The 116,597-nt window shown below is 44.1% G+C and overlaps 2 protein-coding genes, 1 non-coding gene and 1 pseudogene across 3 annotated transcripts; 3 read left to right on the forward strand and 1 right to left on the reverse strand.

The window, feature by feature from the left end:
- Nucleotides 1-16,101: 16,101 nt before the first annotated feature.
- Nucleotides 16,102-16,220, reverse strand: LOC127214975 (U5 spliceosomal RNA). The gene has a single exon (XR_007833910.1). It is a non-coding gene; the product is annotated as a U5 spliceosomal RNA (small nuclear RNA).
- Nucleotides 16,221-21,487: 5,267 nt separating this feature from the next.
- Nucleotides 21,488-37,615, forward strand: Epcam (epithelial cell adhesion molecule). The gene is made up of 9 exons (XM_051175228.1): nucleotides 21,488-21,595; nucleotides 25,325-25,432; nucleotides 25,699-25,942; nucleotides 27,531-27,596; nucleotides 28,189-28,252; nucleotides 29,967-30,068; nucleotides 32,061-32,264; nucleotides 34,627-34,671; nucleotides 37,170-37,615. The coding sequence occupies exons 1-9, from the start codon at nucleotides 21,514-21,516 to the stop codon at nucleotides 37,209-37,211; spliced, it is 957 nt and encodes a 318-aa protein (XP_051031185.1). The 5' UTR covers nucleotides 21,488-21,513; the 3' UTR covers nucleotides 37,212-37,615.
- A 3,647-nt stretch (nucleotides 37,616-41,262) lies between these two features.
- Nucleotides 41,263-89,212, forward strand: Msh2 (mutS homolog 2). The gene is made up of 16 exons (XM_051175229.1): nucleotides 41,263-41,561; nucleotides 43,293-43,447; nucleotides 44,974-45,252; nucleotides 47,418-47,564; nucleotides 51,030-51,179; nucleotides 51,736-51,869; nucleotides 54,469-54,668; nucleotides 64,646-64,755; nucleotides 75,617-75,740; nucleotides 76,689-76,839; nucleotides 78,645-78,742; nucleotides 81,725-81,970; nucleotides 83,167-83,371; nucleotides 84,860-85,107; nucleotides 86,784-86,962; nucleotides 88,832-89,212. The coding sequence occupies exons 1-16, from the start codon at nucleotides 41,351-41,353 to the stop codon at nucleotides 88,997-88,999; spliced, it is 2,805 nt and encodes a 934-aa protein (XP_051031186.1). The 5' UTR covers nucleotides 41,263-41,350; the 3' UTR covers nucleotides 89,000-89,212.
- A 14,207-nt stretch (nucleotides 89,213-103,419) lies between these two features.
- LOC127214972 (transcription initiation factor TFIID subunit 12-like) lies at nucleotides 103,420-103,982 on the forward strand (annotated as a pseudogene).
- Nucleotides 103,983-116,597: the final 12,615 nt, after the last annotated feature.

The raw sequence follows: 116,597 nt of genomic DNA on the forward strand, positions 1-116,597 counted from the left end.
ACTGTACAGCCCTGGCTGTCCTAGAACCCACTTTGTAAACAGGCTGGCTTTGGACTCAGAAATCCTCCAGCCTCTGCCTCTCTGGTTTGAATTAAAAGCCTGCACCACCACACCTAGCCTTGACTTTTCATTTTATTTTTTAAAAGGTTTATTTACTCTATGTATATGGGTGTTCTATCTGTATGTATACCTTTATGCAGTAGGAGAGCATCAGATCCCACTATAGATGGTTGTGAGCCACTATGTATTTGCTGGGAATTGAACTCAGAACCTCTAGAATAGCAGACAGTGTTCTTAACCACTGGGCTATCTCGCTAGCCAATTTTTTTTTTTAGTTTTTTAAAATGAATTTGTTTGTTTTGTTGAGATAGAATCTAGTTTTTGTAGCTCAGACTGGCTTTAAATGTTTCATTCTCTTGCTTTAGTTTCCCAAAGGCTGGAAACACAGAGGTGTACCATCAAGCCCAACTTGAAGGTACTTTTCTTTTTGGTTTTTCCACACAGGGTTTCTCTGTGTAGCTTTAGCTGTTCTTCGTTGTAACTGCTTGGTAGACCTGGCTGGGCTTGAATTCACAGAGATCTTCCTGCCTCTGTCTCCTGAGTGCTGGAATCAAAGGCATGAACCATCACGTTTGGGCCTTGAAGGAACTTAAAAAAAAACTTTTTGTTAAGATTTATTTTGCCAGGCAGTGATGGGGCACGTCTTTAATCCCAGCACTTAAGAGGTTAGGAGGCAGAGGCAAGTGGATATCTGTGAGTTCGAGCCCAGCCTGGTCTACAGAGTGAGTTCAAGGACAGCCAGGGCTCCACAGAGAAACCATATCTTGAAAAACAAAAGCAAAACAAGGAATAGAAAGAGAGAAAACCAAAAAAATAAATTATTTATTTTATTTTTAATTGTGTGTGAGGCAGCAATAGGCCCACAGCTCCTCTACCTCCTAACAGAATTCCTTAGTTTCCAAGGTCTGGGCCATTCTGTAATAGTTCAGCATCTACTGCAAGGCATGAGTGGCATCAGGCTCCGAGGGAACCACAGTCAGACCCAGCCTTGAAGCAGTCCTCATGATGCCATGTGTCCTTGCTCCCGTCCCAGTCTGACTGTCTTCCCAGGCTGCCGGTGTGATGACCTACATTCACCACATTCACAAGGCTAAGCAGAAGCAACACCTGTTACTTTCCTCGAGTTCCCCCGGTGTCACGATTCCACACAATCCCGACAAGGCTGTTTGGTCTCTGCTCACCATGACCCTGCTTTTCCAATCACACTGCAATGATTCAAGAAGCAGAAGCCAACAACGGTGTGGACAGTGCCTAGCTCCTTAAATGGAAACCGCAGCAGGCCTTAGCTTAACCACACCCCACATGCTGGACCACTCGGGACTTCGACACCTCAGCTTCTCCCACACACAGTCCTGTTCCTCCGGCTCCCTTCCTCCCAGGACCACATCTGGCCTAGCTGCCATCTGCTTCTCCTTTCTACCTCATTTCATGAACCTCCTCTGGCTTCCCCCCTCCTCTCTGGCTTACACCTGTAGAACATTACCTTGCCCATCTGCTTCCTTGCAGACAGCCTCATTGCTGGAAAGAAAACTCACCCTGAACCTGAAAACAAAACAAAATGACTGCTTGCCTCCTCAGTGTTGGCTGGCCTGGTTGAACAGGATCACCGAGGGTTATTTGGTATCTAGAACAAAGAACGCAGTGTGACTTTGCTATTTCCTGTGATTATAGCCCAGATACCTGAAGTTACATGTTAATTTGCAGGTTGCTGTCCAATAGAAAAACATTTTTTTTTTTTAAAGCTAGCCTCCAATTCCCGATCCTGCTTCAGCCAGAACTATACAAAGAAACTCTGTCTTGAAAAAACAAACAAACAAACAAACAAAAGATTTCTAGGAAAATAGTATTTTGTATATTTATGGTTTTCTAGAAAAATGGTTTCAGTTTTATTTTCTTTATGTGTATGAATGTTTTGTCTGCACAAATATATGTGTACCATGTGCATGCCTGGTGCCTAAGGGGGTCCAAAGAGGGCGTCAGATGCCTTGGAGATGGAGTTCAGTTTGACTGTGAGCCACTGTGCAGGTGCTGGGACCCTGGGCACAGGGACCCTGGGCAAGAGCAGCCAGTGCCCTAAAGTGCCAAGCAATCTCTCCAACCCTGCGATTCCATTTTCAGCAGACAGAGGTCTATACCCCTTTTCGATGCACACAGTCGAATGTCGGTCACTTTCATAGGTCCTGTCCTTCAAGGAAAGTTACCTCCTCCTCCTCACAGTCACACCTTATTCCTGTCATCGCTTTGTGGCAGCACCAAATCACAGGACCGATCAATTAGAACTGAAATGTGTGAAGAGGGCTTAGGGACTCCCCGAGAGTGACTTGCACATGCTGTACCTAACAGACACCTCAGTGTTCCAAAAGCAATGTCAAATGCCTCCCTAGTTTTATGCTGGCTTCATTTACTTTTTTAATAAAAAGTATCCAAAAACCAAAGAACAGGTAGGTGCTGGTGAGATGTCTCATTACACATGCTGGTTAGTTTTTTGTCAACTTGACACAAATTAGATCACCTGGGAAGAGGGATTACTCAGAGTGGTCTACAGGTGGGTCTGTGGGGTGTTTTCTTGATTACGATTAACGGGAGAGGGTCCAGCACACTGTGGGTGGTGCCACCCCTGGACAGGCGGTCCTAAGAGGTATAAGATTTATCTATTTTATGTGCATTGCTGTTTTCCTTGCATGTATGACTGTATGAGGGTGCCATATTCTCTGGAACTGGAGTTACAGACAGTTGTGAGCTGCCATGTGGGTCCTGGGAATCGAACTCAGGTCCTCTGGAAGAGCAGCCAGTGCTCTTAACTGCTGAGCTGTCTCGCCAGCCCTGTAAGGGGTATAAGAAAGGAGCCTGAGAAGCAATCTAGTAAGCAGTGTTTTTCCATGGGTCCTGCCTCCAAGGCCTTGCCTTGAGTTCCTGACTTGGCTTCCTTCCATGATGGGCCCCCCAAGTTGCTTTCCATCATGATTTATCTCAGCAATAGAAAGCAAACTAACATGGCAGTTAAAACTGCCATCCCCAGAGGAGCTCACAGAGCAGAACGAGAGAGCAAATTTCTTCAAGTTGTCCTCTGACCTCCACATTGGAACCATGGCCTATGTGTGGACACAGACACAATAAATAAATGTCATTTTTTTTAAAACAATGAGCTTTTATTACTCAGGTGTATTCGTTTTCTTTGTTAGTGAGTACACGCTTGAGGATCCACTCAAAGATTTTAGAAGACTATTATTGAATAGGGGGCTGCATAATTAGAATTCTTTTGGATTTATTTAATGTGTGCATGGGATGTCAGAGGACGTCCTGTGCAAGGACATTTTGTCATCTCACCATGTGGGTTTCAGGGATCAGACTCAGGAGGGCTGCATTGACAGTAAGCGCCTATGCCCTCCGAGCCATCTCACCAGACCTGTAATTATGATTATTAGGTGAGGACATTTTGCTTACTTGTAGTAGCAGATAGCATACAAATTATATACCAACACCACCCTCACCTCCAGTCAGCTTTCTTTAGTGCTTGTGTATTTAATGTGGTCCAGGACAACCCTGCTTTGTCCATTGTGGCCAGAGAAGCTAAAGCCCTGGGTGTTGAGAATTAAGCCTTTCTTTCTAAGAGCTGTGGGAAGCCACCGCTGTGGGAATGGCGTCATCACATTTCCCTCTGGCCCCTGTGCCAAGCATGAGGTGGTAGGCGGGTGAACAGAGGAGGAAGAGGTGGGTGTCAGAGCCCAACGGGGTGTCACAGATACCTGACCAAGTATGACTTCATCTCACACCCTTCACTCCCCCTCCGTTATCACCTCATGCTCCACCTTCTCCGTGTCAAAACTCCCGTTTCTGCCTCTCCCACAGCGTTCACCTTTTAGTGTGTCACGGTTCCTCTCATTTGCTGAGCTGGCGGTTCCACCTGTGCGTTGTTTTGCTTTGTCTTTTGTTTCACTTTGTTTGTGGCTTTTGTGTGATTTTTCAATTTTATGTGTATGAGTGCTTTGCCTGTGAGTTCCAGGACAGCCAGGGTTACACAGAGAAACCCTGTCTCGAAAAACCACACACACAGGAAAACCCAAAACGACAACAAAAATCAAACAAACAATTCATTTGGAGTTTAAGAATATTCTTAGCTATAACTAAATAGCTAGATACATCAGAGTAGCGGTCGTTAGTATTAAGATTGTGGCTGACATTTCAAGTGTGCATGAATTAATTACCTAAAAAGAGAAGAGAAGAAAATTAAGACCTTGGCTATCCTGGAACAGACTCTGTAGACCAGGCTAGCCTGGGACTCACAGAGTTCCTCCTGCCTCTGCCTCCTGAGTACTGGGATTAAAGGTGTGCACCACCACGCCTAGCTCAGATAAAAATTTCTTTAGCAGTGCCAACATCTGTACCTCTGTGTAGCCCAAGTAACTCAGCTGTGAATTCACTCTTCTGTTCAAATCTGCTGCCAGGCTCCTCCCCAGTCCTCATTCCCCATCTTTGTGAATGGGACAATGTACAGTATCACCAGGTCTGAAAGGTTGGGATCATTCCCAATCTCTCTACGCTCCTACACTAGGCCAGCCATATTCAAAACCCCTCTGGAGCCTGTTCCCTGTCTCCATGACCATCTCCCCACCGTGTTTAGCTCGGGTCCAGTGTGCTTTCTCCTTTTTTCTGGGCCTCGTTCTCTCTGCCCCTTAGCCAGTCTTCCATGTTAATATAGAAGGAATTTCTCCTCACATATGACCAATCACTCATCACTCCCAGGTTAGTCATCAGTGAGATAACATCCAAACTGCCTATCATTTGCCCTTTGCTATCGGCCATATCGCCCATCCACCATACGCTATAATAATCCAGCCACATCTAGCTGTGCTCAGCTTCCCAAACTTGTCATAGTGTTTACCTTTTGTTTTTGTTTTTGCTTTTTTGAGACAGAATGTTGCTGTGTGGTGGAGTCTGGTGTCTAACTTGAGATCTGTGGTACACTGCTTGTGACTAGCACTTATCCTGGGAGTGATTGGGCCAAGGCTGGCTGATCACACCTGTAATTAACAGAGTGGATGCAGACGGAGGAAACAGGCCAACCTGGGTTACCTAGGAAGACTCTGCATAGAAAGCAAACAAACAACAAAGACAGAGGAGTTGGTTAAGTTAAAAAGCTTAATCAAGAAATGTAGGTTTTGTGTCTGACATGCCAGTGGTGCATTCCTTTAATCCCGGTACTCCGGGGACCGAGGCAGGAGGATCTCTGTGAGTTCTAGGCCAGTCTGGTCTGCATCATGTATTTCAGGACAACCAGAGATGTGTCCTGTCTCAACATCCCTACACATGCACACCCCAAAAAGTACGTTCTGTTTTGTTTGAGACAGGGTCCTATTCTGTAACCCAGGCTAACCTGGAACCCACTATGTAACCCAACTTGGCCTTGAATTTAAAACAACCCTGCCTCAGCTTCCAGAGTATTGAGATTATAGGCCACCAAGCCCAGTTTTAGAAACTTACTACAAAACAAAAATTAACCTGTAAATAAAAAAGAGAGATAGAGCTAAAATCTCAACAAATGCAATTTAATAAAATGTCATTATACTAAGGCCAGAGCTTATCATCTTGATAGGCTTCTGATCAAAATCACACTTATTTAATTGGCACACATAACAATATCGTATATTTCTCCTATCATTTTATTATGTTTAATTTGCTCAGTGTGTGTGTGCGAATCAGCATGTGGCAGGGTGAGCTGTGGAAGTCAGAGGAGTAGGTTCTCCCCTCCCACCTTGTGGGCCCAGGGATTTAAACTGGACACCTCTTGTGTGGTGCCTGCTGCGCCATCTCACTGGCCCTCATGTGACATTTTGATACATATGGACATTGTATAATGTTTCAATCAGGGCAAACATATGTATCTCCTCAAACATTTTCATTTCTTTGAGTCAAGAGAAAATCCACAAAAACAAAAACATTTAAAACCTTTTCTCCCATGGGCTGGAGAGATGGCTCAGTGGTTAAGAGCACTGGCTGTTCTCCCAGAGGACCCAGGTTCACTTCTCAGCACCCAGGTGGCAGCTCACAACTGTCTGTAACTCCAGTTCCAGGGCTCTGGCACCATCATCTGGCCTCTGTTGGTGGGTACACCCCCGAGTGGGGCACAGACGCACCCCAGGCAAAATACCCATATGCATAAAAATTCAAAAGTAATAGAATAAGGTGATCCTACATTCAAAACAGCTGGGCAAAACAGCCCTACAGACTACAGCCAGGATATCTGAATCTTCTTCGAATCCCCCATGACAGCGCCCCTTACCAGCAGGAAGTAGTTTGGAAAGAACGACGCCCAAATTCCCAAATACTGTGTATAAATGTTTGTTTTCATTTAATTGGACTTTGTTATATAAAGTAAAATAAAAAAAAAAAAAGAGTAGCAGAATCCTCTCAAGGTTATTTTATTGAATTTTTACCTCTTTATTGGCAAAGACTTAGATATAATAAATATATATCCACTACTCCTCCTATCTGTAAAACATCTTTGAACTTGAATTTACCCCTAGTTAAAAAAAAATAAAATAAAATATATAGAATAAATCTGTAAACCCATCACTCCACAGTTTAGAATCTAGAGGTGGGAAGACAAAAATTGAACGTCGGACCCAACTGCATATTAATTGTTCTTATTGTATATAGTTTTGCATTGTTAAAGTTAAAAACCTTTCCTTTTTATTTAGACAAAAAGGGGGAAATGCTGTGGTGTATTCCTTTAGACTGTGTGAGGATAAGTCACTGTGATTGCTTTAATAAAAAAGCTGAACAGCCAATAGCTAAGCAGGATTTCCAGGACAGAAGGAATGCAGGGAAGGAGAAGGCAGAGATGCCAGGAGATGCAGAGTGAGCAAAATGGGCACTACGGAGATGAGGTAATAAAGCCATGAGACACAGTAATGGGTTAGTTTACGTTCTAATATCTAGTTAGAAACAAGACTAAGCTATCAGCTGAGCTCTCATAATTAATAATAAGTCTCAGTGTCATTTTTTTGTGAGGTGGCAACCCAAAGATAAATCCATGTACATGCCAGTGTTTAGGAGATGGAAGCAGGAGGATCAGAAATTCAAGGTCAGCCCCCAACTCCATAGTAAATTTAGGGCCTGTCTGAAGGTATCAAGACCCTATCTTTAAAAAAAAAATTGGGGAGTGGGGGTTCTTGAGAGATAGACTCAATGGTTAAAAGTACATGTTGCTCTTGCAGAGGACCTGGGCTCAGTTCCCACATGGTGGATTACAACATCTGTAACTCCAATCCCAGGGGATTCAACCTGCTTTGTGACATGCATATATGAATGTAACAAAACACTTATTATGCAGAGAAAACAAAATAAATAAATAAATATAAAATGGCACATTATCATTATCTATAATCCCTCTGTTGCATAATAAAAATCAGAACTTGGGTTATTTTATTTTATTTCCATCCCTGTCTGGAAAAACCAAAAAAACAGGTGGGGGGTGAGAAGTGGGGAGGGGGAAGGGAGGGGACTGCCTCCAGAGACAGGAACAGCAGGAGAGAGGAAAGCGGAGGAGAGAGAGAGGGAGAGAAAGAGCAGAACAGAGAGAGGGAGAGAAAGAAAGAGAAAGAGAGGGATGGGAGGTGGGCAGGGCCCTTTTAAAAGGGAACACAGTGAATGTGCACAGGTGGTGATCTTAGTGGCTGCAGCTGAGGGTGTATCCTGTCGGAACCCCAAATGCAGGCCAGTACAGATGCCTGAATACTAACAGTATCAGAACATAACATGGAATTGGCACTTTAAATGAATGAGTTTGTAAAGTAACCCTGCTTTGTATGGTGGTGTATACCTGCAATTCCAACATTTGGGAGGCTGAGGCAGAACTGAGAATTTGAGACCCACCTGGACTACCTAGTGAGACCGTAGTGAAACTAAAATAAATAAAATAACCCCCCTGGGGGGATGTATGAGATGAGTACTCACCTAGCATGTGCAAGGGCCTGCATTCTATCTCCAACGCCACAAAATTAAAGAAACAAAACAGTAAATATATAGCCTATGTTTTCTTATATAATTGCATGAATTACCCCTCTCTTTCAGGCAGTGTGAAGGTCCCTTATAAGGACAAACACCCAGTAGCAAAGCCCTGTTGGAATCAATCAGAAGTACCTAATTTTATTTCATATACAAACATTTCCAAAGCCTTGACTACCGAGACATCAAGATGGGGCAGACCAGCTATGATTCCACAAACTACTGAAATGCCGAGGGCTTAGGCACAAATTACAGAAGTTGCTAAACAGATTTGAATAGAAGCTGAGAACAGTAAGGGCAATGCTTAATTATTAGCCAAAGTGCTTTTCCAGCTGAAACATTTGCTCATTGGCCCGGTGTGAACACTTTCAAATAACAATGATTCTCTTTGGGCTCAGATGTGCTCTGTAGCCAACCTGAACTTTGGAGCCCTGAAAGAATTGTTATTACTTTATCTGAACGCTGCCTCTGGGAATTAGTTTACCAACTGTACCAGCCCTAGACTTACAAGGGGCTTGGGTACCATGGTGTCTTCTTTTTCTGAAAGAACTCAGAGTTGTGCCCCAGTATTAATGCCCATAATAAATATATGGCTCTTTTCTTTCTGACATGGTCTCATGTATCCCAGGCTGGCCTTGAACTTCTCATCCTCCTGCTGTCAGGTCTTGAATGCTGGGATGACAAGCATGTACCACTGTGCAGCTTGTAGTCATTTATTTTTTTTTAAGCCCTCGTGAGGGAAGGCAGGAGGAGGGCTGGCTCAGTGGCTGAAGTGCTTACTGCCAAGTCTAATGGCCTGAGTTTGATCCTTGGAACTCGCATCACACAGTAGAGGGATAGAACTGACTCCCACAAGATGTCCCCTGTGCTGTGGCATGTATGCACACACACACACACACACACACACACACACACATCCACACATACACACGTACACACACAAAATAAGAAGTGTAAGCATTTGTGAAAGAAATAAAATAATTAGATTGTCATAGGAAGGAAAAAAAGAAAGGTTGATTGATCTGAAGGTAGGGGTGTGGGTCAGTGAAAGAGTGCTTGCCTACAGCCCAGGGTTCATTACCCAGAACTTAAAAAAAAAAAAAAAAAAAACTAAGCTGGAAGGCACAACTCCTTAACATGTTTTTTGGGCTTTTGTTGATGGTCTGTTTTTGAGACAGGATGTCACCATGTAGCCCTAACGGGTTTGTCCCTATGCGGAACAGGCTGGCCCTAAGCCTTGGTTTCGAGGGGTTTTCTTTGTTTGTTTTCATTTTTTTAAAACATTTTTCCATCAGGGACTTTAGGACAAGGATTGTGTCCAGGGAAAGAGCCAGAGAAAGTTGAGCCCCACTTTAGGGATGACAATTATGAAGGCTCCGAGTCCACTTCCTGCATCTGTCACTAACTGCCTATAACCATCCAACACCCTCCTCTGCACTTTTTGTTTGTCTGTTTGTTTGTTTGTTTGTTTGTTTGTTTGTTTTTTAAGCCAGGGTTTCTCTGTGTAACAGATCTGGCTGTCCTGGAACTCGCTCTGTAGACCAGGCTGGCCTCAAACTCACAGAGCTCCACCTGCCTCTGCCTCTTGAATGCATCACCACAGTCTGCCGGGCATGCCTTTTCAACCAGTTCCAATATGTTCCTTCTTTTTCTCTCTTGAGACAAGCTCTCTTTGAGTTGCCTAGGCTGACCTCAAACTCCTGGACTCAAGCAATCCTCCTACCTCAATCTCCCAAGTAGCTAGGATGATAGGTGGGCACCACTGCACCCAGACCATTTACGCAAGATTTTTTTTCAAAGATTAAAAAAATATATTTTTAATATATGCATCCACATGTGTGTGGACATGTGTGGACATGTGAGGACATGTTAGCGCAGGCGAGTGCAGATGCAGAGGCAGGTGGAACTCTGGCCAGCCTGGTCTACAGAGCCAGTTCCAGAACAGCCAGAGCTGTTACACAGAGAAACCCTGTCCCCAAACAAACTAAAAGCAAAAAAACTAAAGAAAACAAAAAACCCAAAGAGAGAGAGAGAAAAAAAAAAAAAAAAAAAAAAGGAAAGAAAAGGCATGTCCTTTGGCACAAACAGTGCTTCCGCCTGAATCCTGGGGATCTATACACAAACACACCCATGTCTGTCTGTTACACAGCAAGGGCCTCTATGTTAACAAGCCCTGTGTGTTTTCCTAAGAATTGCCTTCTGGGGTGATGAGAAGGTGGAAGTCAGCAGCCAACCAAAGGGAGTGGGTGGGTGGTAGCCACCAGGCAGGATCCTCTGTCTTCCCACAACCCTTAGCAGGAAGCAGACAGAGAAGGTTCCTATGGTGACAAGGCCTATTCTGCTTTATTGCTTTCATTCTGATGAGTGTTTTTACAAGATGTAAGCAAAGTACAACTGTTTTATAGCCAGGTGGTTAGAAAGACTGATACCCGTGGGTAAAGCTGGTGCACAAACTCCTGTGGGGAGCAGCACTGTGGCTTATCAGACCCACAAACTTCTCACACGGGCAGGTCTTATAGCCACCCGTGACCAAATGAGATAGCTTTGTACCCAGTTTTCCCATGTCATTGGGAATAAATGATAACTGTTCACTGTCCGAAGAGTGAAAGGGAGAAAGGGAAGGACGCGTGTTGTGTAAACATACCTAACATTTCCTTCTCCTTCTTCTGATTTATAAATGCCCCACTAAGTGAAACAGTTGCTAAGGAAGATTTCTAACCAGTAGCCATCTCTTGGGGCTGGAGAGATAGCTCAGCAGTTAAGAGCACTGGCTTCTCTTCCAAAGAACATGGGTTCAATTCCCAGTGCCCACGTGGTACCTTCCAACCATCTGTAACTCCAGTTCTAGGGGATCCAATATCCTCTTCTGCATATGTATACACGGCACACATATATACCTGCAAAACACCCATGCACATAACATAAAAATAAATCTTAATAAAAAAAGAACTATAATGACCTCGAACTAGACAGCAGCCTGACTGATACAATCCTGTCTGTTTTATGCATTTGGCTTATCAATCTGGCCACTGAAGCAACAGACTCCTTGAGAAAATATATAATATAGAGACGAGAATACCATCTTGTTGAACCCCAGTCTCCACAGCACTGTTTAATTGCTCATTAAAATGGAAGCACTTCGAGTAAAGGCACAGGCCTATCATCCCAGAACTGACAGAAGTAGGTGTAAGAAAGACAGGTCAGTGCTGCAGAAAAACAAAAACAAACAAACAAACAAAAAAAACAACAACAAAAACAAAAACACTGTGCAGAGCATGGTAATGAAAGCTTATAAGGCCAGTATGGGGAAGGAGAGCAGAGCCTGGGAGGGTCACTGCAAGGCTGAGGTCAGTCTGGCAGATATACTAGTTCCTGGCCAGTCTGCACTACAGGCTAAGACCCTCTCTGAAACCAACAAAACAAACAAGATTTCTCTCCAGACTCCGGGAAGTCCCTTTCTTTCTGAATAAATACATCCCCACCCTCGATTTTCTTCTTCCTCTTCTGTCTTTAATTCTCTCTATTCTTCCTTAGTCCTTTTTGTTGTTGTCTTTGTTTTGTTTTGTTTTCTGACACAGTGTTTCTCTGTGCAGCCCTGGCTGTCCTGTAACTCACTCTGTAGACCAGGCGAGCCTCTTCGAACTTACAGAGATCTGCCTGCCTCAGCCTCCTGAGTGCTGGGATTAAAGTGCTGGGCTCCTTCTTTAGTTTTAATGACTGCCCATCAGTGCTCCAGGACGGACAGGTAGACTCTCAGGAACTGTCAAGCTGCACACACTCTGAGTCAGTGATACTGTATTCTGTGTGTGGCTCATCTGGACTATGACATATAACTCAGGCATCCTGAGGAGCACTGCAAACTCTGTGATGTTTATTCTTATCACACATCTTGATCTATAGGGACAGCTCAAGAGTTGGGACCAATTATTGCAGGAAGGGCAGTCATCTAAGCACGTGTCTTATTTTTCTTGTCTCCTTATCGTGGCTTGCAAACAGCCAACGCATTAACTCTCAGCCAGCAACCATAGAGATAGAACCATTTGCTGCTCCGTGGCTCCAAGGTGGGTAACTTCCTTGTATGCCTCCCTAATGCATGTCATTAGACATGAAGGCTGCCATGTCTGAAGAGCTCCCGGGAACACACTGTAAATGACCCTTCATAAAGACCCACCCTCTCCGATCCTGATAAGACAAAGGTGAAGGTCCAATTCTGTTTGCTACACTCTTATTTCCTTCTATCTAAGTCAGAGCAGTTTCTGGAACCAGCTGTGTGTACTTGGTGGCCACAGAGGTTGGAGAAGGTAGTCAGGTCCTCCAGAACCAGATCTAACCGTGTTTGTGAACCACCTTGTGGGCCTTTGGGGCTTGGGTCTTCTGGTAGAGCAACAAGTGCTCCCCCATTTCCCCTTTTTTCCCTCTTCTTTTCTTTTTGTTTTTTTAGAGACATGGTTTCTCTGCTTTGTTTTGGAGCCTGTCCTGGAACTAGCTCTGTAGACCAGGCTGGCCTCGAACTCACAGGGAGGCAGAGGCCTGGCCCATTCCCCCTTTTCTTTTGACAATCTTTTACTGTGTAGCTCAAGAGGCCTCAAGCCCACAATCATCCAAACTCAGCCTCATTCCAGGCTGACAGTGAATCCTTTTAACAGTGTTGAAGAGTTAAATTATACATCAAGTGGGTAACTCTGTTTTGTTTTGCTGTTTTGAAACAGGATCTTACTATGTAGCCCTGGCTGGCCTGAAACTCACAGAGGTCCACCTGTCTCTGCCTCCTAAAGTGCAGGGAAGTTTAAAGGCTTGCTCTGCAACATCTGGCTTCAATAAATCATTCTCTTTTTGTGTGCTTCTTTGTTTGGTTTGGTTTTTTGAGGCAGGGTTTCTTCTGTATAGCTTTAGAGCCTTTTCCTGCAACTCACTCTAGACCAAGCTGGTCTTGAATTCACAGAGATCCTCCTGCCTCTGCCACCACTGCCCAGCTCTAATGAATCACTCTCAATGACGATGACATGACTCAACCATTCTAGTCCTCATTGAGGTGAAGCCATCACCAGCTGCTTCCACAGTACCACATGCCCTCCGCAAGCATGCCTGCCTCTCTGTATATAGATGCCACACCCCAGGACTCTGTGGCAGAGAACAGATTCCTGACTTTCAGACCAACTGGTGGCACACACCTTTAATCCCAGCAGAGGCAGGCAGATCTCTGTGAGTTTGAGGCCAGCCTGGTCTACAGAGCTAGTTCTAGGACAGCTAGATCTGTTACACAGAGAAACCCTGTCTTGAAACCCCCCCCCCCAAAAAAAAAACCAAATAAACAACAGCAAAAACAAAATTCCCCCAGTTGAAGCAGATTTCCTACTTCCCACCAGCAGCCCTTTACACTAAACCCATGGTGCCATATTCCCCCTTGCCTTAGCCACTCCTACAGGGTCTTCTAGGTATCCAATACGAGTCCTGCATATTTAACCTGGTTCTTCCTCTAAACCAATAAACATTCTTTCTGCTCCCCTCCCAAACTTCCTCTGAGTCCTTGGTGACTCCCACTCTGTCATCACCACCCTTGTCTAAGCTACTGAATGTTCCTCTGACACCAGGGGCACAGCAAGCCAGAGGCTATCCTTTTTCCTCCTCCTCCTGCCTCTTTTTGAGATCTGGCCATGTAGCCCAAGGTGGCTTTGAACTCACAATCCTCCTGCCTCAGCCTGCTAAATGTTGGGATTTTAGTTGTAGATTTAGCTGTACAAAAGTGCCTGCTACTCTCAGAATATTTCTTTACCTTCCCCATCAAACACCTAATTCCGTTGCAGCCCACTTTCTGTCTTCCTGGTTTCATTCTCCAAAGGACCCACTGACTACGGTATGGGGCCAATGCCTGTGATCCTAGCATTAAGAGGCAGAGGCAGGAGGGGTGATTCAAACTCCATCAGGGGCCTTAGTGAATTCCAGGCCAGTCTAGGCAACAGAGTGAAACCTTGACTCAGTGAAACAAAATAAACCAAAGAGCTCTGTCACCAACCTTGAACCTTTTCTCAGAACCGTTCTTGGCGCTCTTCACTCACAAACTGCCTATGCTCCAAGGCCCAACATTGCCTCCTGCTTTTTCTGAAACCTCCCTCGACTACCTTTTCCTTGCTCTCCTGTCATATTGATCCATTGACATGGATGATTCAACTTGAATCCAAGTACAGGCTGTTAGTATTCAAACATCTGTACTGGCCTGCCCTTGGGATTCTGACAAGATACGCCCTCAGCTTCAGCCACTAAGAGCACCACCTGTGCACATTAACTATGTTCCCTTTTAAAAGGGCCCTGCCCACCTCACATCTCACCTCTCTCTCTCTCTTCTCTTCTGCCACTCTTATCCCCAGAGACTTGTCTCCCCTCTCCCCTCCCACCATTTCTCATCCACTTTCTGCTAATTAAAAAACCCCTCCATCCAAGCTCTGTTGCATGGCATCTTTCTCTCTCCAGCCACTTTTAAAAATTACAACACAGGCCCCGTCACAGGCTGCACCTAAGCAGCTCTTAGAATCGCCCACACAGTGGAGATGACAGATTTACTTTGAAAGTGGGAACCCTCTACCTCAAGTGTACACTGTACACTGCCTGGCACGACTCCCACCTTTCTCCTGCTTACCTTCACACTCTAAAAATGAGTACTACACACACACACACACACCATGCCTTCCACACTACAATCTTTAAAAAAAAAAAAACAGGATATTACAAAAAAAAATCTCTATGGGTGGGGACTGGTGAGATAGTTTAGTGATTAAGAGCACAACCACCACTGAATAGCTAACAACGATCAATAACCCTAGCTCCTGAGAATCCACTACCTCTTCTGGCTTCTATGGGCACCACATTCATGAGGTACATTAACACATGTGCAGGCAAAACACTCACACACATAAAATAAAAATAAATATTAGAAAGAAAGATCTGCAGGGTATTTATAACTCTGATGCTTTTAACATACAATTCTTTGTGTGTGACATGGGTATACATGTATGTGGAGGTCTGAGGACAGTCTTGAGTATCCTTTCTCTTCAGGAACTGAAGATTTTTGTTGTTTTAATGCCCTTAATTCCCAGGCTCATCTGTCTGCCCATCTATCCATCTATAAATTTTTCTTTGAGACAGAGTCTCACTGTGTAGCCCAGGATGACCTCAAATTCACAGATTCTCCTGCCTCTACTTCCCAAGTGTTGGGATTAAAGGAATGTGACACCATAGCAGCTCATTTATTTATTTACTTATTTTAAAAATAATTTATTTACTTTTATTTCCTGCGCATTCATGTTTTGCCTGTATGTCTGTATGAAGGAGTTGGATGTCCTGGAACTGGAGCTACAGATGGGTGTGAGCTGCAATGTGGGTCCTGGGAATTGAACCTGGATTCTCTGGAAGAGCAGTCAGTGCTCTTATCTGCTGAGCCGCCCCCTTTTTTTAAGACAGGGTGTCTCACTAGGACCTGGGGCTCACCAAGTAGACTAGGTTGGCTGGCCAGAGTGTAGGGTCTCTGCTACTGCCCAGTGCTGGGATGACAAACATGAGCTTACACGTCTGACTCTTTACATTCATCCTGGTGATGGAACTAAAGTGTCCATGCTTGTAAGGCAAGCACTTTCCCAACTCTGTTATCTTCCCAGACTCCCTCACAGATTCTTTAATACTGGTTCCTTTAACACACAGTGTTTAATTTCCCTCCCCTCAGGATAGACTTGGTGACTCATTTCTTGGTGAGTAGAGTGTGTGTGTGTGTGTGTGTTGATGAGAAAAATCCTGGGCCTTGCACAGGTGCATTAGACCAGTGGGCTACACTCTTTTTTTTTTTTTTTTTTTTTTTTTTTTGGTTTTTTTGAGGCAGGGTTTCTGTGTAGCTTTGGAGCCTTTCCTGGAACTTGCTCTGTAGAGCTGGCCTCATACTCACAGAGATCTGCCTGCCTCTGCCTCCTGAGTGCTGGGATCAAAGGTGCGCACCACCACCACCACAAGTGGGCTACACTCTTAATCCATATTTCTTCTTCCTCTTCCTCCCTTTTTTCTATTTTGAGGTCTCAAAATATTGGGCTAAGATTCAGAGTTGGTCTTTTCTATGGAAATCTTTAGTAAAAGATGAAAGATTTTTGCATTCTGAAGAGAAACCAGAATATACAAAGGTCACTCACTTCTACTGAATAGTGTATGAAAAAAAACAAATAGGAACTTTTTTTTTTTTTTTTTTTTTTTTTTTAAGAGAGAAAATAAAATCAACACTGGGACAACCTGGGAGACTCCACTTTATCCACGTGATCAAGGCTGACACCAGTTATGTAATGATATCACATACCTGGTGATGTGGGCATTACACCTTTGAGACATCTCCCTCCCACCCCACACAACTCATTACATCAACCACTCACAAGAAACCTTGAGACAGATCCCAGTAGAGGAACACTGTATCAAACACCTGACCAGCACTGTTCATAGACATCAAGCTCAGGAACAGACAGAAAAAGACAGAACAAGACTTCTACAGATTGGAGGAATATCACTCTACAGTGATATGATAACTAATGTATGATGTATTTGCCTAGCCTTTGTAGATCTGTGGGTTCACAGTTCAGCAGTGTCCTGAGGCATAGACAGGGGCCATGATGGTTCATGCTTCTAATGACAACAATTAGGTGGCTGAGGTAGGAAGATTGCCAGGAGTTGAATCCAACCTGTTGCATTGAGACCCCCTCCTCAAAACAAAACAAACCAGATGCCTTTAATTCCAGAACTCCAGAAATAGAGGCAGGCATATCTCTGCAAGTTTAAGTCCAGCCTGATCTACAAATTGAGAGTTTCAGGACAGTCAGAGAAACCTTGTCTTGGGGGGGACCAACTCCAAACCAACCAACCAACCAACACCCTTCCTCCTCAAATTACCTTGGTCAGGCATGGCATGTTATTATGCTCATAGTCTCAGCACTTGCCAGCCAGAGGCAAGAGATTCAAGAGTTCAAGGTTATCCTTGGTTACATAATGATGTTATGGCCAGTTGTGCTATCTGAGACCTGTCTGAAAAAACAAGCAACAACAAAAGAAAACTCCATAAAGACAAATGGAAACGTTCAGTTGTGTTATTTGTATCTCTTCTGGTTACATAAAGAACTTCCACTCCTCCTCATCCCCACACTAGTTTCTCAGCTGTAAATACTTCAATATAACGGGAAACAAGCAAAACATTGTGGCACATGCCTGTATCCCAGGACATGCTGAGGAAGGGGAGGAGGGATACATAGTGAGTTTGTGTGCAGTCCCTGATCATAAGACACTGCCTCAGGGATGGAGAGATGGTTCAGCTGTTAAGAGCACAAGAAGACCCAGGTATTAAGGTGAAGCTTCACCCAGCCCCTGGCATCCATATGCCCACAGAGTCTGGGATGTTAGGGTGGAGGTTCCATCAAGCCCCTCCTCCATCTCCCTCCAGACCCTGCTGCATCTCAAAAAGTGGACAAATGATGTTCCCTCCCCAACAGATGCTCAAGACCACTCCCACAGGATATTTAAACTGTCCCCCCAGAGACACAGACTCCTGGTTTTTCCACTTTCCCTTTCCCTTCTCCTCTCTGGGTGGCTGGAAGGCCACCGGGGAGTGTTGTATCCATTAAATGTGGGCTTTTCTAATTCGTTTTGATTTGGTCTGATTTGGATTGCTGCATGGGTGGAGAGGCTTATCGGGGTGCAGAAACTTTTCACCAGGTTCTGTTGCTGGCTCCGACATGGTAGTTTACAGCTGTCTGTAACTTCAGTTCCAGGGGATGTGTTCCTGTCTTTTGGTCTTTGTGGAAACTGGATACTATGTGATACACAGACATGCCTGCAAACATACAGATAAAATAAAAAATAAAATATTTTTTTAAAAAAGACACTGTCTCAAAAAACAAACAACACAACAAAGCAAGTAATGTCACATTTGATCCTAAATGGATGACTCAGCACATAACCCTTCAAGGGAGGGCGACACCTATGCTGCCATTTGCTTTTCATGAGAGACTGCTCCTTGCTTATTTGTTTTTCCAGACAAGAACTCTCTATGTAGTCCAGGCTGTCCTAGAGCTTAATATGTAGACCACACTGGCCTCAAAATCAGAGACTCACCTCTCTCTGCCTCCTGTTGGCTGTGATTAAAGTTGTGTGCCATCATCCCCAGTTTTTTCCCCCAACATCCACTTTTTTTTTTTTTTTTTTTTTTTTTTTTTAATATTAGTAAGATTCAGGGTAGTTGCCGATGTGCCTCTGGCACATTTGAATTTCCAGCCCTTGAGGTGCACATGGGGTTTGGTATGGCTCGGTGGGGTTCCTGGGGCCTTGCCAAAATGCCAGGTCCTGAAAACTTGTTTTTTGAGACAGGGTCTCAGATAACCCAGGGTGCACTCCAACAGCATAACTACCTAGGATGACCTTGAACTTCTGATCCCTTCCAGTGCAGGGTCTGTAGGTCTGTGCCACCAAGCCTATTTTATGAATTGCTGGAGGCCAAACCTAGGTTTTCATGCATGCTGGACAGACAGCTTTCTAAGTGATCTACATGCCCTGAGGACTGGGAATGAGTGCAGTTCTGAGGCAAGGAGTTACAGGCTATTTTTAAAATGCTATAAAGAATATTGTATCCAAAATTCTAGCCATGCTCCATGCAGAGATATCTAACCTAACACTTTCTGTAAAAACTTTTTTTTTTTTCCATTTTAGTGGGGAGTGCCACGTCGGTCAAAGGATTAACTCGAGAGTGTTGGTTGGCTCTCTCCCTCCACCCGGTGGGTCCTAGTCAATGGATTTAGGCCATCGGGTTCTCAGTGAGGAACTACGAGTTAGAAGATCTCTGACCAGCAGGCTTGGGGGGGAGGGGCACAAATTGCTGATGAAGATGGCACACTTCCACTTCCGGCCTCTTCCTTACTTTCCCGACCTGAGACAAATGCCTGGCAACTTAAAGAGGCCTGGCCCGCTTCTCCTTCCGCCAGCAGGCCCCCCTGCTGGCGGACCGGTTTGACGAGTTCAAGACTGGATCTGGACAGCTTGCCCCAAAGTTGTGAACCTATCAGCCTCTCCGTCTTTATTCAAACTGACCAACCCCAAATTAGGGAATGAGGACCTTGGGCGCTGGAGTTTCCCCTTGGCTTTGAGGAAGCTCTTTTTCTGGTACTCGCTCTGTTTCCTCTCCCCTAATTAAAAAGCTTCTTCCCCTCTGGCTGATTCTGTCCGTGGTGTCTGAGGTCTTCCCCTGCTGCTTCCCGTTCATCTCGAGATTTTCCTTGCCTTTTACATCTTTAACTGGCAGAGAGAAAAGAAGCCGATCAAGACCCCCCCCCCCCCCCGACGATAATAGCAGCTGGAACCTTTATCCCTCACCCGAGCAGTACTGCGAGCCCCTAAGGCATTCTCATACTCGAAGAGTTAGGCAGGAATGCTCATAAGAGGCTAAGCATGGTGAACACCTGTACTCCCAAACACTTGGGAGATAGATGCAGGAGGATCAAAAGCTGAAGGTTATCCTTGGTCGCATAGTAAGCTGCCACGGGACTACCCCCCCCCAAAAAAAAAAAAAAAACAAAAAAAAAAAAAAAACCTGTCCAGAAAACTACAAACTGTACTCCTAGCAGAGGCTGGCGGTTTGCCAGCAGAGGCAGGCAAATAGCTGGGCGGGCCAGCCTGATCTACACAGTGAATCAAAGGACAGCCAGGGATGGCTACGTAGAAAATAAATAAATAAATGAATGAATGAATGAATAAATAAATAAATGAGGAGGGGCGGGGTTGAGATGGTTCAGCAGTTAAAAGAACTTGCTATTCGTACAAAGGACTGGTTTGCTTCCCAGCAACCATATGGTGGTTCATGTCCACCTGTAACTCTGTTCCAGGGCATCTCTGATATCTTCTTCTGACCTCTGTGGGCATCAGGCACACAGGTGTTGCACAGACATACCTGCAGGAAAAAACACTCATACACACAAAAATTAACAAACCTAAAAATATCCCACACATTTCCAACTATTTTATTAGAAAAGAAATTTGAATTTTGAGAATAATTTTAGAACTACATTTGGGTGGAATCTCACAAATATGTTATGTGTATTTTGGTGTGTGGACCTGTTTGGCATGCAGTAGAGGTTAGATGAGGGCAGCCACAGATGGTTGTTAGCCATCCTATAGGCGCTCAGTAGCAGATGCAGGTCTTGTGCAATATTCTAGGCATTCATCTTCCCAATTGAGACACATTTTCACATATTAACATTTTAATAGTAAAATCATCAAGTCGTTACAATTATTTATTTATTTTGGCTTCAATTATTTTAAGACTGTAGAAAGAGGCGGTGGCCCACACCTATAATCCCAGCACAGGAGAGATAGGTGGACATCTGTGAGTTCGAGGCCAGCCTGGCCTACAGAGTTTCGGGACAGGTTCCAAAACTGCAGAGAAACCCTGTCTCGAAAGACTAAAATAAATAAATAAAAAGCCTGTAGAAGGAGTAGGCTTTGGATTAATTTCCAACGAAATAAATTGTCCTTCGTTTCTAAGACTTTCCCTAAATTTTCGAAGAAATTGATTTTTATCAACACTGTTGTTTAATACACGAATGGAGGCCATGACGCTGGAAGAGCAGGAAGGGGTATATGGTAGGGTTTGAGGGATGGATGGGAAGGGGGAAATGATGTAATTTTATCATAATCTCAAATCATAAAAATGCAATTAAAAGTACATAATAATCAAGGCTGTAGCACTTTAGTTTAAAAAAAAAAAAAGTATCAGGTTGGAGAGACAGCCCAGCAGTTAACATTATTTCCTGCTCCAGCAGGTGATTCGGTTACATTCTAGTCACTCACATGGTGGCTCGCAGCCATCCATAACTCTAGTTCCTGGGGATCCGAAGCTCTTCGCAGGCACCAGGCATGCACGTGGCGCACACACAAAGCAGGCAAAATATCCTTACACATAACTCATACTTTTAAAGAGTTAGAAAAAGCCCTGGAAAGTAAGCTGCCCGGGGTAGTGCAGTGAGAGTGCTCATTATTATTGCCTTTTGCCCGGGAAGCTCTCGGTGTTAGTTACTTGGTATCTCTCCAGGCTTGCTTTCGTGTCCTCTCTCGTCATCCTGTCCGCGACATCCGGTCCTTCCCGGGTACCCCGCCTGACTTCAGTCCCCGCCTCGAGTCCCACGCTGGAGCACCGGGGCGGCTCACACCTGGACAGGGAGGCGGGGAGTGGGGCGGGTGACTCACCGCAGGGCAGGGCGGGTAGGCGGAGGGGAGGTGCGGGGAGGGCGCGGGGCGGGGCCCCAGGGCTGCAAGTCCGCAGGTGGGTCCCCGCCTCGCCGCGCGCCCAGAGCGCACAGTCCCTCGGCCACTGCGCAGCACTTCTGTCCCCGGGAGCCGTCCCGCGCCGCAGCCCCCGCGAGTCCCTGCCGCTCCGCGCGTACCATGGCGCGCCCCCAGGCTCTTGCCTTCTGGCTCTTGCTCACGGTGGCCACGGCTACGCTGGCCGCGGCTCAGGAAAGTGAAGGTGAGGCGTGGACCTGGAGCGGAGGTGTGGGGTCGCGTCCGGCCGGTGATGGGGAGAGGGACCGCGGCCTGGCTCCGAGACCCGAGGGCGCGGGCCGGACGAGCGCTTGGATGAGGCAGCGGTGTGGTGTGCCAGGAGGGGACCTGGGTCCAGGGTGACGGAGCGGTTCACCGCCCGGGATCTAGCGGCTCCAACTTGGGGTTGCAGGTCCCAAAGCGCGGGCCTTTGTTGTGGCGACCCTCCAGCCCTCCCTCCCCTCCCGTACCTGCGACGGTCCCCGGATGTGGGCTCCGGGTGGGGACAGGCAGCTCCCCGGAGGCCGCTATGCACCTGCGCGCCGGAGGCGGGCCTGCTGGAACTTACCTGCCGGAGGTGTTTTAGCTTTTCTAAGAATTATGACTAATGCCGTGTTTATTGTAGGGAGGTTAGATACAAAGATAAATTGTAAGGACCTTTTAAAAAAATCCCATAATCTTTCCACTCTTTAAGAATTCCCTAGTTAAAAGTTAGGTATATTTGTGGTTTCCGAGTACAAGATTTCTATTGTCATCCAGCGTTCATGATGAAGGAAGTTTTCCACATCCTTTAGGCTTTTATCTTTATGTTTATTTGTGGTGTGTGTATGTGTGTGTGTGTGTGTGTGTGTGTGTGTGTGTGTGTGGTCAGTCTACTTGTGGGAGTGAGTTCTCAGTGAATTCTCTTCCACGATGGTGCTGGGGCTCATACTCAGGTGGTCATGGGCCTTTATCTCCTGAGCCACCGCGTCGCCCTCGTTGTCTTTATCCTTTTAGAACTGTACTGAAACTGTGACCGAACGATCTGTTCTGTAGGGAGGACATGGAGTTTGATCCTAGTTGTTTTTACTATAGAGTTGGCCGTGACTCCTGACTTATTTTTAAAATGGTGTCTGCAAGTGGAGACAGTTGGACAAGGCAACTCTTCGAAGGTTTCTTCCTCAATTTTTAAGTTAACTATAGCTTAGTTTTGCTTCTGGAAAGAATTTCATTCTCTGTTAGCAGAGGTGGCCTGTATTTTTTAGTTACACTTTAAGTAATGCACTTTAATCAATTTATATTTTTCTGACTTCAGTAGACAGAAGGCTGTGGTGTAGAGTGCTTGCCTAGCAAACCCTGGGCTTCCCTAACACCCCATAAGCAGGTGTGTAACCTGTAACCCCCCAGCATTTAATAAAGGGGAAGCCAAGAGCATCAGCTGTTTAAGGCGATCTTCAGCCTGGTATGTTGTGGGGGGCCAGTCTGAGCTATAGGAGACCCTGTTTAATGAAGAAAAGATTAATTAGAAACCTACTGGACCCCTAGGCAGGCATTTTTTTTTTAAAACTGGGTAAGGGAGGGGTAAGGGGAAGGGTTCATAGACCTCAGAATTAGAATTGTTGACTCATTGGGGAAAAGAACTAGTAGACCAGGGTGTAATAGGAAAGGAGGAAGATGCTGGAACTTAAACTCCACTCATAAGCCCAGCAGGAGGCGGGAGGGCAGTAGTGAGCTTGGGCTGTAGAATTAGATTAGACTTTTCCAGAAAGGGGGGGGGAGGAGCTGGGAGAAGAAGGAAGGGAATTTTTTTTTTTTTTTTTTTTTTTTTTTAATGACAGAGTCATTAAAATGGCTCAGTGTGTAAAGTTACTCCCGAGTTAAAGTCCCAGGATCCACAGGTAGGAAGGAGAATGGGCTCCTCAAGTTGGTTTCTGACTTCCACATTTGAACTGTGGCATGTATACACAAAATATATAGATAAATGCACGAAGTAAATAGATAAATGCTAGCCTTAAAAAAGGAAGCCTTGTAGCACAAGAGGAGGCTGATAAGATCTTTAGAGGGCTGTATTTAAAGCCTTGTTTCTGGCTGGGCTGGTGGTACGAGGCTTTAGTCCTAGCACTTGGGTTGAAGATCTGGCAGGCAGATCTCTGGTTGAAGAAGGCCTGGTCTACATAGAGAGTTCCGGGCCATCCAGGGCTACATAGTTAGACCCTGTTTCAAAAACAGACTTAACCAGCTGTGGTGGTGCATGCCTGTCTGTGATCCTAGCCCTTAGGAGGCTGAAGCAAGAGGACTGTGAGCCTGAAGCTAACCTGGATTTTGTAGCAAGAGCCTTCAAAAAAAAAACCGAGATAATTGAAAATTAAACACGAATCCAGCAACAACAAAGTTGTCCATGGGTAGTAACTAACACTTCTCATCCTGGCACTCAGGAGGTCGAGGGTGAAGAATCTCTCGTATGGAGCCTATGAATGGCGGCTCAGTGAATAAAGGTGCTGTGAATCAGCCTACTAACCACTGATCCCTGAACCCACGGAGTGGATGGAGAGAAAGGACTCTATATACAGTTTATTCTCTGACCTCTGTACACATACCACAGGGTGTCCCTGCTCCCAATAAGTTAATAAATGTATACATTTAAAAAGAAAGAGAATCTTGGGTTTGACACCAATCCAGACTATCTCAACAACAATGAAATACAGGCCAAAGGTGTAGCTCATTGGGAGGGGCTAAGCTAGCATCAGTGGGGGCCCAGGCTCTATCCTCAGCATCACCCCAAAGTATTCTTCCCTTGGAACCCCTCCAAGTCTGGGGAGTTCTTGGCCACATTTTCCTTAATTAATCCTTTTGGTTTTTCAAAACAGGGTTTGTCTGTGTAACAGCCCTGACTGTCCTGAAACTCACTCTGTAGGCCAGACTGGCCTTGAACTCTGCCTCTGAGTGCTGGGAATAAAGGCATGCACCATCACCACTACCACCACCAGTTCCTTAATAAATTTTAATTCACTCTGCTTCCTCTCCCCAATTAACAACATACAGAATGTTAGAAGTGGGGACATTATAATGGCACAAACCGGCGAGACATTCACGCCCTTAAATTATAGCTGAAAAAGATTTGGGGTTACATGTTTCATTTTAGTTTGTTTGGTTGTTTTTTCCAGTTTTTACCCTTTTTCTTTTTATCTTTTTTTTTTTTTTTTTTTTTTTTTTCTGAGACAGGGTTTCTCTAGTTTTGGAACCTGTCCTGGCACTCTATAGACCAACCATGCTGGCCTCAAACTCACTGAGATCCTCTTGCCTCTGCCTCCCGAATGCTGGGATTAAAGGTGAGCACCACCATTGCCTGCCCCCCCTTTCCATTTATTTATTTATTTTGTTATTTTAGACACAGGGCCTCCCTCCATGGTTCTGGCTGTCCTGGAACTCGCTCTGTAGACTAGGCTGGCTTTGAATTCACAGATATCCACCTGCCTCTCCTTCCAGAGTGCTGGGATTCAAAGAGCTCACTGCCATGCCCTGGTACATTTATTTATTTCTTGAGGGGATGGTCATGCGTGTGGAGAGAGGTCAGAGGGCAATTTGAAGGAGCCTGTTCTCTGTGCCATGTAGGTCTAGAGGTTGATCTTGTGTCATCAGGCTTGACGGCAGACACCTTTAACAGGTGAGCCATTTCATCTCACCAACTCAGGCTTACCTCTTCCTCCTTCTCCTCCTCTTATTCATCTGTTTGTTTTGAGACAGGGTCTCTCTATTAGCTCTGGCTATCCTGCAGCTCTATTGTAGCCCAGGCTGGCCTCGAACTCAGAGATGCACCTGCCTCTGTCTCCTGAGTGCTGGGAATAAAGGTGTGTGCCACTATTCCTGGCCCAGGACCACATCTTAAAGGCATGGCTGGCTGGATGAGTTGACAGTTGTAGCTAACATTGTAAACTAAATTTTTACAATTTTCTAGCCTGTGTCTGTGAAAACTACAAGCTGGGGACAAGCTGCTCTCTGAATGAAAGAGGTGAATGCCAGTGTACTTCCCTTGGCACGTCGAATACTGTCGTGTGCTCCAAACGTGAGTAAAAAGATTCTTGATAATATAATGCTTTTTAAATCTAGACACCTTGAGTTGAGTTTCACTGGCTCTAATCCAACTGTTATTTTCTGGGAATGATCTGACTCAAGGTTCTTATCTCCACCAAGTAATTTGAGTGTGGGAAAATGGAAGGGATCGTGAAATAATCTTTGGCCTGGGATTATGATGTCGAATTTAAAAAGGTTTCCCCATGTGCATGTGAAACTGTGGTTGTTTTTCAGTTTGTCCTTATATTCTCTCTCCAGTGGCATCCAAATGTTTGGTGATGAAGGCGGAAGTGACTCACAACAACAGGTCTGGCAGGAGGCAGAAACCCGAAGGGGCGATCCAGAACAATGATGGCATGTACAACCCTGAGTGTGACCAGCAAGGGCTCTTCAAAGCCAAGCAGTGTAATGGCACCGCCACGTGCTGGTGCGTGAACACTGCCGGCGTCCGGAGAACCGACAAAGACACGGAAATAACCTGCTCCGAGCGAGTTAGGACCTAGTGAGTGCTGTGTCTTATTGCTGCTTTCATGCTGTTCCCGTTTGTTTAGTTAAATCCAGGTTTGAATACAAAATAAGATTTCGTGGTTTGGAGATCAAAAGCCAGGAAAAGCTGGGCACTGTCGCACATGCCTGTAAACCCTTTGCTCCGGAGGTGGGGGCAGGAGGATGAGGAAGCAGTTAGAGCTAGCCTTGTCTACATAGTGAGTTTGAGTCTAATCTGGGCTACTTGAGATCCTCGCTCAAACAAAACAAGAGAGAGATGGGGGGGGGAAGGAAGGAAAAGAGTAAGTAAGGAGTGATAAGTGTGTCCATCCTGTCCCGCTGCTCATAAAACTGGTGTCACCAGTTTTGAATTGAGTTTTATTGGCCCTACTCCAATTGTGTTAGTTTTATTGGCTCTAGTCCAACTGTGTTATTTTGTGGAAATTGCCTGACTGTAGAAGCTTATCTTTGGCAAATAATTGTGAGAAAATGGAAGGAAGCATGAAATAATCTTTGGCCTGGTTATGATTTTAATCACTTTTTCCCTTATGCACATGAAATGCTAGTTATTTTTCAGTTTGATGTTACCTTTCCAGAACTGGTTTATGACTTCCCTGTGAAGATAGGTGGCATCTTCCTTTTAACCTCTGTCCCAAATTTTGAAGTTGGATTAGTATTAAGTGACTTAAACTGCATTTGCTCATTTATTGTGTTTTAAAATTGAGCTATTTGGGCTGAAGTGGTAGAATAGCTGGGGGATGGGTTGCTAGCATGGTGGAGGGGATAGGAGAGAGATTAATGAAAACAAGCAGATACCTACTCAAGCTTTGCTTAAGCAAAGAAGACTATTGAAAGGGACGAGAAACTGGAAACCTGTCAGGCCCAAAGCCTGCAGTTGGTTACCTCTCCCGTTTAGAGCCTTGTGGTCAATTGTTTCTCTTCTGAGTTTCTGTGCTCTTTCTTTTTCTCCTCCACCTCCCCCCCCCCCCATCTCTTTCTGACATGGTTTCTTGTTAGAATCTTGGCTTGCCTCAAATCTGGGCCATCTCCTGCCTCTGCCTCCACAGTGCAGGCTCTCCCCGCCGTGCCTGTCCTCCATAGTTCCACAGTGCAGGCTCACCGCCGTGCCCGTCCTCCATAGTTCCACAGTGCAGGCTCCCCCGCCGTGCCCGTCCTCCATAGTTCCACGGTGCAGGCTCTCACTGCCGTGCCCGTCCTCCATAGTTCCACAGTGCAGGCTCTCCCCGCCATGCCCGTCCTCCATAGTTAAACAGTGCAGGCTCTCACCGCCATGCCCGTCCTCCATAGTTCCACAGTGCAGGCTCACCGCCGTGCCCGTCTGTTTTGTCTTTTTTCTAAAACACGGCCTAGCATGGCTAGCTCAGCTTTGACTTCAATTATCCTCACGTGTTGTAATTGTCACCATCAGGTCATTGTTAGGCAAGGTGTTACTTCTGCATGGGTTCTCTGTAAAGGACATGTGAAGCATATTTACCACAATACTTTATTTGTTCTGTTAGTGTTAATTCTGTTTCGGAACATGCCTCTTTGGAAAACAGCAAAAAAAGACTTAGTTATACACAGTCAACCATCTTGTCTTACAGCTGGATCATCATTGAATTAAAACACAAAGAAAGAGAAAACCCTTACAATCTTCAGAGTTTAAAGAGGTAGGTAATTACACATGTACTAGTGTATTTATGCACCTTGGCAGTAATTACACACATACTATTGTGTTTATGCACCTTGACAGTAATTACATACATATTATTATTATATTGTGCACCTCAACAAGAAAACTATGTAAGTGATCTTGTGTCTTTCTCAGTACTCATCAGGAAATCATGATGTCCTCTGTCCCTTTGTGGGCCATGTCTGCCCGGTTTCTCCATTCTCCTTTGGAATTTATGAGTAACCTATTGGCAGATTCATACGTGTAAATGTTCTGCTTCTAATTATACTGACCCTCAACAGCTCTAGGATCAGTGACTGATGCTGGCTTAAACCACTTACTGCTATGATAATTGCAAATGACAATCCCAGAGCACAGACAGTCAGTCAGATCTTTTAGTTTGAAGCCAGCCTGGTATATATAGAAAGTTCCAAGTCAGCTAGGGACACACAGTGAGACCCTCTTAAAAAAAAAAAAAAAAAGTAATACTAATAAGTAATACTAATACTGGTTCTTGAGATGCCTGCCTGAAATGTAGAGATTCTATTATTGTGTGTTACATACAAACAATACTTTTAAATTATTTGCAGTGCACTTGAGGAGGTGTTCATGTCTCGGTACAAACTGAATCAGAAATTTATCAAAAATATTCTGGTAAGTTTTTTTGTGTGTTTGTTTTTTGTTCTGTTTCTTGGTGAATGAGCTAGCTTTGGTAGCAAGTTGGTAGGGTGGTATGGTTCAGGTATAAATGACAAGAGCGAACCACCCTTCACTTCATCACACACACACACACACACACACACACACACACACACACACACACACACACACAGGGTCTCTGTGTAGTTCCAGGCTGTCCTGGAACTCAGAGAGATCTACCACCTGGCGGCAGCCAGTGAATGGTAACTAAATAAATTTTAGTTATAGTTTAAATCCTGGGCAATTAATATGGAACCCAAGTTGTTTTCCTTCCATAGACTTTGAAAGCCTCAACTGCCCTGGAGGACCTATACTGTCTCTTGCTATGCCTGAAGCGGGCTGCCCTTCTTACCCTGTAGGGCCTCTCTCTGATGGCCTTCAGCACATATTGCCATGGGCTGTCCTTACCCAGTGTCTTGCTTTCCTTAAATGTTGCTCTGTTAAAGCTCTGGAGAAAGCAAGTTAGGGGGGAAAGGGTTTACTTATTTTATTTTTAGTTTGTGTTATGTGGATGAGGGCCTTGCCTGCACGTGTACCATGTGTGCCGTGCGGCCTTTTCCTGGTGTCCCAGAAGTTCAGAAAGTTCATTGGCTCCCCTGGAGTTGGCGCTACAGATGGTTAGTAGCTAGGAATTGAACCCCTATCCTCTGCAAGACCAACAAGTACCATTAACTGCTGAGCAGGTCTTCAGTGCCCCCCCCCCCAAGGGTTTATTTCAGCTCACTGATTAGAGTATTACTGTGGGGAAGTCAATGCAGTAAGAACTGAAGTAGCTATTCCCGTCCGCAGTCAAGAGCAGAGAGATGTGGCAGCTTGCTCTCTTTCATTCAGTCCAAGTCCCACCCAGCCTGTGACATGATTCAGCCCAGTCTGTGGGTCTCACCACCTCAATTAACATAAAAAAGATAATCTCCACAGATTAGCCTGTAGATCAACCCAATCTAGACAGTTCCTCATTAAGAGTGCCTTCTTGGGCTGGAGAGATGGGTCAGCAGTTAAGAACACTGGCTGCTCTTCCAGAGGTCCTGAGTTCAATTCCCAGCAACTGCATGGCTCATAACTATCTGAAATGAGATCTGGCGCCCTCTTCTGCAGGCAGACATGAAGGCAGAACACTGTATACATAATAAATTAATAAATCTTAAAAAAAAAAAACCCAAAAATACCCTGTCTTCTCAAGTGACTAGATTGTTTATTCTAGTTGACATTGACAGCCAACCAGTTGGCCTTTTCCTTAACTCTTTTTAAAAAAGATTTACTTATTTATTTATTATGTATACAGTGTCTTGCCTGAATGTATGTGTGCACACCAGAAGAAGGCACCAGATCTCATTACAGATGGTTGTGAGTCACCATGTGATTGGTAGGAATTTAACCTGGGACCTCTGGTCAGTTCTCTTAACCTCTGAGCCATCTCTCCAGCACCCACCTTAACTATTTTAAGAAAAAGTGTTTGTATTGCTATTTTACTTTCTTACATAGATTGGAAAACCTCTCAAAGATTTTTTTTTTTTCAATTACAAATGACAAACTTAATTATTCATCAATGGAAAGAGCTCCTGGTGGATGTAGATTATGGGAGATCAAATTCTAAATATTCTGACTATTGACCAAAAATTTTGTCTATTTTAACTACAAATTTGTATTTTTCGATTTTTTTCCCCCCCAGTACGAGAATAATGTTATCACTATTGATTTGATGCAAAACTCTTCTCAGAAAACTCAAGATGATGTGGACATAGCTGACGTGGCTTACTATTTTGAAAAAGATGTAAGTATAAGCCCAATTTTTAAAGCTTAGTATCTTTTAAAGACAAGATCTTTCTATATAGCTCTGGCTGCCCTTGCAGTCACAGAGATCTGCTTGCCTCTGCCTCCAAATGCTGGGTGCCTTAAAGACATAAGCCACTGTGTTGGTGTTTGCTCCTTTTGGAGACAGGCCCTCATACAGTCCAGGCTGGTCTAGAGCTATCTGCATAGCTGACCTTGGACTCCTGATCCTCCAGCTTCCAGCTTGACTGGACTCTAGTCAAGAAAAAAAAGGAGGTGACATGATATTACCCTTCCAGAGATGAGCTGTACAGAGAGGGGCTGTGCAGTCATGGGGCTATGCTTGGGCTATGAGGTTGGACACTATTATGGAATTCATGGGGTGGGAAAGGATAATATATAGGCTTTGTAAAAACATTAGGTATAAAGTGGGACTGGAGAGATGGCTTAGCACTTAAATTAAGAGCATGTACTATTCTTCCAGAGGACCTGTGTTTGATCCCTAGCAAGAACATCAGGCAACTATCAACTGAAATTAAATTAAGAGTAATAGAAATAAATCTAAATCTAAAAATAAAAGAATAAAGATATCCATCATGGATGGCATGGCATGGGCAGCAGGCCAGCACAAGAGCTGGAGAGCCAGAGAGAACCCTTTTATAACTTTCCTAGGAAATGGGGAGCCTGGCCAGAGCTCAGAGCCAGTTTGGGAGGATGTCCAGGCATCGGGGTTGTGTTGTTAGGAGCAGCAGAGATAAAGAAGCACAGTGTCTGTTTGCAGGGCATGTAGAAACCAAAGGAGGTGGGAAATACATCTTAGGGGTCGGTGATAGTCTGTAATAGTCCCAAGTGCTAGACTACAAATGTATGTCACTATGACTAGTTTATATCATGCTGAGGACTGAACCCTGGACCCTGTGTGCTAGGTAAGCATTCTGCCAGTCTCTAGCCCCTCTGACTCTTCCGTTTTAATCTTTGCTGTGTTAGGAATAATCTAGTATGTACCCCAGTATGCTGGGAAAACAGTCTACTATGAAGATGTATATCTAGCCTTCTCTTACAATTCTTGTTTTCTTTTTGGTTAGTTACTATTTTGGTATATATAGTCTTTACCTATTATTCTAATAATTTCCAAGACTAATCTCCATTTTAAAGACCAACATTTAAATTCTGTGTGTTTGTGTGTATCTGTATGCACACTGGTGCAGGTGCTTTTGGAGACCAGAGGCCAGCTGGACCCAGGAAACTGGATTACAGTTGATTTCCAGCTGCCTGATACAGGTGCTGGGAACAGAACTCAGGTCCTCTTAAATGCTAAGATGTCAATCCAGTCTTTGATTTAAAAGCATTACTGTAAAAACCAGAGGTAACAGTGCACACTATATCCTGGCACCTGGAATCCTAGAATTCTGGGGGCTGAGGCAGGAGGACTAAGTTCAAGGCCAGCTTCTTGACATGTGTTTTTGCTCATTGTTGTTTCTTTCTTATTATTCCTTGCTTCTTTTTCCTTTTTTTGACAAAATCTTATAGTAGCACAGATTGACCTAGAGTTCATGATAGAGGTAGACATCCTGCTTCAGCCTTCTAATATTTACAAAACCACCATGTGGTTGCTGGGAATTGAACTCTGGACCTCTGGAAAAGCAGCCAGTGCTCTTAAGTGCTGAGCTGTCTCTATCCTCTAAACGTGTGTTTACTATATTGAGCTATTTCTTTGAGATTTACTTTAGAATCTTTTAGGCATGGGAGATGAAGGGATAGAAGAAAGAATTGTGGAACTAAATTGGCCATGTGTTGATATTTTCTAATCTGGAGGGTGTATGATATTTTTCTGTAAGAAACAGAGCTTTAAAGTTCCACTGGATCAGGTGGTTATCATTAAAATTGGTAAGATTCTTGGCAGGTTTTTTATCTGGTATATAGAATGGTATACAATTATTTGTGCCTATGGCTGATTCTCTTAAACAGTTTTCATTGTTCATCTGTATTGTAGGTAAAAGGGGAATCCTTGTTCCATCATTCTAAGAAAATGGACCTGAGAGTAAATGGAGAACAACTTGACCTGGACCCTGGCCAGACCATGATTTACTATGTTGATGAAAAAGCCCCCGAGTTCTCAATGCAGGGTCTCAAGGCCGGCGTCATTGCTGTTATTGTGGTGGTGTCGCTAGCAATCATCGCAGGGATAGTTGTGCTGGTAGGTACACAACGAGTCAGGGCTCTGAACGGTGTGATAGGTAAGAACTTTGTCTACTGTGGCTGGTCAGTGGTGGCAAACGCCTTTAATCCCAACACTCGGGAGGCAGAGGTAAGTGGATCTCTGCATTTGAAGCAGCCTGGTCTATAGAGGGAGTTCCAGGGCAGCTAGGGCTACACAGAGAACCCCCCTCCCCCAATCTCAGAAAAACAAAAGCAAACAGGACTATCCATGTTTGAAAACATTAGTGAAGGACTCTATTGCTTTCTAGCTTTTTTCAAAATAGTCACCTTCTAAAGCCAGAAAGGAATAGTTATGAGAAAACCTCTTGCAGGTGAACACCTCACAACCTGGTTCCATTGCCTTCGAGCAGTTAATAAATAGCCTTGGGTTTTCTGCAAGGAATTCATTGGTCCTGCCAGAGCCCATACAGCAGTTCTCCTATACAGTAGTACAGAGAACTCCCAAAATGTTCACTGAGCTGGGCAACCCATCACTTGTTTCTGTTTTTGGTGGGGCTGGAGAGCTGAGCTCGGGCTGCAAGGATTCCAGGCTATAACTACACTGAGCTATGCCTGACCCCAAAACAACACAAAGCTGAAGTTACCAAGAAAAGAATCAAAAGCAGTACATGTAGCCGTAATTCTACATACATAGCAAATTTGCACTGGGTTCATAATCCCCGCATTGGGAAGTTAAGACTGGAGTATTAGGGATCTAAAGAAGTTACCTTTATCCCAGGGCCTTAAGGGTGATTAGCATCGGGTGGTCTCTTCAATATATCAGAATTCAGAAATAGATTTGATCAGGGTAGGATAACATATTTCTGTATTCATGCCCTTGAGAAGATGAGGCAGGAGGATCAAGACTTAAAGGCCAGGGCCTGGAGAGATGGTCCAGTGGGTAAGAGCACTTGTTGCTCTAGGAGATGGCCTGGATTTGGTTCCCAGAGCCCTCATGGGAGTTCACAACCATTCTGACTGCTCCTGATGTGCTAGGCACCAGGCACACATGTACATAAAATAAAATAAATAAAAATCATGAGTGGGGGGGCATTAAGGCCGGCCAGAGTTGCATGGCAAGACCTTATCTTAAAGAACCCCACTGCCCCCAGATAAAGAAAAAGATAAGATTTGAACGTGCATAGCAACTCTCAGTATTGCTACCTCACTGGGTCCCCATCTGATAAAAAAGAAGCACTGAATTCCTATTTTACCCTATGGGTGCTGTCTATGTGTATGGACAGGCGTGTGAGGGCATGGAAACAAAAAGATTTGGGCAATGAATGCACTTGTGTTCAAGCATGGATTCAGATGGATTACTGGATAGAATGGAAGAAGATAACTTCAAAAGAAGTTAGTATAAGGAATGTTGATATTTTGCATTCAAAGAAACCATGTAATGCAAGAAACTTTAAAAAATCCATAAAGGTCTTTATTAATATATAAAGTCAGCTTTATTTTTGTGGTACTGGGGATTAAGAGTTTAAGGCCTCATGTGGCAGGCAAGTGCTGTCACAGCATCCCCAACCATCTTGGTTACTTTTCTTTGGGTGTGGCAAAACACCGTGAGGAAGGCAACTTATAAAAAGAAAGAGTTTACTGGGGGCTCCTGCTCACAGTTCTGGAGATCACGTTCACGACCATCATGGTGGTGAGTGTGGCTGCAGGCAAGAGTAGTAGCTGAGAACCTTTGCCTGATCTACAATCACAAGGCAGAGACAAGGGGGGGAGTGGGGGTCATGGGCTTCTGTAACAGCAGACCCTAGTGGTACACCTCTTCAACAAGTCCACACCTAACCAGACAGTTGCACCAACTTTGGACCAAGCATTCAAGTACATGAGACCCTATCTATGGGAGCCATTCTCTTAAAATACCATCGAACCCACCCTTTTTTTGGATACTGTAGCCCAGGTTAGCCTCAAACTCTAATCTTAAACCTCAGTTTCCCAAGTACTGGAATTACAAATGTGATCCATTACACACCTGGTTTGTGTGTGTGTGTGTGTGTGTGTGTGTGTGTGTGTGTGTGTGTACGTGTGTTTTTATTTTAGGTTTTGCTTGTTATGTATCAATGCTATCTATAATCTAGGAAGCACTGTCTGGAGCATTCACTGTCTGGAGAATGGATGGGTAAATGCGTATATAGGGTATTTTATCTGTGTTCAGTTAAAAGCTTTTACTCCAGAGAGGTACTTATGGTGTTGATGTAGCTGTTCAAAGAATTGGTACTGCTTGACCAGTTTTTAGACCCTGCTCCAAATTTGTACACATGTGCTTACATGGGTTCACAGCACATATGTTCATTTGGGCCACTTTTGTTTTGAGTAAAAATTTCTAAAACTTTTTCTTTTTTTCCCAGGTTATGTCTACAAGGAAGAAATCAGCGAAGTATGAGAAGGCTGAGGTAAGTGGATACCGGGCTATGTTGGATGTCTTTCTTCTGGAAATCACAGAGCAGCATTACACTGATGTCCCTCACACTGTCTTAGGGACACTCTTGGGGAGGAGCGCTTACCTAGTTTGGAGTCCCATGACAGGCCACTCCATACTCCTTTCTGCCTCCTTCAAGAGTGGTGTAGAAACCTGTGGCTTTAGTTTTAATGGATCTGGAGTCTAGTGGAGCCATTTTGGAGACACTCAGTGTGACTGCTGATTTCCTTTCTGTCTATTGCTGTCTTTATCTGCAAAGCCTGGCTTGCTGGTACACGCCTTTAATCCCAGCACTAGAGGCAGAGGCCAGCCTGGTCTACAGAGTGAGTTCTAGGACAATCAGGGCTACACAGAGAAGTGAGAGTCTGTTTTGAAAAACCTAAAAAAGAAAAATCAGTTAAGAGGAACTTAAGTTAATGTAGTAGATCTGTTAGATGCCAACTAGTCACAGATGATGATGAGGAAATTGGAAAATTTGATTTCTCTTTGAGCTCCGTGGATACAGTGTGACTGTGTGTGTGTGTGTGTGTGTGTGTGTGTGCGTGCGTGCGTGCGTGCGTGCGTGCACACTCACCCATTCAGGCATGTCTCTTGATTTGCAGTCATATATTTGCCACTTACTAAGAAAATAACAAAGAAAAGAAAGAGGTGGGTAGGGCGGGTTGTTTCCCTCCGTAATCTCAGTACGTAGGAAGCTGAGCTAGGAGTATTCACTGTGAGATCAAGCCAGACAGGAGTGTCACCGTGAATTTAGGTCACAGGGTGACTTTCAGGTCAGGCAGAACTATAAGATTTGGATTTGACCACATATCAGCTAATCAAGAGCCTTACATCTCCATGCTTCCTTATCTGCAAAATGGAAAGTGCAAACATGTCCCTACGGATTTAACAGTCCTCTGTAACCCATAGGGACAAATTATTAATGTTTAATAAGGATCAGAGAAACAAGTAGGCCAAATAGATGTTTATTCAGGGAGAAATAACTTAAAACATAGACAGATTAACACCAGCAGGTCCCTGGTCTCAAGGATGCCTCTGGATGTACTCCTGTCCCCGTGCTGCAAGCAAGAGATCTCTCTGAGTCCCCTCCTCGGACTTAGTTCCCCCAGGTCACATCCGGCCCTGTCTCCATCCCCAATGGGTGTGGTCTATGCCACAGGTGCGGACAAGGTGAATATCTCACTACAACAGGTTTGCTGGCCCCCTGATTATCTCGTGTGAGATGTTTCAAGTGTGGTGGTCAATTTCATTGTCTCTGTCAGCCTGGAACTAAGATTTATGGTCTGGGAGGCTACTTAACTCTGTATTTAGTTTCTTTACTTATAAAGATTACATCGGGTATGGTGGCTAACACTTGAAATCCCAGCATTCAGGAAGCTGAGGCAGGTGAATCACCTTGAGTGGACACCGGGCTTATCTACACAGTTAGTTCCAGGTCAACCAGGGCTATCTAATGAGACCTTGTCTTAAAACTTAAAAAAATTAAAAAAGAATGGCCGGTGGGGCCCCACACCTTTAATCTCAACACTCTTGAAGCAAAGGCAGGTGGATGGATCTCTGTGAGTTGGAGGACGTATGGTCTACAAAGTGAGTTTCAACACCCTCCCCCCCAAAAAAATAGGGCCAGCAAGATGGCTCAGTGGGTAGGGAGCTTGCTGTTCAAACCTGTCTACCTGAGTTTGAGCACTAGAGTTCATCAGTGAAAGGAGAGAACCATTTCCTGCAGTCATGGCATGTGTGCCTGTGAGCACACCCAGGATGATAATTTCAAAAACTAAAGACAGCCCTGGCTGTCTTTGAACTCACTCTGAAGACCAGGCTGATTTCAAACTCACAAAGATCTGCCCACCTCTGCCTCCAGAGTGTTATTTCAGGTGTTAGCCACCAGCCCATCTGAAGAAGTAACTTTAAAACCTCAAAAAAAAAATTTTTTTTTTGAAGATGACAGATTGATGTTAGATAATCACTATAGACGTTATATATTTAATTGAAAATCTTAGCTATGAAAAAAAAATCTAGCTTCACTGTGGCCATCTTGTTACAAATAGAAACCTGGCTGGGGATAGTGGTGCACGCCTTTAATCCTAGCACTTAAGAGGCAGAGGCAGACAGACAGATCTTTGTGAGTTTGAGGCCAGCCTGGTCTCCAGAGTGAGTTCCCGGATAGCTAGAGCTGTGATACAGAGAAACCGTGTCTTGAAAAACCAAAAATCCAAACAAACCAAGAAACACTTTGGAAGCCAGGTGTGATGGCACACACCTTTAGTTCCAGCATTCAGGAGGCAGAGGCAGGCAGGTATCTGTGAGTCCCAGCACAGCCAGGGATACACAGGGAAGCCCTATCTTGAAGGAAAAAACAAAAAACAAAAAACAAACAAACAAAAAAAAAACAACAACAAAAAACTTTTCTCAATGAACAAAGAACTGAAAGTTATTTACATTTTCTTGTGTGTTTCTCTCTTCCTGTTGTAGATAAAGGAGATGGGTGAAATACACAGAGAACTCAATGCCTAACTGCTCTGCTTTGGGAAAGAACCACCAAAAGGGGAATTTGCAAAGGAACTCAGATTGCAAACGTATGAGCATGGGACAAGTTGAAGACCTTGAAAGGGCTACTGTTTTTGTTAGTTAACGTCACACATTTGTAATTGTGAAATATGTACTCATAAATATAAGCAGCTTGACATTGGCATTACCAATCTTTAAATTAGACAAATGTCTTATATGTGAAACTCAGAACTTAGCCTGCATAGCTAATAATTTATGCTGAATATTGAAGTGTGTGTGTGTGTGTCACAAACATTCCACAGTAGAATATGGTGACTAGTGTCATTTTCTGATTTAAAGCTGCCTTTCTATATACCTGAGTCTTGTACATAAAACTTTTTTTTTAATGAAATAAAACATTTTTAAACGGAGTTTTCTGAGTTTGCATATGTATATGTGAGATAATAAATTTTTAAGTGCTTTAGTAGTGCCAAGTGGCACAAACCTGTAATTCTTGCTCTTGGGAGGCAGATGCTAGAAGATTAGAGGTTGCAGGGTATCCTCTGCTACATCGAGACCATCAATAACATATTTCCATAGATGAGGTACCAGGGCAGTTCAATGGTGGCACGTGCTTTAGCATGTTGGAGGCCTTGGGTTCAATTTGCATTATTAGGAAACATGCTACAGTTTTATTACATGCTAGAGCTTTTTGTGAGTACTTACACACAGGATGTGAAACTCCCTACATGTAGAACTTCACAGAAAAACAACCTTAAAGTGAATGCGTGCACACAGAAAATGGGCTGGACTGCAGTGGTAATCAAGTAATCACTGCTGCCCCCTGATGTGATGTGAGCAGCTGCCTGAGCTTCCTGCCACTGTCACAGACTTGAACCAAAGTGGACCGTCCCCTCTGTAAGGTGCTTTTGGCAGGTCTTTTTGGTGTAGCAATGAGATAAGTGACTAAAACTTGTGCTTTCCAATGCTTTGGAGAAAATAATCAGGATAATGCTATGAAATACAAGCAAAGCTGGTTTTCTTGTCCCAACAGGTCTTACCGCTTTAGCCTCAAGTGAACATACAGGTATTATGTTAATTATTAAACTGTTGACCGATGGTTAGGGCTTCTTACTGGTTAGCTCTCTCTTAATTATTATCCCATTTCTATTAATCTATGTATTTCCATGTGGTCTTGGCTTATCAGAGAATGCTTGGACCTGTTATTCCTTTGGCAGCCTACATGGTGTCTTCTCCATGGTGCCCCTCTGCCTATCTTTCCCAGAATTCTCATCTCCTAGTCCCACCTGTCTTCATGCCTCTATGGCCAAACAGTGTTTTACTCACCAACCAATAAGAGAGACACATATACAGAAGGACATCCCCCATCACAAAGCTTTCTGCAACACAACTGGTTCAGTTATGCTGTGCGACACAGCTGTAGATCTAGTGGTACTTGAGCCTTAACAGGAAGTTTGCTGACTGTGCTAAAGTACTGGGAGAACACTATTCAAAGGACATGTCCCACAGGCATTCTTCAGACATGGCCCTACTTTGATCCCAGATTTGGGAAACAGACATGTGGATCTCTGAGTTTGAGGTCAGCCTGGCCTATATACTGAGTTCCAGGCTGTCCATGAGAGAACTACCTTTCTCCATAGGTTCTTTCTAAAAAGTAAATAAATAAATGGCATCCCTTAAAATTGCACCAGCAGGTGTGTTGGAGGTCTTTGAAGAAGCTGCTAGAGAAGCCACACATAACTGCCGGAGTCCTGTGATGGAGCAGCCCCAAGGCATCCATCAGAACTGGGGATCTAACCCTTTCCCCTTGCTGGGCCTCTCTACTGCCCTCTCCTGGCACTTGCACAAACGTTCACTTGCACAAACCTGGCCAAAAGGGCGAATGTGGAGTTGCTGGTACATTAACCTATTGCTTTTTATTCCAAAGCTCCTGATAAGATCAACATGTACCTACACATTGTCAGTACCTCCTCTCTAGGCCTACCATGGTGATATTTGCCCCATTCTCCACCCAGTAAATTGTCTATACATTATCTTAGGTGTCTCCTGGTTATTTTCTGCTCCTACCAATTCTGAAATACTGTTATGGTAAAGTTCCACCCAAGCCTTCCTCCCCATCTCCCTCCAAACCCTGCTGCATCTCACACAGCCCACCAAATGTGACTCCTCCCCCATAGATGCTCAAGACCACCCCCACGGTGTATTTAAACTGCCCCCCCCCCCAGAAAGCAGACTTTTTTTCCCCAGGCTCTCCCATCTCCTCTCTGCAGGTCTGGAAGGTCATCTGGGAGCATTGTATCCATTACACGTGAGCTTTTTCTAATTCGGTTTCATTTGGTCTGACTTGGATTGCTGTATCGGCAGAGAGGCTTATCAGGGTGCAGAAACTTTTCACTAACATTTTCAGGATTTGTTTCTCCTGTTGGAGGATTCTATCCATCTCCTTGCCTTAGCTACCTGCCATCTAAGCCTAGATAGCAAACAAGCGAACACTCCATTTCTCACCTACATATGGCGTTCCAAACTTTCCAAACATGACTAATCTTCAGGGATCTCATTGTCTTCCTGTGTGTTAGTTAGGTGCTCTACCACTGAGCTATATCCCTGGCCCATTTCTGGTGGCTTAGGCCAGTAGCATTTAGCATTTAGGATATAGAAACAGATGGTGCCTGTAAGTTACAGCCCATTGGTATACCCAGAGCCATCTCAGTGGCAGGATTTCAGGGGATTTTATAGTAACAGCGACGGAGTGCTGGTGGGGTACTTTTAGAGGCCTAAGCTCTTATGTGGTGACATTTTTAGTCTGGGTTAGTAGAAGTTAAGGGGTCTGTACATTTTGCAAAAGCTTTATCTTGCAGTCACAAGGCTGTTAAGGTAAACACAGAGGTGAGCATTAATCAGCTTTTTGGGGGACTAAAATTACCCCAAGGTAATTTGGCTCTAGACTTGAAATATTTCAGCTCTCCACAATCACTTTGTCTTAGTCGGCTAATTAGGCCTGTAGAATATTTATAACACTGCAGGATTTTGGTTTTCTGTTATTTTTCTCTAAGCAATAATTTACGGTCTCATGTAGCTCGAACTGGTGCAGCTAAGGGTGACAGTGAGCAGAGCTTCTCATCAGCCCCACCTTGAATTTTACTTCCTCTTGCTCCCACCTCCTCAGAGCTGGGTTTTCAGGTACACGCCACCATGCTCGTTTCCAAAATAGATTTTTTTCTTTAAATTAAAAAAAAGTTTTAAAAAATTGTGTATGTGTTTGTCAGTGTGAGTGCAGGTGTTTGCACACCCTCTCCACCCTCCCTCCGGAGAATCTGGAGTTACAGGTCATGGTGAGCTGCACAGGTGCTGGGTGCAGTCAACTGTAAAAACACTATGAGGGTAAGAAACTGCTGAGCAATCTCTCCAGTCCCCAAAGTATCTTTTTCTTTTGTTTGTTTAAGTCAGGGTTTCTCTGTGTAGCTTTTGACTGTCCAGAAACTCGCTCTTTAGACCAAGCTGACCTCGAACTCAGAAATCTGTCTGCCCCTGCCTCCGGTGCGCCACCTCAGCTGGCTTCCAAAGTGTCTTTTGAACAAATTAGTCAACGGATAGATGGATGAAAAGAGGAACTTTGAGTTTTTGAGAGGCTATGGAGAGAATAACTGTGCCGAGGGCAGGCAGTTTGCTTAAAAAGGAAAAGCATGGGTCGGGTCAGTAACACTGGGTCGATGAAGAAGGGTGGTTGTCTTAATTTACATGCTCTTTGTGTTTCCCTCCTTCGTTTCCGGTCACTCGATCGCCCCGCCCCGCCCGCCCGAATCACCCACCCACCCATCCACCCACCCCGGCACCTCCCTGTGTGACCTGAGAGCGTAGCTGCTCAAGGTGTTTTAAGGATTCGCGCCCGCAGGTCTGCGAGCCCAAAGGCTATGGAGCATGCGCAGTAGCTAGAGTCTGAGAACGCGGGAAGCATGGGCCTCGTTCGCTCCTGATTGGCTACCGCGGTAAGAGTCCCACCCACCGCGCGCGGTACTGCATGCTGATTGGGCGATCCCCACCGCGGCCGGCCGCGGCCTAGCGGCGAGGCGAGGGGTGGCGGGAATCGACCCGGCCGGCGCGGGGTCGCGCGGTCTCCTCTGGGGTTTGTGTGGAGAGGTTCGGAAATGGCGGTGCAGCCTAAGGAGACGCTGCAGTTGGAGGGCGCGGCCGAGACGGCCTTCGTGCGCTTCTTTGAGGGTATGCCGGAGAAGCCGAGCACCACGGTGCGCCTGTTTGACCGCGGCGACTTCTACACGGCGCACGGCGAGGACGCGCTGCTGGCAGCCGTCGAGGTGTTCAAGACCCAGGGCGTGATCAAGTACCTGGGGCCGGCAGGTGAGGGCAGCAGCGGCCACGGCACCGGCTCGGGTCGGGAGCCCGGCGGGCAGCTTTGCAGCGCCCAGGCCCGGGGCCGGAAACCTGTGTGCGTGCTGCAGCCTGCCATCTGCAGCCGGCGGGACAGCGGCACCGCTCGCCGGCGCTGGAGAGGTGGCCCCTGGGGGCCACGCGATTAGTGTGTTGTCCGATTCGTCCTCCCACAGCTGGATGGGCTTGGCTAGGCCGGGCTGAGCTCATGCTCAAACACTGCCTAGTCCAGACTGTGCTCGAACTCCCGACCCTCGTGTTTCAGCCTCCAGAGTTGATAGGATTAAAGTCTGTGCGTCCATGCTTAGCTCCAAATGTCTTATCACAGCCAGCAACCTACGAGTGAGGAGTGGCTGGGTTTATTATCCGTCCCTCTTGAGAGCCTGCGGTGGACCGGGGATAGTATTGGCTGAGTGGTCAGGACCGGGGCGGGGGGTGGGTCCCGTCTTGGCTCTGAGCAGTTGCAGCTCCCCCGCCCCCTCACTATTTGCTGTGTGCCTTTGGGCTAGTTGGAAAGCTATTCTCAGCATTCATTATTTTCTGCTACCTAGTATCATGTGTCCCTAAAAGGCTGCAGACCTCAACTTGGAGCCTAGGTAGATAATTTAACCCCCCCCCCCCAATTGCTGTTTCTTTCATTATAATGAAAGAGCATCCTCGGACACTTTGGAGTTGTGAGTTCTAATTCTTATGCCGTCATATGCAAACGATGTTACAGACAAAAGATAGCCTTATCCTTCTACTACTACCTGGCTAGTGCTAGGTGTGTAGTCCAGTGTCACCACACCCAGTTGTATTTGTTTTTTAGACAGCTATACCTTACCTTGACTTAAAGACACACACACACACACACACACACACACACACACACACACACACACGAAATCCTGTGCCCATTATTAGTTATTCATTTCCCCCCGCATTTCACAGTCTTCCCAGCTCTTGCCACTAGTTTATTATCTGTCTCTAAGTGTGTTTATTCTGGGATGTAACATATAAAGGAAGTCATATTTCATTCCTTTTGGTTGCTAAGTAATTGTGTTTTGTGCTGTTTTGCTGAGAATCTAACCCAGGAAACACACAAGCTGGGAAAGTGCTTAAATGCAATTTTATTTTAAAGAGTTCCAAAAGTCCTTCATACATTTATTTGTATTAAGCCAGGTGGGCGGGGGTGGCTTCTGCCTTTAATCTCAGCACTCGGGAGGCAGAGGCAGGTGGATCCCTGTGAGTTTGAGGACAGCCTGGTCTACAGAGTGAGTTCCAGGGCAGGCTCCAAAACTACAGAGAAACCCTGTCTTGAAAAAGAAGAACAAATAAATGAAGAAAATGACATTTATTGGTTTATTTTGTGTGTATGGGCATACACAGTGAAATACGTGTGCAGGAATTGGGTCTATCCTTCCACCATGAGTGTGGCAGGGATTGAAAGGTCACATTGGTGGCAAGCGCCTTTAGCTCACTGAGTTATCCCGGTAACTCCATGTTTATTTGTTGTAAGACAGTACCTTGCTGTCCAGGCTGCCCTCAAACTCCTAATCTGAAGTGATCCCCCTGCCTCAGACTTCCAAGTAGCTGGACCTGTAGCTGTGCACCACTGTGCCAGCTTGCAGTGTTTGCCCCTTTAACAGTTTGTTGTGGAGTGTTTGAACATGTGTTACCTCAAACCCTCGTTTAATTCTATTTATTTATTGTTTATTTTAGGGGCAAAGACACTGCAGAGTGTTGTGCTTAGTAAAATGAATTTCGAGTCTTTTGTAAAAGATCTTCTTCTGGTTCGTCAGTATAGAGTTGAAGTTTATAAGAACAAAGCTGGAAATAAGGCATTCAAGGAGAACGAGTGGTATTTGGCATATAAGGTAATAAATTCTATTTCTTTTGGATGTTTGTTTTAGAAAGTTAAAAAAAAAAGCGGGGTGCATGTTTTGCTGTATATTAACTAGGTTGTGATTGCAAAATGATTTCAAAACATTTTGATATAGTGCTTTTTTTTTTTTTGGAGACAGGGTTTCTCTGTGTAGCTTTGGAGTCTGTCCTGGAACTCACTTTATAGATCAGGCTGGCCTTGAACTCACAGAGATCTGACTGCACCACTACCACCCAGCCTGGCCTGTTGTTGGTTGGTTTTTAAAAGTTACAGTTTAATCACAGATCTTTATGCTTCTGAACACTGAACCTTGTTTCTCCCTGTTCCTAAAATCAAACATAACTCTGGATAACTTGAGCTTACATATTACTAAACAAGGGATTGGTTTTACTTTTTTTTTAATTAAAAAATTACTTTTTATATTAGGTCTGTCTGTGCATCACTTTCGTGCATGTTGCCAGAGGAGGCCAGCAGAGGGTATTGGATGACTTGGGTCTGGAACTTAGAACGGTGAAGGAGTTAGGCTCTAAACAGCCGTATTCTCTGAAACCTCTGAGACGCCTTCCTGGCCTCCAGTTTCTTTTTTTTTTTTTTTGAGTCGAGTCATTTGGTAGCCCGGGCTGGCCTAGGGCTACTGGTGATTCTTGAAAAGTGGCTAACTCAGCCTCCCGAGTTCAGGGACTGAAGGATACCACTCAGCTTTTTATTTCCCTAGAAACTAGCCCAGTTTGTCATCATTAAACTTCTGGCTGTCCTGCTTCAGTTTCCTCTGTGCTGATGTAATTATTATCAGCATGCTCTGCCACACCTGGCTTCGATTTTACTATTTCTGTCAGTTTTTATTGTCCCTAACCTCTCATTTATAAGTACTCCATTTGTGTCTTTGTAAGTACGTTTCTCATTATATCTGTAGGTTTGAGGGAGCCTGGAATGTTCTTCTTGTGGGTTTTTCTTTTTGCTTTTTTGTTTTATTTTTGGGGGGTGGGATAGCCTCTTTATAGCCCAGGCTGGCCTTGAATTGAGCTCTGTCATCCTGCTGTCTCAGTCTTCCATGTGCTGAGAAGTTTGAAAATCACTTTGGCAGAATGCGTTTTAGATGTGCCTAAGTGTTACAAAAGCAACTGGAGCCAGGCATGGTGATGTGTGTCCAAGGTCCTTATGCTCAGGCCAGGCTAAACTTCAAGGGAAGCCCATCTGGATAGTGCCTTTAATCCTAGCACTCTGAATGCAGAGATGCTAATGAATTCTGTGAGTTGGAAGCCAGCCTGGTCTACAAAGCAAGTTTCAGGACAGCCTGGGCTATTACCCAAAGAAACCCTGTCTGAAAAAACCACCCACACGTGCACGCATGTGCACGCATGTGCGCACACACACACACACACACACAAATTGAAGATATATTGGTAAGCATGTTTTTGTAAGAAAATGTAAATACATCAAGTTTAGAGAATTGATTCACTAGCAAAAATTTTAAATATGTTTAAAATTTCTTAAAAATTGCCTTTATTTTTTTTGTAGGCTTCTCCCGGCAATCTTTCTCAGTTTGAAGACATTCTGTTTAGTAACAATGACATGTCAGCTTCCATTGGCATTGTGGGTGTTAAAATGTCCATAGTTGATGGTCAGAGACACGTTGGAGTTGGGTATGTTGATTCCATCCAGAGAAAGCTGGGCTTGTCTGAGTTCCCGGATAACGACCAATTCTCCAACCTGGAGGCCCTTCTGATTCAGATTGGACCAAAAGAATGTGTTTTACCAGGAGGAGAGACTGCTGGCGACATGGGGAAGCTGAGGCAGGTAAGGGACTCCAGTCTAGGGAAGTCCTTCATATCCCTTCCCCCTTAGTTACTGAATCTAGATGCTAGACTGGTGCTCTGCTATTCAGCTATGATTCTAGCGGATGCCACTTCATTTGTGGGGGGAAATACAGTGTAAACTCTAATGGAAATAATGTCTTATTTAGAGGACCATCTTGATATTTACCTTTGAAAGGAACTTGGGAGTCCTTAATGCCATCAGGAGGAGTATGACTTGCTCTGCCTTTGACCTTTTCCCCTCTCCTTTTCTGTCTTCACTCCAAGATTATACAGTGACTATTATTGTACTTACTATGGTTTATCAAATAAATAACATATAATTATTTGGTATGTATTTATTTTGCATATTTTTAGGTTTCTTGGCCAGGAATGTGCTAAGGTAGATACTTACTGTAGCACTGAGCTGTATCAACCCAGACATAGAATTTTGTTTAATTAAAAAAAAAAATTCTGAAGATGTATTTATTTATTATGGATAGAGTGTTCTGCCTGCATGTGTGCCTGCATGCTGGAAGAGTGCTCCAGATATCATTACAGATGGTTGTGAGCCACTACATGGTTGCTTGGAATTGAACTCAGGACCTCTGGAGGAGTAGCCAGTGTCCTAACCTCTGAGCCATCTCTCCAGCCCCAATTTTTTAAGTTTTTTTGACATAGTCTTACTTGACAGTCCAGGTTAGCCTAGAACTCAGTCAGCCTGCCTCAGCATCCTGGGTTCTGGAATTACAGGTGAAGACTGCCACGTATGACTTCTGATTTTGTTTTTCTTTTTAACTTTTATCAAAGTTTGTGTTGTGTGTGTGTGTGTGTGTGTGTGGTTTATTATTATTATTTTAGATTTGCTTAGGATAGTGTCTCATGTAGCCAAACCTAGCATTGAACTTGGAAGAAAAAAATTATATTTTTTGTTTTGTTTTGCTTTTTGAAATAGGGTCTTAGGGTTTCTTTTGCTGCGAAGAGGCACCATGACCATGGTAACCATGGAAATTCTTATAAAGGAAAACATTTAATTGGGGCTGGGTTATGGTTCAGAAATTTAGTCTGAGGGTTCTACATCTAGATTGGCAGGAAGAGAGAGATACTGGGAGTGGCTTGAGTGTTTGAAACCCCAAAGCTCACTTCCAGAGACGCACTTCTTCCAACCAGGCCACATTTACTAATAGTGCCACTCTCTGGTGACCAACCATTCAAACACATGAGTCTGTGGGAGCCATTCCTATTCATACTATGCAGGGTTTCATGGAGTCCTGGCTGTCCTGGAACTCGCTTTGTATATTAGGCTAGCTTTGAACTCACAGAGATATCCTGCCTCTGCCTCCCCAGTGCTGGCACCATGACTAGCTAAAAATTTGAGTGCTTTACCTACATGCATATATGTGCAGCATATGAATGCCTGGTACCCATGGAAGTTAGAAGGCATTGGATCTCTTGGAACTAGAGTTACAGGTGGTTCTGAACCACCTTGTGTGTGGTGGAAATTAAACCTTGGTGAGAGCACCCAGTGCTCTTAACAGCTGAGCCATCTCCCCAACTTTGGTGGGTATTTTTTTTTTTTTTTTTTTTAAGGGATGTTCTATTTACTAATTGTATAATCCAGCCTGGCCTGCCTCCCAAGGGCTACAGAGTGTGCTGCCATGCTCACCTGGTAACACCCCCACCCTTGCAATACTGGGCATTGGTAAGGTTTGCTGCATTGCAGGCAATTCTCTATTGCTGGACTTACGTATCCCTAGCATCTCTTTCAGAAAGGATCTTACTCTGGCCTCCACTCCAGCTTTTTACTCTGCCTCAGCCTCTTCACTGCTGGGTTCAAGGTGTGTATCACCACACCAAGCAAGAAATGTTTTTTGAAAGTTTATTTTCTCATAACTTTAAAGTAGAATTAAGAGGTTTTGCTCCTTTAAAAAAAAGTTATTTTATTTTTTAATGAATGACAGACTCTTTCTGTGTAACCCTGGCTAGCCTTGAAGACCAGGAAGGACTCTATCTCCGTCTCCAGAGTTAGTTGATAGGGACTTGTACAGTGAACAAAATTTGATAGACTAATAGTCTTGTAAGCTGTTGTTACTTTCTGTTTGCTAATGTCAGAATCTCTCTTTGCTCATATGTTTCCATGCAGTGACTTGAAATGTTGTCTATAAACAGGTTATTCAGAGAGGAGGGATTCTGATCACAGAAAGAAAGAGAGCAGACTTTTCCACTAAAGACATTTGCCAGGATCTCAACCGGCTATTAAAAGGCAAAAAAGGAGAGCAGATGAATAGCGCTGTCTTACCAGAGATGGAGAATCAGGTATGTGAGTTATGAGTGTATCATAAATCATAATAGGGAGTTCGAGGCCTGGCCTGGTATATAGAGAGTTCCAGGACAGCCAGAGCTGTTACACAGGAAAACCTGTCTCAAAAAACCAAAAACCAACCAAACAAAAACAAAAAAATTGCCTTTATTTATTATGTGTGTGAGCACATGTATTGTTTTTAACACATTCTCAGTCAATGCATTTTACCAGTGAAGATTTGGGAGCCAGATGCTGTGGTGAAAATCTGCTAGAGAGACAGAGAAAGCATCCATCCAGCTGACCTTCCTTCTCAGCTGACTGATGTCCAAAAAACCTCCTGCCTTCTCCTATGCTGTTTCAGCAAGATTCCTCCTAACTCACCCTTACTATGTTTTTTTTTTTTTTAATCATCGGGTATTCACTTCCTGTCAACTGGTTGCTTGCTCAGCCTCTTGACCTGTGGTTGACTTTATTTAATCCTGTTTATAATATTCATGTTGAAAGCTCTTAGATTAAAGGTGTGTATTTAGGCTAAGCCACACCACAACTAGAAAGAGGTTTTTCCAATAAATAACACAATCTTGGGTGTAGCATGAATTCTAATTGTTCTTAATAATAAAAGCTCAGAGTCACATATTGGGGTTAATGCTGAAGATCAGAGAAACAAAGTAGCCAGCCACTAGACAATTCTTAACCTCTACCAATGCTCAGACCAAAGGGGCGATCTTGTCCTCAGACTGCATCTGTCTCCATCAAACCTCAGATTGTGGTGAGCTCCTGTCTCCTCCCACCATATTCCTCTCTAGTGCTGGGATTAAAGGCGTGGGATCCCAAATGCTGGGATCACCTCTGTGTGAGCTCTGTTTCTCTTTTAGACTGGATCAATTTTGTGTAGCTCAGGGTAGCCTTAAATTAACAGAAATCTTTCTGCCTCTGTCTCCTGAGTGCTTGGATTAAAGGTATGTGCCACCACTGCCTGGCCTGTATAGCTAACTAGTGTGGCTATCTTTGTACTCTGATCTTCAGGCAAGCTTTATTTGTTAGATCATAAACACTCTGGGTTCACAGTACAATCAAATCCTGTCTCATAACCAAAATGAAGAATGTTGATGTGTACCTTCTGGTGACATGAGGGGAGATTTTTTGGATAGCCTTGTATGATAGCAACTCGATTATTGTTACCATATAGGAAAAATAGGTGTTTTAAAATGAATCAGTGTTTTCTTATGTTAGAGACAGGGTTTCATACAGGCCGGCCTTGAATTGGTGATACAGCCGAGATCAACTGAATTTTGATCTTGCCTTCTTTGTAACCTGAGTCATGGGTTTGTAGATAGGGGCTGTCATGTCTGGCCCATTGGGTATAGTTTATATATTATTACTGTGTGTGTGTGTGATTGCCAACATGAGTATTTAGGTCAGAAAGACTTTCCTGCAGGTCACAGATTAACTCAGTTTATCAGCCTTGTGCTCCAGGTTAAGAATACTTACCCAATATAACATCTCACCGGCTCTCAAGGATATTAAATCAGTGATTGTCATTATTGAAGTCTTGACTTCATACTGTTTTAATTTTTTATTGTGTATTAGTAATATAGACTATAGATAACTTAAACTGTTTAGTTCTTTATTGTCTTATATAATCTTATATATCAAAAGGTCCATATGATAATCTGTGACTGAAACTCTTAGTATTCTGTGCTTCCTGCCGATGTGGTTTTGTTTTCTGAGACTTCCTTACTGTCTTCATGTGCTTTAGGGGACTATCCAGGTTCTGACTTCTGACAGTTTAGTTTAGTTTGCCTTTGTCTGTTTATATAAATGACTTATAGGGCTGTATTTTTTACGTCTATTTTTTTATTTTGTGTTTAGAGATACTTTTATGTAGTACTGAAATAAATATGGTGTGGTTTATTCATAAATGAGAGCAAAATAACAATGAGTAGTATTTTAGAAGGTGTAAAAAGGCAGCCTGGTGGTGGCAGCACTGCACACCTTTATGCCCGGTGCTAAGGAGGCATAGGTAGTTTGATGATCTCTTGAGTTGGAGGCTAGCCCAGGACAGCCAGAACTACACAGAGAAACTCTGTCTTGAAAAAGTAAAAAAGATGTTGCAAAAAAGCAACATTAAAAGGACTGAATACATGGCCTTCTTTATTTCTTTCAGTTCAGAGATTTGGGGATAAATTATATAAAGATTTAAAAAAAATCAAGTTTTGCAACCTAAAAAATTTACTTACTAAAATTTTATTACTACTTCAGTAAACGATACGAAAACAATAAGGAGGAACACATGTTCGTTTATAGAATTGCGTCCCAGTCAGTCCAGATGCTCCAGAGGGAATTCCTTCCCAGCATGACCTCATTCACTTGTGAGGACACGGGGCAATCTTTGTTTAGACATACCTTTATCTTGTCCAGCATGAGCCATTCTTCACTTCTTGATGGTTTTCTTTTCCCATGTGCATGTCTTATTGTCTGCCTTTTAGACCATACATTGACCTTCTTCATCCACCAGCCCCTGGTCTTTATGGAGAGTTCCCTGATGACATTTTATCATACCTGGAATCAAATGATCTTCCATAACCTCTTTCTTCCTTCCTTCCTTCCTTCCTTCCTTCCTTCCTTTCTTTCTTTCTTTCAACCTCTTATTGAAGCAGAGTTTTGAATTAAAAAAAAAAAAATACAAGTTCAAGTTTTGCTATTCCCCAGAAGAAAATCTGTTATGAAAGACAGTCTCTATGGGAATTGATTCTAGCTGTCTTATACTTGTCCATTAGAGATGTAAACCATCTTTCTTCTGGTCCCCCATTCCAAGTGACTGGGTTTCTACCTCCCTGAGACAGGGTATCACTGTGCATGCATCCTTGCCTGACCTGGAACTCATAATGTAGTCCAGGCTGGCTTCAAACTCACAGTCCTCTTCCTTTGCCTGTCAAGTGCTACAAATAAAGGCTGTACCACTGTACCTGGTGGGTTTCACTTTAAATATGCACATATATGTATATATTATTGTGTGTGAGCATGCCTGTATGGTCTTTAGGGTGCCCAGCATGTATGTGGGAGCATTCATGTATGATGATTAGGGTGCACAGCATGTATATGTGAACATGTGTGTATGGTCATTAGGGTGCCCAGCATGTATGTGGAGCGCAGAGGACGACCGAGGGAGTTCTCTTTCTGCTGTGGGTTCTAGGGATCAAACTCAGATCATGAGATTTGGGAAGCAGCTGCTTTTTACCTACTGAGCTGTCTCACCAGTGTGAGAGACAAAGTTTCACTCTGTAATCAAGATTTGCCCCAAATTTGCTGTGTATTCCAGTCTGGCTTCAAACTTCATTTTCCTGCCTTGGTCTTTCAAGTACTAGAAATCCAGGCGTATGCCTCCATGGCCAGCTAGCTTTGTTTTACTTCTGTTTTGCATTTCTAGTCTCTAGTCTTGGTTATGGAAGAAGCTTTTACTGTAAATTTATTTTTAGGTTGCAGTTTCATCATTATCTGCAGTAATCAAGTTTTTAGAACTCTTGTCAGATGATTCAAATTTTGGACAATTTGAACTGACTACTTTTGACTTCAGCCAGTACATGAGACTGGACATGGCAGCAGTCAGAGCCCTCAACCTTTTCCAGGTAAAAAAAAAGGCAACATGGGGTAAAAATACTGAATAATTTAGCTGGGCGATGGTGGCACAGTTCTAGGCCAGCTTGGCCCTCCAGGACAGCCAGTGCTACACAGAGAAACCCTAACCCTGTCTTGGGTGTGGGGGGCGGATGGGACGGAACAAAAAAACCGAATAATTTTAAAAGGTAATGATCTCTTTAAGGAATTTGTATTTTGTTACATTATTGTAGTTAGATTAGATAGTAGTTTGCAATTGTTGTGTTTTATTTTTTCTAGTCTGAGACAATACATGTGGACCTGTCCTAGTCTTGGGTAATTTTGTGTTATAGTGGTGCTTTAAAGTTCTGTTTTGAATTTGTTTAGAAACTGCAGTAATTGTGAAGCAGTTTAGCTGAGGGCAAAATGTGCATCTCTAAATATAGAGGTTTTACCTTGGATAATTTTCTGTGGATAGTTCAAAGTTTGTATTTGGAGAATAGTATCCATTATTCCCCCAATTCTATTTCATGGTTTAATAAAGTCTTTGTTGATGACTGTTTTTATTTTATTTTTTTTGTGTACTAGGGTTCTGTTGAAGATACCACTGGCTCTCAGTCTCTGGCTGCGTTACTGAACAAATGCAAGACTGCTCAAGGACAAAGACTGGTTAACCAGTGGATTAAACAGCCTCTCATGGATAAGAACAGAATAGAAGAGAGGTACAGCATTGAGTGTGTGCTTTCTCTGCCGTTGAGCAATTTGCTGTAACCCTGTGTGGTAGTGCCACTTATTCCGACACACAATTTACACTCATTTTATTTTTGTTTTCTTTTGTTTTGGGGTCCTGGGCTGACCTTGAAGTCAGTATTTAGCTGGGGGTGAATTTTAACCTTTAAAAATATGTTATAGCTGGGCGGTAGTGGAGCACACCTTTAATCCCAGCACTTGAGAGAGGCAGAGGCAGGCGGAGTTCAAGGCCAGCCTGGTCTACAGAGTGAGTTCCAGAACAGCTAGTGCTATTACACACAGAAACCCTGTTTTAAAAAAATCAAAAAACTAACCCCCCCACTTTATTATGTGTATGGTGGGGGGGGATAAAGGGGTGTTGGTGCTTACAGTTCAGAGCGTGAATCTGTGGCATCCATTCTTTCCCTCCACCTTTGTTAGATTCCAGGGATCAAACTCAGACACAGTGAGGTTTCTCAGTGAGGGTCAGGGATGAATCCACTGAGCCGACGAATCTCTGGCCTAACTGAGCTATTGATCCTCCTGCCTCATCTCCCAGGCTCTGGCCTGTGAGGGCCACCACCCCCAGTGTTTGTGGTGCTGGAGGATGAAGCAGTAGCATAAATTCATCCCAGAGTGTTGTGCTGAGCTCTGTCCCAAGCCCAGCTAACTGTTCTTTGTGTTTTAAAAGTTATCTTTATTTATTATTTGTGGTAGAGGGCAACTTTCTGGGGTTGGCTTAATTCTTTCCTTTTACTGTGGGTGGTTACACTTAGCCCATGTGTACCACGAGGAAGGAGAGAGACACCACTTAAGGTTCCAAAGGTTTTAGTAATTCACCGTAGGTGTGGGCCACTGATCAAGCAGGACTGCAGGACAGGGGAGCCTTGTTTCTCCTGGCAACCCGAGCAGGGGAGAAATGGGGTTTATGAAGACAAACATCACAAACATTTGTTGCTAAGTTACAGTTACAGCTTGCACCAATCAGAAGTTAAAGATTAGGGACTTTCCTTGTGTTTCCCATCATTGTCAATTGATATAATGCAAGCCTTTCATATGCATTTGTTAGGAACAGCCGTTCTTTTATGCATCTTTGTATGTGCAGGAGCTTGAGGACATCAGAAGAGGGTGTTGGAGTCCCTGAAACAAGTTAGAAACAGTGTGAGCTGCTGTGTGGGAACTGGAAATTGAAACTGGAAGAAGAGCAGTACCCTTGGCCACTCTGTTACTTCTCCAGCCCCCAGGAATGTTGGTTTTGAAAACCAAATGTTAGACTGGTGAAAGGCTCAGTGGTTAAAGGTGGTTCATCTGAGGGACCCACATAGTAGATGGTGAAAAGTGACTCTTGAACTTTGTCCTTTGACCTGCATCTGACTCTTGAACTCTGTCCTCTGACCTCCATGTGTGTGCTGTACATGTATAAGCACATGTACACACAGAGATAAATGTAATAATTCAAAAAAGATACCGGGTGTTTTATGATTAGTTACCAAAGAGTCCTGTGAATCTTAGGGATTAACTGACTAAAAATTTATCGCATGTTCCAGTAAAATGTTGATTTAATACAGTGTCTTAATTTTGTGCAGCTGAGAGATTGAGTTTAGTATGATTGATGGGTGTATTCTGTTAATGCCAGTAGTAGCTTTCATATATCTGAAATTGTGGTTTTTAAAGTGGCATTGTCAAGGAAACAGAAGTCTTCCCCTTTTTTTTAAACGACACCTGTTATCTGGAAATGTAAACTGACACTGTAATTTACTTCTGAAGTGGTTTACTGAGTAGGCTTATGAAACTAGCAATTCATTAGGCTTTTTAGGGTATCTGGGCCAGACTGAAGGAGCATTTCGAATTGCTGTGTGCTAGGGTGTTGTTTTTTGCTTTGAGGCAGGGTGTCAAGTATCTCATTGTTAGGCAGGGATCCCTTCTGACCCTGCCTTCACCTCCAGGTACAACGTTATCAGTTAGTCTCCCTCCTCCTCTCCCCCACCCCCCAGACGGGTTTCTCTGTGTAGCCTGTACAACAGACTGATCTTGAACTCACTGAGATCACCTGCTTCTGCCTCCTGAGGGCTGGGATTAAAGGCATGTGCTATCACCATCAGGCTTTCTTTTTAATTTTTAAGGTTCTTTCTTTCTTTCTTAGCTGACCACAGTGAGTCCCATATGTAGTGTAAGCTCAGTACTGAGGAGACTGAGAGCGAGAGCAAGGGTAGTGATTTAACATTTCTTTCAACCCTGTCTCTGTGTGTGTGTGTGTGTGTGTGTGTTTAGCACACTCATGGAAGTCAGAGGACAACTTGGGGGAGTGAATTCTACCGTGTTTGATTGAACTCAGGATTTAAGCTTGGTGGCAAATGCCTACCTATAGAGTCTTTTTTTGTTTTGTTTTGGTTTTTGGTTTTTTGAGACAGGGTTTGTCTGTGGCTTTGGCGCCTGTCCTGGAACTTGCTCTGTAGACCAGGCTGGCCTCGAACTTACAGAGATCTGCCTGCCTTTGCCTCCCAAGTGCTAGGATTAAAGGCGGGAGCCACTGATGCCCACCCAGCCCCTATTGAGCCATCTTATCCTTTCCTCTCCTATTTATTTTTTCAGATTAAATTTAGTGGAAGCATTTGTTGAGGATTCAGAACTAAGGCAGATTTTACAGGAGGACTTACTTCGTCGATTTCCAGATCTTAACCGACTTGCCAAGAAATTTCAGAGACAAGCAGCAAATTTACAAGACTGTTACCGACTATATCAGGGTGTGAACCAGCTCCCCAGTGTCATACAGGCTCTGAAGAAATACCAAGGTAATGACAACTTTGTTTCACTTAACTCTTGCTTGCTTGTTTGTTTGTTTGTTTGTTTGTTTATCCCGAGACAGGGTTTCTTCCTGTAGCTTTAGAGCCTATTCTGGCACTTTCTCTGTAGTCCAGGCTGTCCTGGAACTCATAGGGATACACCTGCCTCTGCTTCCCGAGTGCTGGGATTAAAGTCGTGTGACACCACCATCTGGCTTTGCTTTTCTATGTTTTGGTCAGCCCTGTTTTACTTCACTCTCACGTGGGCTGTTTTTTTTTTTTTGTTTTTTTTTTTTTGGTGTTGTTGTTTTTGTTTGTTTGTTTTATGAAAGGCGGGTTTAGTGCCCTCTCTGATAGGTCTCTAATAGGTTGTATTGAGTAGCACTTGATGATGGAAGCCAGAAGTCCTGAGATAACTTGGAATGTTTGCTAGTGTTCTGTGTGTGGATATATTGCAGTCCTGGGGGTTAGACACAGCTTTTGCTCTTTAGAAATGAATATTCACCAAGGTTGGTGGCTCAGTCCTGTATCCCAGCTACTAGGTGGCAAATGCAAGGCCTACCTAGGTTACAGAGTAATTCCAAACCAGCCTGGGCATCTCAGTGAGATCCATGCAGATAAACAGATAAACACACATAGCTCAGGCATTCAGGAAGAATAGGCAGGCAGATCTCTGCAAGTTTGAGGCAAGCTTGGTCTACATAGCAAGTTCCAGGCCAGCCAGGACTGTGCCGTGAGACCCTGTCTCTTAAAAACCAACCACTTAAATAAACAAAAAGAAGTATGCCAGGCATGATGGTGTAAGTCTTTATACCCACCACTCAAGAGGTAGAGGCAGTTGAATCTCTGAGATTGAGACCAGCCTGGGCCAGCTACATAAGAAGACCCTGTCTCCAAAATGAAGTGAAAAATAGCCTGGGGGTAGTTCACTGGTCAAGTACTTGCCTAGCTTACACATTTTTAGTGCTTTGGCCCAGATAAAGAGCAATGTCAGTGTTACTGGGTCTATTATTTATTAGTGGAGTAGTCACACAGAGTATCAGGAAGTTAAACAGTTTTGTTGCTAAAGACTCATGGGACAGTGTGTGTAGTTGTAGTTTGTTACAGGGGAAGGATACAGTCCAGCAGGAGTATGACATGGCAGGATGTACATCTTGCTCTTTGGAGCCACGGAACATAAGGCAGAGTCCTACAGGGACTTGTAAAATGTTTTCTTGGGGCAAAGGAATGTGGCCCAATTGGAGTGCTTGCCCAGCTTGCACAGAACATTGGGTTCAGTCCTGAGCAGTGCAGAAAGATTGGTGTGGAGGTACTCCCGGAAGTAATCCTCTGATACCATCACTCAGGAGGGTCATCCTCAGCTATTGAGAGTTTGAGGCTAGCCTGGGCTAGAGTTCTTATCTCAAACCCAAATCAGACAAACATAAGTTTGCTGCCCAGGGAGCATTTTCCTGTTTGGTAACTAGCCTCTGCAATCAGGGCTCTGAGAAGGCCATACTGTGGCAGTGTGCAACTCATCAATCCAGTAAACACTGAGAAGCTCAGCAAGCTACTTTGAATATTATATCATTTTGTGTGTTTGTGTTTGTGTGTTTGTTAGAGTCATGCCTTAACCAGCAGTCATCGCCACACACGAACCTTAACAAAAGGACTCTGTATTCCTAGCTCCCCCGGTGCTAGGTGGGAGGATTAACTTGGGTTTGAGACCAGTCTGGCCATTTTGGAAAACCCTATCACAACAGCAAGCCCACAGGCTGGCTCAAGGCTTGGTAGAATTAACTCTCAGTGCACATCTTGTGACAGGACAAAGGGTCTTGCTATTCTCATAGTTGAGGTCAAAATGAAGTTCCTGGCTTGGTGTGGTGGTGTAAGCTTATTAGCCAGTCTCTGAGTAGAAGCAGGAAGACCAGGCATTTTGTGTGATCCTTGGCTATATAGTGAATGAAGTATTTCGGGATGCTCCTTGATGGACCTGGGTTAGGCACAGACCATACCCAGATACAAAGAGATCCTTTTTTAAAGCAAGGCAAAGAGACGAGATGACTGAATCTGAATCCAGCAAATAGCTTTGCAAGTGTCAGTTGTAAGATGGAGGGGGGCGGTGTTAGAATGAACTGAGATGGGTTGATAAGTTCTGATGGGTTATTTAAATTAGGGTATAGCCAAATGGGGATTTTTGTTTGGTGGACCTTGATGTTTTGATAATTGGACCTTGGCAATCTGCCTCAGGAATGAGTCAGGCATGAGGAAGTGGCCAAATAAGGAATAGACCTTGGTGACTAGCTTTTAGGAATGTAATCTAAGGATTTAGCAAGGGGAAGGGGAGGGGCCATGCCCAGACCTATTAGAGCCCTTCATGTGAGTTCAAGGTCAAAGTAGACTGCACAACACTTGTCTCCAAAAGAAAAAAAAAAGTTACATAGTCTATATAGTTGATTAATAGCGTATTAGTGACTAAAGTCACCTAGCTTGACTGACAAATGTGTATGTGTGTACATTGTGTGGTTCATGGCTATAAAAGCAGTGTATGCAGCTGTGCATACATGTGCCCAGAGCACATGCTAGGTGCTTTCTGTGCTCTTTGCCTTACTGCCTTGGGACAGAGATCCTCACTGAATCAAATGGATACTTGTCTTTCTAGTTGGGTTGACTGGCTAGTGAGGGGGGTGGTGGTGGAACTAAGCTCAAATGCCTAGCAGCCAGACAGAGTACAGCATGGCTGCACTGCGGCATGTCCTGTCACGAGATGTGCACTGAGAGTTAATTCTACCAAGCCTTGAGCCAGCCTGTGGGCTTGCTGTTGTGATAGGGTTTTCCAAAATGGCCAGACTGGTCTCAAACTCAAGTTAATCCTCCCACCTAGCACCAGGGGAGCTAGGAATACAGAGTCCTTTATATGTCAGCTACTTAATAACACTATAGAAACTGAAGTTTGAAGACAGGGTTGTGATGAGTTAGGATAGTCACATCAGTGAGCTCTGAGTTTGATTAAGAGACCTTCCTTTGGGCTGAAGAGATGACTCAGTGGTTAAGAGCACTGACTACTCTTCCAGAAGTCCTAGGTTCAATTCCGAGCACCCACATCACAGCTCATACCTATCTGTAACTCCTGTTCCCCAGGGATCTGACACACTAACACAAACAGAGGCTAAACACAAGTGCACACAAAAGAGACCCTAACAGCAGCCTTCAGTCTTCACATGCACCAGCATCTACACAGATCTGAGCATGCATGCATATACCACATACAAACAAATGAAAAGAAAAAGCAGTAAGTGTGGCCTTGTTGAACACATGTGTCACTGGAGGTAAGCTTTGAGGTTTCATGTATGCTCAAGCCACGCCAAGCGAATCAGACTACTTCCCGTTGCCTGAAAGTCAAGATGTAGGACTTCTCCCCAGCATATAAGAGCCATGATGTCTCTTCACAGCAATAATAACCTGAGACAGTGCTCTTCCTTTTCACAGTACTTTTTATGGAAATATTCCTGTTCTAGGCTGGTGAAATCCCTGAGTGGTAAAGGCTCATCCCCAAGCCTGGCCATTGGCGTGTAATTGTCAGAACCTGTACAATGAGAAGAACTGAGTTCTGCAAGTGTCCACTGGTCCTCACACGTGGACCATAGCACATACACAAAGCAGACAAAGAAACATGCCATTTTTTTCTTAGTTCACATCATACTCAGAATGCCTCATTAGCTGTGAACTGTTAGTTTCATTAAAGTTAAAATAAGTTAGTTCTGGGGTGTTCCAATGTCCATACTCTGTGATTGTATGTTTCTCTTCTTTTGTATGTCATTTTTTCCATGATATAAATGAGTGGCATTGGTTTGCATTTCCATATTATATAATTTTGTCTGGTTTCAACAGGATCAACCAGCAATATAAGGTGATTGACCAGTATTAGGGTTACATTGTGACTCCGGAGGTAGGCGCTCCAGACAATAAAGTCAGCTGTTTTGGATCTCTCACTTTTTTAAAGTAAAACTGTTAATATGTTTTTTTTGCTCTTTTGGCCTTTTTTTTTCTTTCTTCTTTTTTTTTTTTTTTTTTTTTTTTTTTTTTTTTGGAGCCTACTACCCAGCTCCCAAATAAATACATGGAGACTTATTCTTATGAATACCTGGCCTTAACTTGGCGTGTTTCTAGCCAGCCCTCCTTAAGTTAACCCATCGTCTTTTCTCTCTCTTCTATAAATCTTAGTTTCACTGTTACTCCATGGCTGGCTGGCTGGCCGGCCCCATGTCCTCCTCTCCTTGTTCTCTTGTTGCTTCTCTTCCTCCTCGTTTCTTCTCCTGTTTACACTCTGCCTGCCAGCCCCGCCTATCCTTGCTCCTGCCTCGCTGCTGGCTTGTTTAGCTCTTTATTAGACCATCAGTTGTTTTTAGACAAGAATCTCATCTTTATATAGAGTTACGCAAATGCAGCATAAACAAAAGTCATACACCTTAAAATAATATTCTACCAAGTAAACAAGTAGCCTTTTGTTTTCTGAGAAGTCAGTACTTTTTAAAACATTTAATTACTTTATTTATTTTGGTCTTTTTGAGTCAGGGTCTCATGAACCCTGACTGGTCTGGAGCTTGCTGTGTAGATCAGGCTGGCTTCAAACTCATAGAGATCTGCCTGCCTCTGCCTCCTGAGTGCTGAGATAAAAGGCATGTACTAGCTGGGCAGTGGTGGCACATGTAGAGGCAGGTGGGTCTCTGTGAGTTCAAGTCCAGTCTGGTCTACAAAGCTACACAGAGAGACCCCCATCTTGGGGGTGGGGGGTGTATATGCTTTTGTGCTCAGCTTTTTTGTTTTGATATTGTTTTTCTATGTGATCTAGCACTTGTAAATTTTTCCATTTGCCGAATTTTCTTTCTTTTTCATTTTCCAAGACAGGGTTTCTCTATCTATCACTGACTATTCTGGAACTCAAGCTGTAGACCAGGCTGGCCTCGAACTCAGAGATCCACTGGGAGATCCACTGTCTCTACTTCCTGAGTGCTGGGATTAAAGCCATGCACCACCAACACTTGACTACATTTGCCCTATTTTCAGAAACAGATTCTAAGGCTGGTTGTTGCAGTGTACACCTTTAGTCCTAGCACTTAAGAGGGCAGAGGCAGACAGTCTGAGTTTGAGGCCAGCCTGGTCTACAGAATGAGTTCTAAGACAGCCAATACTATGTAGAGAGATTCTGTTTCAGTGATCAACAAAACCCACCAGAATAAATAAAAAGCATTCTAGTCTGTGTCCTTTCTTGGTACCAGTCTATGCCTTCCTCCTTCTATTTGAGTTTCTGAAAGCCTGTACTTCTTTCATTTGCTTCCCTCCTCGACCACAGGGCCAAGCTGACATTTGCTGAGTTAGCTGTTTGCTGTTCAGTCTAGCAAGCAGATGTTGGTAAACCCTATGCTGAGGTCTTGTTCTGTTGTGTTCCTGATTTCTTTGTTCTGTGGGTCCTCCCATCTCCATCAGTTTTGAAGAGTTCAGCATGGTTACTTAGCAGTTGATAGAGAAAATCAAAACAGACTAATTTGTAATAAAAGAAAATAAAGCAATATATTGTTTTAGAGCAAAAGTATGATTTTTTAAAAAGTAGGTTAGCATATATTATTTCTAGATATTACATATAATTTACCATATTGTAATGTTTTCGGTTTTGATTAATTCTAGGCTTATTGTTAGTCCAGAAAAACACTGAAAGTAAGGTTTCTTCACAGACAGCAGGGGGCAGCAACTGTATGGAAAGTAGATTTGCAGTGATCAAAGTTTTTCTCTGTAAGAAAATAGGCACTTGCTGTCTTATTCAGAGGTCCTAGCAGGTGCTCAACACCCTTGACAAAAGAGCATTTCTGTCTTGGGGAAGGTGGCTGCGTAGCTTTAGTTGGGATCCCTGGGAGTGGTAGGGAAGGGATGATACCTGTCTTAGTTATTGTCCTATTGCTGTGAAGCGACGCCATGACCGCGGCAACTCTTATAAAGAAAGCATTTAATTGTGGTGGCCTCTTACAGTTCAGTTGTTTACTCCATTGTCATGGTGGGGAGGGAGCATGATATCGTGGAGGCACACGTGGTGCTAGCAGGCTGCATGTTGATCATAAGGCAGCAGGAAGTAGACTGAGACACTGGGCGGTATCCTGAGCATAGGAAACCTCAAAGCCCAGCTCTGCAGTGACACACTTCCTCCAACAAGGCCTACCCACTCTAACAAAGCCATACCTCCTAATAGTGCCACTCCCTATGAGTCTATTGGGGCCAGTTACATTCAAACATGTCAGCAGGATAACATGCTAAAGCTTGATTGCCCTAACATCTAGAAAAGGGGGATTTTAAAAGACAGAATTGGCCTTTATTGCTGTCTCAAAGGTGCTGGGGTACAGTCTAAAATAACAAATTTCTAGCAGATTAAAACAGCTAATCAAGTATATCCATTATTTTGTGCCCTATTTATCTACCTTTTGTTTAAGACATTATTACAACTATTTAAGAAGTAATTATTTTGTGTGTGTTTCATTTCCATGTCTGCCGTGTTTGTGTATGTACTGTGTTTGGCTGGTGCTTACTGAGGTCAGACGTGGGTGGTCAGATCCCCTGCAACTGAAGTTACAGACAGTGGGTGCTGGGGTTTGGATCCTGGCCCTCTGGAAGAGCAACCAGTGCTTTTAACCATCGACCTGCCTGCCATTGCAATTTTAATGGTGTGTGCATCAAATCCTTAGGTTGCTTGGTGTAGGCATTTTCACAGTACTCTGCCTGTCTGTGAGCATTGGGTGTTTTCAGTTTATCTCCAGCCCTGATCCCACTTCAGTTCATTTAAGAAGCTGACAGTTCCCAGCATGATATTTAAAATCCACAACCCTTATTTGGTGAACCTAAGTGTCAGAGTTAAAGATCAGTGTTTGATTGCTTCATGTTTCCTTTGCTCTCTTCCTACCGCCTGTCTGCTGTGTGCTTACCTCGTTCCACAAGGCTGAATGACCGTGACACTGTGGTCCTTTCCTTTGTGGAGATTGCTTGAGAGTGGAAGGGAAGGAGCGATCATAAGGAAATAAATAAGCAAGAGTTCAAATACACAGTAAAATGTAAAGAAGACTGCAGCCTAGGGAAATGCTAGATGCACTCAAAGAAGGCCTCTTTTACGAAATTGCTACTTGCTACCAGAGAGTCAGCTCAGCACTTAAGAGCACAGGCTGCTCTTTCGAAGACCTGGGTTTGATTCCTAGCAACCACATGGTTGCTTACAGCTGTCTGTATGTCCAGTTCTAGGGGATCTGATGCCCTTTCTCCCTGGATACCAACTGAAACACGGACATACATGTAGGTAGAATACCACCTATATACTTAAAGTTTTAAAATTTGAGGAAAGAAATTGCTGTTGCTGTACATAGTGAGTGGCTGACACCTGTAACCTGCAAACTCAGTAAGCTAAAGCAGGAGGGAGGAGTGCCGTAGTTTCAGAGCAGTGTGGTCTGCAGTGAGACCCTGTCTCAAAACCAAAACAAGCAAGAAGAAAGGAAAATAAGAGATTGCTTTCCAGCGTCGGACTTGAATGACAAAACACAGTCAGCTTGTAGGATGTGAGGCTGGGAAACCTACCGTATGAGCCAGTGAAGTGTTGAAGGCTGGCAGGGGTCAGATGAGTGTGCAGAGTGAATGAAACTGAAGTGATTAGTAGTAGTGCTAGAAAATAACTTGAGTTTGAGACCAGTCTGATCTAAGGAATGAGTTCCAGGACAGCCAGGGATACAGAGAGAAACCCTGCTTTGAAAAAAACCCACAAAAACTTAGTCATTCCAGCAGCCTCTTAGAATCTTTTCAAATGCATCAATTATGAGGCTGGAGAGATGGAGGGATACTTAAGATTGTGTGCTGCTCCCACAGAGGACCAGAGTCTAGTTCCAAGGACCCACACTAGGCAGCAAACAACACATTCATTATAGCACCAGGAGATCCAATATCTTCTTATGGCTTCCAAAAGGACACATACACACACAAATTTGGATAGAATCTGGCAGCTAAGGTTCAGTAGAGGTTAGAAATCAAGAAAGGAATCTCAGGATGGTAGTGAGAGGATACAAGAGTCTGTTGGAGAGGGTTTTAAGAGTCTCACGTCTATAACAGGTATTTTTGTTTTCTTTATATAACAGGTATTTTTTTAATACCATGGAAATTTTTAAAACATGTTTATGTATTATACCTGCATGTGTGTGCACCACTTTTATGCCTTGTGTCCTCTGAGAATGTTGAACCCTGGAAGTACATATACGTACACACACACACACACACACACACACACACACACACACACACACACACTCAGAATTTAGTCCACATGTTGGTGGTTGGGATTTTTTTTTTTTTAAGCATTGGCAGATGTTCTTGTACCTACCCTTCATCTACATATCCTAACATAGTGGAAAGCAAAGTGGACAGTAACACCTTTGACATCTTCATTGCTAAGGTTTGTTCATAGTGGAAGTGGCTTAGATTTTGTGAGACAGGCTCTCATAGTATAGTAAGGCTGTCTTCAGAATTTGTGATTCTCCTGCCTCAGTCTTCAAATTGCTTGGCTTGCAGGGTCATACTGATGTATCCCACTGAAAACATACATGAGGGTGGGAAAGAAAGTCATTCTGCAATCCAGCATCACTGTTTTGATTGGCTGCCATTCATCCTTTTACCAGTAGTTTCCAAGCCAAGGAGATAAAGAGCCAGGCATTGTAACACAACAGACATTATGTAGGCAAAGTGTTGTTTACAGTCTGTCTAAATGTTTCACACATATGTACTGTTTTCTCAGTGGGTTAGAGGCTGTTGTGATTAATAGTGAAACATGACTTCATGATAGCTTTTCATCATTCTCATTCAAGAGCTATTGAAACTGCAATTTGTTACTTTGGTAATAAATTCGGTGGGTAAGGGATCACTTGCAGAATTCCTGTAATTTATTTGCGATGAGGAAAAAAATCCTTGGGTCCCAAGTAGTAATTGTAGATGAAGTTTTCCTTCACCGATGGCCTGCTCCCAAATAACCAACACAGAGGCTTAATAGTATTTACAAATGCTTGGTCGACAGCTCGGGCTTGTTACTAGCTAACTCTTACAGTTAAATTAACCCGTGTTTCTTATCTATGCTTTGTCACGTGGAGCATGGCTTATTACCTCATTTTGTATACGTCCTGTTTCCTCAGCATCTGGCTGGCATCACTTCTGATCCACCCTTCATCCCATAAATCTTAGTCTGGCTCTCCTGCCTGACTTTTATCCTGTTGAGCTATTGGCCAGTCAGCTTGTTTATTAAACCAATCACAGTGACAGTTATTCACACAGTGTACAGAAGGACTATTCCACAGCAGCTAATTACTAGTGGCAATGTCTAGTAACTGTCCCTGTGGAACACTGCCTAGGTGCGTATTACCTCACACACCTATCTTCTGTCTGTACTGACAAGGAAAAGAGGGCTTAGGACACCATGTTGTAGATGAGAAAGCCAAAGAGCAGAAAGCTTGGGGCTGGCATCCAGTTCTAACTTAGTTCCTTGAGGTTTACTTTGTTGATCTGATTCCCTTTCTCACATAGTTCCCCAGCATGACTCTTACACGTCCAAGTTTAGTTTAAATACTTGATTTAGCCTCTGTTAATAGGAACACTGTGTTGTTGATGGAATTTAGAAATGTAAATTAGAAGTCTTATTTTAATTTCTTTGACTTTGTCTTATTAGATCTGCAAGAAACAATGCTCATGTAGTCATAATTAATGTTTCTGTATTGCTTATGAAGAAGACAGACATTCAGGGAAGGCAATTTCATTGTAGGAGGCATTGGTGCTGTCACAGTATTTCCCTGTCTATAGAATAAATTTGGTATTCATTTTGCATTAAAACAAAAATAGAATTAATTTGGATATCTGCACAGTTTGTGCTTTGTGGCTCAAGTGGTGTTCATTATTTTTATTTTGTTATGAGCTGTTTTATTTTTGTTTTTGCTTTGTTTTAGGAAGACACGAGGCATTGTTGTTGGCAGTTTTTGTGACTCCTCTTATTGATCTTCGTTCTGATTTTTCAAAATTTCAAGAAATGATAGAAACAACTTTGGATATGGATCAGGTATGCAGTTTACATTTAATCTCCACAGCAAAAATATTTTTGGAAAGGAAAGGGTAAGCATAAACAAACTGAAAAAGCATGTGAGAAAAAAGAATGTCTGGTTTCTCTTGATGCGGTGGGCAGGTGTCCATCCCGATGCTCCATCCAGCCCAGTCCCTTTAAAACAGCAATCATTTCAGTGAAGGTAAAAGTGGGCGGCAGAGTGATGGTAAGTGCCTCTGGTTACCCACCTGCCTCATTCAGAATGTTGAAAGAGAAGGATTATAAGGATGTACACTGTTCCAACGTGAAAGGAAATAGCGTCATAAATTGGATTCCAAATGTCCAAGACAGAAGGGATTTCAGTGTTGGCCATGGTGGCTCATGCAATCTCAGCTCTCAGGAGACTGTGAAACGGATTGTATGAGTTCACACTCAGCATGGACTATAAGGAAAGACTGTCTCAAAACAATAGAAGAGTTAGGGTAAATGAAAACATTTATTTTCCCTGTAGAGAAATTGTTTTTTTGTGAGGGGGATAATTTGTGCATAAAATGTACATAAATGTTTTGTTTTTAAAGACTTATTTATTTTTATTTTATGTGCTTTTGCCAGCATGCATGTCTACACTATGTGTTTATCTGGTGTCCACGGGAGCTAGAAGAGGTCATTTGATAGTTGTGCCATGTTTTTTCCTCTTTTGTCTTTTTGAGGAGCCCACCACTTGGCTCCCAAACAAATCACACACGGAATCTTATTACTCATGAATGCCTGGCCTTAGCTTGGTTTGTTGCTAGCCAGCTTTTCTTAAATTAGCCCACTTACGTTTTCTGGCTGGGCTTTTGTCTTTCTTCTGTATATCTTTTCTTCTTACTCCGTGTCTGGCTGGGTGTTTGGGGGGCTGGGTGGTTGGATGACTGGGGGGGTTGGGTGACTTGGGGGCTGGGTGGTTGGGTGACTTAAACACCTGAGCTAAATTTCTGATTAAATGACCCTGCAGGGAATGTGTACTCAAATTATTGGTATCAGGCTAATGGCTTGGTTGACTAAATTGTTAGTCTTTGGTTCTTAGTACCTGTCGATTTATTTGAGTTGATAATTTGCCCTATGTGATCTTGCTTTATTTTGTTTGCATTAGATTATGTATGTATTTGTGTTTGTGTGTGTGTACAGGTGTGAGAGCAATTCTAAAAAGAATGAAATAGAAATTATAGTTTAAAAAGGCTAAGATAGGTTAGGTTTAATTGCTAGAGACCCTCTGGGGACCTGGTTTCTTCCTTTCTCCCCCCCCCCCCCCCCCCCCCAAGACAGGGTTTCTCTGTGGCTTTGGAAGCTGTCCTAGAACTAGCTCTTGTAGACCAGGCTGGCCTTGTAGATCCGCCTGCCTCTGCCTACTGAGTGCTGGGACTAAAGGCGTGCACCACCAATGCCTGGCTAGGACCTGGTTTCTTGAACTCTGTGATTTTAATTCAAGCCGGTTTCCTCTTTGACTCTGAAATGGTTTCCAGCAGTAGGTGAGCCACCGTGATGGGACCATTTGGAGCAGTGATTGCAGTAAGAGATAGAGCAGGTGATTGGCTCTAATCAGGGTTGGTTATAGGATTAGCTTCCTGCAGAGGGGAAGAGACACTTAGTATGAGCATTGCAGGGAGGGGAAGGAGTGCTGTGTCCAGCAGCAGTTACTTCCCCGTCACTGTGACTGGAGGCTCTCTCTCACAGTTTATAATGTGATGCTGTCTTAGTAGTCACAGTCTTTATTCGAGTGACATGCCTCCAAACTTATCCCAGATTATAAGGCAAATTCAAGCTTTCACCATCATCACGGGTATTTGTAATGAATTCAGGCATTTACATCACACTTTTAGAACCACTTTGAGAAATTCTCCAGGGACTCATCGGTTGTTTCATATCTAATCTTTGAGAGCCTCACTGTTTCCAACTGTGTTCTCCGGAGTTCAGGTGATGAAAGACCTGCCGTTTACACAGTGTACTCTGTGTGTCCCGTCCCCCCCCAGCTTTGTAAGTGCTTCTGTGGCTGATTTCCATAAATCCTTTTTTTTTTCCCCTGCTTTTGAAATAAACGTAGATCAAAATTATCCTAAGCCGAGATTCCAAGGTTGCCATCGACTTTCACAAAACTGTACACTTTTCCATTATCGGTGTTTCGGTGAATTATTATTAATCTTTAAAGATTTTTTTGGACCCTTTTGTCCAGGTATACAATTTATCTTGAACATAATCCAACCCAGATCTTTCCACTTGCCCTGGGTCTCCACCGTCATGTCTTCCTTTTTACAATAGTGTACTGTCTCCTTAGCCCTGCCTGTATGCTCAGAGTATGGTGCTACCCAGTGACAACCCACTAGTGGCCCACACTCAGGAGAAAGCACTTCCCCTTCCTTCCCTCGTAGCTGTAATCGTCAGTAGTGCCTGTTGGGGAGTGTCGTGCACCCCTTGCTTGATGTGTGCTGAAGCATTTACCCGCTTGCCCTTATTTAGGGACCTGTACCTGCTGTGAGAGCAATGGCCCTGTTGTGTCCAGAAAGAATTTCTAGTACCCCTCCCCATCCTTTCCCCGGGCTCTCACCTTCTCTTCACTTGATCTCCCATGCTGTTAACACGAGTCACTCACCACCCTGGGTGTGCGTGTGTGTCGGTGTATGATAGAAATGTTCTTTTTCAACCTGAGCACTCAGTAAACCCTTATGAGTCTCTGAATTAATTACTGACCACTGCAGAGAGAAGCTTCTCTGGCCAGGGTTGAGGCAGCACTGATCTGGGTATAAAGGCATAAATAATCAATAGGCAGCTTGATGTGTCCATTTAGGAAAATGGCATTTGTAGGTTTCCCCCACCAAGGGCCAGTGACTTTCTAGCCATGGGCTTCTGACCAGGTTTACAGTGTCTGGAAGGAATTTTCTTCTGTGGAACAGGCCTGAGATCCAATCAGAAAGCAGTCCCCAAAGAACTCCATGCTGGCCAGTTTGATGTTAACTTGACGCAAGCTATAGTCACCTGAGAGGAGGGGTCCTTGAATGAGAAAATGCCTCCATAAGATGGGGCCATAGGCCAGCTGGTAGGGCATTTTCTTAGTGGTTGATCGGGGAGGGCCCAGCCCACTGTGGGTGGTGCCATCCCTGGGCTGCTGGTTCTGGCTTCTATAAGAAAGCAGTCTGCGCAAGCCATGGGAAGCAAGCCAGTAAGCAGCTCTGCTCCATGGCCTCTGCATCAGCTCCTGCCTGCAGGTTCCTGTCCTGCTTGAGTTCCTGTCCTGACTGCCCTTGTCTCCCCAAGTTGCTTTTGGCCATGGTGTTTGCTCACAGCAATAGGAACCCTGACTAGGATGCTTATGTTGCACCTTGTCTGTTGTCAGTTGATGGCATTGTAGTCTGCAGTGTCCACCAATGATGAGATAGAATCAGTGATAGCTTTTCTCTCCAGGTGGCCTGCACAGCACGTTCCTTTGATGTCCCCTTTGATGTCCCCCATCCCCCCACCCTACATGTAGGGTGATGCCTTCCAGGAGGGGTCATCTATATCTGTCAAGTGATTTGGAGTAGGGCCTAGGCCCTCCCTCCTGCCTCTAGGGTAAGGGAGTATCCCTCCAAGGTGAACATCCTCCCAAAGTCCTTTTATGCACCAGGGATACATCCTGGTTCCACTGTCAGAGGTCCCTTAGACTGCCCCAGGCCTTCTAACTGAGACCTATGTTCAGGGGGTCTGTCTCCGTCCAATGCTGGATTCCCAGCTATCAGTCTTGGGGCCCATTAGCTCCTCCTTGTTCAGGTCAGCTGTCTCTGTGGGTTTCTGTAGCCTGGTCTTGTCCTCCCTCTCTGCATTTGGATTCCAGTTTGGCTTGGTGTTTAGCTATGGGTGTCTGCTTCTGTTTCCATCAGCTATTAGATGAGGGTTGTATGATGGTGGATAAGTTAGTCATCAATCTCATTATCAGGGAAGGGCATTTAAGGTAATCTTTCCACTGTTGCTCAAATTGGGGTCAGTCTTGTAGTCTCTGAACATTTCTCTAGAGTCAGTTTTCTCTTCAAACCTATAATGGCTCCATCTTTTATGGTATCTCTCTCTCTCTCTCTCTCTCTCTCTCTCTCTCTCTCTCTCTCTCTTTCTTATGTGTTCCTCCCCTGACTCAATCTTCCTAGTCCCATGTGCTTTTCTTTCCTCCCCTCCTCTCCTAGCTTCCTCTCCAGTCACTGCCCCCACCCCCACTCCCAATATGCTCAGGAGATCTTGTTCCTTTACCCTTCTGTGAGGGACCTTGTATGAATCTCTTAGAATCCTCCTTGTATCCTAATTTCTCTGGTGGTGTGAATTATAGGCTGGTGATCCTTTGCTTTATGTCTAAAATCCATATATGAGTGAGTACATACCATGTTCCTCTTTTTGTGACTGGGTTACCTCATTCAGAATGGTTTCTTCAAGTGCCATCCACTTGCCTGTGAATTTCAAGATTCCATTATTTTTTTCCGCAGAGTAGTATTCCATTGTGTAGATATGCCACATCTTCATTAACCATTCTTCAGTTGAGGGGCATCTAGGTTGCTTCCAGGTTCTTGCTGTTACAAATAATGCTGCTATAAACCTAGTTGAACAGGTGTCTTTGTTGCATGAATGTGGATCATTTGGTTATATGAAACCCACTTTACTTTCTTATATGTCCCAGGGCTACCTGTCCAGGGATAGTACCACCCAGAGTAGACTGGTTTCTTCCCCATGGCTATCAGTCCAGGAAGTGCCCCACAGGCTCACCTACAGGCCAGTCCTGAGTGCATTTTCTCATTTATGCTCCCTCAGATGACTTGAGCTTGTGTCAAGGTGACAAAGTAAGCCACACAGCTGTCATTATGTGTTGAACACTGTTCTTCCTTTCTCATTTCTGGACTACAACTGGAACATGTTGGGCTCTGCCGTTGTCAGTGATGTGTTTAGTCCAGCAGTTGTTTTCTTTCCAGTGATTGTACTTTTTATTTATAAAAGTGTTTTAGTTCAGTTTTAACTTCCTACTATCTTAAGTAGTAGCTGTTTCCCTAAATGTCTTAAATATTTCATTTTCCATATCTAAAGTTAATTAATTAAAATTAGTGTTTGGTGCTGGGGAATGAACCACAGATGCCATGCATAATATGCTCGGCTCCTTAGTGATACCTGTAGCCTTTTCTTGGTCTTGGGTTGTATGCTGTTTCTTTTTGAACCCATGCATATGTTCATACTGGTGTGTGTGTGTGTGTGTGTGTGTGTGTGTGTATATGTGTATGTATGTGTGTGTGTCTGTGTCCTGCATGCATATGTGTGTACATGTGTGTCCTGTTGTTTTTTTTTTTTTTTTCCCTCATACATTTTTCAAGTGTGGATGGTAAATTTGTATGTAGCTGGATTTTGTGTAAATTGTATAGATCTTCTCTTGAAGTCACTTTCAGCACCCAGGGTTGCCTGCCTGTACCTCCTTTTAAGTTTCTTTTCAACTTTCCTTCCAGTGAAGATTTAGCTGTGAATGAGAATATAAACAAGATGCAACAGTGAATACAAGATTGGAAGTGTTGTGTTGTTTGTTTTAACTGGGATTGGGACTTTAGTTTGGTCCTGACAGTCTAGGTGCGCCGGCCCGGCTGGTGGGGTGTGCGAGCAGCTTCTGTGACAGGAACCTGGCTCCTGTCTTGTTGCCTCACCAATGTTGTGCTTGTCTCCATCTTCAAAGTGCAAGGGGACTCGCCGTCGTTCCAGCCAGGCAAGCTGTGTCGTTTATTTTGGTGATGTTACACATGACTTGTGCTCTGTTCCCTTGGCCTGGATTGATTCCGAGCCCCACGCCTGCTTCTGAGGGGAGCTGAAAGATTACCTTTGATCTCAGTTGTATGCCTTACTAAAATAAAATCCTTTTGATCACAGTAGAAGCAGGGGCAATAAAAAAGCCAGCAGCCAATACTGGTTTGTCTGCCAGCACAAATAGTAGACAGTTGTTATCCAAACCCTATTATTGATACAGGCAGATTCTGCCTTCTCTTCCTTCTTCAGGACTGAGTATTAGGGCTGCTATTACTGTGATGAAACACCATGACCAAAGCAGCTTGGGGAGGGCCATCATCAGATGAAGTCAGGACAGGAACTCCCAACAGGGCAGTATCCTGGAGGCAGGAACTGATGCAGAGGCCATGGAGGGGTGCTGCTTACTGGCTTGCTCCCATGGCTTTTCAGTCTGCTTTCTCATATGGGAGCCCAGGAATGGCACCACCCACAATGGGCTGGCCCCTCCCCCGTCAGTCACTAAGAAAATGCTTTACAGCTGGATCTTATGGGCACATTTTTTTCAAATGAGGGTCTACCTTGTGTTAAATTGATATAAAACTAGTCAGGATAATTTATTTTTAAAACAACAACAACAAATAGGGTCTCATCTGGCCAGCCTGGAACTAGCTATGTATAGAAGAAGATCAGACCAGCTTCAAATGCCCTGGGATTAAAGGCTCATGCCACCAGGCCTGGCCTGAAGTAGGTGTTAAAACAACGTCTGGGCTGTATGCTTGAGAGTCTTCACTTGGCCTGGGTTAAACTGGAATATTCTCCAACTGCTCATTTATTTGGGAAAGTATGCTTATAGTATTTTGTCTAACAATTTTGGGGTAATGGAGCTTTTTAAAGTTAGCATTTAAAAATACCCTGGGCTAAAGAGTTGGCTCAGCAGTTAAGGGTACATGTTGTTCCTGCAGAATACCCAGGTTTGATTTCAGTACCCACGTGGTATGGTAGCTCACAACTATCTGTAACTCCAGTTCCAGGGGATCCTATGTCCTCTTCAGACCTCTAAGGTCACCAGGCACACATGGTATGAAGACACACAAGCAGGCAAGTCACTCATCTACATAAAACATTAAAATATATAAAACCTACAAATATTTTAAGAAACTTAGTTTCTTTTGTATTTATTTGCTCTTTAATTCCTTTATGTTATTATATACATCCTCTACAAAATTAGTAATTTGATTTCAGCAAAATCTCTGCTTTGTGGTATTGATGAGTTCTCTAATGACTTAGTGAAGGTTTAACTTTTCGTTTTTGTTTTTGGGTTTTTTTTTTTTGTTTGTTTGTTTGTTTGTTTGTTTGTTTGTTTGTTTTTTTTTTTTTTTTGAGACAGGGTTTCTCTGTGCAGCCCCGGCTGTCCTGGGCTTGTTCTGTAGACCAGGCTGGCTTTGAACTGACAGAGATCCTCCTGCCTCTGCCTCCCAAGTGCTGGCATAAAGGTGAGTGCCACCAACGCCCAGCTCCTCTCATTCTTTTGTTTCTTGGTTTCAGTCCCCTCATAAGCTTCCTGCTTGTCAGTTTGTCACCTGTCAATGACTTTTTCCTACTTGCTAGGTAGGTGTTTGAAGGACAGTACCGTATGTGGAGTGAGCGACAGACTGCTGAAGGATGATCATTTGATGTGTTCCCTTTAGCGACATTTATTTTGGTTAAGTTAAAATCCGGTTGTTCATTTCCCTTGTTTTGCTTAGGTCTTCCAGCAGCTCTTTCTTTTTCCATTTTTGTTTTAAACATGTATCTGTTACATACTTATTTTATGTGTATGCAGGAGCCAGAGACGGGTCAGAAAGAGGTTATTGCTTCCCTAGAACTGTAGTTACAGGTGGTTGTGAGTCACTGTGGGTGCTGGGAATGGGAGCCGAACTTCGGACCTCTTCAGAGCAGTTAGCTGCCCAGCCACCTCTCCAGCTTCCCAGAAGCTTTCAGAACTTTATTTTCTTAATTTGAGAACTAGTGAGAATTCTGGGGTTCTGGGTTGTGGGGTTGAGGATGGAACTTGGTAAGGAATCTGCCACCAGCCTCTGCAGGTTCACTGGAAGAGACAAGTTATTAGCACACTTTCAGTGCAGCTTGACAGCATTATTTTCCCCCTGCAATTGTCTTAAATATTGGTCCTTATTTCTGGATAATCTTCATTATATGTTTAAATGTCTATTAATACTCTGTTCTATTGATAAATTATTATGCACATATTTTATCTTCCAGTTGTACTATAAAGATATAGAAACTTTATCTAGCCTTATGTGCCTTCCGTGTTTACTTTGCTTCCATTTCATCATTCCCATAGGTTGAATTCCCAGTAGAATTGTAGTGTCAAAGAATGTGAATTATCCTGAGTCTTACTGCGTTTTGCCTCACCCCCACCTTTTAAAAAAGATTTTTAAAAAAGATTTGTTTATTATGTATACAGTGTTCTGTACTGCATGTATCCCTGCAGGCCAGAAGAGGGCACCATATCTCATAGACGGCTGTGAACCACCATGTGGTTGCTGGGAATTGAACTCTGGAAGAGCAGCCAGTGCCTTTAACCTCTGAGCATCTCTCCAGCCCCCTGCTCTTTTCTCTCGCTCTCTCCCTCTCCCCCTCCCCCTTCCCCCCTCTCTCTGTCTCTCTTTTGAGACAAGAGTTTTTCTGTGTGGCTTTGGAGTTTGGAGCCTGTCCTGGAACTGGCTCTGTAGACTATCCTGGTCTGGAACTCACAGAGATCCACCTGCCTCTGCTCCCAAGTGCTGGGATTACAGGTGTGTGCCACCACCGACTGACTTGTCCTTTTCTTTTTAAGGCAGGGTTTCTCTTTACAGCTCTTAGAACTTGCTCTGTATGTAAACCAAGCTGGCCTTAAACTCAGAGATCTGTCTGCTTCTGTCTCCTAAATGCTGGGATTAAATGAAATGTGCACCACTATGCCCAGCCACTGCTCTTACCCCTTCTAAACAGTTTATCAACTTACACTTTCACCAGATGTGAACGAGTGTGTGGTTTCATCAGATCCTCGCTGGTGTCTGCTGTGGTAGGAAAGAAGCTGTGGCGGAATGCGCCTTTATCAGGGAAGCTGTAGAATAGCTCAAGGCTGTTTAAATATTCATATCTCTCATTACAGCGTTCCCCTCTCCCTTACCTTGCCATTCATTTTAGATGCTTGTGCCTGTTCGTTTAATGACCCTAATACTTAATATGCATAGACGTGCCTTGACAAAAAAGAAACAGTACCCTTTATATTTTTACATTTTTGGTAAAACTGATAGCATATCTTCTTTAAAAATATCTACTCAAAATTTTAGCTTTTAATATTTATGTAGTTGAACTGCTTTATTTATTTATTTATTTTTGCTGCTAGCTTCCTGTAATTGACTTTTATTTCTTTTGTAGTTCACTTTAGGGGTGTGAAGGTGTGCTCTGATTAAGTGGATGATAATTGGGAGCACTTTGTTTCAGCCTTATTTAATGACTGTGTTTTTGTCATCTTGTTTTAGAAAATTGACTCACTCTCATATTAAGCTTTTATGTATAATTGTCTATTTAATAGTTTTAATGCCTGGTACAGGTAGACTTCTTTTTAAAATGTTCCTTGGTAATTTTATTTGTTTAAATTTTAGTCATTTGTTTTAAAAAAAGAACAATCGTTGGGCTTGAAGAGCTGTTACCATTTAAGTGCCTGTTTCCATGGTATAACCCATCACTTGAAACCAATTCTGTTAAATCTTCTAATAAATTGTCTTTAAAGGTCTCTACATAATAAAGACTTGAAAATTTCATGTATGTCTTTGCTCTTATAAATGAGATTCATTTTTCATTAGAGTTTCTTGTTAGTTAATAGTAGGTGCAAAAATCAGGCGTGGGGTTGCATATCTTTAATCCCAGTAGTTTGGAGCAGAGGCAAACAGATCTCCAAGTCCTGGTTTCAGGCCAGCCTGAGCTAGCTACACGTTGAGACCCTGTCTCCAAAAAGTAATGTAGGAGCAGTTTACAAAAACAGTATTTAAGAGCACCATGGCTGGGTTTGGTCTAGCTTTTACCCCAGCCCCACCCCAAAAATGTGTTTTTAAATTTGGGTGAGTGTTAGGGACCTGGACTTCTTTATCCAGACTGCCTCCTAAAATGGTACATAGTCCCTGATGTTCCTGCCTCTGCCTCCCAAGCGGTGAGGTTACAGGTGTGCACCGCCATGCCAAGTGGATTGTATTTTCTTACTGATTTTGCATATGTGGGTGTGGGATGATTGCGTGAGCTCTAGGGCTGTACCTGTCCTGTCCTCAGGATTATAGGCACACATGAGGGACTTGGGGATTTGGACTGAGAGTGTGCATCCTTATAGTGCCTTAGCTGAACTTCAATTTAAAGAAAATAGTTTTTCAGGTTTCTAATTTCTTTGTTCGTTTTTTGTTTGTTTGAGATAAAAGTCTCACTATGTAACCATGGCTGGCCTAGAGCTCACTCTGTAGACCAAACTGGCTTTGAGCTCTCACAGACAGAGATCTTCTTGCCCCTGTCCTCTGAGTATTAGGATTAAAGACAAGTGCTACCGTACCTGGCAGCTATACAGGTGTGCCAGTCAGATGATAACCTTGTGTCACGTCGTCTCCAGGGGTGGAGCTTGTGTCCTCCAGGCTTGCCATGTAAACTGTTATGGTTCTTTTACCTCTGAGCCATCCAGACTGCACTAACTAGATACAGCTTCCTAGGAGTTGTTGTTTTGGGGGCTGGGAGTGGGGTGCTATGCCGAGTTTGCTCTGTTGTTTGCGATTCTTCAGATCTTTTGTCTGAGAAAAGCTGTAGTTTGTCGATGGTTCTGAATGTTGACAGCTTTTTAGTAGTAAGGGTAGCGTTGGAAATGCATGCATCTTGTTTTGTAGCTATTTGATAAGGTGATTCCTGTGTATCTGAACTCTTAGGCTCCTGTTAAAATCTGTTGATAAGGAGAAGGTTCTCAGTGTTGTCTGAGTGACTCAAGGATGGTCAGTCACGCCAACATTAGCCACATTTACATAAGAAGAAGAAATGATGGGGCGTGCTTCATAAATTCCATCTTCACCTGTTTGTATAATTTATCAGGTGCTTGTTCTGTTTATAGATAGAAAGCCATGAGTTCCTTGTAAAACCTTCATTTGATCCTAACCTGAGTGAGCTAAGAGAAGTAATGGATGGCCTGGAAAAGAAGATGCAGTCTACATTAATAAGTGCAGCCCGGGGTCTTGGTAAGAATGATTTTAGAGGTTCACATTGGTACCCGAGTCTTCTGTCTTCCCACCCTCAAGGGGGCACTTGCCTGGTGCAGACTAATCATTGCTGATGGCAGGTGGTAACTGTTGGGTTCCCTCTGAACATTTTGAGATTCTGCTATTAAAACTTTATTTTTATTTACGCACAGCTCTCTGCTGTGCATTCTCTACAGATCCGATCTGTCTGTAGTTGTTGCTATTAAATTTGGTTCCTATTCTTCAGCCAAGAAATTTCTGTATAGTATTTTTGTTTTTCAGTGTGGTCTGATAATCACTTCGAGTAAAATTATGAGCAGAGGTCACGATAGAAAATTTCACAGATCTTAGGTACATAAAGTTTAGCTGGCAAATCATTGTTTGCTCTGTGAAATTTCCTGTGCTTAACAAGAATAAAGCCTAGTTGTTGTAGACTCTCACTGTCCAGTCAAATTTTTGTTTAGAAATTGCATTTGGCTACTTTCAGTTGTACCCTAGTTTTCAGACTTTCCTCTATTTAACATAGAGAAGCCTGTTCTGGGATGGTGGCCTAGTGGGTAAAAGCATTAACCACCAAGCGGCCTAATGGCTGGCCTTGGACCCACACAGTGGGAAGAGAAGTGACTCCTGTCCTTTGTCCTCCGACCTCCACACATGAACTGTGGCTCACAGTTCCACCTTGGGTGGGTTTGCCTGTATAAAAAGCAACTTCTTCCATGCTAGAGGCAGCATTTATAAAAGAGGCGAAGGATTCCATAGGTCTGTTTCACATAGGTTTCCAATGAAGTGGGGTTTGGATCTTTCCCAGTGAGATAATAGTAATATTTACTATTTCTAGTATGCTGCCTTGTCATAAGTGTGTTGCACTATTCAGATGTAATGGTTTTGACCATTTACACTGAAAAGTGTATGTGTTTATGACCTAATTTTTTCTTTCTGATGATAAAGGATTGAATCCTGGCAAACAGATTAAATTGGATTCCAATGCACAGTTTGGATATTATTTTCGTGTAACCTGCAAGGAAGAGAAAGTCCTTCGCAACAATAAGAACTTCAGCACAGTGGATATTCAGAAGAACGGGATTAAGTTTACCAACAGGTCCGAGGGCATGCCACTCTCTTGTGCATATGATAGTTCGTGGGTTCTCTGACAAAATTTAATGTCCTTGACAAAGAGGCTATTTATTTATTTATTTGACAGAGTCTTTCCTTTATTGTTCACTCTTTAAAAAGCATTGATTAAGAGTTAAGCTTCACTTTCTCCCAAGAAAGTTGTCATATATTCAGCTGTGATAGCCAGGAGTCGTGCTGGGGCCTGGAGTCCCAGCTCCACGAAGGCTGGGGGATTGCAGTGAGTTCAAGGACAGCCCCAGGAGCACAGTGAGATCCTAACTCAAGCAACAAGAACAGAGAGATGTCTCATCATCTTCTAAACAGTTCTAATAGATTGAATTAATTAATTAATGTTTCTGTGTCCATTGAAGCTAGTTTCCCCCTTGTGGTCTGCTTTTTGTCTGCTTAATTTTTTTTACAAAAAGATTTATATCTGTTTTTAAAATTATATTTGGGTATATGTGTCTGCAAATGGCCATGTCCATAAGAGGCTGGAGGCCTTGGACCCTCTGGAGCTGGAATTACAGGTAGCCGGGAGCTGCCTGACATAGATAGGTGTTAGGAGTTGAACTCTGGTCCTGTAAGAGCAGCCAGCACTCTTCAATGCTGAGCTGTCTCTCCAGCCCTCGTCTGTCTACTTTTCTAGGAAAGTTTCAGTATCATTTATCAAGTAGAAAGATCTGCTGTGTTTAGTTGAATATATAAATTAGTTAGGGAGATTCTTAACTGTCTTACTGGAACTGTTCACTGTATTACAGCTTTTATCTTTGCCACTGAAAAAAACTTTTTCCTTTTTAATCTTAGGAAAATTTGGATGGAATTATTCATAGGTAGAAAAGTTTGGGGTTTTTTTTTTTTTTTTTTTTTTTTTTTTTTTTTTTGTCTTTTAAATTCTTTTTGGATTTTCAAGATAGGATTTCTTTGTGTAGCCTTGCTGTCCATTTACTCTTCAGGTTGTGGAAAAGGCGGAGTGCTTGCTATGTGTCTGGCTTTGATCATACCATTATTTTTCTTAAAAGGCTCCAATGACTATCCTTTACTCAGATCAGAATCTTAGACTTATGGCCTCTCTGACCTGGCACCAGCCCACCTCTTCTGTAGCCCAACTCCTCCAGCACCAGTCTGTCTTTGTGACGTGTCCACGTCTTCTCTTTAATTATCCCATTTGCATATTCCATAAGAGTCCTTGTGCGGCTAGCTCCCTCCCACCTCCCCGAGTCCCCCTCTGTTTTCTTTTTAAGACACTGATTTTTATTTCTCTTGTGGGAGGGGTCCCATGCCACAGTGCACACCTGGTGGGCAGAGGACAACTTGTTTTCTGCTGTTGTGTGGGTCCTTGATAGTGAACTCACATCAGACTGGTGGGCACCGCTGCCTGCTGAGCCCCTCACCATCCAGCTTCCATTCTTTTCCTGTAAGTTCACTTTCAAGCTTTCTTCAGTAGTGTGCATTTTAACCTGTAGTTTGGATTTTTGGATTTTTCTGTGACACCTGGTTTTCTTCATCATCATCATCATTTTTTTTTTTTTTTTTCCTCCACTAAGACAGAGTCTCTTACACAGCCCTGGTTGTTCAGGAACTCTGTGAGACCAGGCTGGCCTTGAACTCACAGAGATCTGCCTGCCTGTCACATCACCCGAGTTGGTTGTCCATTTTTCTACTTGTGTTTCCATTTGTAATTTTCATTGTTCAGATGCTTCATAAGACAAATAATGGTTATAGTTTGTATAATACACATTACATCTGGCAAACATTTTGGTATTTTTAGTAATGCCATGTTTTGATTTACAGTGAACTGTCTTCTTTAAATGAAGAATATAATAAAAATAAAGGCGAGTATGAGGAGGCCCAGGACGCCATTGTTAAAGAAATTGTCAACATTTCTTCAGGTAAATTTAGAGCATTGAGTGTTTTCAATATGACCAGTGTGTTTGTTTTAATAGGAAAGTACCAGGATGTCTGGAGATAGTTTGCTATTGTTTTAATTTTCTATTATTGCATTTATTTATCTGTATGTGTTTCATAGATTTTCAATCTAGTCTTCCAACACCATTGGAGGTGGTAGGTTTTTGTTTGAAGGGGCAGTGTGACTCGCTGTATGCTAACTGCTTATAGAATGCCTTGAGTATATGCTTAGTGCAGGGTAGGGAGTGATGTGTGTTAGTCTGAAGGGTTTGGACATAAACTTGCAGAAACATCCAGGAGGCGAGTGCCAGCCGCTTCAACTGTGGGATGATGGCACGAGCAAGGTGATGGAGAGGGCCCATGGCATCACGGTGCTGTGTTCTTGCCCCACGTGTTAACGTGCAGTATAAACAGCAGGTTAGATTAGGCTGATGTGGGGCATTCTTTCTCATGAGTGGACTTAAGGGACAGGCTCTGTTCACGATCACAGGAGAATCAAAGGGACAAACCAACCAAGTCAAAGGCCCAGAGGTGCAGCTGAGAAAAGCCGTAGAGGTCAGGGCTGGGGCAAATGGGAACACTAACTACTGTGAGGTACTGTGACACTGCCATCATGGTCTAGGACATACCGCAGAGTGAGAACACAGGAAGAATTTTTGTTTGTTTATTTATTTTTGAGGACTGTGTGCTGAATTACTTAGGAGTGATGAGTCTTTTAAAAAGCTGTGTGTTTAATTCTGTAAATTGTTTTACTGTTAGGAGTGTTCACAATAAAGCAGAAGAAACACAGAACTTAAGGTTTTATTTTAATATGCTGTATGTATTGGTGCAGAAATGAATGAGATGGCTTATGAAGATTATATTTTTGCTTGGTGATAATCAGGTAACCGAAGCAGAGTAATTTAGTTGATTTGTGTTCTTGAATCTAATTTGCATTTTAAAGAGCCCTACAAGTACTGCTTATTTCAACTGTGAGTCTTCCTCAAAAAACAAAAACAAAAAAAATCAAAGGGTTGGAGGGATAGCTCAGAGGTTTAGAGCACTAGCTGCTCTTCCAGAGGTCCTAAGATCAATTCCCAGCAACCACATGGTGGCTCACAACCATCTGTAATGAGATCTGGTGCCCTTTTCTGGCATACTGGCATAGCCAGAATACTGTATGCATAATAAATAGATGTTTAAAATAAATAAATAAAAACAAAGACTGTTCATTCCCTGAATAGTGAGGTCTGGCTTTTAACCTTTTAATCTGGAGTTTTGTATTTGGAATCGGCCTGAATTAATGCTAACTTTTAAAATGTAGTGGAACATTTTTAGATTTCTTTTTTCTTCTTACTGTCCCTCTCCATGGTTTCAGTTTCTGACCCAGGCTAGTCTCAAAGTTGAGAAAAGATGCTTTTACAACAATTGTAGGGCCTGTGAAATGGCTTGATGGGTAAAGGTGCTTGCTTTAGGATGTGTGGCTTGGGTTTGATTCCTAAGCCCCACATGGCAGAAGGAAAGACTTGTCTACCCCTGAAAGTTGTCCTTTGATGTCCTCATCTGTGCACATGCATGCACACACAATAAATATTTGCATAATTTTAAAATTATAAGTATTTTATTTTGTTTGAGATAGTTTATATTTCAGGCTTCCTTGGGTTCAACATCCTCTTGCCTACCAAGTGTTGAGATTATGGCCCAATTTAACACTTGCATACAGGTCTTCAGAGGCCAGAAGAGGGCATTGGGATCCCTGGAACTGGGGACAGTTGTGAGTTACTCACTGTGATTGCTGGGAACTGAATTCTGTTCCTCTGCAGGAACAGCCAGTGTTCTTAACTACAAAGTTGTCTCTCCAGCCCCAGTGTGGTTGAAAAGTCATGAGGGAGTATAGCACAGTTGTAAAGAGTTTGTCTAACATGCACAGAGCCCTGGCTTAGTCCTGTTGTTTTGAAATACATCTATTTCAGAAAGTACTACGCTAATGGTTAAGTAATTCCTAGGGGTTCTTATTGCGTTCTGATAATAAAATGTAAAGCCTTCATTTTCTTGCTGTTCCTTCCAAACAATAAAAAAATAAGAGCATAATTTTATATATAAGATGGGAATTAATTATTAGCATCAAAACATTACTCTTATGTAGAACAAGATACAATTGAAATGTTTGGGCGTGATAGCACATGCTCTTAATCTCCTCACTCTGGAGGCAGAAGTAGTCAGATCTCAGAGTTCAAGGCCAGCCTGGCCTACATATTGAGACTGTATTTAAAAAACCAGAATTTTGAAGCAAATTCAGAAAATCTTATGTATTCCTGAAGGACTATCCAGACGCACTGATACTGATGTCTGCATGATAGATTATGAGATGTGGATTTGCCGTGTCAGTCACTCTACCCTGTTAGCATTTACGCATTTTGACCATTGCTGTCTTCACCTCTCTTGTCTAGCCTGTGATAGGGAGTTGTATGTGATAGCTTTTGGTCCTGCTGCTGTGGCAGAGCAGAGTCATAGAAGTGTGTTAAACTGAAACCCTGCATGTGCCATTGGGCGGAGTGAAGCTCAGCTACTATTCTTATAGTCTGCTTGTGCTTGCTCGCTTCTTGTGGTGACCCTACCATTGTCATCACACATACATACATTTAACAACATGTTGAGTTTTGGGCTTTTTTTTTTTTACATGACTATTTATTTGGTGTACATTGGTGTTTTGTCTACATGTATGTATGTCTGTGAGGGTGTTGGATCCCCTGGAACTGGAGTTACAGAAAGGTGTGTTGGGAATTGAACCTGGGTCCTCCGGAAGAACAGCCAGTGCTCTTAACCACTGAGCCAATTCTCCAGCCCCAAATTTCAGGCTTCTTTTCATATTTTATTATAGCAAACTTGATAATTTTTTTAAAAGGTCTTGAGCTAAATTTTTATTATAAGGTGTGTCTTTATTATTTGATAATCCTACATACATGCCCTGTTTCATGTTTTTACAGGCTACGTAGAGCCAATGCAGACGCTCAATGACGTGTTAGCTCAGTTAGACGCTGTGGTCAGCTTTGCTCACGTCTCAAATGGAGCACCCGTTCCTTACGTGCGGCCAGTCATCTTGGAGAAGGGCAAAGGAAGAATTATACTGAAGGCCTCCAGGCACGCTTGTGTTGAAGTTCAAGATGAAGTTGCGTTTATTCCAAATGATGTGCACTTTGAGAAAGACAAACAGATGTTCCACATCATTACTGGTAGATCTGTTATTGTTGTTTTTTGGTTTTCAACACAGGGTTTCTCTGTGTAGCCCTGGCTGTCCTGGATAGACCAGGCTGGCTTCAAACTCACAAAAATCAGCCTACCTCTGCCTCCTGAGTGCTGGGATTAAAGACATGCACCACCACTACCCAGCTGGTAAAATTTGTTTAAGGAGTTGGGGGAGAAAGGGACAAACCAAAAACCTACTCTCTGGGCTTTGTGTGAAGGGCTAACGCTTATTTATATATTTGTTTATTTACTTATTTACTTACTTATTAATTAAATGCTGGAATGAAAATGTGTTTTAAGTTGATGAAGACAGTCTCTGTTCTGACATTAGAGAATGAATGTATCTCTTGGGTTCTTAATACTTTCAGATCCTGATTAGAAGGAAGATTTTTGGGGTAGCTGAAGTTTAGGACAGACATAATATTGTATGGATTAAAAAAAAAAAACTTGTGTTTCAGGTGTTCAGAGCATTTTAAAACAAGCATTGTTTCACTCAAAAAGCTCATCAGAGTCAGTCTTTGGAAGATGGGATAGGAATTCTTCCTTAGCTTAGGCTAGCAGTCCCTTTAAGATGTAGCACTGTGTTCATATTCATTCAAAAGGTAGCTAGACTGTTTTGAGAGATGGGTGATCAGATCCAGAGTGCAGGAAACAATAGGAAAGTAACAGTTATACAGAGAGTGATGACAAGATTCTATCATTTCCCTAAGTGGGCATTTAAATTGTTAACCTAACTTAAGCAAGGAAATTGTATTTGCCAAAAGAAGGGTTGTGTATTGTGGAGTTTATGTGATACGAAGAGTTGGCCCAGACTGATTATTCATTACTAGCCCTCTTATTAATGATAATGTTATTGACTAATCAGTTGCGTATACTCTTGACATCATTAAATTAGCCTGTAGGTATCTTTGGGCCGGGTAATATATGTAGATAGTCAAGCTCCAGGTTAGCTGTGTTTTAGGACCGGTCTCCTGTTAAAGGGCTCTGTGTAGGTTTGTCTAAAGAAACTAAGAACATCACATTTGGAGGCTGTGACTTTGCATGCTTTTCTGATGGCTTGTGTGTCTGATTGGCATATTATAATGACTTATGTAATCTTCAGTTACAGTTTTAAACTACTAGTATCTTAATTGTTAGTGGAAGAAATCAATAGTCTTGCTTTTTGATATAATTCATTTTATAGGTCCCAATATGGGAGGTAAATCAACATACATCCGTCAGACTGGCGTGATTGCACTCATGGCCCAAATTGGGTGTTTTGTGCCCTGTGAGTCAGCAGAGGTGTCCATTTTGGATTGCATCCTGGCTCGAGTTGGGGCTGGTGACAGTCAGCTAAAAGGTGTTTCCACATTCATGGCTGAAATGCTAGAGACTGCGTCTATCCTCAGGTACGTGTGAGTCCTAGACCCCTGAAAATGGAGACTTGGGGCCCCATTTTGTGTGAAGTACATTTGTGGATGCATCTGTAATGTGTGACTGGCATTCTTAGTTTAGTGATTGTTTTTCTGTGAACTATATGTACTTTATATTATCTTCAAAGGGTGATCGGAGCCTGGATGCCTGCTGTCCCGGCTATGTAGTAGACAGGGAGGAACTCAATTTTAGTTGTTTGAGATCAGCTTGGGCAGCATAGCAAGTATCTAAAAACAGAACAAGGGAAACAGCTTGTAATCTTTTAAAAACAAAGTTCTTGGGCCAGAGAGATGGCTCAACAGTTACGAGTACTTAGTGCTCTTGCAGAGGACCTGGGTTGGTTTCCAGCACCCACATGGTTGTGCACAACTGTGTGTAACACTAGTTGCAGAGGTGTAGTTGTAGTTTTAACACATCTGATGCCTCCAGCCAACACGTGTTCCTGTGTGGCCATGGTGCACATACATATACTGTAGCACACACAGATACACTACATAAAATAAATATTAAAGCTCTTACTGTTCACAACACCTGGAACAGTCCTTCTTGTCCTTTGTTCAAATCCTTTCTTAACCTTAACGTTCTTTTTTAACGTACATTGGTGTTTTGCCATGGATGCCAGGTCCCTTGGAACTGGAGTTAGGACAGTTGTGAGCTGCTGCGTGGGTGCTGGGAGCTGAACCTGGAAGAGCAGCCAGTGCTTTTAAACACTAAGCCATCTCTCCAGCCCAGTTCTTTAAAGTTCTGATGGTAAAAGTACTTCTTCACTGATGGGTTTTATGGTCATGTGTTTATTTGCTCTTTTCCCTATTGCTCTTTTAAAGGGAGCTGAAATCCTTTGTGTGGTTGCAGTTTAACGCTAATGATTGTTTTAATAATTATTGATCAATAAGTCTATATTACTTTAAATTTTCAAAAATGAGGTGGCAATTGACAGAGAAATAAATGTGGGGAGTGGTGGCACACGCCTTTAATCCCAGCACTTGGGAGGCAGTAGTAGTCGGATCTCTGTGAGTTCGAGGCCAGCCTGGTCCGTATAATGACCTTTAGGATAGCCAGGACTACAAAGACAGATCCTGTCTTAAAAAGCAGACAGAGACAGAGACAGACTGTCAGACTCGATGATGTGGATTCATGTGTGCTATGGCTGTGTTCAACAAATACTGTGCTGTAGACATCCACTATCCCTGGCTCTTTTAGTGTTTCCCCTCTTCCACGATGATCCCTGAACTTGTGTGTGTGTGTGTGTGTGTGTGTGTGTGTGTGTATGTGTATGATTTCTCGAGACAGGACTTCTGTGTAACAGCTCTGGCTATCCTGTCCTGGAACTTAGTCTGTAGTCCAGGCTGGCCTCGAACTCAGAGATCTGACTACCCCTGGTTCCTGAGTGCTGGGATTAAAGGCGTATGGCCACCACACTAGGCTCTGAACTACATTTTATGTCCTGTAATTATGCATTTCAGGTCAGCAACCAAAGATTCCTTAATAATCATTGACGAACTGGGAAGAGGAACCTCTACATATGATGGATTTGGCTTAGCATGGGCTATATCAGAGTATATTGCAACGAAGATTGGTGCCTTTTGCATGTTTGCAACCCATTTTCATGAACTTACTGCTTTGGCCAGCCAGATACCAACTGTCAATAATCTGCACGTCACAGCACTAACTAGTGAAGACACCTTAACTATGCTTTACCAAGTGAAAAAAGGTGGGTGTGCACAACCTGACGGGGATTTGTGTCTGAAGTGGTACCCCTTGAACTATTCATTCTCCATGGTTGTTCTTTTGAGATTTATTTATTTTATTGCATTGATATTTAGCCTATTTGTATGTCTGTGTGATGGTGTCAGATCTCCTGGAACTGGAGTTATAGGCAGTTGTGAGCTGCTATGTGGGTGCTAGGAAGTGGACCCTCCAGGTCCTCTGGAAGGACAGTCAATGCTCTTAACTGCTTAGCCATCTTTACTGGGGGCTGTCTAGTGTAGAGACAAGAGCAGTATAGATTATGTGCATGAGAATGCTAAAGAGGAGAGGGTGTAAGGACTCAGGCATTACCCTGGTCTGCCCCTGTCACCTGGCAGAATGCACTCAGGCAGTACTCTGGTCAGCTCAGGGTTCCATGAGTACTGATCTGCAAGCAGGTGTAAAGGACCCTTTAAAAGTCAGACCCCTGCCCACTTAAGCTCTCTTTTGCTCCAGCCCCCACCCCCCCTTCTGTTCCTGGAGCCTCTATGTCTCTTCCCTTCCCCCTCACTCTCCTTTCTAAATAAACTCATTCAAGCTCTGTCTGCTTGGCCTGTTAGTCCCTCGCCTCGGTCACCCTCACCTGCTATGGAACCTGCTATGCTCTCTCATGTGGTACCTTACCTTGGGACCCCACTCACTCCAGACCCCCATGAGGGACCACCCCCACCCCCTTCTCCAGCCTTTATTCCTATAACCGTAACAAAAGAACAACAGAGGGGTTGGTTTATTACATGTGCATTTGAACCTGATGAGTTCAGATGCCCTGACACAGTTCACAGTGGCTCTGGAGGGTTCATCTGCTGGAGTGACATCCTTCTGGAAAATCTGGTTGTGATCTAGCCCCCCTCGTATTACTGAGTCGATGATGCTAACTTCCTGGGAGGCATTGGGAGGTTTCTTTGTCATATCAGATGATTATTTTTGCCAGTCATCAGAATGTCTGTATTGATTTTCCGTGAACATGTTTTGTTCTTGCTACTGTTCATGTAGTCTTGATGCTTTCCTTTTGGTTGTTTTTGCTGTGATGGGAACTATTTTGAGTTACTGTGTTTGCATTATTGCTGGAGAAAACAGTATTTGTAGTAGATGTGGCTTTCAGCATGACAGTCTGGTCCTGCTTTCAAATCACTATTTGTATGTTGTGTGCCACAGAAGTGGCTTTGGAACTCTTCCGGGCTAGGTGAGTGTGGCACAGAGAGAAAGGAAGTGAGTTCCCCCTCATTGTGGATGTGCTAGCAGATACGTGTCCATGCATCTAGTTGAGCAGTGTCCAGCTCTAGATAAGAGTGTGGGGGATAAATAAGTAGACCTAGTATTTTTTTAAACAGTTGGTACATAGTTGAGGCACAGCAGCTTTGTAGTAGCATCACTGATAATGCAGCTGCAGTCTCCGAGTTCACTTGTTACTTGGGTCGAACGTTTTCGTCACCATCTGTTTGCAGTGACGCACAGTGAGAGAGAGGATGTGAGCCAGGTTGTGGAGATTCATTGAAGTTTTATCTGAGGTGCCCTGAACAGCTTGGCTAATGTATTTGAAATCATCTAAAATTGTGTTTTCTAATGTGACAATACAAAGGACACCCCGTTAACATAACTGCTTTTCCTTTCTCCCCTCCCATCTACCCACCTTTCCCATAGGTGTCTGTGATCAGAGTTTTGGGATTCACGTGGCTGAGCTCGCTAATTTCCCTCAGCATGTGATAGAGTGCGCCAGACAAAAGGCTCTGGAGCTTGAGGAGTTTCAGAACATTGGGACCTCACAGGGACGTGACGGAGAAATGGAACCGGCCGCAAAGAAGTGCTATCTGGAGAGAGAGGTTGGTTGTCTGGGCTTTAGTTCTGTTGTGTATCAGAGCCTCCCTATAGGATTTCAGTACTTGCTTCCAGTCATTCCTATTGGCTCATATTTCTTAGCATAACCAAAACCCATCCCTGGGTTGTTTGTTGTTGGGTTGTTTGCTTTTGAAATAGAATCTCATCATATTGTTTTGGCTGGGATTCACTGTTGAGACTGGGCTGACCCGGAACTCATAGAGATCCACCTGCCTCTGCTTCCCGAGTGCTGGAATTAAACATGTGAAACACCACACACACACACACACACACACACACACACAGACCTCTTGCTCCTTCTCCTCTCTCTCATTTCTGTACCATATACCTTTGTGTGATGGAAGGATAAGACCTGGAGTAGAGTCACATGATAGAGTACCTGCTTAACATGCACAAGTATCTGGATCCAGCTCCTATCATCCCCACACTGCCCCTCAGCTCCTGTCACCCCTATACTGTGCCCCCCAGCTCCTGTCTGTCATCCCCACATAGCTTTAGCTTTTACCTGGTTTTTTTTTTTTTTTTTTTTTCCCTAAATAAATAGTTGCTGTACAAAAAGGAAAAATAAAATTTGCTCATAATTTCAGGTGGGGAAAGCCACCATCCTGAGCTTGGAATGGGTTTGCATCTGTCCTTCCCTGAGTGTATCAAACTCCCAGGTCCTGATGCTTGGAATTAGACAGGCTGTTTTATGCAATTCCTGGTTTCCAAGAAAGCCGAAATCAAAAAGACATGTCTGGAAAAGTTTTAAAGCTAAAGGAGACAACATTTTTACTGCTCTTAGTATAGGCTTTTGTCTTTGTTTTTAGAAAGTACATTTTTGTGTTTTGGCTATGCTGGAGTTTGAATTTCCTAGAGGGTCGGGGAGAGGGAGAGGAGGAGAGTCTTTGCCTATATGCTACCATTTGGTTCTCTTGTGTGAACATGGGCCGTTGAGTTCTGCTTCACCTGCTATAACACATTACACAGTACCTAGTCTTGCTTGAGACCTGCTGTAGATTTCTTGAATCCTCACAACAAATGTGTGAAGTTGATAATATCCCCATTTGTAGATGAAGAGTGTGAGTTAAGAAATTTGCCCTAAAAAGTAATAACCGTCCCCTTTGGTACAACACTTGAGCAGTAAATAGAAATGGAAACACTCTATGTGCACACGTACGTGTGTGTGTGTGTGTGTGTGTGTGTGTGTGTGTGTGTGTGTGTGTGTAAGAGGAAATTTCATTGCCTAAAGTATGCCTTAGAAACCTTAAGTTCTTTTTCCCCTGAGTAAATCCCATGTCATTTAAAGCAGAGGGCTTGAAGAACTACTAAATCTCAATTCCTTATCATCCGAGAATAGAGTATAAATGTTGCTGGGTGGTGGCACACACTTTTAATCCCAACACTCAGGATGCAGGAGCAGGTGAATCTTCTCTGAATTCAAGGCCAGCCTGGTCTGCAGAGCAAGTTCCAGTCAAGGCTACACAGAGAAACCCTGTCTTGAGAAACAAAACAAGTACAAATGTCTTATTAAAGACTTTCTCTGGAGAAATTCATAGCAGTCAAGGGCTTTGTGACTCTAAGAATTGCTTACCCACTTATCATGATAAAAATGTTTGCTAAACATCAACTAGCACATTTAGCTCAAAGCTAAGGAAAGAGGCGTTAGCTCCGGCAGGCTGGAGGAAGAGTGCTTGCTGCTTCCCAGAGATCCCGGTTGGTTCCCAGCACTCAGTCCAGAGGACCCAACACCATCCTCTGGCCTCTAAGGCACCCATCATACAGACACATGACTAAAAATAAATCTTTAAAAGGAAGAGTGCATTACTGCCCAAAGTGACTTATAATGACGATGGGACATGTGTGTCTTTCAGCAAGGTGAGAAAATTATTATGGAGTTCCTGTCCAAGGTGAAGCAAGTGCCCTTTACTGACATGTCGGAGGAGACTATCACAATGAAGCTGAAACAACTGAAAGCCGAGGTGGTCGCAAAGAACAACAGTTTTGTAAATGAAATCATTTCTCGAATAAAGGTCACATGAGAGAACGAAGACCAGCAGATGCAGATAATAAGGAGAAGCTCATCTTTGTGGAGTTCTCTGTAATGCTTACCACCAGGACCTGGGGACGGCAGTGTACCACAGTAGTTGATGATACTTTAAACGCTTTCAGAAATGTTCTGAAGTTGAGATCTGTAACTGGGTACTGTAAAGCAATATGCTGAGTTTTATAAATAAAATTGTGTAGTTTGTAGAGTTTGGGGTGCCCTGTATTTCTTTGTAATGTGACTTTTTATACATTTACTCTACTAATGTTACCTGTAGCAAGAGTTCTAATAGGTCTCAATAAAAGCCCGGAGTCAGATATAGGGGGAATGCTGCAAGATCACAGAGATGAAGAAGCAAGCCACACCGTCTTTGCTTGGCTAACTTAACAGCGGAAAGACTGAGCTCCTGTCTCCTCCCGCCTTATCACGTACTCTCTCTGCCCAGCAATACCACTTCCTGTCTGTCTGTACAGACCTCCAGACCTCTATGCTTAACAACTAGCTAGCTCTGCCTTCTGATCTTCAATCTCTGTTTATTAGAGTATAACAAGATATCACCATGGTTATCTATAGACCTTGTACAAATAAATATGAAAACGGGCCATGAATGTCTGCACACATACATGATAATTAAAAAAAAAAAATCGTAAGTCTTGTGTGATTGCACACACCTTTAATTCCAGTATATGGAGAACAGAGGCAGAAAGCTCTCTTGAGTTGGAATACATAATGAGACCCTGCCTCAGAGTTCTTGATTAACTGGTTAACAACAAAATGGGCAAGAGACCTGAACAGATGTCTTTCCCAAGAAAATAGATAATGGATGATAAGCCAGTGAGAAGGGACAGAGAAGTAAAGTAAGAACCCCATGAACCATTTGGCTGAACTGTGATGGTTTTAGAGTCAGGTGTGTATTGGCAAGGGAGTGGAGAGACTGAACTCTCCTACACCAGTGGGAATGTAAAAGTTCAGCCTCTTTGGAAAAACAATCTGGTAGGTCCTCAAAGCAATGAAAAAACTGGGTCCTGTCCTGTCCTGGGTGTATAAGAGAAACAAAGGCATCACAACAAAAATTGGCACACAAACACCAAGGTTTGCATTTTTCATTGTAACCAAAAGGTGGAAACAGTTTCCATGTCCTAAGGGCCGGTGAACGCATCAATAAAATGTCTGCCTATATGGTGTTAGTCAGGGTTCAGAGAAATGAAGGGATACATGGGAAAGATTGGGAGAGTCCTGGAAATGAGCTGAGTGAAGGAAGCCAGGCACAGGGGTCCACTCTCCATAATCTGTACATTGAGTCACCTGCCAGAGACAGGTTCAGTGTTTGTGAGATGCAAGTTTAGTCCTGAGTGTATACACTTTTGAACACACCGAAACCGCTGAATTGTAGACATGAAATGGATAATCAATGTGGTATCTGAGCAATATCAGTAAAGGTTGCTTCACCCAAGAAAAAAGGTAAGCAGACAGCTATAAACATAAAAGGGTTTTGGGGCTGGGCATGGTGGCACACACCATTAAATCTTAGCACTCCTGGGGTGGGGAGGGTACTGTTGGTCAGGAAATGAGGGGACAATGTTGGTCCCAGCGTTCTATCTATCCCAGTGACACACTGAATGTTCATGATGGCTGAAAGGTGAAGAGCTACAGCCCCACAAAGTGACATCACTGGACCTTTAGACAGGAAAGAGGACTTTCCCTGACACACCTGAAACTCATTAATAATTAGTATTTATTTTATGTGCATGGTGTTTCACTTGTGTATGTCTGTACATGGAGTCCTGATAAGGCATTGGCTCGAGTTACAGGAGCCACCAGGTTGGGTGCTGGGAATTGAGCCCAGGTCCTCTGGAAGTGCAGCCAGCCAGTGCTTTTAACCACTGAGCCATCTCTCCAGACCAGTAAGTGAAGTATACACGTGTGCGTACTGCAGGGTGCCAGTAAAGAAACATGACTAAACCTGGTGAGTCATCCCGGCAGGGAGAACCTTTCCCCAGAGCCTCTGGAGAGCTATGGCTCTGCAGGTCACACTTTGTTCCATACATATAAACTTTGGTGTGAAGGTAAATTGAAAATTAAGCCTAACCTTTAAAATAGTTTTCTGTGCTCTTCATTGTTGACTGGTGCCAGCTTTTCTTTTTTTGAATGCCAAAAACTTGGGAAGAAGGCCAACTTGGACAAAATATGTGTGTGGTTTGTATTTTGAGATGGGACCTTTCTGTGACAGGCAAGGCTGGCCTGGGACTCTAGATTTTCCTTCCTGGACTTCTCACTCAAGAATTACACTGTAGGGTTTTTTTTTTTTGTTGTTGTTGTTATTTTGTTTTTTAAAGACAGTCTCACTATGTAACCCTGGCTGGCCTTGAACTCATAGAAGATCCATCTGCCTCTTGAATGCTGGGATTAAGGCATGTGCCGCCATGCCTGGCTCAGCCAGGAATTTTTATATAATTCAAAAAGCAATTTTTAAAGTGAGCTGAAATGTTTTCATCCTTTGGATGGCTGTGAAGGGGTGTTTTTAGATTGCTGTACGGAAGCATGTTGGAAATGGAAATCAGCTATGATGGTTTTAGTTGTTAGGACTACAAGAGACGAAGGAGCCAGTACTGAGTCCAAGAAAACATTTAGTCTATCAAGCTCTAACAGCCAGGCTCCTTCCATTTATCTAAAACAAGGTTGGGTTTAGTTTTAAGACATTTTTATAAGAAATGATTAGGGTGCCAGGGACTGGGGCTGGACTCCTATATATGCTAACAAAACAACCAGGGCTTTTGGAACCTAAAGCAACCTAGTTTCTGGCCTGTCAGTGACAGTACAAGATGGCTCAGTGGTTAAGAGCACTGGCCGTTCTTGCAAAGGACCAACATTTGATTCCCAGCACCCACATAGAGGCTCAACACTGCCTATAATTCTAGTTCCAAAGTTCCTAGGCTTCTGGTTTCCTAGGGTGCTGCACCCACGTATGCATGCTCCCACATAGATAACATGCTCAATTAAAAAGTAATAAAAGTAAATATTTTAAAAAGGCAGTTCATGCTGGGTGTTAGTGGTGCACGCCTTTGATCCCAGCACTCCGGAGGCAGAGGCAGGCGGATCTCTGTGAGTTCAAGGGCAGCCTGGTCTACAGAGTGAATTCCAGGACAGCCTCCAAAGCAATACAGAGAAACCCTGTCTCGAAAACAAAACAAGCAAAAAGGCAGTTTATATACATCTTTTAGCTATAATTTAGTGGGTTCCCCCAATTGAAATATTAGCCAGTAATCACAGAATAAAGCAACTATATTAGTGTCGAAAATTACAAACACAACCCTAGTTAACATGAAATATGTTAGCCATATAACCATGTTTCAGAAAAAAATAACACAGTAAAGAAATACATTTAAGAGCCAGACAGTACAGACACACGCCTTTAATCCCAGCACTCTGGAGGCAGAGGCAGGTGGATTGCTGAGTTCCAGATCAGTCTGGTCTACAAAACGTGTTCCAGGACAGAAACCCTGTCTTGAATGCCCCCCCCCAATCGATCTAATATACACTTCTATAATTGATTATATTTTTCCTCAAAAAAAATCTTGTTTTGGGTTTAAACGTTGTAATAGGTAGTGGAAAAAGGTGTGTGTCTGTGTGTCTGTCTGTGTGTGTCTCTGTGTGTGTCTGTATCTGTGTGTGTGTGTGTGTGTGTGTGTGTGTGTAGATAAATTAAGTTGCCAACACTGACTTAGCTGGCCCGGTGACTAGGGTAGGTATATTTAAAGAGTAACTTGTTCCCCTTGAAGTCTCAGTGTTCCACGTACAAGCACATCCTGTGAGACTTCTTGAGTATTAAATACATCTTCTATCCTTGGTCTTTCTGCATTTAGCTTTTTTGGGGAAGTGTGTTTTTACCCTCAGCATATGGTATGAGCTGCTGATTCAGTATTGAATGGCTCTTTAAGCTTGTTAGTTACATTCTGTTGATTAAAATGGTGTGCACACTAGTCAGGAAAAGCCTGTCCCTGGTCTGAAATAAACATTGTTAATTAGCTTGTGGAGAACAAATGAGGAAAGAGGCTTATTTTTCACACAGATTCTGTATGTTTGGGTTAAGGAGGGAGGGTGTGGTCAGGCAAGAGAATGAAAATGCCCAGAATGACATAACGTTAGTGCAAAGCTGTAAGTGCAGCCCGACATGAAAGAATAGCTTCTGCCAGATGTCCCTTCTCTGTGCCCACACCTCCTTTTTTTTTTTTTTTTTTTTTTTTTTTTTGACAGAGATTTTATTGCTCTGCTTCAGAAGTTAGACTTGTGCGGTCGCCCACCGGTAATTCCAGCACTGGAAGGATCCTGAGTTTGAGGCCAGCCTGGGCTTATATAGGAAGGTTGAGGCTAGCCAGAGCTACATTGTGAGACTGCCTGAGAACATCTCTGAAAACCTCTAGGACATGCACAGCCCGGTACATCACAGAGGGGTGGTAGCTCCTTGTACACAGCATGCCGCTGTTGTGATTAGATCGTCCTGTTCTATCATGAAGGGAAGTAGCCTTGCCTTGCACTGGCCACCGTATTTTCCTCCATCTGACAATTTCAGACAACTGATGGGGGATGTACTTCTGTGTATGTTTCTCTTGTTGGTTGATGAGTAAAACTCTATTGGCCAGTAGAGGCAGGAAGATGGTGGGGCTAGGGGGCTAGGAGAATGCTGGGGGAGAGAGAGAAAGAGAGACACCAGAAGAGGGATGCCATGTAGAGGCAGGGAAGATAGGACTCTCCAGATGTTCTCTGGTAAGATAAAACTATGTAGAAATACACAGATTAGTAATTATGGGTTAATAATTAAGACAGTGAGTAAGAAGCCCTAGCCATCGGCCAACAGTTTTATAATTAATATAGTGTCTTGTATTTATTTGGTGCAAAGTAGCTGTGTGACTAGGCAGGATAGAAACCTTCATCTTCAGATAACATTCAGAATATGATCAGATTCCAGTCAGCATGGTTTTACTTTAGGGTGTGGTTTGACTGTCTCAAGTATCCCCCTGCACGCAGCCATACGGGAAAGTCACAGTGGGATGTTGGCCAGCTTCATATGGGCTGTCCTAACTTGCTTTCTTGAGCCAAGGCTGGCCTCTGACTTGAGAGCCTGCTGCTTCAGTTTCCTAGTTCTGGGATTATAGGTGTGACCCACCATGCCTTCCCCTACCCAGCTTCATCCATTATCTAGACCCTGTGACCAGGAGACCGTGCCGTAGTCTTTGATTCATTTTGATGAAACAAACACAAACTTCCCTTAAATGGTTAAATTTATTTTTATTTATTTGTTTGTTTGTTTTTGAGACAGGGTTTTGAGACAGGGAGGCTGTCCTGGAACTCACTTTGTAGACCAGGCAGGCCTTGAACTCACAGAGATCTGCTGCCTCTGCCTCCCAAGTGCTGGGATTAAAGGCATCCGCCACCATCACCTGGCTAAATGGTTAGATTTAGAAGAAAGAAAATGTACCTGTAAATAGTTTTGATTCTAAAGAGGTTCATGGCAATAGATTTGCTTATTCAGAATCTACTGGTAAATGTAGCCTAATAAAGTTTACAAATTATCCTGGATGGAGATATCTATAGCCAAACTGAGAATAATTAAATCTAAGATGATTTACGTTTCCAATTCAGTCCCCGACCTTCAGGTTTAAAATGCACCACCAGGACACATTTACTTATTCATTCATTTTCTGATGCCAGTGCTCCATATAGCCCAAGCTAGCCTCAAAACTGCTGGGGTTACAGGGCTATAGGGTTATGCCACCATGTTCAGTTTGTATGGTGCTGGGGATTGCAAGAACACCACAACTGAGTAATATGTCCAGCCTCCACTTTTCACACATAATGATTAGGGTTTAATGTTTGGCACCAAGCACACCATGATGGTTTTAGTGCAGAACATCGTCTAGCTCACTCGTATTCATCAAGAAAATGACTCTCTATGCTGAGTCCTTAATGTCACAACATGGGATCATAACTTGTAGAGATTGGTCACAGTTGGGCTGGAGGGATAGCTTTGCTGTTAAAGGCTAGGCTTCACAACAAAATAAATAAGATTGGTCGTAGTAAATATTTCCTGAACGGGTCTGAGAAGGACTCTCACTGTTTCGGGGGTGCCTCCAAAGTCCCTTAAGCAATACTCTTAGTTGCTATTGTCATGACAGAACACTATGACCAAGGCAGCTTATAAAATAAAATGTTTCATTTGGGGTGCTCACAGTTCCAGAGGGTTAGAGTTCATGACTATCATGATGGGGGCGTGGCAGCAGTGGATAGGCTTGGTGCTGGAGCAGTAGCTGAGAGATCATCTTTTTTTATAAAAAGACAGGATCAATACAAAATGCATTCAGTTCAACGTCAAAAGTTCCCAGTCTTCCATAGCCTTAACACAGTTTAAAAGTCCAAAGTCTCTTCTGAGACCCAAGGCAATCTCTTAATTATAACTCTCTGCCAAATCCAAAAGCAAATTACATACTTTTAACATAAAATGGCATAGAGTATATATCACTACCCCTGAAAAGAGGACTGAGGGCTGGTCAAGAAGTAGGGACCAAAGCAAGTTCAAAACCCAGCAGGGCAAACTCCATATCCTGTAGCATCACATCCGATGCCAAAGGGCTTAGGTGGCTCTACCTTCCTGGCTTTGCTGACCATGACACACTTCCTTCTGTTGGTCTGGTCCCAATCCCTACATGCCATTCTCCATGTAAAGACTCCCTTGCCACATGCCAGGGCTCGGTGACTCCCTTTAACCATAGAGGGAGATTCCACACCCCACTTTCCTTGTGCATCCTATATGATTCCAAAGCCAGAACCACATGGCCAATGTTAAAGTTTGCCTGCCTGTTTAGGATGGAGCCTTGCCCTCTGCTTAAGTTATATTTGCATAAGCTTTTCTTTATTGCCTGAGCTTTCTATTATTTCCTTAGGTGTATTCTTCTTGGGAGTTGGACACTTGCTGGGTGGGGTCTTGTCCTGAGGACACCACCTCATTTATTCCATCACATCTCAGGCCTCTCCTTTAGCACAGGCCTTGGCTGCATTAAATTTCCTGGTGTTCTCTTCCTCCTCAAACTGTGCATTTTGTATTTCTTTTTGCCCCCCCCTTGCTCATTTTTATTGTAGACATGCAGAAGAGTGATCACGAATAACCAAGTGACAGTGGTATAATTCGGTGTGAGAGGGACCTTGGCGGAAAGCCCCATGTTGGGTGAGGGACAAACACACCATGCAGGCAGAGCTTACATGGGAAGTTTTATTGGGGGGAAGGGAAGGGAGAAGAGAGAGAAATGGGGGAGGAAGAAGGGAGAGAGAGAGACAGAGACAGAGAGAGAGAGAGAGCTGTTTTGGCAAAGAATGTGGCTGCTTTTTGCCCTTGTCCTAAGAATCTGCCTGAAGCTAAATTGAAAAGTTTTGGACTAATTTAGTTGGCAGAGGAGATTTCAAGATAGCCTAAAATATTAGGCTCTGTCTGTTAGGACTCAGGCATTATGCTGACTTGCCCCTGTCACCTGGCAGGAGGCTCTCAGGCCAGCCCAGAGTCCTATGGCTGCTTTGTCACTACATTGTCTGTATGTAGGCCCCTTTAAGAGACAAGCTCCACCCATTCTCTCTTTCTTCTGCTTCTGTAAGGCAGGCAGGTCTCTGTGTCACCTTCCTTCCTCTCTCTCTCTCCCTCTCCCTCTCTCTCCACCCCCCTCTCGGATGGGCAGTTAAGTTCCACTTACAACATTCATTGCTTTCCTAGCCCACAATCCTGAGGTCACCCACATCCCTCCAAAAAAAAAAAAAAAAAAAAAAAAAAAAAAAAATCCATGTCAGGTCGATCACAGCAATAGCCAGCTTCCTGGTACCAACTTCAATCTTAGTTACATTTCCGTGGCTGTGACAAAACATCACAACCAAGGCAGCTTTATAAAAGAAACTATTTAATTTGGAGTTTCCGGTCCCAGAGGGTTGGAGTTGGTGACTGTCATGGTGGGGAGCAGCAGGCAGTCATGGTACTAGAGGAGTGGCTGAGAGCTCACAATCTCATCCTACACGCACAAGGTGGAAGGAGCTAATGGGGATTGGTAGGAGCCTTGGAAAACTCAAAGCCAGACATGTGGACAATGATAGTGAGAATATAATGTTAGCAGTGTTTGGAGCAAGACACGGAGGGAGATGCCCTCAAACCTTGGGAGGCCACGTGTGATCTTCCACAAGCTAAGAATGCTTCAACAAGCCCAGAGGGAGTTGCCCAGGGCTTCTCTTTAATACTCTGCTTGGAATGTATGCAGGTGATGACTGAGCCACCTGAGCTCGGGCACAGTAGAACTAAAGAGAGAAGTAGTGTATGTGGTGATATATTGCTTATGATCTCATAAAGCCACTGGGGATCAAAATGCCAAGCTAGCCACAGCCATAGAACCAGGCATTGGCATTACACACCTTTTCTAAGACCCTCAGAATGAGGAGTTTCCCAGTTTCGGTCGGTACTCCCAAGAACTCAATGTCCAGTTGCTGCAACACGCAAGAGGCTTTAATGAACAAGAAACGTTTGCACAAATGTGTGGCTCCCTCAGCGCACCAGCCAGAGAGAAGCCCCCTTCCCCGGTCACAGGTGTCTTTAAAGGCAAAACCCAAAGCTTAGGGAGGGGATGTGACCCTCTGTCCATTGAGTACATGACCCTTTGAGGCCAGATGGTCTAGCTGTTAGGGTCAACAGACCTTAGGGCCTCAGGTTGTGCTAATTAATCTTGTCTGGGCAAACCAGAGGTACAGTTATCTCTTTGTTTCTCAAGGACCCTATTCACCACCTGCTGACTCATGAGAAAGGGGGCAGTGTGAATTCTTGGTGTCCTGTTATCTCAGGGCCTTGTGAGGGAAAGTTAGCAAATTCCAAGGAACTGATATTGGTCTGGGTCAGCTTTCCAGGTCAGTCTGTCCTTCATTTCAAGTGGGGGGTGGTGGTTTCTTTAACTTTACTTTTTTATCTTTCACTTTAATCCCAGGACTGGGGAAACAGAGGCAGAAGGAGCTAATGGGGATTGGTAGGAGCCTTAGAAACCTGTTAGTTCAAGGCCACACTGAGCTACATGAAATTGATCTAAAAGAGAAACAGCTCTCACAAAAGTGATCTCAGCTCTTGGGATCCCATGCCTTTAATCCCAGGATTTGAGAGGTATAAAAGGGAGAAGCAAAGGTTCTCATGTGAGAATTAGTCTTGAGCCACACTGAGGAGAGCATAGCAGTCTAGGATTAAAGTCTGAGGCTTGGTGGAGATCAGTGTAGTCTGCACTCTGAGGATTCGTGGAGACAGGATCACCCATTTTGGTTTGAAGTAGCAGTAAGAGCTAGTGGCTGGCTGCTTTGCTTTTCTGATCTTCAGCTTGAGCCCCAATGTCTGTTCCTGGGTTTTTGTTATCCATGTCACAAGTGTGGCCTATTCTGAAGACTGCTTTGGTCTGCAGTCCCTGCTTATCTATGTGACTTTAAACTGGTCCCTGTCTTCCTTGGTTTTTTTCCCTCCTCTGTAACATATGACTGCATGATGCCATTCCTTCGGGGACCATGTATGGAATCCATTCCATCTTGACAAGTGTTCAGAGAACTCAGAGCATCTCTATTGTCCTAAACACATTTTAGTTTACAGGCTACAGGATGTCTGGGCCTCGGTGGTGAATGGCTTTTATCAAAATAACAATAGGCTTGGACCCAGACAGCTTCACACTCATCCTGAAGGCAGAGAGTTCATGCAGTTATGGGGTGCCTTCAGGATTAGGGGAAGTAATTGCTATTTGCCCTTTATACATAATAATTGGAGTCCTCTGCGATTGACCCCCTTCTTTGGTTGATTATTTAAGTTTGGAGGTCTGAAATAAATGGGGAATACAGTATGGACCGAATCTGCTCTCCTGACAACTATCCTGTGTTTCTGTCTCTTAATTCTGTTAGCTAGCCTTTCCCTCATCCACACTCCCTGACTCAGGAACAGACCCGGGGTTACTCAGCTGGTTCCGATTGTCCAGTCCAGTTGCTGCAACATGCAAGAGGCTTTAATGAACAGGAATCGTTTGGGCAAACGGGCTCCCTCAGCATGCAGGCCAGAGAGAAATCTCATTCCCCGGGCACAGGTGTTTTTAAAGGCAAAACCCACAAGCTTAGGGAGGGGGTGTGACCCTCTGTCCATTGAGTACATGACCCTTTGAGGCCAGATGGTCTAGCTGTTAGGGTCAACAGACCTTAGGGCCTCAGGGTGTGCTAATTAATCTTGTCTGGGCAAACCGGAGGTACAGTTTTCTCTTTGTTTCTTAAGGACCCTATTCACCACCTGCTGACTCACGAGAAAGGAGGAGCAGTGTGAATTCTTGGTATCCTGCTGTCTCAGGGATAGTGGTTAGCAAGTTCTGCCCAGCATTCCAGTTATTTGGGTTTCATTTCATTTCTTTGCTAGTTTAAGTCTTTTAATGCGCGCGCGCGCGCGCGCGCGCGCACACACACACACACACACACACACACACACACACACACAGAAATCCGAATCCTAAATAACAATATAAGAAGGATATGTTAATGCAGGCTGTGATCTGTTCATACATGTATATGTAGTTTATATGTAAATGACATTAGACATACATGGCCATGAACATTTTCCCGGGTATCAGACCCAGAAAAGCATTCCATCTCTGCATTATATCCCAAGTACTTACCATTTCTCTGTGACAAAACTACTCCAAATCACTTCTTCCAGCTTTTTGAGATAGAGTTGCTTCTGAGAATGCAGTCCACCGCTAAGTTCAGTCACTGTGCTGTTCATGAGTGCGGTGTGCGGTGTGCTCCTGCCTAGCTCAGCACTGTGAGCCCCTGGCTGGCTCTTTCCTCCCTTTCTCCTCCTCCTCTGCTCACCACATCCACTTCCGTGAGCTAACCCTGTTGTTGACACGTGAGTGAAGCCACCTGGTACTTTCTCTTTCTTTGTCTACCTTGTCTCATTTAAAATAATGGCCTGTGTTTCTGGGGTGAGCCTGTGCCACGGTAACGTACTGCACATCTCCGCTGTGAATTCTATTCATTTACCCACAGAAACGTGAATGCCAGCGAGTGTCAGGATAACGGCCAAGCTGGACTGGGGGAAGGGTGTGAGCATGTAAATCTGCTACTCTTTGCAAGATAATATCTAAAATTGGAAAACAGCCACAAAAGCATGCTGCTGAAAACTAGAGATAAAAAGCTAGAGGACTGTGCAGAGAGGGTTGACTGTGGCTCCCTCAGGGAGAGTGAAGGACAGCATTGGGAAGGGGGTGTACTTTCCATTTTGTGCTTCCCCCCATGCTGTTTGTGTGTGAGTGCATGTGTGTGCATGTGCACGTGTGTATGAATGTGTGCATGAGTGTGTGCTTGCTATTTGAGTATGTATACATGACATTTGAGTTTGTGTGTGTTCGAGTGTGTGCATATGTAGACAGGCATGCACCACAGACTAAAGATCAAAGGAAGGGCCTCACACATGCTAAATATGTGCTCGTCGACTGAACTAACCTGTCTTCAAGCTCAGTCATAATAATGATTAAAGAGAATTGAGGGCTCAGTGGGTAGAGGTACTTGTTGCCAAGCCTGACAACTTAAATTCTATCACACCCATGTGATAGAAAGAGAAGTCAGACTTCCAAAGGTTGCCCATTGACCTCCATAATATCCCGCCCTCTTCTAAGGCTTGGGGGACACTGTGGAAGAGGAGGGCAGAAAGAACATCCAAAACTAGATGACGGGAAGATGCTGTGAAATGCTCTTTCCTGGACACTTGGGCATTGCACTCAAGAACCCCAGAGCTGTGGTGACCTGTGCAAGATCAAGCTGGCAAGTCAGGCAGCAATCCTTGGACTCAGTGGGCTACCAGCAAACCAAAAGAAAAGGCTTGAAGGAGGGAGGGGGCACGTTGGACTTGCCTGCAGGGAATGGAAGTGCAGAGTTGGGGGTGGATTTGACCACGATGCATTGTTTATGTGTGTGGAAGTCACCTCATGGATGAGACAGCTTCAGGAACTCCATCCAAAGCATTTACATTTGAGAACCTTTTGTTGTTGTTGTTTTGTTTTAGGCAGGGACCATTTCTTTGTTGTTGTTGTTATTGTTTTGCATTAGGCAGGGACTCATTATATAACCCTGTTGTCCTGGAAGACAGATCAGCTGACCTGGAAACCACAGCAATATGGCTGCCGCTGCCTTCAAATACTGAGATTTAAAGCAGGTGCCAACACTTCTGGCCCCACCCACATTTTAGGACACAGGACACAGCACAAAGGTGCTCTTCCTCCTGTGACAGGCACACCAAAGTTGTTCCCAGTGCTCTCACTTGCATCTTCTTTGGTTGGAAATATTTCTGCCCTGGTAGAGTGTTGCCAGACAGAATGCTGGCCCAGGCAGTGTGCCCCAGGCAGGCTAGCAGGTAAGCTCCTGGTGCCTGGGTGCCTGGTTCTACCATAAAGCTTCTCAAACTCCAGTTGCAGGCAGAGCCTCGTCATACAGGGCCATTAAGTAAAAATGGAGATGGCTAATAATCCTTCATATGTTTGGAAACTATTTCCTCCCCTTCTCTTGGGGTTGATTAACTTAGCTGAAAGTAATGAATCTGGACGGTCTTCTCGAGCACTAGGTCCAAGTGGTGATTGGTGAGTGCACACTCCATTTACAGGTTGATGGGAGAGACCACAGCCCTTATTAACAGGGTCCTTCCTCCCACTTTCCCAGTCCCTCCGTTTGTATGAGAACTGACAAGCTGGAGCATCAGTGAGATGGAGGGAAACCAGTTCTCTTTTCTGCACATTGAAGGCAGTGTTTAAATGAGTTCACCACACCCAAGATAAATGATAAATGTGTTTATTAGGGAACCATTTACACAGAGAAGAGTAAGTAACTACACTGCCTTCCTGCTCCAGAAGATGCAGTCTCTGCCCTTCCAAGGGTCTCTGCAACCCAAGAGAGCTGGAGCCAGCCCCTCCTCTACTTTAATGGGTCACGTCTGCACCTGAAACCATGTCCAAAGGGTATGGCCATTACTACAAGTTCACTGGCAAGGCAAGATGCACTACGAGCGAGAGTCATGTCATGCTTCTAAAGGGCAGTGCTAGGATCTGTAAAAACTGTCCTGATAATTTGGGAGGCAGAGGCAGAAGGATCTCTGTGAATCTGAGGCCACTCCAATCTATATAATGAGTTCCAGGTTAGACAGGGTTGTATAGTGAGACCTTGTCTCAAAAGCCTGGCGGTGGTGGCGCACACCTTTAACACCAGCACTTGCGAGGCAGAGGCAGGCAGATCTCTGTGAGTTTGAGACCAGTTTGATCTACAAGAGCTAGTTCCAAGACAGGTTCCAAAGCTACACAAAGAAACTCTGTCTCGAACAAAGAAACAAAACCCAAAACCTACAAAAACAAACAAAAAGAACAAACAATAGCCTTTATATACACCAATAAGAAATTAGAAATACTACACCTAAAAAATTAGGAGTAATATCCCATTCAAAATAGTTCCCCCACCCCAAATTAATTACTTAGCAATACACCTAACTAATGAAGAGAATGCCTCAAGGCTGGAGAGATGGCTGAGTGGTTAAGAGCACTGACTGCTTTTCCAGAGGACTTGGGTTCAATTCCCAGCACCTACATGGCAGCTCACAACTGTCTGTAACTACAAGATCTGATACCCTCACCAGACACACATGCAGGCAAAACACAAATGTACATAAAATAAGAATAAATACATTTAAAAAAAGAGAGAGAAAGCCCTCTACACTGAAAGTTTCAAGACATTGAAAAAGCAGACCAAAGGAGATGGAATGACCTTCCATGGTCCTGGATTAATAGACATAATACTGTGAGAATGGTTACACTACTAAAAGTAATCTACAGATTTAATACAATGTCTATCAAAATCCAAAGTCACAGATCCAGAAAAAAATCCAAGAATTCATATGGAACCATAAAATATCTCAAATAGCCAAAGCAACACTATGGAGTAAGTACATAGCTACTGAGGTTCCATGCCAGACTTCAAATTACACCGTAAATCTATAGCGACAAAGACATCTTGGTACTGGCATAAAAACAAACAGATAGATCCGTGGATCAGGATAGAGGACCCACATATAAACCAAGAAAGCTCTGCCCACTTAATTCTTGAAGGTCAAAAACAAACAAATAAAACAAACAAAAACACACTGGAAAAAGTCTTTTCTACTAACAGTGTTAGCAAAACTGGATATCTGCCTACAGAGAATGAAATTAGATTTGTATCTTTCACCTGGTACAAAAATCAATTCTCAATGGACCAAGGACTCTAATTAAAAACCTGAGCAGGGTGACCACCTGCTTCGACAAAGCTTGACTGGGGCAGTCTCCGAATAAGATGGGAGACAGCCGCTGCTGCCTCTGATTGGCCTTAGTCCTCACAGCTCCCAAAAGAAGCAGGATCTTGACAAGCTCTATGAGCTCAAGTCCAAAGCTCAGCAGATTATGAACCAGTTTGGCCCCTCAGCCCTCTCCCACTTCTCATCTATAAAACCAGAGCCAGCCAGCACCCCTCTACAAGACTCCATGGCCAATAGCACCACTGTGGTAAAGATAGCAGGTGCTCCTGGGGCAGGCGGTCGTTTTAGCTCTGAAAACAGTCAGGCATTGGGCAAGAAGAAATTGCGAGACTTAGAGAGGTGGACCCTCACGAGCAGCTGGATGAAAGATGTGGAGGAGATGCTACTGCAGAACGCTGATTGATGATTTCGCCAGAGTGTGGTGACAGCAGCCTGCCAGCTTGCTCCGCACCGCAACTCCAGCACTCTGGAGGGTAAAGATGTCCGGCTGCATCTAGACCTCCAGTGGAACAAGTGGATCCCTGGATTTGGTTCCAAGGAAATCCGACCCTATATAAAAGCTTGCACCACAGAAGCTCCCAAACAGAGAATGGCATGGATGCAGGACGCAACCAAGAAATAACACAGGGGACAGTCAAGGAATGGACCACATGTATTTGGAGATACTTGAGACCTCAGCCCTATCATCCTTGGATTTTTTTTTAAATGCCTTACAGAGAAGCATGTATTTTTTTTTTTTTTAACAGTGCAGCAATATCTACAATGACTGAGAAGATCTGCCAAAAGAATAAAGCCTCCTACCCCTACTTCTGGCCCCTTTTCCCTGCCGTCTCAAAAAGAAGCAGTGTAGCTGATTGACAGGAGGCAGAGTGGGTGAGACAGTATTAGCAGATTTGTAGAAGGTTTGTCTTCTTCCTCTTGTCCCTGTACTTTGTAATTTCAATGTCTATATGAATATGAACTTATTATTAATAATAATAAAAAAGAAACCTGAAACAGAGCCAGGTGACGGCGGCACACCCCTTTAATCTCAGCACTGGGAAGGTAGAGATAGGTGGATCTACATGAGTTCGAGGCCAGCCTGGTCTACAGAGTGAGTGCCAAGCTCAGGAAAAAACAGAACAAAACAAAGCCCTGAAACAGTAAAATTAATCGTGTTTTAAAAAGTGGGAGTCCATCACCAAGGCAGGTAATTTCCCCAGGGACAGCTAAGTGCAGAAAGCTGGCAGGAGCTCAGGGCCTCAGCCAAAGTCCCACAGCTGTGCAGCTGCAGGGCTGGTCCTTCCCCTCTAGGTTCCATCATGCCTCATTCAGCTACCTAGGGCAGATGTTGATAGGCTGGCATTCTCACTGTGACAACAAAATGTGACAGTTTTCTCTTGCATCAGCTGCAAACCAGCTAGCAATATTTTCCTTTTGCTTCCTTTCAGGGTTGACTGAGGAGATGGGCGAGGGCTTCCAGGGATAAGGTGTATTGCATAGTCCTTTCCTGGCTGGCTTCTTGTCTCCAAACCGCTATGTGCAGGGAACACAGGCCCATGAAGACTGTCTTTAACGTATCCATCATCTCCTCATTTAGATCGTTTTATTAGTTCCTGGATCCCTCATGACGGGTCCAGTTAAAGCCTTGGAAGAAATCTGGCTGTGTACATTGTCCTCAGAGGAGTGACTAAGCATTGAATATAAAGAAATGAAAACGAAGGCAAAGCCATTGCCCAGGCGAAGACCATTAGAATGCGAGGCACTTTTCTGGTATAGAAAGAAAAGAGTGTTCTAAAGTTTTCATCAGGGAAGAGAAATTTGTACCAGGTAGGATGAAACCCTAGCACGTGTCTTTGAGTGGAGCTTGAAAAAAGGCCTGGGAGTGTTAGTCATCCACTATAGCTTCTGGACCTCTCTTAAGACAGTTTCACTTCCTGCCAAGTTGTTTGCTTCCAGTTTAGATATTCAGTTGTTGCCTCTGGGTTGCATTGTCCCATCTACTTTGATGGATAACTTGCAGTGATGTGTATAATAGGTTGTCAATAAAGATGTGATATAGGGGGTCACCAAATGGCTCTGTGGGTACAGGCATTTGCCATGCAAGTGTGAGATTCTGAGCTCCAGTTCCCAGAACCCACATAAAAGCCAGAAGCATAGCAGGAACATCTGTAATTCCAGAGCTACTGTGGGGAGAGGAGAGGCTGAGGCAGGAGAATTCCCGTGAATTGAGACCGTCTCAAACAAGGTGGAAAGCAAAGTTGACATTTAGGGCTGTCCTCTAATCTCCCATATGTGGAACACACACACACACACACACATACACACACACACACACACACACACACACAGAGGACATTGATATAATGCACTGACAGTGGTTGGGATGGGTAGTGGGCCAGTGAATAGAAGGATCAATGGATGAATCAATGGATGGATAGATGGATGGATGGGTGGGTGGATGGGTGGGTGGATTGATGGATGAATCAGGGAATGAATGGATGGATCCATGGATGGATCTATGAGTGGATGGTTGGCTGGTTCTGGATGACTAGGCTTGGCACAGGAAGGATTCATGAGGGAAGAAGAGAAAGGAACTGGTACTCATTGAGTGTCTGCTGGACACTGTCACTTTATAAATTTCACTGCAGGAGATCCTCACACAGAAACAGATAGGTCTGTGTTCTTACCTCAAGATGTTAAATAATTGCTGGGCAGTGGTGACACATGCCTATTAATTTCAGTACTGGATTAATTTCAACTCTGGAAGGCAGAGGCAAGTGGATCTCTGAGTTTGAGGCCAGCAGAGTTCCAGAATGGCCAGGGCTACACAGAGAAACCCTGATTTTAGAAACCTTAAGGAATTTTCTAGTGGAACTCTCATCTGAGTCAAGTGAATAAAAACACCCCCTATGTTATATTTTAAATCCACAGTATTTGCCCACCCCAAACATTGCTCCTTTACATTATATTGTGGAGGAAATAGGTTTCCGTTATCAAGACAAAGGCAGACTGGTAATCTTCCCCATTCCTTTTCAATAACTGATATCACACTTTTGCCCATGCCTTCTGTGGGAGACGGCTGAGTGTAACAGGTAGGCCAGGAGGTGCTGAGTTATATTTGTACAAAGACCTTGGCCTTTCAAGTGGAGCACATCCTCAAGATGCAGGACCAAGGTTGCCTCTTCCCATCCCAGGAAGTTGGCATGGCAAGGACCCACAAGGTCCCATTGTAGATATATTCACCCCACCCCTAGTACCGACCACACCTAAAAAGAATAGGCTAAAAAGAATAGGAGGGGGGCTCAGAGTCCTTCTTTGGGTTGTAGAGAACATCCGGGAGGCAGGGTTGGCATCACTGGAGCGGGACCCCGCGACAGTCACTTGTTTTGTGTAAGTTCTTTCCCTAAATAAACTCCACCTTAATGATACTGGTCTAGTGAATCCTGATCTCCACATATCAGTCCCAGACTCACAGTGCTTGCATTGTATCTTGGAATTCATGGAGGAGAGATGTTTCTTGGACAGGCAGGAGAATGGTGGGATGCCCTGATCCTTGCAGAACCTTGTTTATTTCTATCTACAGGTATGTAAACGCCTCTTTGTGGGTTCCTCTCTGCTACTGCCTTACACAGTGAGTGACTGAATTGGCGAGAGCAGTTCCATGAAGTTCTGCTTTGTCTTCCAGCAATGTCTAGGACTAGGCTTTTATATAACTGCATGGAGTGTGTGTGTGTGTGTGTGTGTGTGTGTGTGTGTGTGTGTGTGTGTGTGTGTGCATCAAATGCTGTTATATGTGTAAGCACACATAGCCCTCCTCCTCTATTTATAACCCCAAGGTCTGTGGCGACTGTGCTGGGAGGGCCCTCCCCTTGTGCAGTCATGTCCCTGTAGTGTGGATTTATATTCGTGTAAATCCATGGGGTGACCAGAAACTCTGGTTGTAGGGTATGGATGTGAATGTGTGGATGCATACAATGAACAGTGCTTGGGATTCTCCCGAGGATAGGGAGAAGAAGCCATTTGGAGGCAGAGGGGACCACAGTGGGATGTGAGTGTTGGAGCAAGACATCTACTTCAGATCCTCTGCCGAAGGGTTGCCCCGAGTTCAGGCCTTTCCATCTTAGATGTCTGTCTGTCCTAGCACTGTGACAGAGCCTTCTGGAAGGACAGACACACTGTATCTGTGCTGACCAGAAGCTTATACCATCACCCAGGCCCTGACAAAGCTACTCAAGGGAGAAAGGGTTTATTTTGGATATGGTGTGTGGGTGCTGTCCTCACAGCAGGGAAGTCGTGGAGGTAAGAGTGGCTCCTGCTGTACCAGTGAGAGCACTGGTCGTATTGCAACTGTGCTAGGGAAGCAGAGAGAGGTGACTGCTCATTTGTTTCCTCATATTGATTCTGTCCAGGACCTCGATCCATGGAATGGTGCCACAAACATTTGTGCATCTTCTTCTACAGACATGTCCAAAGGTTGTCTCCTAGGAGATTCCAGATCTCAGATGGACAATGGAGATTAGCCATCACCTGGTGGTTGTCATAATTTAATAAGAGCAGCATGAGAGAGAAAGACACCATGTGATAGGGTGCAAGCAGAGGGGCTTTTACTAGGGAAAGGGATCATTAAAAAGGGGAGGGGGCAGTCTGGCCTATGGGGACGGGAGCAACAGGGGAGAGGAAAGAGGGGCAGAGAGAGAGGGGTGTGTGTGGGGGGAGCAGACAGACAGAGGGAGAGAAAGAAAGAGAGGAGGGGTGGGTGGTGGGCAGTGAATATGCACAGGCAGTGTTCTTAGTGGAAGCAGCTGAGGGAGAGTCCTTTTAGGATCCCAAGGGCAGGCCAGCACAGATTCCTAAATACTAACAGTGGTTGTAGGTAGTGAGATGTAGGTATTGACCACATGTGTCTATTGCAACTGAAGATTGGGCATTTTGAAAAAGCTTATTATGTTCATCGTGTGTGTGTGTGTGTGTGTGTGTGTGTGTGTGTGTGTGTGTGTGTGTGTATGGGTGAGTGGGAGAAAGCATGCCACATTGAGAGTGTGGAGGTCAGAGGACAACTTGCAAGCATCAGTTATCTCTCAGGATCAAGTTCAAGTCACCAGGCTCAGTGACAAGTCCCTTTACCATCTTGTTAGTCCAAGGCTGGAAATTTAAGTTTAATTTAAATCCATGTAAACGAGTATTTGCGTGTAGCTAGTGAGTCCTTAGAGGACAGCATGTGTCTAAAGAACACTACTTTATGTATTGGGGACAGAAATCGGAGAGACCAAGGGCCTGGAGCTTGTGCTACCCTTGGCTGTGGGATGCTGAAGCTGCACCCTCAGCAGGGATATTTCCTTCCATCATGCATCTGGGTGGCTGGTCCTGCTGTACTTAGCCAGGTAAATTGTACCAGCTAGACAGACACTTGCATGCGGTTCTTGATGGGAATACCTGACTCCCCCCTTTCCCTTGTGCCAAGATTTTGAATACCAAAGTCACCAAGAGACCCATTCCGATGCAAAAGCAGTCTTTTATTGTTGTTTAACGAGTTAACTGCATTAACTTGGGCCCTTCATTGTGGTGGATGGCTGAAGAAAGACCCCAAGGAACCAGGAGGTGGGGAAACTATTGGGCAGCGTAAGGGGAGTGTCTAGGTGTAAGTAAGGTACACAACAGTCTCAGGATTGGTGCGCTTCTGGGCTTGGACAACCTGTCCTGTGTTGATTCGTCAATTGGTTGTTATGTCCTGTAGGCCCTCCTAGAGCCGTAAAGCGCAGCTCCAGATAAGTGTTTTCTAACACTAACTCTGTGAACATACCCCTCAAAATGAAGTATTATGCTCTCAAGAGTGGACTTGAGTCGGGTGTGAGGCAATGACGCTCTGTAGTTCTTGTGGAGACAGGTACCCTGAGTCCAGGCTCTTACACCAGCCTGTGTAACACAGTGAGTCCTTGTCTCCATAACAAACTGCTAACCAAATAAAGGACTAGAATATAACTGTCTTTGCTCAGTGGTGGCTAAGGTGTCCTAGTGGAGTGGTGTGCCATTCATCTTATTTTTAAGGATGCATTTTATTTTTGTTCATGTGTATGTGTGTGTCTTCTGTGTGTATATTTGCACATGTGTTCAGGCACCCACAGAGATCTTCTGAGGGTATTGGGTCCCATGGGTCTGGAGTTACAGGAATTTGTGAGCTACCCAACATGGAGCTTGGTGTACCATTTTATACTACTGCCTGTGGTGGTCTGAACATAGACTCATGTGTGTGAGTGCTTGGCTCATACCGAGTGCCACTACTATTAGGAGGCATGGCCTTGTTGGAGGAAGTGTGTCTCTGTGGGAGCAAGCTTTGAGGTGTCATATAGGTTCAAGCTACACCCAGACAGTCTCTCTTTCTGCTTTCTGATCAAGATGTAGAACCCTCAGTTCCTTCTGTAACACCATGTCTGCCTGCACACCTCCATGTCCTGCTGTGATAATAATGGACTAGACCTTTGAAACTGTAAGCCAGACCCAATGAAATGCTTTCCTTGTAAGAGTTGCCATGGTGGTCATGGTGTCTCTTCACAGCAATAGAAACCTTAACTAAGACACTGCCTCTAAACTGTTTTTTGCTTTACAGAGGCTGGAAGTCTAAAAACTACATTTCCCAGAATCCCTTGGCAGTTTCCTTCTGGACAGGCATGTTGATAGAGCACAGTTGCTGGGAGATGAGGTGGTTATAGGACAGACATTGAGCAATAACAAAGAGCTACAAGTCCAGCTTTGCCATGAGCTCTTAGAGACCCCACTGTAGCTGCAGAATGTCCCCTCAGATCCGCTTGCAGCCAGGTTAGGGATTATGACAAAGTTTGGGTTGATAGAATAGAGAGAGAATGAGCGTGATGTGTGCTGTTTTGGGGTCATGCCCTTGAAGGGAGGTATCTGTCTAGACCCTTTCCTTGCCTGAATGTAAGTGAATCTGTCTTGGGCCACAGAGCCTGGCCCGTTCTGCAGGGAATGGTGTGGAAATGCAGGGACATGGATGCTGAAGGGCTCCGTGCTGGGACCTCTTCCTGGGAGAAAAAGAAACCTCTTGCTGTTGCTAGCTACATTATTTTGAACTTCTGTTATCATAGTTCAATTTGCTTCCTAACTAACATTTATAAGGTGTGGCCCATGAAAATGAGACGTGGCAGTCCCATTCCCAGGGACTCATAAGAACCACTCACAAGCTGAGGCCCTTGTCATCAAACCCATTGTCTTTGCCTCATTTCCCATGTTGGGATTTGATCTTCTGTGCTCTTTCCACACTGGCGGGCCATCAGCAGTTCTCAACTTGTGGGTTGTAACCCTTTTGGGGTTGAGTGACCCTTTCACAGGGGTCACCTAAAACCATTGGAAAATGCAGATATTTACAATAACAGTAGTAAGATTAAATTTATGAAGTAGCAATGAAAATAATGTTATAGTTGGGGGTCATCACAGCATGAGGAACTGTATTAAAGGGTCTCAGCATCAGGAAGGTTGGGAACCATTGCGCTAGATGACTCCATTAGCCATCCTGAGGCTTAGAACCTCCGGATTACCTTTTGGATCATAAAATTAGTTGTTGCTAAATGGAAACCTCTTCCCAGACACTTCCAGACTCCTTAAACCCAGCTTGACAGGAGTAGTGGCACTCGCCTCACTCTGAGCTTGGAGACAGAGGCAGGGACATCTCTGTGTGTTTGTGGCCAGCCTGGTCTAGTTAGTGAGTTCCAGGACAGTCAGAGCTTCAAATAAAGACCTTCTCTCAAACCAACCAACCAACCAAACAAACAAACAAAAAACCCAGTTTCTCCCTCACTGAGCTCACCCTCTTTCCTGTCCAAGCATGATCACTCTCCACGGGTACCAGTTCCAGCGTGGTCTCACTTCCCGCCATCTACTCAGCCTAAAACCCAGGGCCCTGTGGACTTAAACATTCCTAAGATTGGCATTATCCGTTGTGTGTGTCTATGTGCACATTCATGCATGTGTGCATGTATGTGAGCACATGTGTGCTGTGACACATGCATGGAGGTCAGAGGGCAACTCTGTCTACCATGTGGGATTGAACTTAGGTCTTCAGGCTTGTCACATGTCCACCTACTGAGCTCGCTTGCAGGCCTTTCTCTCAGACTTTTGACCACAAGCAAGCACAGTCATTGCTTCCGTTGGCCTAGCTTTTCAGGCATCTCCATTCTCGCCCTCACAGACATGTCTCCCCCAGTTATTCTGCAGTCCAAGCTTCCTTAGGATCCCTCTGCTAGCTTCCCAATGTCCTCAGGATGAGGTGAAATCACTTTGTTTTACAAGGCCCTTCATGATGTAACCCTTAGTCATGTCTGTGTTCTGTCACTTCAGACCTTAGGAACTATACGCAGCCTTCTGAAGGAGCCTGCCTGGCTTTGGTCTCCCAAGCTGTTAGCTCTTCCTGTGAGTCACCAGCAGGCTCCCTGCAGCCCCCCACCCCCACCCCCTCCTGTGAAAGCTTTCTCTGTAGCATCAGAGTGACTGCATCTCTTCAGTCTTGACGAAGTGCCAGCCTGTTATTGGTCATCGTGGCTGACTCCAGGCTGAGCAGCTATCATGCTTTCTTACCCTTTTCCTCCAGCCTTTGCTTCAAGAGCCCCAAAGTGGAGAAGTTATTTACCCTTTCTGGCCCAGGACAAACTGGAGAGAAAGCATCAATTTTTGCTTTGTTTTTTTTTTTTTAATTGTGATATATATACAAGCTTCTCGTCCAACAGCCTGGCTTGACACATGATTAAGGTCCATTTTCTTTTGTACTTACTAAGAATAAGGTATCTTCATAGAAAGATAATTGACCATAGAGGAGACAGGACTGGCCATCTACCTAGGTATTGTCCGTTAGACTCCTAAAGTGTCGTAGGAACCGCAGGCCTCAGGACCTGAAAAGCAGATGGTTATTTCAATGAACACAGAACACTCTTTTGTGTGTTTCACATAGCTGAGCCACAGCTGGGGACCCCAATCTAAGGCAGAGCCGGTGGAAGCATGGTATCTGTGTGTGTGTGTCTATGTGTGCGCGCATGTGTATCTGTGTGTGTACGTGTGTGTCTGTGTGTGTGCATATGTCTCTGTGTGTGCATGTGCATGTGTGTCTGTGCTTGTGTGTGTCTGTGTATGTGCACATGCACACATGTGTGTGTACGTGTGTATCTGTGTGAATGTCTGGTGTATGTGGGAACACATGGGAGTATCTGTGTCCGTGTGTGCCTGCACATGTGTGTGCCTGTGTATGTGTTGTGTGTGTGTGTGTGCGCGCGCGGGCACGCATGTGTGTTTGTGTGTTTGTGCGTGTGTCTGTGTGAGCGTGTGTCTTGTGTCTTTGTGTGTGTGTGTGCGTGCATGTGCATGTGTGTACCCTCTATGGTCTGCAAATTACACTCTTCAGAATTTCCAGACAAGGACCTGAAACCTCAGGGTGACTTTGGTGGCCACCCTGTTGAGTCTCTGGGGCCCTAGTTCCTCAAGAGAGGCTCAGTTGTCCTCAAGACTCCCGGATAGCCTTTATCACTAGGAGGGGCATGTGGAGGAGGAATTCTCAGTAGACTCCATGATGCTAGAGCTGAGACTACTGTAAAGGAGAGGTTTGCCAAAGTGACAAACTACAAGGAAGAGCAAGAGGGGCTCTGGTGCCGTGTCAGCCTGAAATGCTTCTCAGAGAGGGGGCCTCATGGTACCTCTGGTGCACTTTATAATTCTCAAAAGTTCCCAGCCTCTGTTTACTCTAGTAGCTATCTCAGGGATATAAGATGTGGGGGTCATGACCTCATTTGAGAGATGACGAAGCAAGGAGCTGAGCCAATCCTGTGCAGCGTGAGAATCACCTGCACTACCTAAAAAGTTACAAACCCTAGTGCCTGCCCTGGGCCCCTCCCGGGTAGGGCATGACCTCAGCATTTTTCCAAGCTCACTTTGAAGGGTCAAGTGTGCAACCAGCTTTGATAGCATGGTCATGATTCAGTGCATGTCCCAACTCTACCAACCTCAGCCCAGGCTTGCCCGGGGGTAGCTCTGCCAATTTGTGGATTAACTCTCTACAGCAGTCACAGGTCTGGAGGGACCTGAAGGGGCAGTGTGAACAGGAAGTCAGGAGGAGGGGCCTGGACAGCCAGTGTGAGCAGGAAGTCAGAAGGAGGGGCCTGGAGAGTCAGTGTGAACAGGAAGTCAGGAGGAGGGGCCTGGACAGCCAGTGTGAACAGGAAGTCAGGAGGAGGGGCCTGGAGAGTCAGTGTGAACAGGAAGTCAGGAGGAGGGGCCTGGAGAGTCAGTGTGAACAGGAAGTCAGGAGGAGGGGCCTGGAAAGCCAGGGTGAACAGGAAGAGGAGCTCCAACCAGATAGAAAGCAAACAGCTCAAAGGGTGGCAGGCTGCTTTTTATTCATCGTTAATTTAAATATTCCTTAGTCCTTTCTCAGAGCAAAGTGCTGCACAGAAGGAGAAATGTGTTGTTTCCAAGTGCTGTAGGCTTGCCTGCATGCTAGAATCCCTCCCCAGAGAATGCAGCATTAAAAAATGAGTTGTAAAGCCAGGGCCAGCTTTCTTGGGAGGAGGGGCGGGATCTCCTGTCAGGTTGGTGGAGAAATGCCATCGCTTCTCAGCGCACAGTGATGCTGGCTTTGCTCTGCATTCAGTGATGTCACGAGGCAGGATGCCTGCTGGTGCTGGGACTTCTCCAGGGTCACAAGAGTCCAGGCCACATGTCTGTGCTACCGAGCCCACATGGGGCCAGGAATGGCTTCAGCAGGTCCTTCCCCCTTCCCACTCTATAGGAGGAACCTCCAGGGTCTACCAACAACCCTAGTGACACACGGACAAGCCCAGTACCTCTTCTGGACACTGAAGGGCCCTGAGGTGCTGGCTGGCAGGGCCTCCTGGACACTGATAGAGATTTGTGCTTTTTTTTTTCTTTTCCTAAGAGTGTAAGAGGTTACATTAAGATAGACCCAGGTGGCCCACAGGCCCTGTGACAGCTGACTAGATGGGGTACTGTTGGCCTCAGCCCCCTAGAAGCATCTCCTCTGTTAATAAGGGCTCAGATGCCCTCACCGTAGAACCTGTAGGAAGAGGACCCTGCTGGGGGACTTGGTGACCAGCTATTTCTAGGGGTGGGCTTGGGGCTGGATGCTGGCGTCTGTGTAACACGAACACATGCACACTGTACATAAAACTCCTCAACACAGAGAGCAACAAAGCCTGAGGAGATCTCTAAAGAATTCAACAGGGAAAAACATCATTCTTCTTCAAGTGGCCCCACCTAGAAGGGCTTGAGGAAAGGGCTAGTAGCTGTTTGTAAGGCTGCTGTGCGTGGGTACACCTGTGCATGGGTACACGTGTGCATGACATGCAATGGCCAGAGTTCCCTGACACTGTTCAAGAGTTGAAGGCCTGAGACTGTCTAGCCCTTAGACCATCCCACCAGGACCTTAGGCTTCATCTGGAAGACACAGAGGCTGATATATGTGGCTTTCATGAGTAATGACACCAACAGCTGCTTCTGTATCTACCCACTCAACTCTAAGAAGACCAGAGGCTCAGCCCCTGGGCTCTGTGTTCTGTGTAGCCACAACCAGAAGACAAAAGATTATGGGAGTCATACTGTGTCATTACAGGTGCTCACAACATTATAGGGCCACAAGTGTGGCCCTGAGGTTGAGAACATTGGTGAGTTGCCAGCCATGGGTCAGACTAGAGATCCCTGTGACCGTGGAGGAGGCACTGCCATCTAAGGACATGGAGTCCTTCTTAGGAAAGGGGTCCTGAGCAATGCCATTGTTCCCATTGTTCTTGCTTCTCAGTATTCCCTCAAAGAAGAAGTCATACCGCATGAATCTATTGCTCCATCAAGTCCTCTGACCTGGGGAGCTCCAGATTTTCAAGAGCTCAGCCCCCAGGCATCTGGGACACTGAATCCTTTGGTCTGGACAGGGGACAGTAATGGGACATCATGCCACATAGTGGGACCGAGACTGGTGTTGTGTGATGGAGGTTGGCGGGACAGGGGCAACGATGTTCATGTGTCACCAGTTCCTGAGATACTCAGAGGACAGACATTTCTCTGGGAAGTCATGAGGGGGAAAGAAAAGAGGGGCTTCCTTTCTCTGACCCCGCAAACCATGGTGTATGCTTCCTTTAGATGCTTTGCTCTAGCTGCAGCCAATTGCCGTCTTCCAAAGACCACACATAGGAAAGTAACTGGGAACAGCTGTGCGGCTGTGTGACATACGCAGCTTAGGGGAGCCTACGAAGCATGGTGACAGAAGAGGCTGCCAAGGAGTGCTTGGCATTTCTCTTCCCTGGAGGAGAATCCTGGTGGTTGTTCCTCTGCTCCCAAAGAGGCAGAATTCCAGGCAGCGCCATGCATCAGTATGATGGCTTGGATGCCTTATTAGGTGGTGACTTGGTGGCCCAGCCTTAGCCCTCCTATGCAGTTACCAGAGCTCCCTCCCCATGGGCAAACTGCTATGTTGCCTGGTCCAGATGCCTCTGCCATGGGAATCTCTACTTCCCCCTCTGGATGGCTCAGCTTCCCAAGTTATTTCCCGTTGCCTAGGTGACATCTCTAATTGGATGTTTTTAGTCTGTTCATCTTTTAAAGGGATAAGCCTGCTGCTTTACTTCCAGGTCCCGCCAGAAGCTCTATACTGGAGACTTACCGTCACTTGATTGTGTAGTCCCTTCCTGGGGCCAAAGCCATTATTCATATGATAGCTCATGGGCTGCCCTGATGGACAGTCACAGTGGATACTGGAAGTATGGCTTTTGGAGGGGTCTACCCTCGAAGATTTAGTAAGATTGTCTCTCTTCTGCCAGCCCTATCTCCTTGGTTTCATACCAGATTAGAACCTGTGTTTAAAGACCAATCCCAAACCAGACTGGAAATTACCCAAACTAATCAAGTCCCTGTGCTCAGGGTTATTTATTTATTTGTTTTTTCCTTCCTATCTGAAACTGGAAAGGGAAAGAGGAGTTTGGCATTCAAATATGGTTTTAAATGTTATGTGTGTGAGTGTAACATGTGTGCATATGTGCACACACACTCCAGGCGCAATTGCCAGGGAGACTGATAGTATTGAGGTGATAGCGTTTGCAGAAAATCCTAACAGCAGTGTTGTATATTGGGTCACACTGTGGGCAGACACTTTTCTGGAATATTGACATTTCTTTAGATGAGACAAAGGGCAGAGGTGTGTTCCTTCATAGCTTCTATGAAGCCTTGGGCATCTGGACTTCCCTCTGCAGAC

The sequence above is a fragment of the Phodopus roborovskii genome, unplaced genomic scaffold (genome assembly GCF_943737965.1).
Source record: "Phodopus roborovskii unplaced genomic scaffold, PHOROB, whole genome shotgun sequence".
NCBI classification, from domain to species: domain Eukaryota; kingdom Metazoa; phylum Chordata; class Mammalia; order Rodentia; family Cricetidae; genus Phodopus; species Phodopus roborovskii.

Bases quoted from the DNA above. Each gene is read 5' to 3' on its own strand.
- Epcam (XM_051175228.1), top strand. From the start codon at position 21,514: ATGGCGCGCCCCCAGGCTCTTGCCTTCTGGCTCTTGCTCACGGTGGCC. The intron at 27,597-28,188 runs GTAGGTAATTAC...AATTATTTGCAG, and splicing joins AATCTTCAGAGTTTAAAGAG to TGCACTTGAGGAGGTGTTCA. The intron at 34,672-37,169 runs GTAAGTGGATAC...TTCCTGTTGTAG, and splicing joins CGAAGTATGAGAAGGCTGAG to ATAAAGGAGATGGGTGAAAT.
- Msh2 (XM_051175229.1), top strand. From the start codon at position 41,351: ATGGCGGTGCAGCCTAAGGAGACGCTGCAGTTGGAGGGCGCGGCCGAG. The intron at 43,448-44,973 runs GTAATAAATTCT...TTTTTTTTGTAG, and splicing joins AGTGGTATTTGGCATATAAG to GCTTCTCCCGGCAATCTTTC. The intron at 64,756-75,616 runs GTATGCAGTTTA...TTCTGTTTATAG, and splicing joins CAACTTTGGATATGGATCAG to ATAGAAAGCCATGAGTTCCT.